The following is a 144,179-nucleotide window of genomic DNA, read 5'->3' as shown; positions in this document are numbered from 1 at the left end:
TTTGGCAGATTGCTGAGAAATCCAGGACTGTCCTGCTTTGTAGCAACACAGCATTACAGCAAAATCTTTTCCTCATCTCTGCTGAAACACAAACCATCACTGTCAGTTAATTAGTCTTTGTGCTGGGCTGTGACTTCTAGTTAATAAGAGACTAACTAGTTTTATTTTACTTGAAAGCATTTCCCTTACTTTTATAATGGAGTTAAAATTACCATTCAACAATACCCAATGCTTTACATATATGTTCAGTCATGTCAAATTCTGAAGACTCCTGTAACTAGTCCACATCTAGGTAAATAACACATTGGCAAAGACTTTTCATAGAAAACATGGAAGAAGGATGAGAAATAAAAAGGAGGCTGCTCTTGAAGCCAGAGGTAGAGTCCACACAGAGGATATGATAAATGAGAAAGGGCACAGTATGTAATTTAAGAGACCTGGAAAGTAGGCCCTGCTCTGAGATTGACTAATTTTGTGTGACTCTGCATAAATCACCTCATATTCCTAGATTTGCTTTTCCTCATCTGTAAGAAGATTTTACCGGCTAGACTCAAGAATAATTATTAAGCTTTTCCCCATTCCCTCAGCTGCCAGTGCCTTCTCATTCCAATTATCTTCCACATATTCTATATATATCTCATGTGTGCCTAGTTGTTTTCATTCTCTCTTTCATTAGAAAGTAAACTCCTTGAAGGGAGAAACTCTTGGTTTTTTTTTTTCTTTTCTGCGTCTCTCCAACCCTTGGCATATTGCCTTGAATGTTTAATTCACTTTAAAAATGCTTGTTGATTTAAGGAATGACCAAGTATGAGGAACAAACATTAGACAAGTAAAAATGAAGCAGACAATATATGGAGGGGAGAAATATAAAATCAACCTGGAGATGTAGTAGGAGACATACTATGAAAGGCTTTTTTAAGCTTTCTTTGATTTTATGATTCTAGGCATCTTCACCAGGATTTTACATCATATACCTGTCATGTAGAAATTGGCTAATTTCCATGAGACTGCCACCATTTGTTAGGGGCTCAGTGACTCTGTGACAGCCACTCAGAAAAAGGTAAATATACTTAATAATTTCCATCAGTATTCTCCACTACAACTGTCAATGGCACTATAGCACCCCTATCTTATTTTGGTCTAGGGGTCTCAACTTTTTTTGCCAATGGACAGCATACTATTTCACAGGCAAAACCTCACTAAACAAATAGACGATTTTATGTAAGTTAGGCTAAAACAAAAGAGATTTAATAGAAAATGACATGCACATTGATTGGAGCAAGGGGCGGGGGAAGATTGAGAGATTCTAAATTCACTGCCAAGGTACAAATCCATCAATGTTACTTCTATAGATAGATGACATTCTCTGTAAAGCATAAAATTAATCTTAAAAGAGGCACAAGCTTTCTTGAAAAGAAGATGGTAATGGATTATGAAGAAATGCCAGATCTAGAATCATATATTTCCTCTGTAGCCATGTAAAGTAATGAATGGCTAGAGAAGAAAATCCCTTCTCACAGAATCATTAACAATAAGGCACCACAAATTTGAAATTCTAAACTTCTTTCATTTTTCTCAAATTTGAGATTTTGAGCAATCTAATCATCACCTGCCTTTCTCGATGAATTTTTCTCCAGCTGTTGAAAATCTGTCTGAACCCATCTTCAATGGTTAGCATATTCCCATCCAGCCATACTTTTCTAATGCTAGTGATTCTGTACACTTGGCTGTCATTGTACAAACTCTATTCCTTATGCTTCACTGTCACTCTCATTCCCTCCAACCTTAACATAATTAATACAATTACCCTATTAAACTGCAAGATAAGAGAGTAGGGATTGTCTTTTCCTTTCTTTGCATTACTAGCATTTAGTATAATACCTGACATATAGCAGGTGTTCAGTAAACATTTATTGACTGACCTTGGTGAACTAGTTCAACTCTTCACTATTGTCTGCGATATTCTAGTCCCTTGTTCCTACAATCAGCGCCTCTGCTCTCACCATAATGAGCCCGGATAAGGTCAAAGAAAAATATTATGAAGGCCTGGAGACCCTTGTTAATGATGTGCCAAAAGAGAACAAGCTTCTAATTCGAGGTAACTTTAATGCTAGAGTATGCTCCGACTACCAGTCATGAAGGGGAGTCCTTGAGAGGAATAGAGTTGGAAACAACAACCATAGCAGTGATCACTTCTACTGATGACTTGTGCATTTGATGACCTCATTACCGATACTGTCTTCCTTTTACCTAAAGGCAATAAATTCATAGATGCATCCTTGCAGCAAACATTGACATTCAATAAACTGTTATTGTAAGGAGCAGAAACAGACAGAATGGGAGAGTATTCTCTATTGCAGAGTGCAACTCCAATGGGCTGGAATGTTTGAATAGCAAACGTGCTTGCCAAAAAGATTGTTTTATAGGGAATTCACACAGGGCAAGTACTCATATGGTGGTCAGAAAAAAGCAACATAAGAACACTGTTGATGAGTGTGTGTCAAGAAAGACACTTGCCCAGGACTTCCTAGAGTTCTGTGCCCTCATTAGAGTAAATACTGTGCTCTATCAGGAAAGCAATATTGAAGCTCAAAAGAAACATAAAATATGCATATTTAGAGGATCCACCCCATATGTTTCCATAGACTACCTGTGCCTGAGCTGTAACAGAGCATTCCAAGTTCGTATTGGTCTGATCAGCCACAGCTGACTCTAATATAGTGAGGTCATTTTGATTTTCCTTCAGAATAAAGTACAGCAACACTTACTCATGTATGTAAATATGTTTTGTAATGTAGCTTTGCTTAGACTTAGAGAGCTGTGAACAGTTTGTACATGGATACATGACTTCGGATTGATGGGAGACTTCTGAGAGAGGGAAGAGATGGGTATCTCTTGTACTGGAAGTCCTGGGATCCTAGGCATGTGGGGAAATCAGTAACCCCAACATGAACCTTGACTTCCAGTCTTTGAACTCCCAGAGAGTGTTAGGAATGAATTGCTTGGACTTGAACTTGTCAAGGATCAAAATATCAAATCTCTCTTTTCTATCTTTCCAGTCTTCTTACATTACCTTTCACATTCTCTGCTATTCAGTAACACTATCCTTCTTATCATTTCTCCTATAAGAGACTCCATCTCCAGACTCTGCACCTTTCATTGGCTGTTTCTTGTGCCAAGAATTCTTTTCCTCCTCAGTTCTGCCACCTGGTTTCCCAGCTTCTATTAAGACTCAGCTCAAATGCCACCTTCTTCAAGAAGTCTTTACCAATTCTTGTTAATACTTTTATCTTCCCTCTGAAATTATCTCCAATTTATCCTGTATTTATCTTGTTTACACAGTTATCTAAATATTAAGCAGAATTGTAAAGGAAGTCTATTGAGGGGAAAAACATGTAAGTATTTAATAAATGCAAAAGACGTACAAAATAATTTCCAGGTAAAAGATAATGGATAAAGTATAAAAAAAATTATTTTCCAATTAGTCAACAAGCATTTCAACACTGATGACACTATGTTAAATGTCGAGTATGCCCAAAAAGAGAAAACAATCCCTGTTCTAAGAAACTCACACAATAATGAGGAAAACTTTGTACCTCCCTTGCAATTATTAAATAGGACTCCCCTTAATAGAATGTAATCTCCCTGTGGAAAGGAGCTATTTCATTTTGCGTTCGTATCCTTAGCATCCACTACAGGTCCTGACAAAGTAGGAGTTTAATAAATCTTTCTTTACTTATTTTGATTTGACTTGAATTTCTAAAATAGTCTGGACCCCTTTTTTTCCCTAAGGGACTTTTGTTATTGTTATTGTTGGAAGTACTGCTAGAGTTCAAAATTTTAAGGCCAGGATTGCATCTTTTTGTACCCAAATGAAAAGACATCAGTGGCCAGGCCATGTAATCCACCCTGTACTAGATTGAAAAAGCTCCTTAGACATGATAAAAAATTCTAATTCTTCCTCTGCTTGAAGATCTCTAAGGAGAGGGAACCTATAATTGATTTTTGGATAGCTTCAGTTGTTAAGAAATGTTCCTTATGTCTAACCTAAATCTTTCTTCCTTTGCAACATCCAACCATAAAGCTGAATCCTGTTTCTAGATGACAGCCATTCAAAACTTGAAGAAAACCATAATTTTATACTTATCATTTCTTTTCCAGGCTAACTATCTTCTATTTCCTCAAACAATCCTGATAAGGCATCTACTTCTCTCTCCACCCTTCCCATTGTCATTAGGATGCACTTGGACTATCAATGTTCTCTAAATGTGCCATCCTGAACTGAGATAGTATTTGAGATGTGGTCTGATCAAGTTAAAGTAATACATGGAATCACTCTCATTATCAGTGCTATGCTTTTCTAAATCCAGCCTGGAATAGCATTAGCTTTGTTGATATTGATGCCCTACTCTTAATTCATATCAAGCTTGCATTCTATAACACCCCCCAGATCTTTTTCACTGGCATTGGTGTCTGAATTTGTAAATGTGATTTTTAAACACAAGTAAGATATACTCCAAAATAAATGCAAATATTTGTTCCTGCTAAATTTTATCTTATCAGAAATGCTCAAAAGGCTATTTTATCCCTTTGGCATCCTAACTCTACTCTTTAGTTTGTTAGTTATCCCTCTTTTGTCATGTGCAAATTTTACAAACTTCTATTTCTACAATCAAGTATTTGATTTGGAACAATACAGAAACAAAGATAGTGTGCTGAAGTATTTCACTGGAGAATTTCCTCAAAGTTGACCAATCTATCAATGAGTATTTTGGATGAGCATTCATTCAACTAATTTAGATTCACCTAAATATGCTATGATCTAGTATACATCTCTATATCTTATTCACAAAAATAAAGAGAAGTAGTTTATCAAATGTTTTCCTGAAATTTATATTTGTAAAATGAATTGATTTCCTTTTATATATCAATCTCATTATCTTATTGAAAAAGAAAATTGAATTAGTGTGGCATGACCCTTTCATGATGAAATCATATTAACTTTTGATGATTATTCCTTCTTTTTCTAAATGTTCATAAAACCATCACCTTAGCAATTAATTTTATTGCCAGGAATAGAAGTCAAGTTTATTGATCCATATTGCTCAGAATCTATTCTTTCCTCTTTATGAAAAACAAGATATTTTTCTTTCTCAAGTCTCCTGCAACTTCTTCATTCTCCATGATTAAAGATCTTATTTTTTTTAATTAAGGTTATTTGTTTATCTATTTATAAGATAGCTCCTATCTATTTTTTTCTTTCAATAGTATTTTTCCCAAGTACATGTAAAAATCGATTTCAACATTCATTTTTATAAGGCTCTGTGTTGCAATTGTTTTCTTCCTTCCTCCCTTATCTCCCCCCTTCCCAAGAGAGCAAACAATCTGATATAGATTAAATGTGTGCAATAAATGTCATTATTCTTAGCAATCCCATCTTCCAGTTGATGGTTTGTGTGTTTGTTCATTTTCATCACTGTTTTATGATAAAATTCAACTTTATTTTAATTTTAATTTTTAAGCACCTATTATATGCCAGAAACTATGCCACCCTAAGTGACAGGTGTTAGCCTTATCCCTATTTTACACTTTAATAAAAAAAAATGAGACAGTCAAATTATTTTTCAAGGCCACAGAGCTAGTGTCTGAAGTCACATTTAAACTCAGTCTTTCTGACTCCAGGCCCAATATTCTATTCACTCTCCCATGAAACTAAAAAGCTTTCCTAAAGGAATGAGATTTGATTGCTTGGCTTCAGAGGGCTAAGCTAGGAGCAATGAATAGGAAATTCAAAACAATAGAAAACAAAAACATTTAAAAAGGTAAGTGTAGAAGTTGGTCATATTATTTTAAGCTTCAAGGGGTACCAGAAAAGGAGGGGTAAGATACTTTTTCTGTTGTGCCATTTCCTTTAGTCATCTTTCTAGTATGTTCTCCTCATTAGTAATGATAGTTATTAACATTCAAGAGCATTCAATAGGGCTATTTCTAAAGCATTAATTTAATTAGCACCAATCCACTTTTACAAAGGGCTATTTATTGCAAAAATATAACAAAAATAATTCCAATTATTTTTTAAATTAATTTTTTAAAATACACATTGTTTTATGAATCATGTTGGGAGAAAACCTCAGAAGAAATGGGATAAACCATAGGAGAGAAAAAAACACAGAAAAAAGAAGTGACTATAGCAGGTATTGATTTACATTCAATATCCATAGTTCTTTTTCTGAATGCAGATAGCATTTTTCTCTCCAAAGTTTATTGCAATTGCCTTGGACCACTAAACCACTGAGAAGAACCAAGTTTTTCATAGTTAATCATTGTACATTCTTACTGTTACTGTGTACAATGTATTCTTGGTTCTGCTTGTTTCACTTAGTATCAGTTCATGTAAATATTTCCTGGTCTTTCTAAAATTAGTCTGTTAATCATTTTTATAGAACAAGAATATTTCATTACCTTCACGTACCACAACTTATTCAACCATTCCACAATTGATGGACATCTAGTCATTTTACAATTCTTTGTTACCAGGGAAAAAAAGAGCTGTTTCTGACTTTCTTGACTGTGTGAGCTCCATGCCCTAGAGATGGCTAACACTACACACAAATATGTTTGTGTGTTTATATGTGTGTATATATATATATGTAAAAATCATTCTATACATACTCCTACTAACCAGTTCTTTTCCTGGATACACATTAAGTACACACAGGAGGCACACACTCTGCCCTTATACCACCTCAGTCCCTGAGAAAAGTGAACTCAGATTTAAAGTGTTTTCTATGTAGCCTTGGTCTTCCTAATTTCATTCCCTATCTTGACTTCTGTTAGACTGGGTAGGTCCCTCAGGTGATTCATCAAAACCTTGATGTTGATCTAGCCAGATACAAAAATCAGCTTTATCTCCCAAACCTCTTGTAATTCAATATTCTAACCTTTCGAAGGTCACAGAATTGTAGATGTCTCCAATATTACTTCTGTAGGGACATGAACTCATGGGTCACATTTACGAAAGCAAGGCTTATGTAAGAATTTTCTCTCCATGTAGAGTTTTCAGTGGTTTTTGCCTTTTAACTGGAATAAACTTGGGAAGGAATGAAGATGAGGTCTCACTCTGACTGGTTAGTGAATTTTGAATGCACTCCAGTTCTAGCTACAGAGCCAGAAAAACAGTCTATCTCTTTACCACCTGGCTAGAAAACTAGAACCAGAATGTCTGCACATACTCCAAATCAAGAAGCAGCGACCTTCTATTATGTCACATTGCATTTCCAGACACAGATTCTCTTTGTAAAGATTGTATCACTCAAATATACTTTAGATATAAAGGATAAATATGGACCAAATTCTAAAGAGAAGCACAGCCTTTAAATAAGCAGATATTTAACACATACATATAAACAGTGTAAATGGGAAGTAATCTCAGAACAGGAAAGGCCTCTTGCAAAAAGTGGAATTTAATATGAATCTTAAATGAAGTCAAGGAAACTAAAAGGTGGAGGAGAGGAGAGAGAAAACATTCCAGAAATGGAGCATGGGAATTAACCAATGCAAAGGCATAAGGAATAATAAATAAGCCAATGATACAGTATTACAGGAAGCCCAGAGGGGAATAAAATATAAGATTAGGAAGGTAGAAAGGTGTGGGATTATGAAAATTTATAAAGGTAAGAGGCCCTTATGTTTGATTACATAGTTACATATTGTAATAGGGAGCTATTGGTATTTATTGAGTAAAAACAATGAAATAATCAGATTTGTGCTTTATGTAAATTACTTTATTAAGTAAATGGAAGATGTAAATAGCAGAAGGCTAACCAATGGCCTACATCAGCAATGTTCCAGGAGAAATCTTCATGCAGCAAGCAGCTATAGAGAATGTTGTCTGGGGATTTTTGTGTGTGTGTATGTGTGCAAGCCATTCACGTGCATGCAGGCAACCATACATGCCACTGTGACATCTTGGGATTTCACAGCTAGGTAAAGTTCCCAGATTCTACTGGATGGTACAGTATGTGAGCACAGATGCTAACTACAGAAGGAGTTCTATGCATACACTCAGAGACTTGCCACTTATAAAAAAATGTACTGTCAGATGTGAATAAAGATCTTAGTACTGTTTTTCTTCCAAATAAGTTTCAAGAGTTGAGAAAATAATCTGTCATTTTCTTTTTGCTTTGATGCTGAAATCTGCAGATTGCACAAGTTGATGGCAATGACCTTTCTTCTATTCCTTCTTTCTGTTCTTATGTAACAGTACTAGAGTTGCCAGAAATAGAAGGTGAAAATTCTCATCTAAAATACAATGCAAATTTATCGCAGACTTGAATGGATGACATTCTCTGAGAAGGAACCAGATTGTTGCTTTCCTATTGTTCAATATGGAATCTTCTCCCCTAGGGTCTTTACTAAGACAAAGGAGTGTGGTGGATAAAAAGTGTGGTGGATAAAATGGAATGTTAGATTAAACTGAGAAGAGGTATGTTAAGTGAAAATTAAGAACTTAAAGAAAAAAGTCATAAGAAAATGCATAGTTGATTTTTTTTTCTTTGAGCTAATTAAATTGACTTGCAGCTAATTTTAAGTTTCCATGCCAATCACAAGCTAGTTTTGTGTGGTATTAGACAACTTGTCATATTTAAAGTATTTGCCTCTACATTATAATTTCATCAGAAGGGAGTATGAGATAGGATTTTCTCTAAGTGAGATTAAGAGCAATGTTTACAAAGGGATAACATAAAATTATAAAGCAGTTTCTATATGTCATCAAAACCAGACACAATTGTTGGTTGAAAGATGAATATATTCAGTCAAATGTATTTGGTCTACACAAGATTAAATGATAATTCTAATTCATTTGTTTCATGGAACCATTAGGTCAATCTTTATATGTAGTTGACACTATATGTAGTAATTCAATGACTCCCTTGATTCTGAGTTATGGGATGTAAACTCAAATTCCAGCTCTACTGCTCATAATCTACATGACAGTGGCAAGCCAGGTACAGTTTCTGGCACATAAGTAGGTACTTAAGAAATGTCTGTTGACCTGATTCAACTTTTTCCTCATTTGTAAAATGATGACATTTTACTATGAGCTCTTATTATTATTCAGCCATTTCAGTCAACTTTCTTGGCATATTGGTATATTTTACAGATAAGGAAATTGAGCCAAGCAAGGTTAAATGACTTGCTCAGGATCACAGAGCTAGTAAGTGTCTGAGACTGGATTTGAACTCAGGAAGATGAGTCTTCATATTTTGGGGCCCAGCACTTTAATTGCTGTATCATCTAGCTTCCTATATAGTTTTAAATCTATTATCTATATCTATGGGTCAACATCTGAATAAATCTATAATTTATAAAACTCAGGGATCTTTTTATTTTGTGCCATTAGCATCTTGAGTGATCTGGAGAAGTCTATGGCCTGATCAGAATCATATTTTTAAATAATAACCAATCAACGTATATTAAGGCAGTTAGAAAGCTCATATAGTTTTACAAACACACACACATATGTATGTGTGTGTGTGTGTTTTAAATCAAGTGCACAGACTCTAGGATATGATCCACAGTTCTAGCAGGAGCTTATTGTTGTCTATAAACTCAGAAGTAATGAAAGTTCCTTATTCTTCTCTGTATTTATTTGGGCCTTGCTATAAATCATCTTTCCTTTTCACATTTTCTAACACAAAAGGGCCTATATTACTGTGCTCTGGTAGAGATCAGTAACTACAGAATATTTTATTTTTCAATAATCATCTTGTTTTTCCTAGAGGCATCTGGGAAAGGAATTTTAAAATACAAACAAATCAGAAACCTCTAATGTCAATCAATGAGCCTTGATGTTTTTAGGGAAAGAAAATGGTGCTGTCTCCATGAAGCTATTCTTGAAAAGAAAGGAGTTAAGTGTCCTCCTAAACTATATAAACATATATGTAGTATATGGGAAACCTTTGGTGAGGGATGACTAGGAGTCTAACTAGGTAAAGCAAGGGCAGTTTTAGCAGCTGAATAAAAGCATGAAGGCATCAAATAGCTTAGTTTTGTGTAGATCAATTATTTGAATTGTGGCACAATAGTGGATTGTTCATCCAAATTTTCACTCAGGTGTAACTTTCTACAAGAGGTCTTTTCCTTTGCTGATGGTTTCAATTACTTTTCTCCCTCAAATTACTTTGCATTATTTCCTGTTTGTATATAAATTATCCACTCTCACCTCAAATAGAATATAAACTCCTTGAAGGCAAGGTCAGTTCTGGTTTTGCTTTTGTATCTCCAATTCATTCCAGTCACACGATGGGCCTTTAATAAATTCTTATTGAATTGAATCAAATTAATCTCTATGTTAGGTGCAACAGATAGTAGCCAAAGTATCCAGATGATCGGGTTGTTCTATGAAGTGCAAGAATGGAATTTAAGACATTCTTCATAAAATGGCATCCATCTGGTCTTAAGAAAAAATACCATGTGCTCAGGGCAGTCAGACTGTCCTTAAAAGGAGAAAGCAATGTACTATCCCTTCTATTCACAAAACATTGGAAGAAAAAGCCTACCCCAGTCAGGCCACTAAGGACACCTGAGAGGCCAAACTCATCTCACTAACCACTGATAATTGAATTGTTTTCCTGTGTTCATTGGTAGAATTACTAGAAACTCACATATACCTGCAATTATTTTATCGTGTAATTTGTTTAGGGAAAGGATAGCTTGTGGTTTATGGAAAAATGATTCTAATAATAGAAAATGGGGTGGAATATTCTAAGTCAATACTCCTAAGCCCTTTGAATTTTTCCATTGTGGCAGAGGAGTTAATGTGCTTTGTGGCATTTGACTGAAAAAGTCAAGGCAGACAAGAGTGAGTGAGAGTTTGAAGGGAGAAGGCAAAATATTTCTATTTTAAATCCAGGTATATTATTTACATAAAAAATACAAAAACAACCTCAAAAGAAAGTATTGAATTCATATTACCTCATTAAGGCATTGTTGTCTGTGATATACTTAAAAATAAATTCAAAATTTCAAAACTTTTTGTAGGATACCAGTAGAACTTATAAAAGGGGAAGCTAGGTGTTACAGTGGATAGATTACCTGTCATGGAATCAGAAAAGCATAAGTTTAAATCCTGCCTCAAACACTTTCTAGTTGTGTGATCCTGGACAAGTCATTGTGCCTTATCTGTAAAACTTAGCTGGTGAAAAAAAAGGCAAACCACTCCAATATTTTGGCCCAAAAAAAAACATCAAAATGGGGTGATGAAGAGTTAGATATAGACAGAAACAATATTACAGTTGGGATTTTCTTGGCAAAGATGCTATAATAGATTGCTGTTTCCTTCTTCAATTCATTTTACAGATGAGGAAACTGAAGCAAACAAGATTAAGTGACTTGCCCAGGGTCATAAAGCTAATATCTGAGGCTGTCAACTTAGCTCTTCCTAACTTCAGACTTAGTGTTCTATGCATTGTATCACTCCTTTATCCTCAAATACAGAGTTGAAATTCAAAGTAAGCTGCCTTAATTATAAATCTAGCATTCCAATTTCTACTCGATCAAGTTTCTTGTCTATTCCATTAGCCCAACCTCCTTAAAGATTGAGGCTTGGCCAGTTTTTCTATCTCTGTGAGTGCTAAAATCAGTACTTTGCACAGGCTGTTGTTATTTAGAAGCTACACTGAACAGTAGCTACCTGTGTGGCCTCTTGAAGTTCATTATGCTTCTCTGAGACTCAATTATCTAATCTGTAAAAAAAAAAAAAAAAAAAAAAAGGGGGGGGGGAATAAACTGAATGGTTTCTTTTTAAGTCTGTGTCTTTGATCTTGTAATGCCATGAGCCCATGAATATTGATCATGGTCTTGAATACAAATAACTTTTTTTTTTTTTTCAAACAGACTGGATTTGAACTAATTGCTGTTTTGCTGAAACTATGATTTAGAAAAAAAAAATTGAGGGGAGTTGGATCCTGGGGGAGCTAATATCTGGAATTATTATTTGAATTTCTTTCTATGCTTGATCACATTGCCAGTGCAAGTTGTAGCTGCTTCTCAGTCTCTTTCAATTTACAAGATCTTTTGAAGTTATAACAAAGTCAGCAGTAGGTAGTTTTGCATAATTAGCAGTGCAAGAACATGCATAACTTGGTATTACAAGATAGTGTTTATGCTTTGTTTTTTGGTTCTTTTTCCTTCTCTGTCATCATATCCAAAAACATTTTCATTTTAACTTTACTATTTAACTTCAATGTTATTCTTTTAACTTTTATCCTATCCACATATCATGAATATAGAATGAATAAAAATTGTCATTTTTCTGTTTTGAGAAATATTCTAAAACTTTTAAAAATTCACATTAAGACCTCAATTAATACTCAAGATACTCAAAATACTTGAGAATGGGAAGTCTTTGTTAAGTAAATTCCTAGTAATAAGGACTAACTAGAAAATACTTTTTAATTTAGAGACTGGACTTTGAGTCAGGTGCAACTTAAATTATGCTTTCTCTAATTATGTCCCCTATACTTATTAGCCATGTAATCCCAAGCAAATCACTTCATCATTGTAAACCTCAGTTTTCTCATCTATAAAATACTGCTTATAGCATATGCCTCACATGGTTGTTGTAAAAATAAAGTAAGGTACCAGGGAGCCAACATGGCATAGAATAGACAAGTCTTTGTCTGTATTCTTCCTGGTTTCTTTCAGATCAACATCAGATTTTAGACAACTTTCCAGCAGAAGATATTTTGGAAGAACTTCAAAAAAGGTTTGTCTCAATTGGTCAGGTAAGGTGCAGCCCAGTGAAGGCCCAGTGTAGTGTAGTGCAGGGAGACCCAGGATGGAGAGGCTTCCCTGCTGGGGGAAATCTCCTGGGAGGATCCTAGACAAAACATAGCAGCAATACTTTATCCTGATTCAGAAGTGAGTGGATCAGCAGACTAGCTGTGAGACCTCCAACACAACTCAGAAGGCAAATAGTGAGCTCCTGAATCCAAGCTTAACAATTGAAACTTGGTCACATCTGCCCAGCATGAAGGGGAAGCTGGTAGCACTGGCCCCGGGGCAGTATGAAGCTGCAATTACCAGTAAATGAATCTTGGGACAATCTCTCCTTTGCCCTAATAGCAGACCTCAACCTTTAAAAATGAGCAAAAAAAATAAAAAGAACTCTGACCATAAATAGGTTTTATGGAGACAGGGAAGAATAGATCTCAAAACCTGAGGACACTAAAGGCAAAAAAATCTACAGATGAAGCCTCAAAGGGTTATATAAATTGCTCTCTATATGACAAGACTCTCTTGGAAGATTTCAAAAGGATTTTAAAAGAAAGTTAGAAGAAAAATGGGGAAAGGAAATGAGAGCTATGGAAAAGGAAATATAGAAATTGTCTGCAGAAAATCACTCCTTAAAAATTAGTTTTAGTGAAATAGAAAAAGAAAATAATTATTTGAAAAATAGAATTTGTGAAATGGAAAATAAATCCAATGAACCAAACAACTCATTTAAAAGGTCAATTGGCCAATTGCAAAAGATATTTTAAAAGCTACCTGAAGAAAATAATTCACTAAAAATTAAAATTAAAAAAAAATGGAAATGAATGACTTAATGAGACATCAAGAATCAATCAAACAAAACTAAAAAAAAAAAGAAAAGAAAAGAAAAGAAAAGAAAAGAAAAAAGAAAAAAATAGAAAAAAAGTAAAATACCTCATTGAAAAAACAACTGACTGAAAAACATATTTAGGAGAGAGACAACCTAAAAATTACTGGACTACCTGAAAATCATGATGAAAAAAAAAAAAAGAGCCTTGACAAAATCTTTCAAGAAATCCTCAAGGGAAACTGCCCCAATGTCTTAGAATCAGGGGATGAAATAACCATTGAAAGAATCTACTGATCATCTCCTAAAAGAGACCCCCAAATGAAAACTCCAAGGAATATTGTAGCTAAATTCCAGAATTATCAGGGAGAAAGGTATCAGAGAGAAGGAGAAAATACTGCAAACAGCCAGAGAGAAACAATTCAAATATCAAGGAGCCACAATCAGGATTTCTCAGGACCTATCAGCCTCCACTTTGAAGGATCACAGGCCCTGGAATATGAAATTCCAAAGGGCAAAAGAATTTGGATTGCAGACAAAAATCAACTATCTAGCAAAATTAAGCATTATCTTTCAGGGGAAAAGATGGACTTTCAATGAAATAGGGGATTTTCATTCATTTTTGATGAAAAGATTAGAGCTGGACAGAAATTTTGATTTTCAAGAGAAGCATAAAAAGGTAAAAAATGTAAGAAAAAATGCATTTTAAAATTTTAAATGTTTATGTTATTACATAGGAAGATGATATGCTCAATTCTTGAGAAATGTATCTTTGTCAGAAGTATACTTAGAAGTTATAGATATAATTTGACTTTACTGTGATGATATAAAAAAGAAACTAAGGGTAGAAAAGTGATTATACTGGAGGAAAAAGGAAGAAGAGGTAAAAATAGGGTAAACTATCACTTGAAAAGGAAAATAAAACCTATTACAGTTGAGGGAAAGAAGGGAGGGGGATGAGCATTGTGTGAACCTTAATCTCCTCAGATTTGGCTTAAAGAGAGAGTATCAGATATATTTAGTTTAATAGAGAAATTTGTCTAATCCTATAGGGAAATAAGAGGAGAGAGGGAAAAGGAAAGGGGGAGGCGATAGAAGGAAAAAAAGTAGAAGGAGAAAGGGATAAAAAAGGGAAAAGGACTTTAAGAGAAAGGCAGATTGAGGGAGGTGATGGTCAGAAGTAAAACCCTGGTGAGGAGAGAAAGGTGGAAAGGACAGAGAAAAGTATAGCATGGAAAATAAGATGGCAGGAAATACAGAGTTAGTAATTTTAACTGTGAATGTGAATGGGATGAACTCTCCCATAAAACAGAAATGGATAGCAGACTGGATTAAAAGCCAGAATCCTACAATATGTTGTTTACAAGAAAGACATTTAAAGCAAAGTGACACATATAGAGTAAATGTAAAAGCTGAAGCAGACTCTATTATGCTTCAATGAAGTTTAAAAAAAAAAAGGCATGGGTAGCAATCATGAATTCAGATAAAGCAAAAGCAAAAATACATCTAATATGAGAACTGAGGTAGAAACCTACATCTTCCTAATGGGTGCCATAGATAATGAAGTAAAATAAATACTAAACACATATGCACTAAGTGGCATAATATTGAAGTCCTAGAGGAGAAGTTAAGAGAAAAAGAGAGTTAAAAGAAATAGACAGCAAAATTATACTGGTGGAGGATCTCAATCTTGTTGTATCATAACCAGATACATTAAACCACAAAATAAACAAGAAACAAGAAGATAAATAGAATTTTAGAAAAAGTTAGGTATAATAGGTAGTTGGAGAAAACTGAATGAGGACAGAAAAGAATATACTATTTTCTCTGCAGTACATGGAACCTATACAAAAACTGACCATGTACTATAGCATAAAAAAAAACTCAAAATCAAATGCAGAAAGACAGAAACAGTAAATGCATTTTTTCAGATTATGATGCAAAAAGATTACATTTAATAAAGGGGTAGGGAAAATAGACCAAAAATAATTAGGAACTAAATCATCTAATCCTAAAGAACTGTTAGAGAGTGAAACAACAAATCATAGACACAATAGATAATTTTATCCAAGAGAATGACAATAATGAGACAACATACCAAAATTTATAGGATGCAACCAAAGCAGTTCTTAATGGAAATTTTATGTCGCTGAATGTTTACTTGAATAAATTAGATAAAGGCAAGATAACAAAATTGGGAAAACAACTAAAAAAGCGAAAGAAAAAAAAAAGAACAAATTAAAACCTCCCAATTAAATACAAAATCTGAAATTCTGGAAATAAAAAGGGAAATTAATAAAATTGAAAGTAAGAAAATTATTGAACCAATAAACAAAACTAAGGGTTGGTTTTATGAAAAAAAAACAACAACTAATTAAATCTTTAGTTAATTTGATTTTTAAAAGGAAAGAAGAAATTAAATCACTAGTATCAAAAATGAGAATGATGAACTTTTCACCAATGAAGAGGAAGTTAGTGCAATAATTAGGAACTATTTTGTTCAACTGTATGCCTATAAATCTGATAATTTAAATAAAATGCATGAATAAGCATAAAAATAAAGACTGCCCAGATTAACAGAAGAATAAATTAATCATTTAAATAAGAAAGAAACTGAGCAAGCTACTAATCAACTCTTTAAGAAAATAATCTCCAGGATCAGATGGATTCACAAGGGAATTCTACCAAACATTCAAAGAACTATTCATTCTAATACTGTGCAAATATTCAAAAAAATAGGGAAAGAAGGAATCCTACCAAATTCTTTTTATGATACAAATATGATGTTGATATCTAACCAGGTACAGTCAAAACCAAGAAAGAAAATTATAGAGCAATTTCCCTAATGAATATTGATGCATAAATCTTAAATAAAATATTGGCAAAGAGATTACAGAAACTTACCATCAGTATAATAAACCCACCAAATTATACTTATGTTATATACATATTATATTACCACAGCAAGGCTAGTTCAATATTAGGAAAACTATTAGCATAATTGACTATATCAATAATCAAAGTAAAAAAAAAAAACCCATAAGATCACCTAAATAGATACAAAAAAAGACTTTACAAAATGCAACATTCATTCCTATTAAAAACAGTAGAGAGCATAGGAATAAATGGAGATTTTCTTAAAATGATCAGTAGCATCTATTTAAAACTATTAGTAAGCATTACATATAATGGGAATAAACTAAAAGCATTTCCAGTAAGATCAGGGGTGAAACAAGGTTGCCTACTATCACCATTACTATTCAATATTGTATTAGAAAAGTTATCTTTAGCAATATGAGAAGAAAAAGAAATTAAAGGAATTAGAGTAAGTAATGAGGAAACAAAATTATCACTCTTTGCAGATGATGTAATGGCATACCTAGAGAATTCAGAAAATCAACTAAAAAACTACGAGAAACAATAATTTTAGCGAAGTTGAAGAATAAAAAATAAATTCACACAAATCATCAACATTTCTATATGTTACCAACAAAGCCCAGCAGCAAGAGCTATAAAGAGAAATTCCATTTAAAATAACTGTCGATAATATAGAATATTTGGAAATTTACCTGCCAAGGCAAAGTCAGGAACTATATGAACCACAATTGCAAATCACTTTCTACACAAAATCATATCTAAACAATTAGAAGAATATCATGCTCATGATTGAGCAAACTAATATAATAAAAATGATAATTCTACTTAAATTAATCTATTTATTTAATGCCATACCAATCAAACTGCCAAGACTTCTTTACAAAGTTAGAAAAAAATAATAACAAAGTTCATCTGGAAAAACAAAAGGTCAAGAATTTTAATGGAATTAATGAAAAAAATGCAAATGAAAACAACCTAGCAATACCAGATCTAAAACTGTATTATAAAGCAGTGATCATCAAAACCTTTTGGAACTGGCTAAGAAATAGAACAGCTGATCTAGTGGAATAATTTAAATTCACAAGACATAATAGTCAATGACTATAGTAATCTAGTGTTTGATAAACCTAAAGCTCTCAGCTTCTGGGATATGAACTCAGTATTTGACAAAAAATGCTGGGAAAACTGGAAAATAGTATGGTAGAAACTAGGCACTGACCAACACTTACTTCCTACACAAAGGTAAGGTTGAATGTATTCATGATTTAAACATAAAGAGTGATATTATAGGCAAATTAGGAGAACATAGGATAGTTACCTCTCAGATTTGTGGAGAAGAAAGGAATTTGTAACCAAAGAACTGGAGCTCATTATTGAACACAAAATAGATAATTTTAATTATGTTAAATTAAAAGGCTTTTGAAAAACAAAACCAATGCAGGGAAGTAGAAAACTAGGGGAAATTCTTTACATCCAAGGATTCTGACAAAGGCTTCATTTCTAAAATATATAGAAAATTGACTCAAATTTGTAAGAATACAAGCTGTTCTCCAATTGTTAAGTGGTCAAATGATATGAGCAAATAATTTTCAGGTGAAGAAATTAAAAACATTTCTAGTCATGTGAAAAAATGCTCTAAATCATTATTAATCAGAGAAATGCAAATTTAGACAATTCTTAGATTGGCTAAGATGACAGAAAAAGATAATGATAAATGTTGGGGTAGTGGATATATGTAAACTGGGACACTAATACATTGTTGGTGGAGTTGTGAACTTATCCAAACATTCTACAGAGCAATTTGGAACTATGTTCATATCCTCTGATCCAACAGTGTCTCTACTAGGCCTGTATCCCAAAGAGATCATAAAAAAGGAAACGACCCACATATACAAAAATGTTTGTAGCAGCCCTTTTTATATTGGTAAAGAACTGGAAATTGAGTGGATGCCCATCAGTTGGGGAATGGCTGACTAAGATGGTATGTGAATTTATGGAATATTATTATTCTATAAGAAATGATCAGCAGGATGATTTCATAGAGGCCTAAAGAGATTTATATGAACTGATGCTAAGTGAAATGAGTAGAATCAAGTGAACATTGAAACATCAACAACAAGATTATGAAATGATAAATTCTGACAGAAAAGGCTCTTTTCCAACAATGAGGTGATTTATGCCAGTTCTAATGATCTTGTCATGAAGAGAGCCATCTGTACCCAAAGAGAGGACTTTGAGGGCTGAATGTGGATCATAGCATAGTTTTTTTTTAACCTGTTTTGTTATTCTTTACTTGCTTTTTGTTTTTTCTCATTTTTGATCTGATTTTTCTTGTACATCATGATAAATGTGGAAATATGTATAGAAGAATTGTACATGTTTAACCTATATTGAATCACTTGTTGTGTAGGGGAGGGGAGAGGGGGGAAAGGAGGAAGAAACATTTAGAACACAAGGTTTTGCAAGGGTGAATTTTGAAAACTATTTTTGTATATATTTTGAAAATAAAAAGCTATTATTTTAAAAAATAAAATATGATAAAATGCAAAGTATTATACAAATATTTATGCAGTATATGTATATCAGCAATTATAATTATTTTTTAGAAAAAAAATTTAGCAATTAGAGTTCCTGAAGGGATTTGCTATTTTACCAAGTAGAATATTAAGCCAGGGAACACAATGTTTCTATTTGTTGATCACTGAAAATCATATAACCCCAGGAGAATCATTGTAAGGTTCTGTATTTATTGTACTGTCAATGTAGGTAAAGGGGAATAAAAAGATTTACATGTATGTGTCTTTTAATAAATGCTTAGAATTACATATTTTAAAACTAATGCCTATAGTAATAGTAGCTTGCCATTAATTTCCGTTTTGAGCTTGTTAAGATTTTCAGTGTCTTAGATTTATGGAAACAGATGAAGTTGCTTTATCTCTTATATATAACTTCTATTTTGGAGAAGTTTAAGAAGTTGTAAGGATTGAGGGGATAATTTATCTTGTCATGTACATGACTCATTAACTGATTTCTAATAAAATTTTATTTTTCCAGAATATTTGTAGATAGATGTTAAGAAAAAAATCTATGAATTCCAATTAAAAGGAAAATATGATCTTTGCCAAAAGTGAGAAGACCTGGGTTTCAATCATAGCTCTGATATTTTGACAACCTCTGGGACTGTAAGAAGTTTGCTTTATTTCTTAATTCCATAATCTCCAAAATGAAACAAATGGACCAGGTCATAGTTGAGATTGGGAAAGTGTCTTTGCAAGCACTTATTTCATATCTCTTCACTTTAAAGATAAGAATATTAAGGCCCAGATGGATGAAGTTATTTACTCAGTACCATATAGAAAGCAAAAATCAGATCCAGGATTCAGTTTCAGATTCCTTGTCTTATTGTTTTTTTCTACTACTTTTGATCTTTTCTATATAATGTTTATCTTTAATGTTCCCTCTAGAGCTAAAGCCTATGAATACTTTGAAAATATATTGTTTTATAATGACATATTCAACCAGGCAATGAAGTATCATAGAAAGAACAATGGATTTGGACAAAGAAAACTTGATTACAAATCTTATTTTTCTAATTTGTATGATCTTGAGCAAGACAACCTCTTTAGGTAGCATAATATTTTCTGATGTTAGACTAGATAAAACTAGATAATAGGATTTATTAATGATGATTATTTCAATATGACTGGTTTCTTTTATAATTCTATATAGTTTAATTATTTTTATATAGTTCTTAGCTTTTTCTTGGCAGATAGACTCCTAAATATTTTATATTATTTACAGTTATTTTAAAATGGAATTTCTCTTTCTATCTTTTTTTTGGACTTTGTTGGTAACATAAAAATGTTGATGACTTATGTGGATTTATTTTGTATCCTGCAACTTTGCTAAAGTTATTCATTGTTTTTCAGCAGTTTTTTAGTTGATTTCCTAGGATTCTCTAAGTGTACCATCATATCATATGCAAAGAGTGATAATTTTGTTTCTTTATTACCTACATTAATTCCTTCCATTTCTTTTTCTTCTCTTAAGCTGCATATAACAACATTTCTAATAAATATTGAATAGTAATCCTTTATATTTTAACTTGGAAATTTCAAAATTATTTGAAGAAGGGGTTCATTCATTTCACCAGTGTAAAAAAAAAAGTTATTAGTTGTGATTATTTGTGTCCAACTCTTTGCGACCCCATGTTGAGTTTTCTTTTCAAGGACATGATAGTAGTTTGCTATTTGCTTCTCTAGCTCACACAGGATCACACAGTTAGAAAGTATCTGAAGTGCAGAAAAAGCATTTGATAAAATCCAAAATCCATTCCTACTAAAAACACTTAAGAGTATAGGAATAAATGGGCTATTCCTTAAAATAATAAGGAGCATATATTTAAAACCATCAGTAAACATCATATGTAATGGCGATAAACTGGAACCTTTCCCAGTAAGATCAGGGGTGAAACAAGGTTGCCCACTATCAACATTACTATTTAATATTGTACTAGAAATGCTAGCCTCAGCAATAAGAGCTGAGAAAGAGATTCAAGAAATTAGAGTAGGTAATGAGGAAAACAAACTATCACTCTTTGCAGATGACATGATGGTATACTTAGAGAACCCCAAAGACTCTGCTAAAAAGCTATTGGAAATAATTCAGAACTTTAGCAAATTTGAAGGAAACAAAATAAATCCACATAAATCCTCAGCATTTTTATATATTACCAACACAATTCAACAGCAAGAGATACAAAGAGAAATTCCATTTAAAATAACTGTCGATAGTATAAAATATTTGGGAAAGGAAAGTCAGGAATTATATGAGCAAAATTACAAAACACTTGCCACAAAAATAAAGTCAGATTTAAATAATTGGAAAGACATTGAGTGCTCTTGGATAGGCCGAGCAAATATAATGAAGATGACAATACTTCCTAAACTAATCTATTTATTTAGTGCTATATCAATCAGACTCCCAAGAAACTATTTTAATGGCCTAGAAAAAATAACAACAGAATTCATATGGAACAACAAAAGGTCAAGAATTTCAAGGGAAGTAATGGGAAAAAAATCAAATGAAGGTGGTCTAGATGTACCTGATCTAGAACTATATTATAAAGCAGCAGTCACCAAAACCATTTGGTACTGGCTAAGAAATAGATAAGTTGATCAGTGGAATAGGTTAGGTTCACAGGACAAAATAGTGAATAACTATAGCTATCTAGTGTTTGACAAACCCAAAGATCCCAACTTTTGGGATAAGAATTCATTATTTGACAAAAACTGCTAGGAAAACTGGAAATTAGTATGGCAGAAACTAGGCATGGACCCACACTTAACACCACATACTAAGATAAGATCAAAATGGGTCTATGATTTAGGCATAAAGAACGAGATCATAAATAAATAAGAGGAACATAGGATAGTTTACCTCTCAGACTTGTGGAGGAGGAAGGAATTTGTGACCAAAGGAGAACTAGAGATCATTATTGATCACAAAATAGAAAATTTTGATTACATCAAATTAAGAAGCTTTTGTACAAACAAAACTAATGCAAACAAGATTAGAAGGGAAGTAACAAATTGGGAAAACATTTTTACAGTTAAAGGTTCTGATAAAGGTCTCATCTTGAAAATATACAGAGAATTGACTCTAATTTATAAGAAATCAAGCTATTCTCCAATTGATAAATGGTCAAAGGATATGAACAGACAATTTTCAGATGATGAAATTAAAACTATTTCCACTCATATGAAAGAGTGTTCCAAAACACTATTGATCAGAGAAATGCAAATTAAGACAACTCTGAGATATCACTACACACCTGTCAGATTGGCTAAGATGACAGGAACAAATAATAATAAATGTTGGAGGGCCTGTGGGAAAACTGGGACACTGATACATTGTTGGTGGAGTTGTGAAAGAATCCAGCCATTCTGGAGAGCAATTTGGAACTATGCCCCAAAAGTTATCAAACTGTACATACCCTTTGATCCAGCAGTGCTACTTCTGGGCTTATATCCCAAAGAAATACTAAAGAAGGGAAAGAGATCTGTATGTGCCAAAATGTTTGTGGCAGCCCTTTTTGTAGTGCCTAGAAACTGGAAAATGAATGGATGCCTGTAATGTTCTGATCGTCTGTCAGTTTTAATCCTTCTCTGGGAGGAGGTTTCTTTTCTGTATAATCTTTTCCTCTATGTGCAGGTTTCTTGGGAGGCTTCTGGAGCCTCCAGCCAGCCTCTTCTTCTTCCTGAACCCTGGTTCTGAATCTCCTCCAGCTCTTGTCTTCCCCAGTCCAGAATGCTTGTCCAGGCCCAATGTTGCCTCTTTTATCCTCCCACAGAATGGGTGTGGAATAATGCAAGGGCTTCTGGGAAGAAGTACTCCAACCAATGAGCTTGCTCCTCTTAGAGGTGTAAACTCCCAAAGGTCTGAGCCAGAGAACTGTCAAGTCAACCTGAGTTCTCACCTTGTCATTGTCCAGACAACCTGAGTTCTCACCTAGTAATCCTAACAGATGCCCATCAATTGGAGAATGGTTGGATAAATTATAGTATATGAATGTTATGGAATATTATTGTTCTGTAAGAAATGACCAGCAGGATGAATACAGAGAGGCTTGAAGAGACTTACATCAACTGATGCTGAGTGAAATAAGCAGAACTAGGAGATCAATATACACTTCAACAACAATATTATACGAGGATGTATTCTGATGGAAGTGGATATCTTCAACATAGAGAAGAGCTAATCCAATTCTAATTGATCAATGATGGACAGAATCATCTACATCCAGAGAAGGAACACTGGGAAATGAGTGTAAACTCTTAGCATTTTTTTTTTTGTTTTTCTCCCCAGGTTATTTATACCTTCCGAATCCAATTTTTCCTTTGCAACAACAACATCAACAACAACAAAATACAGTTCTGCACATATATATTGTACCTAGGATATGATATACTATAACATATTTAATATGTATGGGAATGCCTTCCACCTAGAGGAGGGGGTGGAGGCAAGGAAGGGAAAAGTTTTGGAACAGAAAGGAGTACAGGGATAATGTTGTAAATAATTACCTATGCATATGTACTGTCAAAAAATGTTATAATTATAAAATTAATAAAAAAAGAAAAGTATCTGAGGCTAAATTTGAACTCAGATACATGGATCTTCCGAACTCCATGCTTTATATCTATTTGATGTGCTAGCTAGTTGCTCATAAAAGTGGGGTCCATAACATAAAAAAGAAAAAAAAGTTTTTGACAACATGGTTTCTGCAATGGTCCCGGCTAGCTCCTCTGAAGGGCTCAGAATAAGTCCTTGTCAGGATAAGCAAAAGTCTTTGCCCCACGTTGGGTGCCAAAATGTAAAGTTCTTGAATTGTGAGGGTCTGGTCATCTGCTTAATTATAATCCTTCTCTGGGAGGAGATCTATAAAATCTTTTCCTCTGTGTACAGGTTTCTTAGGAGCTCTGAATCTCCTAACTCTATTTCAGAGTAGATTCTCTCAGACCCAATGCTGCCCTTCTTTTATCCTCCCAGAGAATAGGCAGGTGAGAACTCAATGGGCATGGGGAAATACTTCCACCAATTTACTTGCTCCTCTTAGAATTCCTAAGGTGTAACCTTCCTTTAAAGGCCCGAACCAAAGGTCTGAGCCAGAGAACTGTCAAGTTAACCTGAGTTCTCACCTTGTCACTGTCCAGACAACCTGAGTTCTCACCTTGTCACTGTCCAGACAACCTGAGTTCTCACCTTGTCACTGTCCAGACAACCTGAGTTCTCACCTTGTAATCCTAACAGGTTTCTAAAGTTCTTTCCTATTTTAATCTATGAACCTCCAAGGATCTTTCCAGCACTAAATCCTCTGATCCGCCCCAACCAGGGAACATTTTCAAAAATGCTTTCTGTCGTTTCAGATATTGTAACCAGAGGCCAGGTAATACAGGGAGTCTAGCAGACATATTTTCCATCTTGATGACCTTTCTTAAATACTCACAGCTTCATCTCTTTTAGGTTAAGTAAAACAGACCCTTTAAAAAGCTTTTAAAAGTTAAAAAAAAAAAAAACCTCAATCTATGGATCTCATTGTAGCACAGAATAAGCACAAAAAGGCTTTAGAAAGACTTGCCCAAAATGATGTTTAGTTCATAATGACTCCCTAGGCTTAGCATTTCATTTTCAAAGGATCCCATAAAAAGGGGGAAGGGTGGGGGTCTTGTGCCACTACTGTTTAGGAGAGATAAAAAAAAAAACGCAGGTGTTGAGTTTATTAAAAGAACAGACGTGTTAGTGACTCTGGCAAAATGCCAACAGGTTGATTAGATCTCAGCCTTTTACAATATAATTGCCATTTCAATTAGGGCACTTGTCATTATTCTTTGGGCCGTTGCAGTGCTCTGCATTCAGGTACTGAGGAATAACCCTGTCTGGGTTCCAGCCACAAACAGCTGACTTGTAATGATACTGCCACAGAAACACTAATTAAGAAAGTGTTGATGAAAGAGATGAAAAAGCCCATTCTTGATGATCGTAAAATGAAGTCTCTTGACAAAAGCTTCCATGGGTAGAAGTCATAATGATGCAACTGTCCCCATCAAGGGAGCTTTCCTTCTATTGTGAGTTTGGGATTTTGCTTTTAAAGGAGAATGTCACTTCAAAGTTGGTCCTCTCTTTATAAGCAAAGGAAAAAGAGTGTGGTATGAAGAACTGAATTTGAAGTTACCAGAAATATATTCAAATCCTGGTTCTGCTGTGGGATTTTAGACAAGTGCTAATTTCTGGACTTGAACTACATTTCTTAATTTCCAACTCTTAGAAATATACTTAATCTTGTGAGGGAATCACATTCTTCCTCAACTTAGGTATAGGCAATTCATATAGAGTAGAGATAAGCATTTCTCTGTAACTTTAGCATCTTCCTTATGACTTTCATCTGCAACAGTGTTTTCACTTGTTCAATGAGGATGTTGGTCTTTCAATGTTTGAAATCTTTGAGCCAGGTTACATGTTTCAGCTTTCCTGAGCATCTAGAAAATTAGCTGAGGATAGTGCTGGCAGAAGCCATCTGGCATAACTGAAAGAATAAATTTCCACACTTCATTGGCCAGAAATCCAGCCCTTCAAAAAGTGATGCTTCTAAGGTTCCACTCAACCATGGTGCATCTTCTTATGAGTAGCACCACATCCCAGGAGAGAAAATAACTTCATCATATAAGCTACAAAAGGAAACCTATAGTGATTTAACTTAGGGCATATTTAAGGCAAAAATGAGCAGAATAAGTTTTATCTAGATTTCAGATTGAAAATTAAGGGAACTATTTCATGCAACATTTTCCACATGGAGGCCAAAATAATCATTCTAAACCATACATTTGTACCTCTTCTCTGCCAGTGTAGGATTTCCTTAATTTTTTATAGGATTAAATAGGTATCTAGGTGGTACAGTGGATGGAGAACCAGGCTTGAGTCAATGAGATCTCAGTTCAAATTGTACCTCAGAGCACTACTAGTTTTGTGACTCTGGGTTTAACTTAATCTTGTCTACCAATTTCCTCAACTATAAAATGGAGATTAATAATTGCCCTTATCTCATAGAGTTGTTGTAAGGACTGAGATAGATTGTATTTGTAAAATGTTTAACATAGTGCCTAATAAATGCTTCTTCCCTTCTTTTTGACCCTCATTTCCTGAACTGGAAAATGAAAGCACTTGCTTCTCAGGGTATTTTGAGCTTTGAATAAGGCAAAATATATAAATATTTTGCAAACCTTGAAGAGATTATATAAATATGAGTTAATTATTATATTTTCATCTCTGTATAGTATTTCAAATTGCAAATCAGATTCTTGTATTGTCTAATTTCAAGTCATTGAGTTACCATTTATATTGCAAGCCCAGTAATGTGTAAGTTCTCTAAAGAAAAGGCATTCTTTCAATTTTTTTTATATTTAAATGAACAGTACTTTGCCCATGGTAGACACTTTCATGTATCCTATCTAATTGAAGTTGAATACAAATGAAATATTTAGGAGATTATTGAAAAAATGAAATGCCAACATTTATTACAAAATTCACATTTCTATCGTGCTTTAAAATTTATAAAATATTTTGTTCTCAACAAATTTATAAGACAAATGGCCTATTATTATATATTAGCTGGAGATATACTGAATGAGTGTTAGAAAACAAGTTTTAAGGTCTGAGTCCAAATCCAGCCCTCAGATACTTACTACTTGTGTGATCCTGGACAAATCTCAACTATAAAATCAGAATAATAATACCAGCTTCCTCCAAGGATATTGTGAGAATCAAATGAGATAATATCTGTTAAAAGCACTTAACATTTTGCCTGATACATAGTAGGCACTATGTAAATACTTATTCCTTTCTTCCCATTTTACAGATGAAGAAACAGAAGTTCAGAAAGGTTAATCAATTTTCTTAGCATCACACAACTATTAAGCCTCAGAGACAGAATTTTAATTTGATTTTCTTTGATTTACTCAAATAGTGCTCTTCCCAACTGTGGCACAATGTTTCTGTCTCCCATGTTTCTATACCTGCTTATTCTGTCCATGAACAAGCCATTTGTATTTCCCTGTCTATAATTAGGAAAACAAATAAAAATGACAATTTATATCTTTCTCTGTGACAAGAGAAAGTTTGGGGGTAAAGAATGAGCTATTGAGATCAAGAAAGGTCTACTCAATAATGTAAAAAAGCAAAAGACATAAGTACTTTGTTTTAAATAGATTTTTGTTAATATAATTTATTCTTACATCACTTAGACTTCCTTTTTCTATCTATCCTTTTTCTCCTTCTAGGAGTTATCATGTAAATGTGAAAAAATAAAAACCAAGTCAAGGTTCATGGGTGAAACATTTTATGCAGCAGCAAACTTTTAAAATGTTTATTACTTTTACTGATTTTTTTTCTTAAAGAGAAAGTAATACCCTAAAATAAGAGGAAATGGAGCTAAATGAAACTTTAACTGTAAACCATTTTTATGAACTTCTGAAGATTAGGAATGAAAAGGAAAACTATTAATAAAAATACTTTTGCTTTTCAAAAATAATAGAGCTTGATATGTGATCTTTACTTTGAATGTTTTCCTTACTCATGCATGTCTTGGCACGAATTGTCAACACGTGTTATTCTTTGGAATTATGGGTCAAAAGAGCACAACTGGCTCTTGAGCAACAGCGGTCTTTATTCCTGCAAAGAGATTAGTAGTCACAAACTTTTTCAAGCAGAAGACAAGTGACTTACACTTGAATTACAAATGAATTTCTTCATCCATTTATCATTGGATTCTATAGATGAATCACTATATATATAAGAATATTATATTGAATTTAATTAAATGACTGATTTATCAGAATTTCAGAACATGACTATTTTGATGATTTCACTGTTGAGTAGTCTAGTCACTTATATGTTTAATTTTCTGGGAAAAAGAAGGAAGAATGACAGTAGTTATTGGGGAAGAGAACAAAGAAGGCAACAAACAGCCGATTTCTTCACCAAGGAGCTCCTTCAAAGCCAAGATTCTCAAGAAGGGAATTCCCTTTGTGATGGTGCTCTCCCCATATTTTAGGAAAGCTATTGCAAAGTAGAAAAGCAGCCAAGAGAGGAATGTAGTGAAGGACCTCAAGATTATGTCAGGGTTTTTTTGTTTGTTTGGATGTTTTTTGTTTTTAAATTAAAGTAAGTGGTTATATCTGGCTTGGAGTAGAGAAGACTTTAAAAAGATATAACTCCAAATGGCATCACATAGGGAAGAAATTATATGTTTTACTTTGTATCAGTGGGTAGAAATGGTTGAAATGGATGTCATAAGGAGGAAGATTGTACCTGAGATTTCATTGCTTTGGGAATTACTTGTAATGAGGAAATTCCTTCTATCAATGTAGGGTAATCCTTCTCTGCAGAATTTCCTGGAATGAAAAGTTAAGGAACTGGACATAATAATGTATCAGAAGCTTAAGTCAGCTGCTTCTCACCTCTAGGATGAAATATGCAATCCTGCGTTTGGCACTTAGAGGTCCTTCATAATCTGGTGCCCTCTTAGCTTCCAGTAATTTTATATCTTCCCTCTACTCTCTGGATGATCAGTTATATTGTTCCCCTTACTATTCTCAGCACAAGATACTCCATCTCTCAGTTCTGGGCATTTATTTTCACTGGCATTTTCCCATTCTTTCTTTTCTGATGTCCACTTCTCTGGTTTCTCTAGATTCCTTTAAGTTTTAGTTTAAAATCTCATCTTTTACAGGAAACTTTTTCCAACCCCATTCATTGCTAATGACTTCCCTTTGTTCATTATTTCTATTTTATCCTATATATCCTGCTCTCCTGATTTCATGATTGGAAGTTCCTTATTCCTCATGATAAAATCAACTCTGAAACTCATACCTCCTCAGTTCCTCTTACCTTTGGAAGCCTGACTTTCTTCTCATTGGAATGGACAGTGGGTGTTGGCAAGTTCAACCTAGATCTTCCACCATTTGAGAAGGGCACACAGGGAACTTGCTTCATCATTTCTGATCCAGTTGCTCTCTTTCACAATCTCTGGAGACATGTAATTTTGCAAGATCATACCAACTCTAACACTTAAATCTCCTCAGATTATTTCCCATCTCTGTGCAAAAGGATAGCTCCCTCAACCCTTCTTTTTAAGCATCTATTTTTTTCATTTTTATTTGCTGAACTTAAATAAAACAAGCTTCTCCAAAAGATAGCATCTACATATATATGTATATGTTTTTTCTGTAATTTCAGTCATGTCCATGTCTTTGTGACTTCATTTAGGGTTTTCTTGGCAAAGTTATTGGAGTGGTTTGCTATTTCCTTCTCCATTTCATTTTACAGATGAGGAAACACAGTTAAATGATTTGCCCCAGTATCTCACAGCTAGAAAGTTTTCTGAGGTTAGATTTGAACTCAGGAAGTTCCTGTTTCCAAATCTAGTGCTCTATCCACTGTACCACCACCTGCTTCTACAAGTCTGTTCTATTGCTCCTACTCTATCTCTAACCCACTTACTGCTTAATGTTATAAACTCTAGCTATCTATGGTGCTGCTGTTCTTCAGTTGTTTCAGTCATGTCCATCTTTTTGTGACCTCATTTTGAATTTTCTTGGCAAAGACACTAGAGTGGTTTGCCCCTTCCTTCTACAGCTCATTTTATAAGTGAGGAAACTGAGGCAAAAAGGCTCTCTAGGGTCACATAGCTAGTAAGGGTTGGAGGAGAGATGAGTCTTTCTGATTGGACCTTGTTCAGCATTCTATCTGTTGAACCACATAACTGTCCCCTTGGCACATAAACAGTTCTTTGCATGTTTTCTCCTTCATTGGAACATGAGTTCCTTAAAGGCAGAAAATGTCTTTTATCTTTCTTTATATTTCTAGTGATTAGTACAGTGACTGGCACATAGTAGGAACTTAATAGATTCTTATTGACTACTTGATCATGGATTTAAGGTCAGCTCTCTTTTCACTCTACCATGTTGCCTCCTAAACAATTAGGACTATCTCAAAACAGAATAAAATTCATCAAGGCATAATGAGTTCTATCCCACTATAGAGAATGGATACCCATTTGTCAAGTGTGGTACAGAAGAAATTATTGTTTAGGCCCAGGTTAGAACAGCAGATTTCTGAGAGCTTCCATTCTGTGACTCTGTCTCTAGAAATATTCAAGAAAGAAAAATATAATATTCTATCCTAAAATGGTTTAAACCTACTTCCTAAAAGTACAGGCTAGGCCAGCGGATCTCTCAATGTCCATATTTTCAGGATTCTGAGTTTTGAGGGCAATGAATTAATAGTATCATAGATTTATAGCAAAGAGAGACCGTGGAAATAATCCAATCCAACCCCTTCATTTTTACAGAGAGTATAATAGAGGCATTTGACTTCCTCATGGTCCCATAGCTAATATACATCTGTCCATTCTGTCACCATCCCCAGCAGAGTCCCAGGGAATATTGATTCTTCCTGGATACTATGGGTAAAGTCTGTCCACATTTAATTATATTCTTCAAGGATAGGAAAACTCCATAGGCTCCTCCTACTGATACAAGAATAGGATCTTTCTATGCTGGTCAGGGAAGCTCAGAATTCCTATTGTCTCTGAGAATAAGAGAATAGTCTGAAACATGGATCTTTGTAAAGTCTCACTTTAACCTTCAACTTTGCAATGGAGACAGCTTTCTTTCCTTTCCCCCCTCCTCCAAACCTAAAAGAGTTATGAAGTTCCTTTCTAAACCACTAGAAGGCACCATTGATGATTGGTAATATGCTGCCCTCAATTTTTCAAAACTTCAAGGTTAAACTTTGAGTTTCTCTGTAATTGAAAATCAAGGAAAGTGTGGCAAAACATAGTTGTAGTTTTAATTCACTTTTGCAAACAAAAAAAAAATTCCTAAATATGTGTTCCACATAAATGGGAGCCAAGTATATTTATCCTTGCTGAAATAAACAGTCTTATTAATTGTAATCCAAGCAAAAGGTGGGAACTTCTTAAATAACCTCTCTTAAAAAAAATTACCTTGACCAAGAGAGAAAAAAGGAACTAATAATAATGAGAATTTCAACTAGTAGCTTGTTAGAGAAAAAAAGGTGATGCTTGGGAAGAATAGCAGATTTGTAATCAGAAGAATTCAATATGGTTTAAATAGTAGACCCTACATTTAATAACCCTGGGACCATCATCAAATTAGCTTGTTTCCACATTTTTAATGGATTCTGGTCCTGAATTTACTACTAATTGATTGTGTAGCCTTGGATAAATCATTTTAACTCTCTCCTCTTAAGTCTTTTCATCCACAAAATGAACATCTAAAACAATATCTTCAACTTTTCTAAGTTAATAGTTCCTTTAATTAAATTATAATTAATTTTGTTTTGAGATGGAAACTGTAGTGACAATCCTTTGAAATCACAGCTGATAATCTAGGACGCCTAACACGTTTGGAAATCGTGAATCTGACTGAAAATAAAGAGGAAAATCTGCTAACCTCACAAAATTGAAAGCAGATTGGTGTCTTTCCAAGTGATTTCTGCTATTACTCACTTGGTGTTAGTCACTCTGAGGTGAGCATGGATCATGATTGTGTGATAACTAGCTTGCCAGTAGATGCCGCTGTCTCTGCTAAAGAACTTTGCTAACAGAAACCTGACCAGCCAGTACAGAACCCATCAGCATTATCTTTGCTCTTGACTTAACCAAGATCTAAACAGTTCCTATCAAGTCTCTCAATGAGAGGCACAGAGACTGATCAGCAGAGCTAAGCACTTTTAAAATAATCCTTCCTGATATATCAGTCAATGATATAGACTTAAAGTGACTAATCGTTATTTCAGATCCATGTGAATGACAACTAGCTCTTGCTTCCACCATTGCCACATGTTAAGTGAATATTCTCTCTGGATTAAGTCTTTTCCCATTGACTTCAAAATAATCTCTTCATTCTAATATGTTTTTCATTCATAAGATGGTGAAGAACATAGCATCCAAAAGGATAACATGCTGTTCAATTGCAAGCTTGAGAAATATTTGTTTTTTTCTGAGGACTTGAAATAAGATTATATCTGATAAGTGATATTTTTGGTACTTTCCATTGACATGAGAAATAAATTTTGGCTTCTGTGTATAAGTCTTATTCCTATCCCTATCTAAGTAGAAGTAAGTAAGATTCCCTCCAAAGATATACAAATTATTAAGGCTAAAGCAAAGATATGTATGTATGAATGTATGTATGTATGCATATTCTGACACTCAATCTTTCTTAAAACAATACTTCTTCAATTGTCAGCCATCTTTTTTAGTCTTCTAAATTCCTAAATATTACGGCAAAGTCATTTGGAAATATTTTTTTTTTCCTAGCTATAGGTTCTTGTCAATTTGAAGGTAGAGATTTTAATCTCAATTAAAAGGTCTTTAAAAGGCTAAGGTCTCCTATTGCAGCCCAGGCCATTGCCAATTGTCCTGACAATCTTAGTCTCTAGATACTGGAGAATAGAGTGAGATTGATGACTTTGCACAATTCTACCTTACTTAAATCTAATTTACTGGCAAGTCATGACATCATGCTTTGAGAATGAAGGATAAAAATCATCAAAGATTATCTTTATCCTCACCACCCCCTCTTCTCTTTCTTAACAAAGAACATTTTAAAATTATAGAATGTCAAATTTGGAAAGCATCTAAGCGATTTTTAAATTCAATTGTCTCATTTTAAAGATGAGAAAACTGAGACCGAGAGATCTGAATGACTTGTGGAAAGTTGCCTGCTTTTAAACTGCAAATGGTATTCAGTTCTTTAGGCATACCTGCTTAATATTATATTAATATATCTCTTTATTGTAGTGGAGAATTGAAAGGGGTTTAGGTGGGTAGTGAGAGGTAAGAAGAAGGAAGGCTAAAGATAAAATTTTGTAGATGGGGACACTATCCAGTGACAAAATTTCCTCTACCAATTCAGGTCAATACATTCTTTATAATTTGTCACCTAAAAAAATTGCCTACATCCAAATAATTTGCACAGGGTCACATGGACAGAGACAGGTTTAGAACTAGGTCTCCCTGACTTACAAGATATTCCTTCTAAGGTTAAACTTTTGACTAGTTCCGTTCAAATTCCCTCTTTTCCTGTAAAGCATTGTTTTTGATATATTTTCTTCTCATCCAGCATTTTTTAAAAAATCAGATTAGCATTTTCACTAAGCTTCCCCCTCCAAGGGCCTTCTCATCTCCAAGAAGGGGTTGTTCACAGAAATGAATCTCTAACTAATAGAATATGTGGAGAAACTATTCTTTAATGTGGATTCTGGTTCTCTTGGCCTACCCCAGGCAGTGGCCAAGAGTCTTTTAAGAAGCAAAACCCATAGAGTCATAATATTTCAAGATCCTTTTCCCTCCCATCTCCTCTTCTTTATAAGTGGTTTCACACCCTTTTGGGTCTCAGTAAAACAGAGAAATGGGTTGGCATATTGCAGGGCAAATATTCAAAACTACAAATGAGGTTGCCAGGGTTTCCTGTACTTTAATAGAGCAAAAAATGAAGAATGTGGTAAATGTTCCTTTCTACTCCTACTGCATATAATTACCACCATAAGGAAAGTAATTTTAAATCGTTATTATTCAGTTCTTTTTTGCATGGCAATTATGGTGAAATTACTCTTTCCAAGCATGAAAGAGAAGAGGGAAGGAATATTGTTGCATTTGCAAGCAGCTTTCATTATTTTCTGGAAATTGTGTCAAAGTATGAACTAGGAGGGACCTAAACATAGAAGCATTGATTTATACTAGGGAGGAACCTCCTCCTCATTTGATGGGAGAGGAAATGGAGGTTTGTACCTAAATGGATACACTGGATACAGTGGATAGAATTTGGGACTTAGAGTAAGAAAGACTAGCTTAAATAATAACCTCAGACACTTACCAGCTATGTGATCCTGAGTGAGGAAAGTAAGAAAAAAGGCTTTACTAAGTACCTATTATGTGCTAGTATTTGCCCTAATACTTTACAAATATTATCTCATTTGATCTTTTCAACAAGCTTGGAGATAGTTGCTATTATTGTCCTTATTTTATATGAGAAAAATAAGGCAAATGGAGGTTAGGATGACTTGTGGGTAGCACAATGGATAGAGTACTGAGCTCTTTGTTGTCAAGAGGACCTGAGTTCAGATTTGCCCTCGGACAAGTTATTAGCTATGAGTCCCTGGGCCAAGTTATTTAACATTAACTTTAATTTTCTTAATTGTAAAATTAAGATGATAATAATAGGATTATCATGAAGATGAAATAAGAACATTACAAACTTTAAAATGTGATATAAATACTAGCTATCATTGTTATGCCCCACAAGAGGTACCAAAGTTTTGGCAACCCAAGAAAATAAAGGAAAATGCTGATAGTAAAAATCTAATAGATGCTTCCAGTGAACTAGGGCCCAGCTTGCCTGGTGCAAAAAAAAGAAAAGAAGGAAGGAAGGAAGGAAGGAAGGGAAGGAGGGAGGGAGGGAGGGAGGGAGGGAGGGAGGGAGGAAGGGAGGAAGGAAGGAAGGAAGGAAGGAAGGAAGGAAGGAAGGAAGGAAGGAAGGAAGGAAGGAAGGAAGGAAGGAAGGAAGGAAGGAGGGAAATAAGCATTTTATAAGAACCTATTATGTGATAAATACTTTACAAATATTAAATCATGTGGTCTTTACAATAACTCTGGGAAATAGGTATTGTTACTATTCCCAATTTACAGATGAGGAAACTGAAGCAGGCAGAGGTTAACTTAGGTTAACTTCCTTAGAGTCACATAGTTATTCCTGTCTCCAGGCCTAGAGTTTTATCCACTGTCCCACCTAAGCTAACACTAGCAAAATAAAAAATAAAATAATAGCAGTACCAAAAAATAAAATAAAAAGCAGTGCCATAAGTCACTGGGAAAGTGAATAGGGTTATGATATTTCCTTCAGGTAGCTACAGAAACAAAATATTTTAATATTTTTCTATTTTAATGTAAATTTGTATTCATCTTACCTTCTGTCATTAACCACAGAATGGAAATTCTTGGAGTACAGGAATTGGGTTTATCTCAATTTAATATTTATATCCTTAATGTCTGACATTTGTTGTTGTTGAGTAGTGTCCAACTCCATGTGGAGTTTTCTTGATAGAGATTTCAAAGTGGTTTGCCATTTCCTTCTCCAGGTCATTTTACAGATGAGGAAACTAAGGCAAAAGGGATTAAGTGACTAGCCCAGGGTCATACAGTTAGTAAGTATGTGAGGTCACATTGAACTCTGGCTCAATTCCACTTAGAACCTAACTGGCTGGCATAGTCTGTGACAAATAATAAGCACTTAGTAAATGCGTTTTTTAAAAATTTATTCACTATATGACTAATGCTAGAACAGATTTCAATTTTATTTTTTCAGTCTTTGAATCTTTGATTGTATACTAGTTCATATGCATACAATATTTATTACCATAGGTTCCAATATGTGTTTTTCAATCAAAAAGTATTAAGAATTTACCATGGGCCAGATACTATGATAAATGCTGAGGATTCAATGAACAGGAAAAACATGATCTGTGGCTTCAAAGATCCCATATTTCTTGTGGAAGAGACAACATCTAAATAACTAGAGACATGCAAGATATATATGTATATACAGTTGATGATTGGGAATTTCAATGAAGTTGGTACTTGTAGGGGATTGGGAGAGATTTTCTGAACACAAATTGAGATTTAAGAATAGTTTTGAAAGAAGCCAGTGAAAAATCAGGAGGCCCACGTTGACGAGGAAGAAGCTTGAGTGATGATTAGATAAAGTATATTTTGCTTCAAATGAGATATCTCTAAGACCCAAATGTAACTATGTAGTAATAGTCTATCACTGGGAACTTAAACCTATTAATACAAGGACAAGTTAGAGTGAACAAAACAAATTTTTAAAAAACGAGATGCCTAGAATTTACCTGTAAAAAGAGTGATGCAGAAATATATTCTGTAACGTTGTGGAAGGATTTCTAATCCTTCTTCCTCTGTAGATGAATTTTAATGTGACTTTTGCCATTTTACATGTGTACACTTGCTTATTAATAAATCAAGTGCAAGTATTATTACTTATGTTCCACATGTTATCAAAATATTTTAAAAATAATTTGCATATAATTGTATTTTTAGTGGTTTGAAAAATCTCTTTTTGCTCTTGCTAAACTTTTTTTTACTACTAAAAAGAAAAATATAATTGGGTATACTAATAAGAAAAATATAATTGGGTATATTTTTATCTTATTTCATTATGTTATTTTTTAAATCTTGGTTTAACATTTTGAGATAGAATCATAGAATCATCTACTTTCAATTTTAACTTTTATTTTGTCTTTTTTTATTTTGGTTCTAATATTTTCACCATAGCTATGTCTCACAAAAACACATAGATATAAATGAAAGAAAAATCCATCTTTATAATAATTTTTAATCTCACTCATAAATTATGCAGAGATTTTTGATGAAATTCAGTTAGCAAATTGCCAACTTTTCCCAATATTAATCAGTTATTCTTGTGAACTAATGGAGAAGTATTGCATTTATATATATATATATATATATATATAAAACAAATGAGGTCAACCACCATTGAAACTACTCATCTGAAAGATTTTAAAATGAGCTTGAAATTGTATTTCCAAGTTTTCTAAGTATTCAGATGAAGTTTTAATAGAGAACATGCAAAATTTTCAGTAACAAAAGTTTGGTTTTTACATTCTCAATAACCATGATGAATTCATACTTTCGTTAACCAATATTTAAAGGGAAAATATACACTTAGGGTGAGACGTAACATTAAGAATAATAACACAAGTAAATATGTATTTCAAAAACTTTTCTTGTTAATTTGCATTTTGGGAGACTGATTTCTTATCAGATCTAATTAGGTCATTCTCACTCTTACCTGGTAATGTGACTGATGAAAAGCTTGTACTCTCATTATTTTATTATATTTAATACACAATTTTTTTGCAGAATTCTTTTTAAGTGAACCCCCATCCTTTGAAGGTTTGTTCATTTAAAACTAAATAATATAATTTGGAAATACATTTAGACAGGTGTAAATTGCACCATGATGGTGAACAAAAGAGGGTATCTTTGTTGCTTTTTTCACATTGTTCCAGTTTCATTCTTTCATCTCTTTTCATTCAAGACTGATTCTTTGTGACCCCATTTGGGGTTTCCTGACAAAAACACCAGAGTGAATTGTCATTTCATTCTATAGCTTATTTTACAGATGAAGAAACTGAGACAAATAGAGTTGAGTGACCTGCTTGGGGTCACACAACTGTAAGTGTCTGAGGCTAGATTTGATATCTTCCTGTCTTCAGACTATCCCTCTATCTACTGAGCTGCCCCTTATATTGGATGTATGTATGTATGGTATGTAACACACAAAATATATGTGGGTACCGGTGTTCACCTATGTATTAAATGTTATTACAGCTGATATCTTTTATATTTTTAGGTTAAAAAAATGAGCAGAGGCTCTATTATTTTCTTTCTATGTACTAAAGGATCATCTCAGGTCACACTACTTTGCAAACCTTGATCTACTTCTATCCACATGTAAACAGAGTCCCTGCTATACCATACCCCACAAAAGACCATACAACCTTTGCTTAAAGATCTCCAATTAGAGGAATTCACTGCTTCTCAGGCAGCTGTTCCACTTTTGGACAGCTATAATTATTAGTCTGTTTTCCTTACATTAAGTTGAAATCCACCACTGTGCCTTCTACCCATTGCTCCTAACTCTGCCCCAGGGAGCCAAAAATAAATAAAATTTATCCCTGACTGCCTTTGAAATATTAGATGACAAGTCTCATAAGCCCCCTAAATCTTCTCTTCCCTATGTACTTTAACTAATCTTCATGTCCCATCCCGGTAATCTGCCCTCTGAATGTTTCCAGCTTTTTAATGTGCTTCCTTGAAATGAAGAGAGAAACATCTTTCCAGAGACTAAACACTTTCTCTTTCCTCTGAACTAGAGTCGTTATTCTTTATATTACCCATTTGGCACTTATTGTCTGTTATTATTAATTATCTTTCCATGTGTATTTATTTCATCTCTCCAACTGAATTACAGGTCCCTTAAGGAAATGAAATGTGTCTCACATCTTTGTATTGTAATAAACACTTTGCACATAGTAAGTTCTTAATTAGCATTTGTTAATAGGTCAGGTAGGTCACAAGTCCCCATGGATTGTTCTATTTAACTTATATTGGTTGAATAGATATGCGTCCTTGAAGATGTGATTCATCTAACTATCTTCCCTAGCCAAAAATAATAGTGTCTTCCTATTACCTTTGGCTAATGAGAGATTTTTCCAATATAGGACTAGTGTATTGTTTGAGAATAATGAAGACTTCCATTGCCAATTAAGCACACCTGACATTGAATGGAATTATTTTTGCTAATTTTTATCTCAGATGAGTACTTCATTGCTGCTTAACATATGGACATAGATGAGTATGATGAAGCTCAGTTATAAAGCTGACCCTAAAAGAAGAACACTTCCTACATACATGAAAGAAAGAAAAATAATTCTGTATCCTTATGCTTTTCACATCTTGGGGAATGGGGTAAGGACAAAGTTATGGTAAAAATGCTTTGCGAGAAATTTAATCAGAATATATGAGTGAATAAATAGTCAGTTGCAATGGTAAAAACAGACAATTCAGCCATCTCCAAAAAGAAAGCAGACACAGATATTTCACAGATCATAATAATTCACATTTCTATAATTCTTTAACGTTTATAAATCACTTTTCTCATGAATTCACTATCCATTAAGTACTGCAAGTCTTATTAATCTCATTTTAGAAGTAGACTAGATGCCTCTGATTATTTTCTTCTTTAATGATGGACTTTTGGGAATGATAATGAGGTTACAATGGAAGATTCTATGGTACTGTGAAAGGAGGATCTAGGTTCAAGTACTGTGCTGATACCTACCAATTCTGTGACCTACTAATCACTTTGTCTTCTGGGCCTTCATTTCTTTCCTATAGGTTGAGAAATTTAAATAAGATGTCCCCTAAAATCTCTTCCGCTCTAATTCTATAGTTCTATGATATCCATATCCGAATTTTTCTAAGATGAGGGGGTATAGGAGGGAATTCAATGGTGTTCAAAATTACACTTGAAACCCATGATTCCTGTAAGTTAGATATTTATGCCCTGTTTCAGTGGTCTGGTATCAATAAACTTAGGTACTCCTTGGATCATTTTTATAGCATGATGTCCTTGATCATTCAATGAAGGGATTCAGAGATATATAGATCAAAGAGAGAGTGAATGGGAATTAGTAGTGAAGAAGTTCAAATAAAATAAAGGATTAGATCAATGAAAAACCAAACAAGCTCCAGATAGATTCAAAACCCAGCACCAGCCACTAAGGGATAGAGAAAAAGGATAATTGGCAACTAATTGCCATACTGACATACTAATAGAGAATAAGTAAAGAGTGATATTCATAGTGACCTCAAAAAATAATAGATAGATAGATATAGTTTTACATATAGTTAGATTACATACATACATAGTTATAGATTGATAGATAACTAAAGTTATACATAGATAAATAGTGAGAGATAATAATGTACATAGTGATATATATTAATAGTGATATATGAATAATTGATCATAACATACATATATAGGTGAAGAAAGCTAATAATATAGAGAGACAGAGATATATACAGACAGTAATATAGAGATAGTGGTATGCAGAGATTGTAGTGTAGATAGAGATGATAAATAATGATAGAAGTAGATAGATGATAGTGATATACATATATAATTATATATACAAAAATATTTGCATATAAAGGATAGAATGATAATGATACATATACATATAATGATAGATAACTAGTGATAAATAGTGAAAGGTAGTGATAGATGATAGATTCTGGTATAAAGATAAATGATTAGTAACATATATATAGTGATTGATCACAGATTGTGCCATACATAGTGATATAAGGAGATAGATAAATAGATGATAGTTATATACATAGTATCTATATGTATATATATATATACATATAGTGATATACATAGTAATAGATGGTAGATTGATATAGTGATATACATAGAGTGGATCTACATGCAGATAAATGTAATGGTGATATACATAGTAATGTATATAGATGGTGATATCCATAGATAGATGGATGGATGGAAAGATGAATGGATAGATTGATTAGGACAGTGAGGCCCCAAGAGTTAGATCAGCTTCCTGTGCTCAGTTAGTTAGTGGATTTCAGAGGTAGGACTTGCAAACATAGTTCTGGGCTTCAGTGCTAAGAATCTTTCCACTATACTATATTCCTCAGCATTAGGACGATGAAGAATCAAGAGAGGCTCAAAATGATCATGTGACACGAGCAACATCACATGTATAATCATGAGTAGGGTTGGGACCAGAAAAGGGAAAGGGTGGTCTTCTTTTCACTATAGCAACCTAATTCACTATGTCCAAGCCAAGGCTTCTTAAACTTTTTCCACTCTTGATCCCTTTTTGCTAGAGAAATTTTTATTCAACCCTATCTTAAATCTGAGCCAAAGTATTTCTGGCAACGTTCATGTATTCACAGTGCAAAGTGCACATGTTGTGTGTTCAGGACCAGGGCTGAGTTATGTGATGCTGGGCAAGTGTTGCCAGAAATGCTTCAGATTCATTATGTATTTGATTTTGAATTAATTTTTGTTTTTTGCATTCAGAAACCTTTTGATGTTGCTAAATGTTTTGCAATCCCCACTTTCAGTTTCATGATCCTATATGGAGTTGTGACCTGCAGTTTAAGAAGCTTTGATCTCAGCTTTTATCTGTGGCTCCAGAGGCCAGGAATTCTTTCGCTCTGAGAGTGTCGTGATTCTCTTTGACAATCCAGTGAAGCTCCTAAGCTTCTTCTCATAATTGTGCTTTTAACTGCAGAAAATAAAAGACATGGGATTACAAAGAAAATAAATTATATTGAAATAAAAATGTATTTCTTCCAGTTCACAGAGTACCTTAAAATCCATCCATGAACACTTCAAAGATCCATGAACCCCAAGTTGAGTGCTCCTTCTTCTAAACCAAGGCTTGGCAATTTATACTTTGGACAAATTGGCCAGTCATCTTTTTTTTTAATATAGCTAGCAAGCTATGAATATTGACATTTAAAAAAACTTAATAAAACTTAATTTTAAGATTTCCAAAAGATCACCAGTCTTAGCTAAAGGACCCCCACAAAAATATAATCCATAGGCCAAATTTGATTCTCTGGCAGCAATTTACCCACCCCTAATCAAAACAAATGCAAGTTTCCAGTGGGAGGGAGAGTTGATGATTTAGTTATCAGAAGGCAAGATGGAATAGAGAGTCAGATATTAAGTTCTTTCTCTGCATGGTTTGCATGCAAACCGACTTCAGGTATAAGGACAAAACTATCCCCCTTGGAAATCCATCACTGAGCGTTTCTCCTTCTAGAAAAGGTCCATGCCTGCTGGAAGAGCTCTCTATGAAGCTCTGCAGCTGTGTGTCTGGGGAAGTGGGTGTGCCTCAAGTTCAAGGCCAAGTGCAAACAGGAAGAGATGCAATTTGTTTGGATTCCGAAGTGCCTATTCATGAAGCCTCTGGATGTCAAAATGTGCCCACTTGGCTGGGTTACCTGGATCTTTACCTGGAGGCCTGTGCTGGAATATTGAATTTAAAGTACACAGACATCTATCCTCTGCTTTCATTGGGCAAACACGAAAATCGCAGCCCAGGCCAAGGTACAGGATATGACTAGGAGAGCTCCCAGGCAAACTTACTGTAGATGAAGTAAGAGGCAGTGATTAAGTTCATGACGCGGTGTCCTCTGAGTCACGGGCTTCATGAATGCCTTCTGCTCAAAGGAAGGGGGAAGAGCAGACAGCAAGAGTGGAAAGGATGCAGAGAGCTTGAGGATGTGGGTCACCTTCCAGAGCTGCTAATTGCTGCCTCTGTAACCTCCATCAAATTCTTCGTGCCTTATTTTCCCCAAATATAAAATGGGACTTCGGGAGCTGCATAAGTGATCTCTAAGTCTCTTACTGCTGGAAATTTATGCTATATTATAAAAGATACTCTGACTCTGAAGGAGATAGCACTTGAGTTATTACAAGATTGCTGGGTAGCACGGTGGATAGAGTACCAGGCCTTAGTCAGGAAGGTCCAAGTTCAAATCCAACCACAGACACTCACCGGGTAACTCTGGAAAATAGTTTAAACTGTGTATTCCTTAATTTCCTCAAGGAAATGAGGCAAACAAGACTAAAGTCACATAGCTAGCAAGTACTTAAGGCTGGATTTGAACTCAAAGCCTTCCTGATTCCAAGTCTCGCACTATCTCCACTGTGCTACCTAGATGTTGGCATTAAATGTTCATGAAATGTTTAGCCATTGAGTGATGAATATTTTGTCTACAGAAATTCACCAAGAAAAATGTATTAGGGAATGGAAGAATTCCCCCCTGCTTTGGTGAAGAAAGTCCTACAGTATTAAAATCATGAGTCGTTTAAAGTGTTGAAATAAATTAGGAAGCCTTGGTCTGAGATTCAAGTGGTCTGGGAATTAACTAAAATTAAGTTATTGACTATTACTTTGTTCAGAGCTACTTACCTTCTCTGTGCCCCAATTTATCTATTTTAATAGGGGTCAGTAATATTTAAAGTACACATTGAAAACTGGCCTTGCAGTAGACTTGGATTTCTCCAGAAAATTTACTTCCTGAGAATATGCCAGGCATTTTTGAAAATTATATAAATCTTTCTTTGAAAATAGAGTCCTGGCTAAGAAATAGACCGGTAGATCAGTGGAACAGATTAGATACAAAGGACAAAAAAGGGTACATCTATAGCAATCTAATCTTTGACAAACCCAAAGATTCCAACATTAGGGATAAAAATTCATTATTCGGAAAAAACTGTTGGGAAAACTGGAAATTAGTATGGCAGAAATTAGATATGGATCCACACTTAACACCATATACCAGGATAAGATCAAAATGGGTCCATGATTTAGGCATAAAGAGGGAGATAATAAATAGATTAGAGGAACAGAGGATAATCTACCTCTCAGACTTGTGGAGGAGGAAGGAATTTATGACCAGAGGAGAACTAGAGATCATTATTGATCACAAAATAGAAGATTTTGATTACATCAAACTAAAAAGTTTCTGTACAAATAATACTAATGCAAACAAGATTAGAAGGGAAGTAACAAATTGGGAAAATATTTTTAAAAACAAAGGTTCTGACAAAGGTCTCATTTCCAAAATATATAGAGAACTGACCATAATTTATAAGAAACCGAACCATTCTCCAATTGATAAATGGTCAAAGGATATGAACAGACAATTCTCAGAGGAAGAAATTGAAACTATATCCACTCACATGAAAGAGCGTTCCAAATCACTACTGATCAGAGAAATGCAAATTAAGACCACTCTGAGATACCACTACACACCTGTCAGATTGGCTAAGATGACAGGAACAAATAATGACAAATGTTGGAGGGGATGTGGGGAAATTGGGACACTAATACATTGCTGGTGGAGTTGTGAAAGAATCCAGCCATTCTGGAGAGCAATCTGGAATTATGCCCAAAAAGTTATCAAACTGTGCATACCCTTTGACCCAGCAGCGCTACTACTGGGATTATATCCCAAAGAAATACTAAAGAGCGGAAAGAGACATATATGTGCCAAAATGTTTGTGGCAGCTCTTTTTGTTGTAGCTAGAAACTGGAGGATGAATGGATGTCCATCAGTTGGAGAATGGTTGGGTAAATTGTGGTATATGAAAGTTATGGAATATTATTGCTCAGTAAGAAATGACCAGCAGGAGGAATACAGAGAGGGTTGGAGAGACTTAAATCAACTGATGCTGAGTGAAATGAGCAGAACCAGAAGATCACTGTTCACTTCAACAACGATACTGTATGAGGATGTATTCTGATGGAAGTGGAAATCTTCAACATAAAGAAGATCCAACTCACTTCCAGTTGATCAATGATGGACAGAGGTAGATACACCCAGAGAAGAAACACTGGGAGGGGAATGAAAATTGTTAGCACTAATATCTGTCTGCCCAGGTTGCATGTACCTTCGGATTCTAATGTTTATTGTGCAACAAGAAAATGATATTCACACACATGTATTGTACTTAGACTATATTGTAACACATGTAAAATGTATGGTATTGCCTGTCGTCGGGGGGAGGGAATAAGGGAGGGGGGGTAATTTGGAAAAATGAATACAAGGGATAATATTATAAAATATATATATATATAATAAAAAAAAAAGCTAATAGACACAATTATCTCAAAGCAAAGACATGAACCATTCTTAAATCTTTTCTCTACTGCCAGAGGTCTCATAACTTAAAGCCTCTTTTTGCCTAGAATACTGTTTTTCTCTGTCTGGGTCACTATCAAATCTATGTTTTTTATCCTTCCTAGATGACTCTCAACCATGCCTTGAATGTTCCTCAATTCTCCAATTTAATTAGCAAACTCCTTCACACTTTACAATGGGAAGAGAAGGCATAGACCCAATCTTTGTACTTTAATATAGTGCATTAATACCTTTGTTGTCTGCATCTTTTTTTGTATTATATTAACTTCTTGAGGAATGAGGGGATCAACCCCTTTACATTAGTAAGCTACAAGCTACTTCATTAAAATGGTTTTCTTTTATGGCACAAATTAGGTCTCCCTCTACTTCAAACCACTTCACCAAGCCATCTTACACTGCAATTAGAATTTGTTTTTGTTAAAGATACGCCCGTTGAAACAGTTGTTCATCTTTCTCTCTCAAAGAGAGCCAGTGATAACAGGAATGTAAAGTCTTAACACCAGTGTGTGAATTGGATTTGATTGAGGCAAAGCTATTCCTTTCTCTGTCCTTTAGTCATCAAAGTCCAGTGGCAAGACAAACCTCTTAAAGTGATGAGAGAAACAAAATGCCCATAAATTGAATTCCCACTTATATAAATTATAATCTTAGAAATTCAGATAATTATTTACCCTGACACATTAACTAAGCTTGATAACATAGTAAACATTTAACATTTCATATTTAAATGGGGAAATAAAACTTTTGTTAAAATGCTACTTAGAGATCTCTAATTGCTTATTAAAATGAGAGGATTGATTAAGATGATCTCTAAAGTTCCATTCAGCACTAGCACTCCGTAAATCTGGGGTCATATAAATCTAAAATACATCTCTGCCCAATTAAAACAGGAATAAACAAACTAGAAAAGCTTAATAACTCACACCAGGGAAAGGTTGAGGCTCTGACTATTGTCAAATATGGCTCACTTTTTCTGGGTAAAAAGGTATTTCCCCAAGAATGGTAACAAAACAATGCCAGTTAATCCAATGAGCATTTATTAAGCTCCCACTGTGTGAAAGTTAATGTGTTTGTTGTGATAGGCATTGGGGATAAAAAGGCAAAAGCAGTGTCTATCTTCAAGGAGTCTATTTGAATGATACAACATAGGAATACATAGATAGATGCATCATAGTTAGGGAAAGATGACCATTAAGCATTATGGAGATCCATAAAGGTCTTCTCTAAGAAGTGGTCCATGCACTTGAAGGAGAACTTGACATAAAATAGGTCTATTTAGATAGAATATAGAACTCATAAAGAAAAGAAATATGGGGAAAAATTTAGAAAGATAAATTGTAATGACTTTAACAATCAGGAAATAGGGAAAATAGGGAACCATTAAGATCCTTAGGCAAAAGAGTGACATCTTAAGACCTATTCATAGAAGTATCAATTTGGTAGCAGTGTGGAGAGTGAATGGTGAGAAAAGATACTGAAAGCACAAAAACAATTAGGAGACACTGGTAAAAAGTGATGAGGATTTGAATTGGATAATAACCATATGAGCAGAGACTGTATAGGATGTGAATGATGATCCAGCAAATGAATCTCAGAAACAATTGTTAAACAGTTAGGAAAAAAATCAAATTTTAGGAAAGCTCTGGAGAATGATATTGTCAGTGGTGTAAAATGCTCAAGAAAAATGAGGAAAGGCTGCTAAAATTTAACACATAAGAAGTCAGCAGTGTCCTTGGAGAGGACAGTTTCCCCAGAGCTGTGAGTTCAGAAGCCAGATAGCAAAGAATTGAGACTTAACTAAGATTCAGGAAAGGAGGCAATAAGTATAATTAGCTCTTTCTAGGAATTTGACTATGAAAAGGAAGAGAGAGTATAATAGCTTACAGCATTGTAAGGTCAAGTGAAGGTTTTTAAGAACAGGGAAGAGGTATATGTGTTTTAGGTCGTGAAGAAGCCAATAAATGGATCAAAAATAATCTTGGATTTAAACCTCAAAGAGACCTTAGAGGGCATTGAGTTTGATGCTTCCCTTTTTACAGATTTGGAAACTGCAGTATATAGAAATTAAATGATATTTCTAGGATCATCCAACTAATTTCAAAGTCAGATGTTCCTTGTTCCAAATCATATCTATATCCACCATACTACCTAGCTACACAAAGAAAGAGATAATAGAAAGGAAATGATGGGGAATGGGCACTTGGGGACTGCCAGTTTAAGGAAGAGATGGCATGATGGACACAAGTATCATCTTATATTAGTTTACCATTTATCATGAGTTATTTAGATTCATTACAGTATAAGTTATTTGAAGGCAGAGACCATTATTTTATATTTGTGCCTCCAGAGTCTAGCAAATGTTTTCAATACTGTTGTTCATTCTTTTTTTTTCGGTCATGTCCATATTTAGTTTTTTCTTGGCAAATATACTGGAGTGATTAACCCTTTCTTTCTCCAGCTTATTTTACAGATGAAACGAACAGTTTTAGGTGACTTGCTCAGGATCACGCAGATAGATGTATCTGAATATAGATTTTAACTCAGGAAGGTGAGTTTTCCTGACTCCAGGCCTGGTGTTCTTTCCATACAGTAGTCACTTAATAGTTGTTGAATTGTATTGGACTAAATTAAACTTAGTTAAGCAGAATTAGTTAGGTAGCTAAATTGTTGTCATCAGTTTAGAACAATGATATAAAAATTACTTCTGCTTATCCTAATTACTTTCAGGAAAAGTCTCTTATCTTGGACAGAAATAAGAGAGGCATGTTTTGTCATTTTTCCCCTTACAATTCAAACCCTTGAATCCGTAATACATTGAATGAAAGTTTGAGGCTATAGCTAGGAGCCTCTTACAAAAACAAAATTAATTTACCTCTGGACTCTCATGAGTCGCCATTTTCCAAAAAGTTATCCTAGAGATTTTCTTGACTTGCTTAACTTAATTTCAGAAGGCTTACCACCAAGCAGTGAATTCCCCAAACTCAGAGAAAATGCAAGTCTCTTCATCAAGGCAATAGAGCATCGTGGGCTGGAGTGTAAAATACATTGAGGCTTTTAAGAACAAAGCTGGGAGTAGAGATTGAAGTTCTTGGGGTTTAGTAGGCTTCCAACCAGATTTGAACCTTTGGAAATCTAAGTTGCTTTTCATCTTGGCAAAGCTTCCCAATCCTGTTTAAAGAGAAAGGCTTTAATATAACCCATCACAAAGTGCCTTGAATATATAATAGTTCGCATTAAGCAGCCCAGCAAATGAAGTGTAAATGAATCAGAAACAGATGGATTTATATCACCCTTGAAATATTTGTGGATTCTGAAATTAAAGAAATTGGGAGACCGAGAGTAGAAAATAAATTGTATTGACTGTATTTATGTTCCATTTTACTAAAATCAAAATTCGTTTCTCCATCTTAACATGTAACATCTATTTTTAATGTTCACTGAGCTCTGGGTTTGCTCAAGGGCTCTTGTAATAATGTTAATTTATTTATGCAGTACTGGACCTTTTAAAAATATTCTCCAAGGAACTGTGTATACTGGAAACAGGGATTTTCAGAAAGTGTGATGCCACAAAAAGAGTTGTAAATTTGGAAGACAATCAAAAGACCTGCATTCAAAGCCTGAAGGACCAAAGAGCAAATCACTTTAGCCTCTCTCTAACTCAGTTTCCAGCTTTGTAAAATGAAGACAATGATACTGATGATGTTTCACAGAGGTGTTGTGAAAAGTAAATATAATAGTCACCTTTTGGGAACTGGTCCAACCTGATTTTACTTCATTCTCCTCCTGGCTGGGGTTCTTATTCTCTGGACTTTGTCAGCAGATATCTATGAGATACAGTATATATGAAGGTAATCTAAAAGGGAAATTTTCTATTTTTTAGAATCTTTTTGGGGGAGTCCCAGGAAGGGATTGAGTTTCAAGGTGGAGGGGAAAGAGCTTCCAAAGTGAAAAATTGCCTTCACCCAAGCAGATCTGAAGTGCTCTATGACTTACAGTCTTCCAAATTGTCTGGGTGCATTACAGGGTTAAATGACTTGTCTAGGGTCACATAGCCAGTGTATATAGGTAAACTTGAACTTGAACTTGAATTTCTATCTTTTTGACAACGATCAGCCTCCCAGCTACTACACTCAAGGATGTCTCCTACAAAGATAGCCTCCAAGGGAGGTACCACTTAATTCCTTCCTTATAAGGTGGACAATTCCAGATTATAAAGGCAGCATCTCCCCTTTGGTCCTCCTTCCGTCTCACCCATGATGTAATGGGGCAGACCTGATGCAGAAATGGAATCTCCACCTACTGTCCCAGAAGATGTAACTCAAGATACACTTATATGTGAGGAATTTGTTATTTTATTAGACTTCCTGAATTGCTAAATCACGTGGGAAAAAGAGTGGGCCTTAAGCAAAGAGCTTTCCCCCATTTTTTTTTTTTAATAACAGGATGTTATCTATGCATTCAATTACATCATTGCACTATCACAATGCAGCCCATTGTCATCAAACTGCTTTTAGTCTCACTTTTAAAACATGCCTTCCTTTATCCAAGTCTTGTTAGCCTGGCCTTGGTCTTGGTCTCTACCTCCTGCAAAATAATACTATAAGTCTTGCAGGATAATGGGATAAAAGATTTAGATACAGAAAGAAAAAGGACTGCATCATCTAGTTTAATGTCCCCATTTTGCAGTTGAAGAAACTGATACCTAGAGAAATGAAATAAATTTTTCAAGATCCCACAGGTGTTTAAGAGCATTTCAATCATAGCACTCTTTCTATGTATTTCTGAAGTATTACATGTGTAGGCACAGCCATAAGAACATGGATTTGAATGAATTGGGTATGATAATAATTAGCAAAGTAATAAATTAAAAAAGATGAAGAGCAGATCAATGAATTGGGTATAATTACACACATACATACATACATACATACATATATGTATATACATATATATATAGGCTTGTAAATGAATTGGACATGATAATAATTGGGCAAATAATAAATAAATCAATAAAAGATGAAGAGCAGATCAAGGAATTGGGCAGGACTATATTCATATGTATTTATTTGAATTTGTATATTCCAATATTCTCCTTATAGATGAGGAAAGGAAGTCTGGAATTGTGAAGTAATTAATCTAGGTTTATGCAGGAAGTTAATGGAGGATACAGAATTTGAATCTATATTCTCTCTCCAAATCCAGCATTCTTTTTTCCACGCCACATATATATACTTCACAAAGATCCCAGGAGCAAATCTGTCTGTCACCCATCTCCTTTCTGATAAAATTACACGGGTGAAATTCACTTCTGCCACGTGTTTCAGAAAAGCTAGCTTCTCTTTCTTTCTCTGGAAGCAACTGGTGTTAAATGATTTGCCCAGGATCACACAGCTAGTGTCAAGTATCTGAAGTCAAATTTGAATTCAGATCCTCCTGACTCCAGAGCTGGTGCTCTAATCACCATACCATCTAACTGCCCTTAGACTCTCTTAATCAAAGGACTGTCTGTTAATATTTGAAATTAAAGGCGTGTGTAGAGCCAGTACAGTGGAATCTCAGTGTTTTTCTCCCCTTTCATCCTGGAGATATTATGTGAGTTATATTCCTGTGAGTTTTCTTCCTTCTATAACCCTTTGCCTTGTTTTTAGTATTGAATATAAGAAGTGGAATCCCCATGACTTCATTCCAGTGGAATTTGCATTTCTCTTTTCCCATCCCTAAAACAAAATAAAAAAATAAATCCCATTAACTGATGGTGTGGAAAAGGTGAGTAAATCGCTCTGAGACAGACCATCAGTCTTAGGCCATTGGGGCTGGCAGGGATTTTAGCTATCTCTTAATACGGTGTGTTTACAGATGCAGGGGCAGAGGCCAAGCCAAGTGCTTTGATTTTGTTACACAGTTCCTGGCAGGATTGAGGAACTAAAAGCTGACTCCTAGACTAAAGCTTTTCCCCCTATTTCCTCCTGACCTGAATTCTGCTTGTGCCTTCTCCATTGTAGGTTATTAAGTCTATTCTGGGTCGTTAGAAAGAAGCTTCACATTAGGTCAAACAGCTTTGCATAGTGGGTCAGAAGGGCTAGATTTCCTGTCCCTTCGCCAGACAGGCAGCTGGTCCCTGTACTGTCTCCTCAGCCATTTCCATTCTGCCAAAGTTCTTAGGCCCTGACATGTCCCATCCCCCAAATACACATCCTGCAAAATTTGCACAATCCTCACTCAGATGTGCAAGTGTTACAACCCCTCCAAATATTCCAAATGCATATTCCCCTTCCCCAGAGGGGCTAAATAAAGATTACAGAGTATTTCCTCCTCACTGCAAACCCAAGGTAAACCAAACAGAATGGAAAGGGGATTCATTCTTTCATTTGTTTACCTATATTCATTTTTTCATTTATTTAGGCAAGTATTCTCATTGTCCGGCCTATTTTAAAATATATTTATATGTATATATTTCTATTATATTATTATTTTAGGATCTTATTTTCTTATTTTCACAGCTGAAGTTGTCAATGACATTCAGATTTCTGGTAAAATTATAAGAGTGAAATTCACTTCTGCAAAGTGTGAACTGCATGCCAATCTCAGCTTGTCATCTCAAGAACTATTTATGATGAAATGTGAGAGCATTTCTGTAGTAGGTGCAGCTGAGGCAGTAGCATGAGTCTTGCACTAATAATGTAGGAGGTCTTTCTGAAGATGAAAAAGTCCTGAGTTAAGGAAGAATGTAGCTTCTTAACTGACCACTCAAGAAAGTGAGAAGTAACAGGGGTAAGAACACCATTTCTAAAGGGGGAAGATCTATCTGATTAATGTTAGGTAAGTCTTGAAAAACTTTACTTAGCCTCAGTTTCCTCCACTGTAAAATGAGGGCTCTGTGGTTTCTCCCTAGACTTATGGTCTATATTGGATATTTCATTAAAACAATTCATGGCACAGATATTTATTCAGAATATAATATGCCCATGATAGTGTGTGCCAGAAACTCTGCATTAAAAAAATGAAAACTGCTTAGTCCCCTAGGAAGTACTTACAATTTATCAGGCGTGGATGCATCAAGCACTAGAACATAATATAAGACAGAATGTTAAAGAAGAAAAGCTAGAAATTCAAGACAAAAGTACTCTAGAAAAATGTGAGCGGAAAAGTATTCCTTCAATTTAAACTACCAGAGAAGGCTTAAGAGGAGATCCCATGATTGACCCTTGAAGAAAGATTTCAATAGCAAAGATGGAAATAGAATACATTTCCAGAAATTCTGGCTAACCTGAACAAAAATCACAGGTCAAGGAAAAGAGTTCATCAGCATAGACTCAGGGATATTTAGAAATCTTTTGTTCTTCAGTAATTTTAGATGTGTTAACTTTATGACCCCATTTTTGGGTTTTCTTAGCAAAGATTTTGGAGTAGTTTGGTTATTTCATTCTTCTCATTTTATGGATGAGGAAATTGAGGTAGACAGGTTAAGTGAATTGCTCAAGATGACACAGCTAGTAAGTATCTAAGGCCATATTTGAATCAAAAAAGATGTTTTTTTCTGATGCCAGACATTCTATCCACTGTACCTGTTTTGGTTAGTGTTGAATATGGAGCCACTGAGAGTTTTTGACCACAAATTAGTTTTGCACATTAGGAAGATTATTTTTATAGATATGTGATTAATGAATGAATTGAAGATAGAAAGAGACTAGGGTCAAGAAAACTACTTAAAAGGCTATTAAGTAATCTAGGTCTCAAATGTGACCAATTACCTTCTAGGGCATTATAGTTTACTTTGGTCACTGGTCTGGGACTGAGGGAGGGCTGAGACATCTATTGGCAATTTTCCTGACTTGTTCTAGTCTTCAAGGGATAATTATGGGAATAGGAATGTTTTTCTCCTTAGATTGTAAATTCCTGGAGGGCTAGGACTGTCTTACTGTTTCTTATTTGTATTCCCAGCACTTAGAAAAGTGACTGACAAATAAGGTTCTTAATAAATGTTTATTGACTATACAAAGAATCTGTAATCCTATAGCTTCCCTCCAACCCAGCTTTCTCTTGTCCTCTCAGCATTATTAGCCACTAATTGCTATGTATTAACCATTAGCCAGGCACAATATTAGGCCTTTTGTAGATAGAAAATGTAGAAAAGACATGCTTTTGCCCAGTAGTTTTAAAGGAGGCTGCCAATTTAATCAATGCAGAGCCAGTAGAATATCTGAGATTTTCCTGTGGTCTCCTTTACAATCAAGGGACTCCATAACGAATGGTGACAGAATATGTTTAGTCACTTGAAATTGGTGTCCATAGATTGTTTTCCAGAGGTTGGCTGACCCTTTTTGCCATCAGAATATAGCAAGGCAACCAGATCTCTCACAGCAGATAACTGACCTTTTAACAGGACTATTCCTGTTATATGGGGCAGATGACAAAGGAAAATGAGTATGGGTCAAATAACCTGGTGATGTCAAAATTGTCCAGGTATACATCATATCAAAATCATAAAAAGTAGGAATATTAATTAAAAAAACTATTTTCATAATTATCCCTTGAAGACTAGAACAAGTCAGGAAAATTGCCAATAGTTGTCCCAGCCCTCAGTCCCAGACCAGTGACCAAAGTAAACTATGATGTCCTAGAAGGTAATTGGTCACACTTGGGACCTAGATTATTTAATAGCCTCCTAATTGGTTTTCTTGACTCTAGCCTCTTCCTATCTTCAATAGTAAATGCAATACTATGCATTGTATTGTACCTCACGTTTCAGAATAAACATGCCATAACAGTGATAATTGTGTGGAAAGCCTCTGCTAGAGCAGATCATAAGCAGATTTAAGGATAGAATCAGTGATTTCCTTAATTAAGTTTACATTAGAAAACTTATATCTTTGGAAAAGGCTCAAAACTGTAAAAAGCATTTGCCCAAAGCTGTGCAGAGAAGTCAGGATGTGAATGCATATCCTATAACTTCAAATCAAGTGTATCTTCTACTACTACACCAAAATTTCAGTGCCTAATTAGCATTCTCGACTTCTATGATTGCTTTTGATCTTGACCTTTGGAACAAAGTGAAGTAGAAGAATGAGTGAATGAATAATTGAGTAAGTGAATAAATAAGTGACTGAATGAATGATTGAGTTAGTGCTTGAAAAAGTGAGTGAATGAATAAATGAATGAATGAGTGTGTAAATGACTGAATGAAGAAATGAATGTGTATAATTGACTGAATGACTGAATGAGTGAGAAAGTGATTGTATGCGTAAATGAATGAGAGACAGATGACATGCCCTGACCTCACTGGGTTAAGGGATTTATAGACCTCTTCATCAAAATGGTTATTGGGGTTCCTCTAGCTCAATAGGAGTATAATCCAGGTAACTAGATGCCCATAGAGGCTTATCTCCCACTGCCTCCAGCTTCAGAGACCCTGCCCTCTCCCTCTCTTTCTTCTCCCATAAGAGGGGAAATACCTGGACCCTAATAGGAGGGGTGACCATGCACATTCGCTTTTGACTAAAGGACACAAACACTTTTCTTCCATCAGATTGCTCCTCTCCCTGCTTCCCTTACCACCTTATCTAAATCTAAAAGCAGAGATTTCTTATCTTAGGGACTGACCAAGCATTTGGCAAACACTTAATAATGTTGATTGATTTGTTGAGGAAGACATGATTTCTCTTAACGAAAATGATTAGATTACATGACAAGTTCTTTCCAGCTCAGAGATTCTGTGATTCTATAAAAGCCCTAAATGTTGAAACAAAATTTAAGAAGCAAAAAGAAGCACTAATCTCAACTTTTATGTTCCTTGAGAGTGCACAGAATTTCTTTAAGGATCACCAGCAAAACTTCCATTTCTCTCCCATTCCCTTCTAAGTATACCAACCTTTCCTTTCATGGCTACATGCAAGTGAAACAGAACCCATTCTGATCCAACTTTATCACTTCTATTTTGTCTAATTATGTTTTTGAGTGGCTGTTTTTTAGGATAGCTTGGATTTATTTGCTTTCTCTATGTTTTGATTCTTAAAAACAAAAGATGACTTCAGAGCATATTTTTCTTCTCATTCCTTGTATTATAATGTGTATTATGCTTTATTGTTTTATATATATATATATATATAATATTATCATTATATATTCATAATACAATTATATATTATATTATAATAATATTTTTCTCTTTGTGTTACAATTTCAACAGGAAACTCCCTCTACCAGTACAAGTGAAGACTTTCTCTCCAAAATGGTTCTGAGATACTGTGAGGTTAAAGATCAAACAGCTAGCCTGGGTCGGAGGTGGAATAGGCATGGTTCAATGTATAGATGATTGGACTTGGAATGAAAAAGTTGGGTTTAAATCCTATCCCTAACATCTCCCAGTTGCAAAGATGTAGGAAATTCTCTTGACTTTTGTCTTTGTTGCAATCTTATTAATAGATTGAGTTCTCCCACTTTTACTAGCTGGCTTAAAAATCAAACCATCCTTTATATAATTTCCCTGCCATGGGGAAAAGGTATTCTAAACACAATGGAATCATAGAGCATCAGGTCTTTAGTTGGACCTTCGACCAGTTCTCATATTTGACAGATAGGGAAGTGAGGCCAGAGGGAATACTGTCACAAACCTAGTTAAAGGCAGGGGTTAAGAAATGAACTTGGTTTTCCTGACTTACAGTTTAGTATTCTTTATCCTGCATTGATTGAGCTGCAGTTAGAGATTGCTTCCATTTGTGCTTTTGATGCTATTGTTCCATTCAAGGATTGGAGACAGTTTACACACAGTTAAAATTATAAATCCTTGTGACCTCTCAAGATGACAGAAAAAGATAATGATGAATGTTGGAGGGGTTGTGGGAAAACTGGGACACTGATGCATTGTTGGTGGAGTTGTGAATGAATCCAACCATTCTGGAGAGCAATCTGGAATTATGCCCAAAGGGCTATCAAAATGTGCATAGCCTTTGATCCAGCAGTGCTACTACTGAGTTTGTATCCCAAAGAGATCTTAAAGAAGGGAAAGGGACCCGTATGTGCAAAAGTGTTTGTGGCAGCCCTCTTTGTAGTGGCCAGAAACTGGAAACTAAGTGGATGTCCATCAATTGGAGAATGGCTGAATAAATTGTGGTATATGAATATTATGGAATATTATTGTTCTATAAGAAATGATCAGGAGGATAATTTTAGAGAAGCTTGGAGGGACCTGCATGAACTGATGCTGAGTGAAATGAACAGAACCAGGAGATCACTGTATACAGCAACAGGAAGATTATAAGATGATCAATTGTGATGGACATGATTCTCATCAACAATGGGGTAATTCAGGTCAGTTCCAATAGACTTGTGATGGAGAGAGCCATCTATACCTAGAGAGAGGATTGTGGGAACTGAATATAAATCATAATAGAGTATTTTCACCTTTTTTTTTCTTGTTTGCTTGCTTTTTGTTATTTTTCTCATTTTTCCCCTTTTCCATTTGATTTTTCTTGTGTGGCTTGATGAATGTGGAAATAAGTATAGAAGAATTTCACATTTTTAACATATCTTGGATTACTTGCCAAACTAGGGGAGGGTTGGGAGGAAGGAAGAGAGGAAAAAATTTGGAACACAAGATTTTGCAAGGATGAATGTGGAATTCAATATATTTTGAAAATAAAAAGCTTTAATAATAAAAAATAATAATAATAATAAAAAGAATTCTTAGTGTAGTTTTTAACCATTTAGTAATAGCAAACTGCAGGAAGAGCTAAGTGGTACAGTGGTACCGAGTCTGGCTTTTCCTGAATTCAAATCTGGCCCCAGACACTATTGTGTGATTCTGGGCAAGTCACTTAGCTCCATTTGACTCAGTTTCCTAATCTGTAAAATGATCTAGATAAGTAAATGGCTAACCACTCCAATTTCTTCAGCAAGAAAATCCCAGATAGGGTCATCAAAAGTTGGACATGACTGAAACAAATTTAACAACAAAACAAAAAAATCACACTCAGACTTTGGGGATATACTGAAATTCATAAAAAGGAATGTTTATGTGTGTGTGTAAAGTTGGCCACATGGTATGCAGGAGAAAGACCTGGTCTCAGAAAGAGGATGATGTGGGCTCCCCTGACACCTGTGGCTGAGCAACCTGTGTTTCCAGCACCTCAGAAAACTAACTCCTTTGTAGAAAAGGTGCTGATCCACATTGGCAGAAAGTTTCTTCCCCCAGAAGCTTCTTACCCTAATGAAATCACAGGGCTAATGCAAAAAGAAAAATTAAAACTGCATTTCTTCTACTTGTCCTTCTTTGCTTCCATTTCCTTTGATTTATTGGATTGGCCACCTCCTCCTGAACTGTTTTGGCCACCTCCCACAGGGAAATGAAAAGCAGAAATATGATGGATACAGCCCAAATAGTGAATGAAGCGCTCAGACGCTTCCCTTCTGGGACATAAATTCTACTTGGGTTTCAGGAGGAGGAGGTTCCAGCAGCTCTGAACAGTTCGTCTGTCTCTGTGACACCTATTTGAGGAAATTTCTGGATTAATTTATAGGAAGTAATTCACATTTGGGAGTGATTCACCAGTCAATGATTAATCAGCAACCAGGTTTGCTGAGTTTGCATTAGAATGCACATTTCCCCCTATCCTGGAGTCCGTCACTCACATGATGACAGATATCAGATGTCTCCTGCACATCAAATGTTCTGAAGAACACTGACAAAAACAAAAAACAAAAACAAAAACACCTATTTTCCCCAAAGTAAAAAATATAATTTTGCCTCAGGGCAAAATATTTCAGGCCTAAATTTTCATCATAGGATCCAAGATTTTGAACTGGATTGGAGTCACCCAATTGAATTTCTTCATTTTATAGACTGCATTAACTCCTCTATTGATATGAATGCTGAAGTGGTCCAAGTTCACTCACATTTCTTTCCATTGACTAATGGCAAGATTCTTCCCAGAGCTTAAAACATGGCTCAGCCAACATGTATGAGGTAACTGAAGTAGAAAAATAAAAGGAAACCAAGAAAATCATTACATTTAGTATCATAGATCATGATCCTAGAGCTGGGAGGGATCTCACTTTATAGAAAAGGGAAACTGAGGCCCAAGGTGGTTAAATGGCTTACCCATGTTCACATAGGCTAAATGACAGAAGTCAGACTTGACTAGGAAGGAAAGGAATTTATACTTGTAAATTTTAAAAGACAAAAAAAGGGGAAATTTTGCAGGCCAAAATGAAATTTTATGGCTTAATTTTTTTTTGCATGTGAAAATGAATGTTTACAGTTTATTAAATATTATGATTTTTTTTTCATGGACTAAACCTGGCTGATTATCCTAATGTCTTGTACTCAGCTTCTACTAATTTTAAAATTCAAACTTATTTAATGTTTGTTTTGTTTACCTCAGAGTAATGAGTCTCTGAATAATCAAGTCACACTAACCATACTCCCCAAAGACTGATGTGTAACCAGAATGTCATTCTTCTCATTTATATTGAGAGAAAGGTATAAGTACTGCCAAAAAGTACTAATATAAAGCATAGGGTACTTCTGGAAATTTGAGGGATGGAATGGGACTAGAAGAGAACCAAAATAAAACCCATTCCCAATCCAGAATGTCTTCCATGAATAGATTCCTGTTGGTGTTTGGGGAAGTCACTGTTTTTTAAATCCTGATGTGGCAATGGCTTTGTGTTGGTCCTCATCCACTATCCCAAACTTCCAACTTCACCCTAGTGAAGATCTGAGGGTAAGTAAGGTTTGAAAGCTTCCTTCTCTTTTTTGTCCTCCTCCCCTCCTAATGTTCATGGAGTACCACATCATATACTTATATCATCATAGATAATGAATTAAAAGACACCTAAGAGGCCAGTAAGCCAAAAGCTTATTTAATGCAAGGACCTAATTTTATAGTTGAGAAAACTGAGGCAAAAAGGAATTAGATGATGGCCCAAGATTATATTGTGAACAGCAGAACTGGAGTTCAAACTAGATCATGTGAATCCAAATCCAGCTCTCTTTTAATAGTGTACTTTTTACCTCATGCTAAAAATGTGTTAATCTGACTGACCAATCATGTCTTCTCTTTGGTCTCAAGTCAGTGCTTACATCTGCCATGCTGGAATGCACTGCCAGAATTTCCAGTGTGCACATGCATACATAAACATGTGTATTCCTATTTATTTACTTATAGAAAACAAGGGAGCTAGATTTAGAGCTAGAACAAAGCTGCGGTATCATAAAGTTCTTCCATTTGCATTCTACAAATTACTCAGGCACAATTGTTCACATGTTGTTTCCCCCATTAGAATATAAGCTCCTTGAGGGGAAGGACTATGTTTTTTTATTTCATAATATTGCCCAGTATTTAGCAAAGTTTTGATATAGTGAGCACCTAATGCTTTTTGACTAATTCAAAGCTTCTTATGGTGTCCATGTGGGAGGTTCACGAAATATCAAAATATTGATCAAATCTAAAAAAAAAATTGAAGATGCTCTCCATCCTGCAGCTATGAAACAATTTGCTAAGATTTAATTCTCTATATTAAAAAATAAGTCCATCTCATTAGTATGCAAATTTTTTCATCTTTAATAAATGGTAAAATTTTATATATACCAAAAATTGTTTTAAAATGAATTTCTTTGGCTGAGTAAGTTATGGTATATGAATGTTATAGAATATTATTGTTCTATAAGAAACGACCAGCAGGATGATTTCAGAGAGGCCTGGAGAGACTTACATGAACTGATGCTGAGTGAAATGAGCAGAACCAGGAGATCATTGTACATGGCAACAAGATTATATAATGATCAATTCTGATGGATGTAACTCTTTTCAACAATGAGATGATTCAGCTCATTTTCCATGGTCTTGTGATAAAGAAAACCATCTGCACCCAAAGAGAGGATTGTGGGAACTGAGTGTGGAGCACAACATAGTATTTTCACTATTTTTGTTGTTGTTTGCATTTTGTTTTCTTTCTCATTTTTCCTTTATGATCTGATTGTTCTTGTGCAGTATGATATTTGTGGAAATATGTATAGAAGAATTGCACATGTTTAAAATATATTGAATTATTTGCTCTGTAGGGGAGGGAGAATGAAGGAGGAAAATATTTAGAACACAAGGTTCTGTAAGGCTAAATATTGAAGATTATCCATGTATATATTTTGAAAATAAAAAAGTTTTAATTTAAAACATAAAATTAGTTTCTTTATGATTTATTATCAGTAAATTCCTAATTTGTATGTCTAATTAATAAACCTCTATGCCTGAGGTCATGTAAAATTTTCTCAGGCTAAAAGGGGTTACAAGTAAAGAAGTTTAGGAAGCCTTGAACTAATTTATCTAGATCTTCATTTTTTTTAAGGAAGAGCAAACTGAGGCCCATAGAGTTTAAATGACCCATCCAAGTGTCACAAGTAATAAGTAGCAGAGAAGAGATTTGAACCCAGACCTTGTTCCCTGGTGCTATCTCGAAAATCCATATGAATAAAGCTGGGCCATAATTTCAGTTTGGCAAGTTATATTCTTATTCTGGCTGCATGTTTTCTTCAAATAAGCAAATTACAAAGAACAAATGCAAAAAAAAAAAATCACCATTTTGATGGGTGCATGAGCATTCATTTAAGCACAAAGTGTTCATTTTAAATAGGAAATAGGGAAAAAAGATTCTGAATGAAATAATGAAGATTTGGGAAAAAATTAAAGTTATAGATGGAAAAGAAAAAACCTATCTTTAAGAATCTGACATTTGGGGTTCATTTTATTCAGAATCAAGTGGCTATAGACTTCAGTGTTGGCAGGAAGGCAGCATCACTTCCCTCCTTAGGAAATGGAAATTAAGTATGCTTGAATTCAAGTCAAGACACTTAAAAAGATCCATTCAGTCATTTTGAAGTGATTAGAGATTTTTAAAATGATGTATAACCATTTGTTGCAAACACTTTTCATTTGAAATGTTAACAAAATTAGGCATCTTTCCTTTTCATTTCAAAACTGTAAATTTATTTGGAGGACAACATTAAAGTTAGAACTCTTTTAAGTTAACGTAATTTAAAGGAAGAACCTGAAGCTACATTATTAAATTTTTTTGCCATGAAGTTCAAGAAAAGTACATCTAAACTATGGGAAATGAGTGTGGACCACAACATAGCATTCCCACTCCTGTTTTTGTCCGCTTGCATTTTTGCTTTCCTTCCCAGATTATTTTTACATTACTTATAAATCTGATTTTCTTGTGCAGCAAGATAACTGTATAAATATGTATAAATATATTGCATTTAACATATACTTTAATATATTTAAACATGTATTGGTCTACCTGCCTTCTAGGGGAGGGGATTGGGAGAAGGAGGGGAAAAGTTGGAACAGAAGATATTGCAAGGGTCAATACTGAAAAATTACCCAAGCATATGTCTTGTAAATAAAAAGCTATAATAATAATAAAAAAAAGTACACCTAAGCTGGATATACTTCTTACAAGAACTGTCACCCTACAGGACTCTGTGTGTGAGAAATCTTTCTATTAATGCAGATTACAATATATCCATGATTTATATAAGTCTCAGAGAGTTTCTAGAAGCACATAAATATTAAATGACTTGCTCAAGTTTTTACTAAAGCTTTATGGTGTAACTTTAATTCAGATCTTCCTGACTACAAGACAACATTCTATTCATTATATCACAATATCTCTGACCTGTACATTAGATCTGGATCTCTACCATCTAAAATATCTATAAAAAAAAAAAGTAAAAAATAAATCTGGTACCTTTGCCAATCTCAGCAGTTTGTTTACATCATTACATCCATCAATCTAATAATCTTTAATAATTAAATAACTTAGAAAATAATAAGGAAAACAAAAAATCAAATTTATGGCCTCACCTAGACAGGAACAGATGCCATACTTAAAGCAGATGCTTTAAGGAGAGACAGCTGATGAAATGAACAGTCTACTTTATAGGTACAGAGGCAGCCCAAGACATGACTGCTATTGAAATGGGAGAAATGATACCATTTCTGAATCTGAAATTCAAAATGAGACTAGTGTAAACACCATTAAAAAAGATATTAAGTGGCTTACTACATGCTACTACTTGTGAGAAGATAGTCAATGTTTTTGTGAAAACAACAGATAAGGAATTGTCCTTTTCCTGTAAAAAGGAAGATTGACAGGTGAATTAATGGTAGTCCAAATAACTGAAAGGATAAAAAAAGTGTGATAGACACTGATTAGATTTTCCCTGAAAACAGAGAAAGGAAAGGGCTTTTAGCAACCTAATTAAAAGAAAAGAAAAAATAACTTGACACCAAAGAGAAATTATTATAAGAATCACTTCATTCTTTCTTCATCTCATTCTAGCTTTATTTCTCTCTCTCCTTGTGATTTTTCTATTTTGGTCCCTATCTCTCTGCCTCACTGTTTCTCTCAGCCTCTGTCTGTCTATCAGAGTCTATCTCTCTATAACTGTCTTTCTGTTTCTGTCTCTCTGCCTTTCTGTTTTTTTTTCTGCTTTTCTGTCTATTTGACTCTGTCTCTGGTTGATTCTCTATCTCTATGTATCCCTCTCTGTCTCTTTGTCCATCTCTCTCTCTGACTGTCTTTTTGTCCATCTGTCTCTCACTCTCACTCTGGCTCTCCCATATGTACACACACATATATTCACACCAAAGCAGATACCTCTAATAAAGTTTGAGTTACTGGATCATACTCCCCAGCGCCATAGTAGTAACATGGTATAGTATGCCAAATGACCAACTTGTTATCTCTCTGCCCCATCTACCTCCTTGCTGAGGGACCCAGGGTTGTTGGTTAAGTTCCTTTGTAAAAGTGGATCAGTAGTATCTATTGTGAAGGTGTCTAGGTAAGAGAGAGTACAGTAAAAAGAGGGAAACTTTAAAGCCAGTGGCACTCTCTGAAGCATTTTAGGTTGCTGCATAATGATTTTTATCTCATTTTCTTGTGTGGGAAAAGTATCTTGGTGAGAAATATGTCTGTGTAGAGATCTAGCTAACCTGAAGCTGACAGCTCTGTATGTGTGTGGACATTTTAAAAGGTTTGTCCAGAGGTGAGGAGCTCTCTTTGTTGGCTCTTGACTATCATTCTGCATGAGCATTCCAGGTCATTATTCTCCTGAGTTTGTAACTTGTCATTACAGATCCTTTTGGCTTATAGATCTGTTCTCAATAATATTTTTAACTCATAAGATAAAAAAAGCATTATAAAGAAAAACTAATTATATTGAAAAAATTCATAGATGTGTGTTAAGATATGCAGAATAATAAACTTAAAACTGATAGGGATCAGAGAGATAATTGTCTCATCAGCCTTTTTTTATAGATAAGGAAACTAAAAAAACAGAGAGGTTAAGTATTTGCCCAGCTTTTCACTGTATTTGAAACCAGACCTTTCTGACTCCAAGTCTAATATTATGGTTACTAAACCCAAATTGATATTTTTGTATTATGATCATCACTTTCATGGAAGAATGTTACTTTTAAACATAGGTGCTATAATTTTGAATTATGCCCTCAAAATTATTAAATTGTAGATGCCTTCAACCCAGCAATACCAGTCCTAAGCCTCTCAAAGAAATCAAACAAGAGGGAAAGGATTTATGTATGCAAAAATATTTATAGCAGCTCTGGTCAGTGGACCTGGAAACCAAGGGAATATCCATCAATAGAGAAGTAATTAAACAAATATGATATATGAATATAACAAAATATTGGTGTGCCATAAGAAATAATGACAGTTTCAAAGGAAACCAGAAAGATTTCTATGATCTGACATAGAATAAAGTGAACAGAGTTAGAAGAAAAAATTATAAAACATTTAAAAGAAAAACTGTGTAGAACTAGAATTAGAACTCCAATCAATGCAATGATTAACCATGAATCAAAAAAAAAAAAAAAGAAAAGAAAAGAAAAGAAAAGAAAAGCATTAATAAAGACTCTACCCACCTCCTGAAAGAAAGACAATGGATTTAAAATGCAGAATGAGACATGCAATGTGGGAATAAGTTGTATTTTTTTTTAATTCTCAAAAGTATTTTTATTTTTCTAATTACATGTAAAGACAGTTTTCAACATTCATTTCTGTAAGATTTTGAGTTCCAAATTTTTTCCTTCCTTCACCTATCTCCCCTCTAAGACAGTAAATAATCAGACATAGATTATACATGTACAATCATTTAAACATATTTCAACATTTGTCATGTTGTGAAAGAAAAATCAGAATAAAAAGGGGAAAAATGTGGGAATAAATTTTGCTGGACTATTTGTATGATGGTTTTCTTTTTCTCTTTTTATATAATTCATTTGGGAAAGGAGGAAAGGGAGGAAATGTGAGAGAAATTCTACAAATAGATAAGCAAATAAATAGATTAATATGTAAATATATAAAGAAATAAGTAAATAAACAAGAAAGCAAATAGATAAGCAGGCAAATAGATGAATGAATGTATAAGTGAATGAATTTTTTAAAAAATATGTATTTTTTTTTCAACCACACTTTTAATCATTGCCTCATCATTTCAGCAGATGCCCTTGGAATCTTAAAAGGTCACAGACTTTGGCAGCTCCTACAAAGCTGGAAGACTTTTGTGTGCTAGCTGCAGACTAAGCCTTTTGTCTGAGGTGAGGTGGAGCCAGTCTACGCAAAAAGATAGCCACAGATGAGTAAGATTTTCTACCACAGCAACTCAAAAATACAGAGAATGTACACTGGAGGATTTCATGCCCCTTCAGATGAAATAACAGATTCTTAAAGTATTAAATTATGACATATTTTACTTCTTTTTTTAAGCTTTTGACATAATCATATGAGTATCCAATAAAAGTCCCAGAAAGGAACATTTAGGGGCACTGATAATAGACTTTTGAAATTGTTACTTGTATAGTAATATATATATTTTTAAAATGTGTACTTATGCATTTTGCTTTGATAACTCCTTAATTTCCAAATATGATTGCCCTTCCTGTAGGTATTTAGATGGTACTGTGAACTGACTACTGGGCCTAGAGTCAAACAGACTTCAAATCCTACCTCCACTGTGCCTTACTGACTATGCAACTCTAGATAAATGACAACCCCTCTCAGACTCAATTTCCTCATTTTTAAAATAAGAATAATAATAACATTCACCTCCCAAATTTGTTATGAGGATCAAATGAGATATTTGTAGAACACTTTGCAAACCTTAATATTCTTTCTAAATGTTGCTATTAAATATTATAGGGACTAGACTTGTAATAATTCCAGATGAAGAAACTCCATCTACCAATGTTGCTTAGCACCTCTGCTGCAATTTATAATCTCAGAGTTGCCTACAGCACTGATTAGTTAAAGAAATAATTGGCTTCAGGATTTATATTAGTAAGTGTCACAGGTGGGCCTTGATCTAAAATCCATACTGATTCCAAAACAAGTTCTTTATCCATTATGATACAGTCTCCTAGCAATGAATCATTTGTAACAAAAGACTTTTTTAAAAAAGATACATAAAAAAGATGTGTAGATCAAAAAAATCTAACCATTATATAACCCAAATGTATCAATTTCCATACTCACAGAACCCTATTCTGCGAAAGATAGGAGATGGTAAATTTTCATATTTCATCCTGACGGATAAATTTGGTCATCATTTTTATTGTGGTTGAGTCATTTCAGTCATGTCTGACTTTGTCTGATCCCATTTGTGGTTTTCTTGGCAAAGGTACTGCAATGGTTTGCCATTTCCTTGGATGAGACAACTGAAGCAGTCAAGTGACTTGACCAGGATCACACAGCTAGTAAGTATCTGAGACTGAATTTGAATTCAGGAGGACTTAGATTTGCTCTGAGTCTTGTTCCTTCTATTTACAATGTTTTGTATCATTTAGAATTCTACTTACTTCACTTTGCATCCCTTTCTATAAATCTTCCAGTGCTTCTCTGTGTTCTTTATATTTCTAATTTCTTATAATACATAAGGGCAGTTCAGGGCTCAGTGGATAAATTGCCATTTTATCTTGTTCCAGATGGTTCCAGAGGAGAAAGTGAGACAGGTGACCTTGCTCAGCCCTCCCTCACCTCCCTGATGTCATGGCTCTCTTTGAGAACACAGGACAAATGACAACACCAACAATGATGTTCAAACAAGACAGTTCCTTCAGGGGAAAAAAAAACTCATTAAAGAATAAATCCAAGTTGTATAACTAATGTTTTTGTTTTGTTTTGATTTTGAGAGTTCGTTTTCTTTTAATAGGAGAAAGGCTTTCACTTAAATAATAGCACTGATTCTTTAATTTATCCTAATATTCATAAAGATATTTTATGTGGCAATAAACTGACAGTAAATCTCATAATTTAATCAAAGTTCCACAAACCTCTGCTACTAAGGAAACAAAAGCCTAAATACAATATTTGACTAAAAATATGTGAAAGGATCTGCTTCTACTTGACTTTGAATAAAGAGTCAATAAAATTATAGTTTGGATTTCATCCTGGTAGGGTACAATGGTGCCTCTTATCAAATTATTTTCCAGTAAATTAAATCAATCTATGGAACACTGAAAGAGTTAAGACTATCCTTCAAAGTAAGTAGTTTGTTTATTCCTTCCACACACATAGGAGCAGGTCAAGAATGTGCATCCTGATAAGGACTAAACTGAAAATGTTTTAGCCACTTTAAACAAGAATAATTACAGAGACATGAAAGAACCATGGGGTCGGATGTTATAGAAGTCAGAATGTTATAGCAAGAAGGGCCCCAAATTTGGAGAAAGAACATGAAGAGTCAAATCATTCTTGATCCAAAGCTAGAATGAACCTCAGGAGACATCTAGATTAATGTCCTCATTTTACAGATGAAGAAAGTGAGTCACAGAAAAGCTCAATGTCTTGGTGAGGGTCACATATGGCCATCATCAGAGGCTGGACTTAAAAATTGGGTTCACTGATTTCAAAGTCAGTGCTCTTATTATTATATTCTGCTGCCTGATTTTGTCAATTAACCTACTTAGTAAATGACTGTAGGCAATATTCTGTGTTTCTTCAAGTCTTATTGGTAAAATGAAGAAAATAATAGTTGTATGATTTACCTCAAAAGGTTCTTAGAATAAAGTGAGAAGATGTATGACAATCAGTCTTCGAAGTACACTATTTTCACTTTGGTTTTTTTTCATGGCTTTTCCTTTTTGATTTTGTTTATTTTTTCACAACATGACCAATATGGAAATACGTTTTATAAGATTGTGTAATATATATATATATAAAATCTATATCAAATTGCTTACTGTTTGAGGGAAGTGCGAGGGAGAAAGAGGAAAAAAATCTGAGACTCAAAATTTTGTAAAAATGAATGTTACAATTGTCTTTGTATATAATTGGAAAAAATTAAATACTATTTTACAAAAGAACAAAAAAATGGAATTTCACTTGGCATTATACTATGATATATATATATATATGTATGTATACATATATCTATCTTTATTATTCTTTTAAGTATATAATAAACTCAACACACAGCTTTAAAAAGAATTAATCTGTAAACAATTATTCACACTCATGTCAGATACTGCCCTAGGTACTAGAGATTAAAATGAAACAATTCTTGCTCTCAACAATCTTATAAAACACTATGGAAACAGTGTTCTCTGCTTTTTCCAACTTTCATAAAAAGAAATGAAAATATCAATCAAATTATTTCTGAGGAGTTCTGTGGATATTATATCTCTATCCTCTCTTATAGGAAATTTCATAGGTCATTTGGAATAATAGAAAACTTAATTAGATTTGTATTGACAGTGAAAGCTAGATTATCATAAATGTTGCTGTATGATCTTATTCTATTAAATAGCACAAATGTCTAAGAGGAAACAAAAAAGTGATTTGCTATTGTCAACTAATTACCAAATCTTGAGTGGTGGTCTTTGTTCTCAGGCCATTGTCTTGTTGGTATTCCATTAAAATATATAAACTTTTTGTCCTTTTCTTTTTGTTTAGTCATTTTTCAGTCATGTTTAATTCTTTGTTACCCATTTGGTGTTTTTTCTTGGCAAAAACAGTGGAGTGATTTGCCATGTCCTTCTCTAGTTCATTTTATAGGTGATGAAAGGGAGGCAAACAGAAAAAAAGTGACTTGCCTAGGGTCAAATAGCTAGTAAATATCTGAGGCTTGCTTTGAACTTGAAGAAGAATCTTCCCAACTCCAACACTTTATCTACTGTACCACATAGTAAACTGATTTTTCTTGCATAACATCAAAACACATTACTATAAAAGGGTACTAGTAATCAAGTATTTAAAAGGTTCTAATATTACTGGTAATCTTACCATTTCATTCTTACAAGGAAATCATGGGAATTAGTGTAGGAGAATGTTTGCATGAGGAGCATTTTAGAGATCATTTAAGTAGCAGGTAATTAGCCCTAGTCATAAAGGATATCTTGCTAATATCTGAGGAAGGCAGAGAATGGCTCACATTTGCATCATGTTTTCAAAATTACAGAATGCTTTCACTTAGTCAATTCATAAAGCATTTATGAAGCACCTCTATAGCCAAAAATGAGACCATTCAGTTCCTTCCTTCACAGGATTTAAAAATCTATGGAAGGAGACAGTATGTATGTATATATGAGGATACACAGAAGATATGTCTGTGTATATGAATCTGTATTGTCAGAATGGGGTTGAACATAAAAGGAAATTGTTGAGATATTTATAACATTTGGCAAATAATTAGATATGGGGAAGGTTAATGAGAATGAGTTCTGGACTATAATGCTAAGGTTGCAAATTTGGAAGATTGGAAGGATAGTGGTACAATAAAAATGAGGAATTTCCAAAGATGGATACATTTTTCTTTTGGGGGGATAAGGGGAAGATAATGAGTTTTATTTTGGACATGTTAAATCTGAGTTGTCTATGGAACAATCAACTTCAAATGTAAAGTTTATAATATGGGACTGGAGCTGAAGAGAGAATCTAGGGCTAGATATATAGATCTGAGAATCAGCTGATATAGAGATGATTATTAAGCCTTGGAAAACGAGATTACTTTCCTCCCAAAATGCTATAGAATTGATAGTACAAGTGTTATTACTTTAACTTTATATATGGGAAAACTAAAGATCAGAGACACTAGGTGATTAGCAGCAGCCACATAATTAATAGGTATCAAAAGTCTAGATTTAAACCTTGGACACTCTGGCTCTAGATCTGGTGGGCTTTATAAAATTAATTCTGGAGTGATGATAGAATGATGATAGATGATAATCTAGGCACCAGCTTTTATAATACTGTAGTTGAATATCACCAGGAGTATGACCAAGTTCAAATTCAGCCTGAGACAACTGAGGGTGCTGCATTATCCTGCTTCCTTTGATCCATTGGAGAAGGAAATGATAAATCACTTCAGTATCTTTGCCAAAAAAAAAAAAAAAAAAAAGAGCACTGGCATAATATAGTATATGGGGTCGTGAAGAGTCAGACCAACTGAGCAATAATGACCAGGAGCAGGAGAATGGGAAGGGAAGCCACATCATATTTTGTATGCCCTCTTAACAGGGGGTAATTTTCTCAGTATTGTCAATTCAAACCAATTCACAGACATTTGTTAAGCTGAGACCCTCTTTGTAAGAAATGGAACTATTCCTAACACTGATATCAGGTTTATTTATGGAGGTTTCCTGAGAACAAGATAATATTACTTCAGAAGACATTTCTCCTATTCTGGGGAGGAGGGAGACCCTCCACTGCTGAAACCATGGGCTGGAAGAACAATTACCAAGGTCAGCTTGGGGAGCCTCCCAGACTGTATTGCTTTTGTCTCGGAGACGAGATAGCCTTTGAATGCTGAGAAACCCAGCTCTCAGGAACTCCAAGACACAACCCATCTACTCTGCTTCACGTAGTAGCAGAGAGAACAATAATGTGAAGCCTGGTGACCTCAGATGCTCAAAAGCTCATTGGCTATTTATGAATAGAGCTGGTGTTCAGAAAGTCTGGCAGGATGAGGAAATAAATCCCTATCTATAGGCAAAAGCTCGATTTAGCTCCAGTGGAGGTTGGGGAAATGGGGTTGTGCCCAAAGCTCTCCTAAGAGAAAACAAATGCTTATACAGCAGTAAGCAATTCCAAGGTAAGAGAAAGCTTACATTGTTGTGGCTCAGAGAGGCAGCTGAAAGATCCTCAGGGATTCTCTGCCACTGGAATAAAATTTAGAGGCACATCTGTTTTTAAGCTCCTTTTCCAATGGACTCCTTTTATGGGTCTCTTTTTCCTGGAAGGTGAGAATCTCTCCAATTAATTTTAATTGCAATAAAAAAGATCCTCTGGTGGAAACTATGAGTCAATAATGTTGTTTATATGGAAAAACATAATAACTTTATTATTATTTTATTTTTCTGGGCAATGTGTCAAGGTCCAACAGGCCTCTCTGCAGCAGCTTGACTTCAGCCATTTCACCCAACTGATTTCTTTATGTTTTATCTTTGTAGCTGGGTAATCCATGGTAAGTAACTTAACCTTTTTCTGACTCAGGCTCCTTAGCTTTAAAATTGAGGCAGTCCAAACCTCCCAGAGTTGTTGTGAAGGTCAAATAAAATTAAAGTCTCTAGTTCATAGTAGGCATTTAATAAATGCTCATTTCCTTTCTTCTCAAAGATGTTTAATATAGTCAAGTCAGAGAGCATAGCTATTTTCTACTAAGATTTTCATAGAAATGTGATCGAAAAAAGTATACAGTTGGATCTCCATTAGAAGAGAATCTCAGATTCAGTCTCCCAAGAGCTGCCCCAGCAGGCAGGGTGCTGACAGAGGTGTGTCAGGTACCTATTTGTGCTTCTCATTTAAATGTCATCTCCATAGACAACACTTCCAGTAAAGGGTGATTCACCCCTACATACTAGAAGAGATAAAGGGTGTCTCATCAATTAAAATACTCTGAGTCTGACTGAGCTCAGCAACCAGGATTTAGCTTCTGAAAAAGTCCTACCTTTGAGGAAAAAAATGGAAATTTTCACTTTGTCTTTGGGGTAATGCACTGCTCTTGTATTATAGAGGCTCCACACATGTTGTATGGGAACTCTCAGAACAAGATCGAGTGCATCATATGCTATATATCCATGCTATATATGGATAGTATTTGGCAGTTTTCAGAGTATTTTCATGTACATTATTTCATCTGATTGCCAGTAAAGGAAAATAACTTACACATATTAAGCAAGGAGGTTGGCAAGAAATATTATAATTCCCATTTTGCACATGATATTAAAGTTTACTAATTAATGTTAAGTGAGTTGTATTAAGTCACACACCAATAAATGACAAAGTGAATACTAGAATCTAGGTCTTCAGACTCCTAATCCAGAATACTTTTCAAATTGGCAGCTTCTGGTGCAAGAAATCACAGTTGGCCATCTTAGTAAAAATCTTTCTTTGTTTCAGAGTGGTGATGCTGGGCCTTTGAGAGTTCTAAAGTTTATGTGTGCATAGGGATATTAGTTATTAGATAAATCTGCTGTAATATATATGCTCTATACATTCAAGTTTGAGAACTTCATTAGAGACTACCTTGGAGGGCTGCCTCAGTGTTTTAAGGGAACTAGCTCCCTACTCCAAATCTTTAGGCATATTATATTATGAAGGAACTTTCAGCTCAACACTTAAGTTTAGCAGGTTCAAACAAAAAGAATATCTTTACTAAATACATGTTTATTTATATATTTTGTTTTGTCCAGGTGTGTGATTTCTTCAAAATGGGAAACTCCTGGTATTGTATCTACTTTTGTGGATACAGAACTGTACACATGGATACGATCTGTGGCTATTGATCTGTAATTATGGTCAAAATATGCTGCCTATGTTACTGAGAGGCTAAGTGACCTGTCCAAGGGGTACATGTAAAAGTCAAGAATTGAATCTAAGACTTTCCAACTCTGCAACTGGTTTTCTACCCATCATGTCACGGTGCCTTTCATATGTATATGCATTTATAAAGTATGTATATATGTGTGTATTCATATATAACATTTATACATGTACAGTATATGAATAACACAGGTGTGCACACTTGTGTGATGTGTGTGCATATACAAAGTTATCAGTGTCTAAGATAAATATCCAAATTGCACAAAGATTTTCTAGATACCAAACAAGATAGGAGTTTTTATTCTATTGAGAAATGTATAAGAACCGGCCCTTGAGATTGTGTAAACTGAGCTCAAATGGATATCTTTCATCCCTAGCAGCCACCTCAATTTTACAAGAGAATCAGCTTCACCCCACCTTTCCCCTTTTCCCCCTTTCCTCTTTCCCCTTTCCTAATAGAGATACATTCCATGCCCAGCAAGTGGAACAATTCTGTGAAACAATCTAATTCATAATAGCACAATGACTCCTTAAAAATAGAGCTTTCCAAATAGTGAAGGAGGAAATGATATCACTTTCAGTTTGGTCAAAGACTTGCTGTTTCATAGGCCCATATAGATAAAACTGTGTAAATAGAGAGAACTGCATTCCAGAACAAAGCAAACTCCAAAGCCACAGTAGGATGTGGTTTAAACCTGAGGGAGTGGTTTAAAAAAAAAGTCTTCCCTTATTCTTCCACTTAGTCAGTATGCTCAGAATATTTATTCTGATGGTTTCTAAGGAGATGAATGTCAACAGCTTTAGAAACTTGACCCACCTCTGATTATTGAGGTATTTATGAGGCAAGGATTTTTCAAGAGGAAAAGATAAGAACTAACAGCTGTCTTATTCAAATTAGTAAAAAATAATAATGATAGCTTCAACATGCACTGCAGAGCTGGGATGCAACACTCCTTTTGGTTTAATCATTTTTCAGTTGTGTCTGGCTTTTCATAACTCCATTCTGTGGTTTTATTGGCAAAAATATTTCCCAATTCCTTTTCCAGTTCATTTTGCAGATGAGAAAACTGAGGCATATAGGGTTAAGTAATTTACCCAGAGTGTCACACAGTTATTAAGTGTCTGAGGCTGGATTTGAATTCATGAAGATGAATGTTCCTAATTCTAAGCCCAGTGCTTCATCTACTATACTACCTAGCTGCCCATGTAATTTGCCTCTTAATAATTCTTTATTTTTTGGTCCTCTCCCCATTCTGAAATTGCGTTCTATTACTTATGGTATTCCATGTCTATATTGAATCCTCTACTAGTAGAATAGGGGTAAGGATCATCCTTTTTTTTTTTTTTTTGCTCTTATATCCACAGCATTTTTCACCATAAAACACACACACACACACACACACACACACACACACACACACAACACACACACACACACACAAACACACACACAAACACACACACTCACATACATAAAGAGACAGAGAAAGAGAAAGACACAGACAGGAGAGAGACAGAGACAGAGACACAGAGAGAAAGACAGAGACAGAGACAGACAGACAGAGACAGAGACACAGAGAGAAAGAGAATTAAATTGAATTAAATCAAATTAATGCAAATCACTATGGCAAACGGGAATTAGTTGTTTTTTTCCTAAGTCACTACAAGTTGGAATTCCAATTCCCCTTGTAATTAGGAACACTTAAAGTGATGTAATTTTCAAAAAGGAAAGGATAGAAATAAGGGAGGGTAAAAGTGATTGTTATACACATTTATTTAGAGACAACTATGAGCCAAGTACTGTGTGTGTATGAGAGAGAGAGTAAATATTGTCTCATTTGATTCTCACAACAACATTGCAAGATAGATACTATTATTATCCACATTTTTCAATTAAAAAATGAGGCAAGATAGAAATTTTTAAACTTTATCCAAGATTCATAAATACCTCCTGAGGAAATATTTTGGGATACCTCGTCAAATTAAATGAATGAATTTTTTTATAAAAATGATTGGTACCCATTAAATAAAATAGATTTAAGTGAATCAATTTTCTTTCATAAAAGGAAATACTTTAAAAATCAAAGCGAAATTAAGGCACGTCTGAATGATGTGCCTATAATAACTTGGGAAATAGGAACAGACACAGTATCCTAATATATGCCAAGCATAAATGCATTCTGAGAAGGGATAGGTCTATTCAGCTGTTGTAGCCATAAATTGAAATTCAATTTCAATATGCAGACAGTATGGAGGGGGGAAAGGCCATTTACTAGTCTTTTCCTACAAATTTACATGTTGGGTAACAGTTTCATCCAAGAACCAATAAATCTGGACCCATAGAGTGAAATTTTGTCTCTGATAAAGACTGGCTAAAAAATCAAATGTGCAACAAACATTTGTTACATGTTTATAAAGTGCCAGTCATTGCTAAGCACTGGGATTACAATTGTAAGCAAAAACAAATAGAGCCCCTGTCCTCAATGAGCTTAATTCTTAATGGGGGAAGACACAAGGGATACTGAAAAGGGTGAAAGGAATGAGAATAATGTAGGGGATGTTATAAACATCTAAAATGTCAGAAGAGGGACAGCTTGATGGCACAGTGGATAGAGCACCGGCCCTGGAATCAGGAGGACCTCAGTTCAAATCTTGTCTTGGACACTTAACACTAACTCTATGACCCTATCTAACTCACTTAACCCTAGTTGCCTCACCAAAAAGAAAAAGTCAGAAGGATACTATCCATATCAGAGAGAAAACTAACTGACTCTGAATGCAGATTAAAGCACTCTTTTTTTAGCTTTAATTTTCTTAATTTTTTTTTTTTGTTGGGGGAAAGGAGTGCTTGGTTTCTTTCCCAACATGACCTTCATGGAAGCATAATTTCACATGTGCCTTCTCAATGTGGGGGGAGGGAAAAAGAGAGACTCTGAAACTCAAAGTTGTATAAACAAATGTAAAAAGTATTTTGCATGTAATTGGAGAAAATAAAAATATTAAATAAAGCACATACAAAATAAATAAATAGATAGATAGATAAATGAATGAATGAATAGATAGATAGATGAATAAATAAATAGATAGATAGATAGATAAATAGATAGATAGATAAATAAATAAATAACTCAGAAGAAGAGGTAGCTGGAGAATGAAGATTGATAGGCCTGGGTCCTTACTCAAAACAAAGGTCCAAGGAGGAACTCACCAAAAGTGGAAGAAGGGGTCAACATGGAAGAGAGATGTTTCAGAGTAAGGAGACCACAAATGCTGAGGGAAGTGCCAAATGAAGACCTTAGGAGGAATTCATCAGTAAATGAGGGGGACCAGTATGACAGATATTCCCCATCACAAAACCTCAGGGTGAGGAAACCCCCAAATACTAATGGAAATTTGGGGAGTGAGATAATTGAGGCATGATGGCAAAGTCCAAAAAATCAGTAGCAGAAGCAGAAGGGATATCACCAAAAACTATTCAAAATGGGAAGGAACAATTCTAAACACACTAATTTTGAGTTCTATTTATAATTATCCATATGTGAAAATAAGGGAGTTGAGTCTGTATCCCACCTATAAAATGCAAGGAAGGCAAAATGTAAGCATCATCATGGAAATTCTAGCATATCATCTTTATTTTTAGTGATAACTTTTTAATTTCAAAATACATGCAAAGATAGCTTTCTTAACATTCACCTTTGCAAAAACCTTGTGTTCTAAATTTTTCTCTCTCCCTTCCCGCAATTAATCCAATATAGATTAAACATGGAATTTTTCTAAACATATTTCCACATTTATCATTGCATATTATCTTTAAATGGCAGGTTCTAAGATCTCTTAAAAATAAAGGAGTAGTTGCAGAAAATCGGTATGTAAACAGGGCCATGTTGATAAGTGTTCTATTTCAGAGTGCTTAATTGTCTTTAAGAGTCACAGGCATCAAATCAAAAGAATTAAGCTGTATACATACATATGTAGGAACACAAATTTGGCAAAGATCCATTTAGGGAGTGCCCTCTAACAGCTTGTTGAGAAAATCATCCATGACTAAATAGGGAAATCCTAGGGAATTGCATGAAGTTCATGAGAATTTTAAGTGACTTGTCCAAGTACAGACATATAATTAATAAATCTCAGAAGTGGGATCTAAAACCAAATCCTGAATCTCACTTTAGTCCCTCCTACCTCTATTCACACATAGAAAGGTATAAACATATTTGTCTTTGTAATTATTTTTTCCTTGCCTCATGCCCAGGAAGAAATTAGGAGCAAATCCATGTTAAGATGAACAAGTTTGGTTTTGTTTTATTTCTCCCTGTTCCAATTTTCACTTTTCATACACCTTTGCTGATCTGAACTGGTAGAGAAAGTTTACTCATTTCTAAATTCCATAGACTAGTGAAATAAAAGGTCAAGTCCTAATCTGCTACTGATATACATCTAGGAATCATGTCACTTTTTTTCTGTCTCCTCTACAATGGATTTAACATATTTTTTTTTCTCATCTTTTACTTATTTATTTTTTTGTCACTTCCCACCCATCTCCATATAAACTGTTATCAGAAAGATGCAAAATGTTACATAGGAAGTGGAATTTAGGTAGATTTCACTGGATTCAGAATAGGAATTCAAGAAATTTAGATATGGGAACTAGTATGAACAAAAGGGGAAGGGAATACACATTTATTACGCATTCCAAACATACCAGACTCTACAGTATTTATATCTTTTTATCCCTTTCGAAAAACCTAGGAAGTATGTCATTATTATTCTTTCTTTTTTTTCAGATGAAGAGACTGAGGCAAGTAGAAATAAGAAAGTTAGTTGCCCTGTGCTTCACATTTATTAAGCATCTGGGATCTAATTTGAATTCAAGTCTTGACTTCAGGTCCAAAGTGTCATTTATTGACTTTTCCACCCAGCTGCCTCTAAGACACTGAGGCAGAAAAAAGGGCTCAGGGCACACTTGGAGGACAAATAGTATTCTAACTCAGTTGGTACTTTGAACCTGTGGAAGAACATAGTATGAAATATGGCTGAAAAAATATGGAGGTATCAGATTTCAGAGAGTTTTGAATGCTGGATAAATGAGTTTAAAATTCACTTTCAGAAACCACTAAATTATTTTTGAGCAGAGGAGCAAAATGGCCCTAGGCATAAAGAACATGAATTTAAAGAGAAAGGGGGAATAGGAAGATCAAATGAGTTGATAATGAGAATATGGACTTGAATAGTAACCAGAACTATTACAAGGATAAGGCAAATGAAGGTATACAAAACTTTGAAGAACAGAGGAAAATGTATAAAACATACATATGCTAATTCACACATATAATTAATGCCTTTAGGGAAAAAAGAGGTCCAATGTCTTTATTCTTATCCTAGGGACAAAATTTCATACTGATGGTGACAATGCAAATAAAAAAGAAAGGATAAATGCAAGCATTAGTACAAAGGTGGTTTGTGGCAGGACTTGAGATCTGATTAAATCTAAGAGGAAAAAGAACATATTTTACTTCTAGAAAGCAACTTTTTTTCAAATTTGAAACTTTAATTTTTTTTTTTTTATTTTTAAATTTATTTTAACATCCATTTTAAAAAAAATTTCAGTTCTAAACTCGGTCTCACTCCAGCCGCTCCCCCTCTCATTAAGAAGTCAAGACATATGATATCAATTATACATGTGAAACTGTGCAAAAAGAATTTCCATATTAGCTATGTTGTTAAAAAAAAAAAGCAAGAAATAAAGAAACAGAAAAAAAAATATATATATATATATATTTATTTCAATCTTCACTTAAAGTTCATTAATTCTCTTTCTTAAGGTAAATAGTAGTTTTCATCATGATTCTCCTGGAATTATCATGTATCATTGTATCATTTGGAGTATGAAGCTTTAATTTTCAAGATAAATCTGGCCAAATGATAAAGACTTGTTTTTTCTTTGTTTTCTCACTCCTTCTAGGATTGCCAGGAGAACAGAATTACTAAAATGAAATACGTGCTGGGGCTCAGAATTCGTGCTTTACCTTAGACCACCCAAGGAGAAGCTCAAAAGTTTGCAATTGGGTTCTAAATTTAGAGCATGCAGTTTTCCAAGAGGTTCTAATTTTGGTGGAAGGAGTTTTTTTTTCATTTTCCCTCGTCTGGAAATACACCCTTTCCGTTACACGTTGCAGAAAAATAGATCAGAGGGATCAAGCCGCATCAACAATCACAGTACTTTGTTTTCATTTAAAGTTGGATTAAAAAAAAAAAACTGTTTTATAACTTAAGATGAATTCTAAGCCCCTCCAGTGATTTGCAGATTAGAATGTGGGGGTAACTTGAAAAATTGATTTTAGCCTCTGGGAAACCTGTAACTTTTCACTTTTAGGCTGTATCTTTTTTCCATAACCATTTGATTCAATCTTCTCAAAGTCAGGTTTTCCTTTCCGACAGTCCTGTTTTCCCTAATGGGTGAATTACCTTTTTGTACATTATGGAATAAAGAGGGGTAGCTAAGCTGATAGCTACAAATCACTCTTAACTTCCTTTGGAAATTACTTCATTGATCTCTAAGATGACAAATTACCCGTAATGTATCTATAAATATACTCATTAGGCCATAAATTGTGCATGACAGCATCTGAAATCTGAATGTACTGTCCAGACTTCTTCCACTCCAAAATTCCTCTTGGTCCCTGGGGAAGGCAACTCGGATCCATTATCATAAGTGCAAAGGCACACGCTGGAGTCATGAATCAAACAGTACCTTTTCCAGTTCCTCTTCCTTTCAGTGTTTACTAGAATGGACATATTTTAAGCTGATGAGATAGCTATGATCCAAGAGCCAGAGTACTCATTGTATAAAATGAGAATCTTACATCATTGAATTTAGCCCCTTCTAGAAAACAGTAAAAAGACTGGACTCAGAGAGAAGTATCTTTTTGAATAAAGAAGGAATCTATCTAGCAAGAATGTAAAAACCCCAGAGTCAGGAAGTTCAGGGAGAGGTCCATTCCCAAGTCCAAAGAGTGAAGATGTCCAAGACTGTTTAGCTCACGGCCTAGTCCTCATGATGTCAATCTCAGGGCTTCTGTTCTCCACAGTAGGTCTGCCACAGGCTGCACCTTTAACTACTACTAAATTGGGGTTAAATCTAAGAGAATAGGAGTAGGTCAATGCAGTTCAAGAGAGCAGGGATGGAGGAAGGCACATAGGCTCCTGATGGTGCTGGATATGACAACTTACAACAGTACATACATTGGGCAACAAACAGCAGCAGATCCTTCTCTTCATGATTAAAGAACATCTTTATCAAACCATGGGTTGAAAAACAAAGGAGCCATTAATACTCATCCAATCCAATCATTTTACATAGGAGGGAACTGAGAGGCAAGGAAATCAAGTGACTTGCACAATGTTGAGGGTTGTACCTGGTTTTCAACTGTGTCCATTTCTTCATGACCCCAATTGGGGTTTGCTTGGCAAAGATACTGGAACGGTTTGCCATTTCCTTCTCCATGTCATTTTACAGATGGGGAAACTGAGGAAAGCAAGGTTAAGTAATGTGCCCAGGGTTGCACAGCTACAAGGTGTCAGATGAGCCTTCCTGATTTCAAGCCCAGCACTGTGACTTTGCTGTGACAAAATACCATATTCATCTCAAAATATCCTCAGCTCTTGTTAAGTTAATGATCAGAGCAGGGCCAGCACATATTGGCAATCTCCATCGCCTCATAATTGCTTGACACATACTTTGTGGAATCATTCTGGGATAGGAATGGTTAAACCAAATTTTAGTTTGAATTCATTGGTTTTTTAGAAATCTTTAACCTAATCATTTTCCTTTTTTTTTTCTTTTTGGTCCTTTTTCTTTTCTTTTTTTTAAATTTTTTTATTTTGATTTGTTTACTTTGGCTAATCCCAGTCTCCCCATAGTCACTGTAAGAGAAACATTTGTTTAGAAAAGGAACTGATTTGGAACCAGAGGACCTGGGTTCAGATCTGAACACTTTATATGGTTATAGTACGGCTTAATCTCAGTTTTCATCTCATCATCTATAAAATGAAGGGTTCAATTAAATGAGTTTGGAAGTCATTTAGGGCTCTGATCCCATTAACTTCAAAAGCCCCAGTTCCAAATTCCTATGAATAAACATATTCCTTCCTGTGAGCAACCTCTGTAATATCTAATTGTGAGGTATCATCCTTATTCTGTCTGTGTTCAAAGAAATATTTTGTGTCAATTGAGAGAATAAAACCAGGACCAACCTGTAAAATGTAGGAAGAGATAGATTTTTGCTTTAATATAAGGAAGACATTCCTAAAATCAAGAATTTTTGAGGTGAAATGGTTTGTCTCAGGACGCACTGAATTGGGTAGAGAGTGGAGAGGCCCGATTCTATTTAGAGATGATGTTGAGAATATTCATGATTTAGGTTTAGGCAAGTCTTGTTATTTAATCTCAGAAGTTCCTTCCAACTTTTAATCCTATGAGAAAGAGGCCACGGGCCAGTAGGTTATTGCTTTAGTCATAATGTATTTCTCATTGAAATACAAGGAGGTTACCAAAGGAATGTAACTTGATCTGGCCAGAGGATTTCTCTCTGATACCTTATATTTATTTTCTTCATGTGCACTATTTGAACTTTTAATCACCTAAAAGGAACAGGGATAAGGATAACCACTCTTCAGATTGCTTTTAGAACAGCCTGCTTACTTACTCTGGGATTAAAGGGGTGCATATTGAATTCCAGCTTTCACTGTCATAATGAGTGCCATTATCTCTCCATTGTCTCTGCTTCTTATGAGGAAGGAAAAGAAGCAGACTGAGTTGAATCCTGTTTAAAACTAATAGTGGGTATCAAGAGAGAACAAAGTCTCCTGTGTGTGGCCTGTTGAAATCTATAATAGGGAGGAAGACTCAATATATATGATCCTGACGGCCACACTGGTGGAGGTATCTATTTTCTTCTGAAAGCTTTATCAAGTGTTTTTGCTTACGGTTTCCCCCTTTTTCCTTTGTAAAGAACACACGAGAAACCTAAACCTGTTCTTCATGTCACTTGGAACCTGCCCTCAGCATTTCTAGGGAATCACTTATTAGCTTTACCAAGTGACTCATCAATAAAGATTGATCTGAATGCCAAGCCAAGAAGAAGCTTTATTATTTTTTTTTGTTCCGTTTCCCCACCTACGTGTATCTTGGAATAACCTCCTCTCACTAGAACTGTGACTCAGGCCTGTCACCACCTGCTCAAAAAATTCCCAGATGAGATGCTAGGTAAATATGCAAAGAATTCTATAACTGAGTCTAGAGGTGGCCCTTTACTTTGCCTCATTATTCTGATCACTAGTTTCTGTCAATAAATCAGAAAAGACCACTGTAAATAACAAGAAACATTTTAATATAGAATTATGAGATCTAATAAAGGACCTTGAGAAATCAACTAATTCATAATTAGTATATTATAATCTACCAGTGGATCTGAAAATCTTATTTAGAAGATATTTAAGATAATTGTGGTTTTTTTTTTCACTCATCCTTTTGTGGGAATTCTCAAGATGGAAGCAAACTTCCTTGATAGCAGCATACTCTCCTCTTGTTATCCTTCCACCACCACCTCCCACTCTCCCCCCACCAGTAATTTTAAAATTCATGCTGTCTCCCTACCCTCCAAATGGTGAGCCAAAGATTTTCATATATTTTTCATATGCCTAGAAAAATATAGCTTGTCAATTCTCTTAGACTGGAACACTCCTAAATAATTCCAGAACATCCATATTTTTCCAGAAATCATCTACCTCCCTTGAATCTATTTCAACAATCCCCTTGGTAAGAAGAAAATCTTCCCATTTGCATAACTTAAATCCTTCATTCTGTAGATCATCTACTTGGATCTGTTAGGAATAGACCAGGGAGGCTTGATTTCTTTTGGAATCCTGGATTCCTTTGGCAGAATATGAACCCCCTCCCATGTTCATGAAATGAAATACATACAATTCCAAAGAAAACCAGTTTTATTGAAATACAGCAATCATAAAAATTTATGGGTCTCAAGTGAAGATTCCCTGATCTACATAATCACCAAGGTTCCTTTTAGCTTTCAGTTTTATGGTCTAGCCCTGTTTTGCATGGAAATCTTTCTTAAATTTATTCTGCATATTCCTGTCTTCTTAAACAGAATTTCCTGAATATGAATTAATGTTTTCTTGATGACTCAAGGTCATCATTTGGAACATAAATTAATATACAGTAACACCCTCAAGCCCCTCAAAAGCATGTAGGATTACCTGTTTTATTTTTATGTTTATTTTTTTTTCTAAATTTTCTCTTGCTTTCAAACTTTTTCTTCTTTCTTTTTGATAACATTATGGCTGCAATTAGTAGCTTCTGAATGCCTCTCATAGAAGTAAGGTGCCTAAAAGGGGTACATAGACATTGGGACACTTGCTTTGTCTACTCAGGAGCCTTTGTAGCTTCCTTCACACTTGAAGGTTATATTTTAAATAAGTTATCTGGTAGAATTCATTCATTTTTTAAATATGGAAACTAAGGCCCAGAGAAAGAATTAAAGAGTAGAATACATGTGGTGTAACAGTAGTAGGACATTGGACTGAATTCAGGAAGACCTAAATTCAAATGTGACCATAAACACTGTCTAGCTACCTGGCAGGTCATTTAACATCTATCTGTCTCAGTTTTTTTCCAACTGTAAAATTTGGATAATCATAGTACGTACCTCCCATAGTTGTATTGACCACTTGAATTCACTAGCCGTTCTCTAAACTGCATGTCAGTGCAAGAAAGGGAAAAGTCATTCCCTCTTGCATCGTTACTGTTATATGTAAAATAAAATATTCAGCAAAGAGCACATATTGCATATTAAACATTTTAAATGAGATAATTATATGTAAACTCTATACTGACAAGGTTATCTCCTGATTATCTTTCCTAGGGAAGAACATATGTCCTTGATAAGGACCAAAGACTATTATTCTATTTGGTTCCCCTACCAATCGTTTTATTTTTACACAGGTGAAATCTGGTTAACTGAATGTCAAGCTAACTTCCAAGAAAAAGGGGATATCACAAATTACAATTGATGTATATGCAGAGAAAAAAGAGCAAGGGAACCAAGTTGATGTAATATATATGCATGCACATATACATATGCACATACATCTTGCACTCCTTGAATACATCTTTTTTAAGTAATACAATTAAATTCAATTGAATTCCACAAGTATTTGTTATATTAGGCGTTAATGACATAAAGTCAAAAAACATATGTTTGCCTTCATTTTATTTTCTACTGAAAAATATACATAATTAAGTAAATATAAAATACAGCTGGCACAAATTAACTAGGACAAAATAAAATAAATGTATTAACATGCAATAAACTTTACATATATTTATCTCACTTTAAAAATTTAATAGCAATATGTGCTCTTTGCTGAGTAATTTATTTTACACAAAGCATTTAGTTCACAAGATTCTAAGGGAAAGAGGAAAGGAATAAGCATTTATTAAGGGTCTATTCTGTGCTAGGCACTGTGCTAAATGCTTTGCAAGTACCATTTCATTTTATTCTCATAAAAGAGAATGGAAGAAAGATGCTATTATTTCCTCCATTTTATATTGGAGGAAACTGAAGCAAAATAAAAGTTAACTGACTTGTCCAGAGTTATTCAGCTAATATTTGAAGCTGGATATAAATTCATATTTCCTGACTCCCAGCCCAGTAACATATGCACTAATTTACTACACATATTATTTAATTCTTCCTTGTGAAATCATATCTGTCACCTTATATATTAAGTATACTTTTGACAAATAGTCTATTTGTCTGAGTTTCATCTTGAATGTAGTCCATAGATTTTCCATGGGATATTAATTATGTGAATTCTGAGGCCTTGTCTCCATCTCTCTGAAAAATGGTGCAAGGTCATGCTACATTATTTTAGCTCTTTTTTGGAAGTATCTCTAACTCTAGAACTATTCTACTTCTTAGTATGTCAATATATATCAAGAAAAACAAACTTGCAGCACTTCTGAAACAAACAAAAAATACCAAAATATATTTGAGTGAGTCTTTTAGATGAAGATAACTAGATCTTAAAGGTTTAGCTAGATTTCATTTGACAATGTTTTGGATATAGTCTTCAGTGAAAAAGTGAGTTGCACCAGTTAAAAATATATTTTCCCCCAATCTTTATTACTCCAATTATTATAATGACTTATCCAAGAGAAGTTTTTTTTTTTTCTTCATTGAGATGGCTTAAACTTTTCTTTCTGTTCTTCTTCCAAATTCAATCAGTCTAGACTACAATGCAGAAGAATCATTAACAATTCTTCCAAATTACAGGTCTCTCTGAAAGGTCTGCCCTGTTTCCTGAGGATTAATTAGACTATATCATGTGAATAGACTGCCAACTCTTGTGTTTTTTCTTTTGTTTTCCTTTGGTGCTTTAGCTTGAGAGTTCCTTTTTTTTTTTTCATCATAAATCTGAATGATCCTTGAAATGCTTTATTTCTCCATGCCAACAGTCATTGCGATATCTTTAACAGTCATTGGAGTGTGTTCTTTTGCGGGCTACCTCTTTTGCATATTTCCTTAGAGTAATATATGTTCTTAAAAATGCGGAATTTAAAGCATGATGAAAAAAAGCAATGAAAAACTTTTTTTTTGTAACTCAAATAACTGAAAATGAATTAAAAATAAGGAGACTATTTTATTTGGATTTCATGTAGTCAAGGTCAGACTACTGAGTCAATATTCTGCCAATAGAAGCACAGACATATGCTTCATTGCTATCATAAGATGAATTAATATCTAAATTAATTCTTGTCCTAATTTCCATGTCACTATATACATAAAATAAATTAAAAGTAATCGGGGGTGTTAATAATTAGAGGTACCACCATCAAAGGCCAGATTTCAACTTTTTCTATGATACCAGTTGCCTCCTTTGGCTCTCATATATACCATTTTTCAAACAACTCTATTAAAATGAAATGCTCATATTAATAGGCATTTAATACAATATATATTTGTATATAAATATGTAATATATTACTGTATGTTATGTACAGCTGTATATGAGTATTTACTTAACATATAAAGCAAATGCCAGGTAACTCTTGAGAGAAAAACACAGCGACACGAACTAGGAAAAGGCCTGGGCATGTTCAACTTATTGGTAAGGCTAGCGATTACTAATCTGGTTCTTCAGACAGCTAAGAGACCACAAGGTAGGGTTTACTAGCTTTTATATAGTTTTGGGAAGTACCAGAGAACAAAGAAGTAGAAGCATAAAACAATGTGACTCGTTACAAAGTCTGAAGAATCATAGATAATGGGGAAAAAAAAAAGATTGCATAAAGTCTGAAATGCAAGGCTAGCAAAAATCCTTCCTTCCATCTTGATACTATGAAAACTTATTGGCAGTATCCACCTACATGACTAGTAAGTGTCATAACTATGAGATTTAAAAAGAAGTCATAGGTTCTAAGAGACAGAAGTAAACATTTTTAGCTGACTAATGTGGCAAAATGTTATGAAATACAATTCATTTGAGGCTCTTGTTTAAAACACATATCCCTGAGAGTAGCTTCTTAAACTGGGTCATGGTCAAGAGTTTTGTACAGGTATTATATATTCTGATTACAAAAACTGATTCCATTCTCTATTTGGATATTAGAAGAGCCTGACTAATATGCAGATAAAAGCAGCTAGAAGTGAAGCATACATCTTTATTCAGTATCCTGGAGTGGGTGGAGGGTTGCAATTCAAAGCAACAGCAAGTAGAGGAGACTGGAAGCTGGTACTGAACAGAATGTACTCTTTGATGATTCAGAAGTCAGGGCCATTGTTAATACCATTGACTATCATTGTGTTGATAGCATAGAGATGTTCATTCATTCTTGGAGCTTTGCCCATATGTTGGAAGCCTGCAGTAGAGGGGAAAAATATATAGATAGATATAGATATATATTTAAAATAGAGAAAATGAATCCCAGACAATTCTCTCCTCTCTCCTCTCTCCTCTCTCCTCTCTCTCTCTCTCTCTCTCTCTCTCTCTCTCTCTCTCTCTCTCTCTCTCTCTCTCTCTCTTTTCTCTTATAGTTATGTTAGTTAATTTATTTCCACTTACCCCTCTATATGGGAAATGTTTAGCTTAGTTTTTTTGTTTGAGCCATTGAAACCATGGGGAAAAAGTAACACCTAAAAACTTTGCTGAATATATTTATGTCAGAATGTGGATCAAAATATATGCAATAAAAACCATAGTTCTGTTGGGAAGTGGGATAGTGTATAACTTCCAGTAAAAAAAAAAAGTCAATAGGTAAATTTAATATTTTATTTTTAAAATTCTAAAAGTTTTGCACCTATGTTTATTATTTGACTGCCCTTTCCCTCTCACCAATTTTGAAGGACTTGGCCTATCTACCACCTCCATCTAGTCTTCCCTGTCTTAATAGCATAATCACAAGCTAATAATAAATGCAGTCATTCTTGTTCCCATGACTCTCACTCATGCTTAAAAGATCACTGCGTGGATGTTCAGAGCAAACTTCATTTTCTAAGTATGTCTTGATATCCTGAAAGGAACCTGGAGCCAACATGTTTAACAGGTGCAGGGCAATGAAACATATGGTTATCCCTTGGGTCATTTGGAACTTAGCCTGTTGCAAGCATTTGCAAATTGGGGAAAGTTCAACTTTCAATGAGTGAGAGCTGTCCTTTCTGCCTTGTCACAGGAATGAGAAGTTCTTGCCAACTGTGATGTTTATTCATCAAACCCAGTCATATACTCATTTAAGAGACAAACCTTTCCTCTTGTTGAGTCACTATTATTTCTGGATAATTGCTTCTCTTTTATGATTTCTTTAAGATATGATCTCTTTATGTAGTGGATTTTGGGGGGATATTGAAATACCTTTCTCACCACCTATAAAAAGGGAAAAGGTTTTATATTATACCTACCATGTACCAGGCTCTGGGCTAAGTGCTTTTTACAAATATTCTCTCATCTGATTCTCACAATAACACTTTGAGGTAGCTGTTTTTATTATTCCTGTTTTACAGATAAGGAAACTCAAGCAAACAGAGGTCTCACAACCAATAAGAATCTGAGGCTGAATTTGAACTCAACTTCCTGACTTTAGCCCAGGTGCTTTATCTACTGCACTAATAGCTGTTTCAAAGAAAACTCAGAGATGTGAGGAGATCAGAAGTCATGAAGTAGGCCTTAGGAACTCAAATGGACAAGTGGGGACAGGGTGAACCTGCAGAGAAAGAAAAAAAAGGACTAATTCTTCTTTGCTGTCATCCCTGTAGTCTATTGCTTATAGTACTGTAAACAGTTGTTACGTCACATGTTTATTGTGGATGAAGAAATTAAAAGTATAAGAGGATCATAGGATAATAAGTAAGCAATTGATCTGGGTTGGGGAGGAGGTAGGAATCACTATGGCTTTTTTTCCTCACTGCACAGTAGCATAACTGCATAAGGACTTATTCCAGGAAAAGAGATGGGACATGATAGACACATTTGGAGAGTCACATTTCTAAATGAAATAAGAGACTGCAGCTATTACTCTATGTCTAAGCAGGATGGATATTTCCATCTATACAGTGGAATCTATTATAGACATGTTAGACAAATTTGAAGAAATAGGAATATCCCACAGTGGTACATGGTTTCCTTGGGGTATAAAGAAGAAATCAGTAAGGAAAATTTCTATAAATAGCATAGCCAAATGAGTACCTTCCAGTTTGATCTATAGTAGCATCTTTTCTGTCTCTGCCTTTGCCTCTGTCTCTCTCTCTCTGTATGTGTGTGTGTGTGTGTGTGTGTGTGTGTGTGTGTGTGTGTGTGTGTGTCTCAAATTAGGGAGGTAGGGAGAAAGTGAAGATAGCAGTTGAGGAAACCTTAATACCTGACAGTACTAAAAGGCACAGAATTCAGAATTCAAGGGTGAATCTATAAAAATGAGAGAAACAGGAATGTGAGCTTTATTTAAAAATGGACCATTCTAGATTTTCATAATAAACTTTCCTTTCTTACTTTGAAAGATTCTGAATTAGATCCATTGGGGAAAAAATTATATCTATTTGGCTGATTTTGTGGTGATGAACATTTTTGCACTTAGACTGGTTCTTTGGAGATAGGCATATAGGCTTGAAGAGCCTAAGATCATCTCCATAATTAGGCAAAGGATTAGGAATTTAGTGTTAAAAAATAATAACTGTGATTAATTTAACTTCTCGCTTTCCTACACTGTTAATGCTTCTTTCTAAAGTTTTCTTTCTATGCAAATAGTCATTTTGAACTCATCTAGTTTTATATTCTGAGGAAGACAGATAATGCTGTAAAAAACATGGCTGTAATGTATAACATACATTCCTAAGTGATTCAAATAAACAATAATTAGACAGCCATGTAAGGCATTGAACTTTTGTACTTCTGTGGAGAATACCCTCATCCTTACAGTCTCAGGTTCACAGTCTCACTCTCCCATATTGCACTTGGTCTGAACAATGGCAAAGTCTTGTTATTTTTGCCTCCACAATATCTCTCTCATCCATCTTCTTCCACCCCCGTAAGGGCCCTTTAAATGGGAGGCGCCACAGTGCAACAGGGAGATGGAGTACCCCAGGAAGTATTCTCTGTGGATATTAGGACTTCCCTGTGGGTGGGATCTTGGCCACATTGAGATATCTTTGTAATGGGTGACTCTCTTGCTGATTGGCTGTGTATGTGACCTCACAGGCCTTTTATAAGCCCACTGCAGACAGCAGTCCCTCTCTTTAACCTGGCTCCCTAACCTGGGTGGCCAAGCCGCGATGGATAGCCGAAAGAGATAAGGATTTTGGTAGTGAACATGTGGGTCTTCAGACCAGGTGTTCACTAGGGAACCAACAAGTCAGGGCATCAGCCAGGGCATTATGTGAGTAGGTATAATAAAGGCTTTTAAGATTACACGTGGCTGTTCTTGAGAGTGCTACCAGTTATTAAGCTATAGATTCAAGAGATCGTGGCCAGAGACCTTTGAAGGCCTCAGAGGAAGTGAGCCAGGTAGAGTTGACACTGCAAAGGTCAGTGGTCAAAGCTACTCTGTTGGGCCTAGGACAGACTAATAATTGTAACTGCCAGGAGGGCATGTTACACACCCCACCTATATAATTCAGACCCTCATCACCTCTCACCTGGATTATTGTAGTGGCCTCTTAATTGCTCTTTCTCCTTCCAATCATTCTTTTTTCTGATATGTCCTTCATTCAAATGCCAAATTGATACTCCTGAAGCCTAAACCTGCTCTTATTACCCCTCTGCCTAACTATCTCTAGTGGCTCTCTGATCAAATATAAAATCCTCTTTGGGATATGTAAAGCCCTTCACAACCTGACTATAATGTACTTCTTCAGAGTTATTATACATTACTTCCTTTCTGTGACCAAACAAACTGATCTTCTTGCTGCTATTCATATATTACATCTCCCATCTTAATGACTTTGCACAGGTACTACACCAAGAATGTATTTCCTCCTTGCTTTCAATTCTTAGAATTCTCAGCCTTTTTCAAAGCTAACTCAGAAGTTACCTCTGACATGAATCTTCTCTTGATTTCCTAGCTGTTAGAGTCTTCCACTTCCAAAATTATCTTTTTGTGCATGTGTTTTACATGCATGTGTGTATGCACATATATACTCAAATTATTCAGTATGAGTAGATAAGAGAGTCATTGCTTCTGAACCAGGAAAGTGTAGGTCATGTCTCACTTTGGACACATATTAGTTACGTGACAATCAAACAAGTCATTTTTAAGTTTTCAGGGCTTTAGGCAACTCTCTTAAGATTCACACTGGCAGAGGGAATTTCCTCATTGGAGAATTTCCTAAACAAACAAAATCACAGGTCCTGTCCCTCTCCTTATATTTTATGTACTTTTCTGGATACACATTGTGTCCTCGGATCCTGGAGGGCAATGACAACATTATTTATGTTTTTGTAACATCGGAATAGTGCCTGACACATACTATGTGTTTTAAAAATGCTTATTGATTGACTCTGCTTTTATTATCCATATGTAAAATTAAGTAACGAGCTATACAATGTGGAAAAAAGCTAAACTATTTTGAAACACCTTTTTTACTGCATCTACTGCACAGGAAAGAAAAGTATCTTTTTTTCCTTGCAAGAGAGTCACCAAGCATTTATTAAGCATTCAAATCCAATCCATTTGCATGTCATAGCATTACCTCCCCACTGTCATGGTCCTTTTTGAAAACAAAAAACAAATACCACATATAACATATGGTACTAATCCCTAGGGATACAAAGTATTCTGAAGAACATGAAGTTGTTCAACTCTTTCCACTTAACACAAGAGATTGTAATATAATTGAATCCTAAAATGCCACATATTACTATCTATTTTTAGAACTTTAAAAAATTTTTTAAAAGTCAAAAAGAGAAAAGTTTTGATGACTTTCATTTTTTTTTAAAAAGACCATTATCAATATTATTGTTCTATAAGAAATGATCAGCAGAATGATTTCAGAAAAGTCTGGAGAGACTTACATGAACTCATGCTAAATGAAATAAGTAGAACCTAGAAAGCATTGTATATAGCAACAAGATTATGTGATGATCAACTGTGATGGACTTGGCTCTTTTCAATACTGAGATGATTCAGGCCCTTTCCAATAAACTTGTGAAGCAGGGAGCCATTAGCATCCAGAGAGAGGACTATGGGGACTGGATGTGGATTACAAGATAGTTTTACCTTTGTTATTGTTGTTGGATTTTTTTTCTCATTTTTCCCCTTTTCATCTAATTTGTCTTATGCAGCATGATAAATGTGGAAATATGTTAGAAGAATTGCACATGTTTAATCTAGTATTATTGCTGTCCAGGAGAATAGGGGGAAGAAAATATAGAATACAAGGTTTTGAAATGGTAAATATTAAAAATTATTTTTGCATATATTTTGAAAAAATAAAAAAGAAATTATAAAAATAAATATGATTATAAAATTGTAAGAAATTGTAAAAAATAAAAATCTAGCAATTCAAAAGTAAGTTTTAGAGATATCCAATTTATTATCAAAGACTCAACTTGGAGGCCCAGACAGGTATGAATCAAAGAAATAATTCACTAGAGGACTGGCCTAGAATTGGGAATATCCATCATTTCCCTTAGACAAAACTAAAAAATGGTACTTATCCTCATCAAAATTCATTAAGAAATATTAATTGTTGTGCAACTCCCAAAGACATGAATTTTCTTTGAAATTTTGAAAGTCATTTGGATAGAAACCAAGAGTAAAAACAAAACCTCTACAGGTTTATTCTTTTGCACAAGAATGAAATGTTAATCTCTATTTCCTTGGACACTCATTGCCCCCCACACAGGCATTATGTGTTTGTGTATGTACACATATATGTAGAGTTGGGAGAGTTCGGAGATCTACATGGACCTTTGTTAGTCATAGAACTATGAAGAAATCAAGGAATCACTTTGAACCTCTACTTCCTAATCTGTAAAACCAAGCCTAACAATATTTGTGCTCTCTGCCATGTAGTCCTAAATCCAAGTCCCATTTGTTCATACTTGCTTCTCAAATAACATTTTTGTTCTTCATTTTTATTTTGATTCCTTCTGGTTTCTTTTATTATTTTTATTGTTTTTTTATTTGTTTGTTTGTTTGTTTTTTAGTAAAGCTGTTCCAAAACTCCTCCCTACCTTCCCAATTCATAAACTATGATTTTCCTCAGTTTGACTACAGAACACTTTCCTGAAGTTCCCCAAAGTCCAAAGCTGTAATTTAAAAAAAAAAATAATTAATGACTTAGGAGAGATATTCTATGCTGAACATAACCATGTTGCTCCAAAAGACCCATCCAATAATCTCTGTGATATGTGTATAAGTAAACATGACTATGGGTCAAGTCCAGCCAGAGTCATCTAGAATGGTGTTTTCACTTCCCCATTTTATTTGCCACATGAGCTCTTACCTGAGGATATTGAAAATGTGATCCATTTTGCCCCATTATGAAAGCCAGGATACATTATTTCCTCTGCATCTATTTTCATCTGTTCTGGCTAATTTCTTCTAATCCCTTGGGGGTGGCTGGTATTTAATTTGTAGTTTAAACATGGTGATATAATACAGAAGGAGAAACAAGAGGAATTTCTCTTATCTCTCCAGTCTCACCATTTCTCTCCATGTTACTATAAATTCCAGATCTCTGCCAGAGCAAACTTTCTTCATGGAAAACCCTTAACTTGGGCAGCCCTACGGGGCCCCACAGTAAAGTAAATAGTCAAATTCAAAGCCTATTAAATTATAGCATGCCTTCATCATTAAAGCGACAAAATAGAAAGGCTCCACTAATGTTGTTGAACTGGCTTCAGGTTACACTGTGCACTCTGGAAACAAGTTGGCTGAGATCCTGCTATTCTACCTGGAAGCTTAGATATGTATTTGATAAGTAATAGACATGGAAGGGGGTGTGGAAAGGGCTTCATTTTATGAATGTAATATATAAATAGTCCCACACAAATTCAAATTAGTGTTCTAAAAAGAACCAAATCTTGGCATATTGTTTTTTTAGGGAGAACTCTTGACTGGCTCAGACAATCCCAAAGAACATCCAGAAGTAAAAGGAGAAGGAAAATTTCTGAATCATTTTCCCACTGATCCAAAACCCTTGATCTAAGGAAGTTTAATGAAAGGAACTAGGTTATAAGTAGAACCTAGGAATTTTACAATCACAAGCCATATCTTTATTTTCACATTTCTCCCTGTGTCTGTCCTCTTCTTTGTTGTGTGGAGCAAACCTGAGCTCTTACCTGTTCATGGTAGATAGAACACAACTACGTTGTGTTGCAGTAAGTTGCTCTCATTCCTACTATATCCAAAGAAGAATTACTCTAAAAAAAACAAAACAAACAACAACAACAACAACAAAAAAAAAAACTAGAAGCCTTGATCCCTTCAATATGTTGGAATTTCCAGTAAAAAGAGAGATTGAAAACAAACTAGAAGTTTATTTTTTCATCATGTTGGAATCATAGGATCCTGGGTAGCAAACACATAGAAGCAAACCACCTCCACAAGAGTTTCATCACATCTTTACTCAAAAAATATAAGGCTTGAGGTTCAGACAATATCTACATATTTTTAAAAGCTAGTAACTATAACCTATGTTAACCTATAATCAAGTTGACTATAGTGATTTTCCATGTGCTCTTTAATGTCGGAGTGTAATATTTAATTGCACTAATACCATCACTTTCAGAAGTTCATAGAGAACTTTCTATTATATATACTCTTCTATATAATATCCAAGGGGAAAGTTCTTTAGCCATGGGGGTTGCTAAGGAGGTATACAATTAAGTGTTTTCTAGATTTTGGGGGAGTAAAGGAAAACCCATATCATATCCTATTTGATCATTTGACTGTAAACAGCTTTGGGATATTTCAGGATGAAAGACCCATTGTAAGTTAAATCTAATTAAATGTAAATATGACTTTTCATAGATCCTGATTACATTTCACAGCATAAGCAAATGGTTGTAAGTCTCCATTTTGAAAGTCATTTTCAATAATTATATAATCCATCTATTCAGTCATTCAATAAATATTTATCAAGCATCTATTATATATGAAGCATTGAGTGAGGTACAAATAAATCAGAATTGGTTCCTGCTCTTAAGGGGCTTATTATCCCAAAGGGAACATAAGGCTTCTGAATAGAAATAAGAATTTGATAAACTCACAACAGAGATATGAGCAAAGTGAGAGGAGGGTACACAAAAAGGAGAGATCATTTCCTGCTGGAGGGACATGGGAAGGTTTAGATAGAACTGACAAGGTAAAACTATAGGAGTGGATGAGATCAGCAGAAGAAAGTTTATAGAGGGGAAAGAGGAATGTTAAAGAAAGAATCTTGGGGCCCACCTACATTAAGAGTGCAAGAAGAGGAGACATTCATAGCTAACTCTAAATCAGGAGGTAATAGGTAGCATGTTTGCTTCATGCAGTAGACCCCAATCTTAACAATCTGCCATTATCTGATTAGGCTCCTCATTATTAGTCCCAGGCTACCCAGGATCCTATGATTCCAAGATGATGAAGAAATAAACTTCTAGTTTGTCCTCAACCTCTCTTTTTTACTAGCAATTCCAACATATTGAAGGGATCAAGGCTTCTAGTTTTTTTTGTTTGTTTGGGTTTTGTTTTTTTTTAGAGTAATTCTTCTTTGGATATAGTAGAAATGAGAGCAACTTATCTACTACGTGGTTGTGTCTATCTCCTCCTGGATATATCTGCTTTAATGTTAGGAACAGAAAGAATATCAAGAAAATTGGCTTCTTCTGCTCATAAAAGGAATGAGAAAGGTTCTCAGAAAAGGAATATTATGTTGTACATGCTGGTGCCTAGAAGTTTCCTCTACTTTTATTCAGAACTTGAAACATCTGTGAGTGAAAGGGATATCCAAATATGTTTTTCCTAAATGTAATGGAAACAAAGTTTGGGGTGAGATCACCATTAGCACTGTACCACCTAGCTGCCCCATCTTCAAATTTCTTGAAAGCTCCACAATATTAAATCCTGGAGGCTTAGTGAGGTTTTTACCAGCATCCTTGCTGAGAAAATTAGTTCATACAAGAAAGATATAATCTGAATGGTTTTCAACTGATTCCTGCCTAAGCCTAAAACCAGAAAGGAGGTACAGATGTTTTCTACTTGCCAACCTGTTGTTAAATCGTCCATGACTGTCAAAAGCCTTTGTACTGCTCATCTTAGTTGAGAACGGCAATACCCTTGTTAATCACTGGATCTGTAGGACAGGTATGGAATATGTATAGTCCTTCCGGCTATTAGTGGAAAAGTCTTTATTAAGGACCTACTATATGCCAGATGGTGTAATAGGTTTGGAGGATATCCCCAAGCTCCATGCCATGCTGTGGGAGGTATACAATTAAGCATTTTCTAGATTTCTTTTTGAGGGAGTAAAGGAAAACCCACAATCTCATATCCTATTTGATCATTTGCCTGTAAACAGCTTTGGGATGAAAGACTCATTGGAAGGTAAGATATTATTATAAATATGGTTGGTAATAATAGTAATTAGCATTCTAATAAAACATAAACAAAGGAAATGTGAGAATGCATCTTAATTATCTTGATTTTTAAGCTTAATGCCAAACAAAATAAACAAGTGAAAATGGCCCTGTTTGTTTTTGTCCTTTTTAAAATTACCAACAAGTTGCTCACTGAATAGGTTTCTGACCTCCCAAGGTCAAAGCTATCAGAAGCCAACCAGAAAGGAAACCAGAAAGAAATGAGATGAGAGAAGGGAAATACGATTATGTCATATAGTTATAGTTAGAGAAGAGAAAGAGAGAGCAAGGAAGGGAAGAAGGAAGGGAGGAAGGGAGGGAGGGAGGAAGGAAGGAAGGAAGGAAGGAAGGAAGGAAGGAAGGAAGGAAGGAAGGAAGGAAGGAAGGAAGGAAGGAAGGAAGGAAGGAAGGAAGGGAAGAAGGGAGGGAGGGAGGGAGGGAGGGAGGAAGGGAGGAAGGGAGGAAGGGAGGAAGGAAAATGTTGTCACAAATTTCAACTTGTTCTTCCTTCTTCCCACCAGCAAAAACATGCTTCCCTGTCATTTTTCCCACTTCCATTTGAGAAGAGTAAGAATGAGAGGCAAAAATCAATGCACCAACTAGGTCTGAGACTCCATAATCTCCTATCTGACTCTGCACTGGTTGGAAGTTCAAAGAGAAAACTCAGGTTTTCCTTCAAAATTTCCACAAACTCTTCTTCAGTGAAATTCCATGAAATGACTACTGCCAAGCAGTGCTCAATGTCCTCTATCTAATTGATGTCCCTAAGGAAACATAAAGACTTCAGTATTGTCTGTTTAGAAGGCAGAAAGAAGTTGTATTACTGGAAAATTCTCTGGTCATTATGAAAATGCTTAAGAACAACACCCTGTGTTTGACATAAATTAAGGGCCCGGTCTAGCTTCACATTACACAGGAAGGAGAAGGTACTCCCAGTTTCCTTCCTCTGGCACATGTGTGTATGGTGGGTGGGTGTGTGGGGGGTGGGTTGTATCCCTCTCTCATGTGACCAGATACAAGGACATCCCCAACAGGAAACACAGGGCCTTTATGTCCAGAAGAGAAGGCTGAGTGGGAACTCCACAGAGCCAAACTGTGAGAAGCAGGAACCTTTTTCAGGAAGATCCTGGGGGGAAATGCCCTGACCTCTTTATTATTCTGTTTGTAAACTGCTATCTTGGAACATCCCTCTTTACAGATTTTGTCCTGGGGGAGGAAAGAGGTAGCTCTCTGTTTAGAAAAAGGCTTATTCCATTACTTTGTTCCAAGGGAGCAAGAGGAAAGTCTTTATTTTCAGAGATGAAGGGCCTGGCTCACATCTTATTAGTTTCTATAAGTGAAGGTTTTTTTTTTTCTTTTTTCTTCTTGGAATTAGGATATTTCCATCTCCAAAAAGCCGATAGAATTTACAATGAAAAAGAACCTTAGAAATTACCTAGTCAACCCCCCTCAAATTTACAAATAAAGAAGCCGAGGTATAGAGGGTCAAGTGACCATATCACAGTCACAAAGTTAGTACCTGATAATAGATACAGTGCTTTCCTGTTTTGTAGAAAAGGATAGGAATAAAGAAGTTATGTTGCTTCATATATCTGTCTTGCTCAGTTATTTTCACTTGTGTCTGACTCTTTATATCCCTATTTGGGGTTTTCTTGACTTTGCAAGGGTGACACAGCTCAGGAAAATTAACCTTCTTGGCTTCTGGGGCAGCACTCTATCTGCTGTGCTCCCTAGATACTCATATGCTAGACTCAAATAAAAATTTAAAAAAGATACTTTCTCTGAAGCATTTCCTGTATCTTGTTAAATTAATTGGTGCCAAATTGATGATTACTTTTAACCAATAAACATTTATTAAATACCTACTGTGTACCAGGAATTATATTAGGTTATAAAGACATAGGGAATACAAAGGCAAAAAAAAAAAAAAAAAAAAAAACATTCTTGGGGCAGCTAGGTGGTGCAGTGGATAGAGCACCAGCCCTGAATTCAGGAGGACCCGAGTTCAAATTTGGTTTCAGACACTTAACACTTCCTAGCTGTGTGACCCTGGGCAAGTCACTTAACCCCAGCCTCCCCCCCCAAAAAAACAAAACAAAACAAAACAAAAAAAAACATTCTTGTCCTCATTGTCTCTTTTCAGAAGAGACAACTCAAACACATACAACTATATACCAACTATTTAAAAATAAACACAAATGATGATGATGATCTTAGAAATACAAAATATAGCATCTCATTGTTCTAAAGATCCTTGGCATTTATTTAAATAAAATCAACTTAAAGAAATATTAGAATCCTCCTTAACATTCTGGCAAGTAATCATCTAGGTTCTTCTCACTGCTACTCAATGTAGCCCATTTTAATGCTTTTGTGATAATTACACTTCTTTTAAATAAATCCCCAAACTGAAAGTATTACTCAAATCTTGAGTCCATAACTAGGTCAGGTGCACTGTACTGATATGGTATTATGCTTTGAAGAAAGGGATAGAGAGACCACTTTCACCATAGGGAGCAAGACATAGGATCATAGTATCCTAAATGCAGATCAGGAAGAGGCCTCAGAGACCTTCAAGCAATAGGGTAATGAACTTGTCAGGATGGTTACCTTGGCATTGAGAGTACCTGAGAAAATTGAACTGGGATTTAGGATATAGGTGGATCTAATATTGACTCTGCCTCTGACGAGTTGAATGTTTTTAGTTAGATGAATTATGACAGAATGGATAGAGCACTAAGCCTAAAGTCAGGAAGACTCCTCTTCCCGAGTTCAAATTTGGCTTCAGCTACTTTCTAGCTGTGTGACTCTGGGCAAGTCACTTAATCCTATTTGCCTCAGTTTCCTCGTTTGTAAAAATTATCTGGAGAAGGAAATGGCAAACTATTCCGGTATCTTTGGCAAGAATACCCCAAATCAGTTCACAAAGAGTAAATAATAACAATAAGCCTTTTTCTTCTTTCATGCATAGTGAAAAAGATGTTAACTAAAATTCCCTTCAACTTTAAAATTCTATAATTTGTAACAAAACTATTTTAAAAATTAAATTGATGTAAAGTGTTTGAGAGTTTTCTGAAGCTACTAAAACTTGAAGAAGTTTAAAAGTGGGGCTAGAAGAGGAAAATGATATAAGCAATTCTTTAGGCTATGTATAATGTAGATAATCCTAAAGCAATAATTCCTGGTCCATTGGATGCCATGGAATGGCTTCCTTTCTTCATGTTTCCCACATTATTGTTATTTCCAGTACAACTTTAGCATTCTTTTTTTCTTAGTTGTCGCTTATCAAGTGCTCTTGAGTGCAGAACTTATTGACTCAAAGTTAGTATTTAATAGAGAAGATTCAGTTCCTGTTTATCATCTTTCATTTAACAACCATTTATAGATATTTCTTATGTGTGGGTCAAAATGTAGATGGTATAGAAAGTAAAGGACTGGAGTGAGGAAAACCTGAATTCAAATATCATTTCTGATATATATATGTTTCTAAAGTATTTTCTTATATTGTAAACTTTGGAAAACTAATGTATCAGTTGTTAGAAATGTTGTTAGAAAAGCAATGTCTTTTAATCTGGATTCTATTAGACTATAAATTGGCTATTAAAAGATCATGGTTAAATATTTCAAAATTATTATTTAATGTGGCATATTTTGTTGTAAAATGGAGAAAATATTTAGTTATTACTTATGAAAATTGTGAAATGGTATCATACTAAAACATCTAAGTTACTATCTATTAGGATACAAGTTTAAAAGATCCTAGTACTCTTGATTTGTATTTGTGGCTAAGTCCATATCTGCATAAGCAGCTAGGTAAATGAATTCTCAGGCTGGCCATCCTCTTGCTAATAGTAATATTTATGTATAAGATTAGACCCTTAAAATATCTCATTATTTCATGATGATATGAAGAATAGGCATATTCAAGAATGGAAAATAAGACAAAGATATGAAAGATTTTTAATTTTTTTTAATTTAGTAGTAAACTTTAGAAAAGTAACAAGATTAGATTATTAGAAATTTAAGAATGAGAATATATATTGTATATGTGTGTATGTAAAATTGGCTTCCAAATGTATATAATGGAAAATGCAGACTTGTGAAAGTTTTAGTAATGTTTTCAAAACTAGATTAGTAAAGTATTTTAAATCATGTTCTCTAACCCCCCCCTCAAATTTGGGTTATCTGTGTGATAATATTAAGGGACAAGAAAACTCATTTTTCAAATCAGGACCTCTTCCTCCAGTTTGTGGATGACATAATCTATATCTGGTACAGAATTTAAGTAAAGATAGAACAAGATGCAAATAAGAAAAAAATTTCTGAAGTTTCAAGATGAATTATGGGTTTGTAATTTGTTGTTCTTATAACTTTACTGTTAATAGGGTCCGTAAGGTTTGAGTTAGTTTTCACTATATGAACTACTTAGAGGAAAAGCAAATTTAGAAGGTTGAACATTGAGAGTAGGTTATTAAGTTGCAAGATTTGATAATAATTATTTTATTTAAAAAATGAAACATAGTATCTCCAGGGACACCACTTAAGATCCTTGTAATTCTAACTGGTCACAAATCCATTATCTTTTCTCCTAAATAGTAGTGAGTTTGTCTTCCAGGTTAAAGGGGAAGCAGTTTCCAAACCTCGTATTAATCAGTCACTTAAGGTTCAAGTATGACAATTTATATGACTTCACTAAAAAACAAAACAAAAACAAAAAGAAAAAACCCTATTAACCATCCATTCCATGGAATCCTTCTCCATGTTTCTTCCAATGTTATCAAAATTATATTTGAACTATAAAACTCCTTGAAATCAGAGGTCAAATTGAAGTAACAGACAAAGGCAAAAGAAACAAATAGTTTGGTTTTGTCCAAGCCAGACAAGGAGAAAGATTTTTTTTTTTTTTACAAAATCAAATCTCAGTGAAATCTGAAATCAAAGTTCAATGGTTGTCATGTTTTTTAAAGCAATTATAGTGGCTCTTTCGATCTGACATCTGTGCAGGTAATTCTGAAACTGCCTTTCCTCAATGTCTCTAGTTTATCCTTGGTGGGTTTGCTTTCAGTCACTGCTATTCTAGGAACATCATTGCACTGATGAGAATTCCAGTTGAAGTTTACAAAATTATCACTTGGTTGAGAGACACAGAGACAGAGACAGAGAGACAGAGACAGACAAAAAAACAAAGACAGAAGCAGACAGAGAAACAGAGAGAGGAGAGGGAGGGAGAGTGAGAAATCATTTTCACTTTTCGTTCTTTGCCCAAGGAAAATTTCTCTCAGGAATCCTTTGCCGCTGAATTTGAACAACATTGGACTAATTACTGTTACAGTACATGATTCCAGACTAGCTTTCTTTACTATTACACATAAGACCAAAAGTATGTCTGATTCTTTCAGCCAATCACAATTTCTTGCTTGATGCTATCTATTTTTATACAATTACCCAAAGCCCCTATACTTCTTTCAAATTGATTAAGAACTTATTCTCAAGTAGTCTATGTTTCATTTATTGGTTGAATTGATTTGTCTGGGCCTTCATTAGTTATATATAATTCTTTTTGTCCTCTTAATATTAGCCTTAAAATAGCTTTTGGAATTGTAAAATTAACTATAATAGATTATAAATGTGTTATCATGAAGGCATCAGGACTTGATCAATGGCAATTATGCCATGAAAGATAGAAATAGTACACCATATCACTGTAGGCTGATAGTAAAAATTCAGCACCTGCCTAATATCTGGTGAGATAGTAATTGCCAGCTAAGATGATACATCAGAAACTTTCTTTCAGCCACTAAATAATAGATGATAAATCCCCATACTACATAGCACTACATATATTCAGTCCTCATAATCTCCTTGACATTTCAACTAATAAACTATATTGGAACTAGACCATTGTCAGAACTATCACACACAATCTCCTAAACATAAAACTGATTTGTAAAAACAATTAAGAACAACATTTTAAATAGTTGCCACCATGACAATTACTTTTAATTTTTAAGCTATGCACAGTAAATGAGTTTTCTAAATATATAGAAGTCTAGCAAAAGAAATCAAAATCATATGAAAGAAAAATAAGGGATATGACATCCCCATCATCTTTTCTACTATTGGAATTGTCTCAGAGGTGCTTACATTGAGCCAACAGAAGGTAAACTTAAAGCTCAATACAATTATTCAATCATAAAAGGAATCATTTTGTCTGCCTGAGAAATAGTCCAAAAAAAAAAAAAAAAAAAAAAAAAAACATTAAACATACAAGAATAATAGCAGAATATTGACCTATCCTAAGACCATCTCAATCTGAATCACATGGATCCAAGATAAGCAGAACAATAAACAAAAATTTTTATTTATAGAAAACTTAAGTTTTGTAAGGTATTTTCTGCACAATTTAGGCCATACAGGAACTGTTATCCTTATTATATAGGTAAAGAAACTGACATTATATAGATAAAGAAACTGACATGAGCAAAACCAAGAGACAAAGTACAAAGTAACAGCAATGTTTTTATGATGAACAAGTATGAATGACTTAGCTCTTCTCAGCAATATAATGATCCAAGAGAATTCCAAAGACTATTTTCTAACTTAAGAGAAAAAAATGGTGAAGTTTGGATGTAAATCAAAGCATATTATTTTTTACATATGTGCGTGCATGTGCACATGCAGTTGTTTCCCTCTCCATTGGATGTGTGGCTTCTTTTACAAAATGACTAATTTGGAAATATATTTGGTATGGTTAAACATGTATAACTAATATAAAATTCTTTACTATTTCAGGGAGGAGGGAGGTGAGGGAGGAAACCAATATTTTTAAATTGAATTTTAAAAAATTATCTTTGTATGTCATGGGAAAAATAAAATATTAAAAAAGAAAAAAAAGAAACTGAAGTTCAAGGACTTATTGACGATCATAATGTCTTTTCAGGGGAGAGTAGTGGGATTTCAGAGAATGAACAGATTTAGATCTGGAAAGATGTTCAAGATCTAGTATAAGTGCCCCAGGGTTCTCCTCCTAAAAATGAGTAAATAGACCCAAGTAGGTTAAGTAATTACATGATAATGAACACACAGTTTTTCTCTCAGTCAGGATTTGCATCTAGTTCTCCAGATTCCAGATCTCAAGCGGGATCTATGTGACTCTGAAATTCTAACATTCTGTGAATATCCCTAAATAGCCCTCTTTCAATTCAAGTTTTACTTTGATTCCAAACCAGACAATGAACTTCTGCTAGGAGAGTAGCTGTACTTTCTAGATCAAAGCTACCCATTATAATGGGGAATAGAGAAATCCCTCCTTCTACTGTCTTTTTCTTCTAATTGGTAAAAGGGAAAGTTGCCCAAGGGGAAGTACCAGGTGGCACTTAAATAGTAATCTCTAAAGACTTATTCAGGAAGCTAAATAGGTCTACAAACAAGTTCACAAAAGGAATGTCAAACCTTTCACCTTAAAAGAGCTTAAGCTTGAAAGGACTTCCCCAAAGGATCAACCCAAGTTAAATTCTCTCCCTTTCCATTCCCAAAAAAGACTTCACTCATTTCCCTAAAATTTAAACTGGAGAATATTTTAGATTATTACTACATTTCCTAAAAAAGAAATTTAGTTTTTGGTAATGGTGTTATTTTTGAGTTTTCCCAGTAGAACTGAAGATTTTTATATCAATAAGAAATATTTTGTGAATTGTTATGAGAATGTGATTCCCAGCAGCCATCATTAAATCAGGTAGTTAAAAAAAGGAAAGAGGTTAGAAAACAGCAAGGTGATTATTTTGAGGGCCCACAATGCCCACTTGGGGCAAAAGGAATAAAGGCCAAATTCCTCTCAATTAAAACCCAAGATTATTTCTTCCAAGAGATTATTAATATATTAAAATGTTTTTACTTATTAATAGGCATGAAAATTAAATGTATTAAAAAAGTATTTTATTTCATTTTTTTAAAAAGCATTAACCACAGGCTATAGAAAGTTAGCTGAAATAGAATGCATAGAGTGCTCAATTTTTTCCTCATATCTAGTCTACATAGTTAAAAGATGAATGACAAAGATGTCATGATTACCTCTTTCCACAGTGATTGGAGTAGGAAAGTATCTTAGAATTCATCAGTCCAACCAAGGGTATCAGTAAAATTTTCACATCCAGCATTAGATGAGAAGAAAAGAGGCATCTGCCAGCCTGCTCTTTCAGACTCTTGCAAAGTATAGAATAAATATTAAATTGTATATTTTTGGAGTTGAGTTCTTTCATACATTCTGGCCTTTTGACCTTAATGGAATAACATATTCTTACAATTGATATAACTCATTTTCTCAAAACTGAGCTATTTTATAAGGATAGTGTGGAAATTAGTGAGATCTAATTTAGGTTTTTGGGTTTGTTCTTTTTTTGTTCCTCAGAATAAAGTTACATTATAATTAATATCCATTCTATGGGAATTGAGCTTAAGGTAACTGCACTTATCTCTTGAGACAGAAGTTTAGAATCCAGCTCCTTAAGGCAGTAGTTATACAGTAACATTTTCCATCTTTATCATTGTCATCTTTGAGTAAAAGAGAGATGAGGAATCATTATATATCTTCTGCTGGTTTATGCACTTGTATTAAGGATGTGTACAGAATGTGTGCAGGTGTTCTTAATTCTGTGTATTGTTTGTTGAGTGATGAAAGGTCATCATTTCCCCAAGTTTATTACCCTCCCCTTTCTCAAACTCTAAATCTTGAATGTCTCAATGGCCTTCCAAGAAATCCAAGTGCTCAAACAGCAGACAAAATGCCAGGAGCATCTTTTCTTGGGTTCTTCACACCCCTCCCCAACACTCCTTAAGGGAAAATAAATAAATAAATCCAGGAGCCCGTTAAGATGGCAAACACTGCACATACAGATAGCCCTATCAAAGCTGAGCACACACTGGAAAAATTATGTATTTGACTCCTATTCATTTCTTTCTTTGTGTTTGGTTTTCCACTCTGTCCACAGAGTTCTCTGAGCCCACAAATTTACTAAGTTCACACTTGAAAGACCTGATCTATTGCTTTCTAAAGAATCCTGAATAATGTGTTAACTAGACAGCCTCTTTTACAAAATAATGTGGTGCCTGTTCTAAGGCACTATATCCACTATGCTACATCACTGCCGCAGAACGGGATTTATTATTATTTTAATTTATTAATGAATATCAATTTTCTTACCCTTCTAACTCTCCTCCACTCCCTCTCACTCCTTTCTCTAATTCCTCCCTCACCCTTCTCCAGACAAAAATGAAATGTATGTAACAGATACGCATAGCAAAACTAATCTGTAATTCAGATTCTTATCACTTCTTGACTAGACTATAGTAGGAACAGTCCCCTGATTCAAGTGGTCTTACCTGATCCCCTCAGTTGCTAGTATACCTTCAATGAAATGACATTGTATTTCTTTTCTTTATATATACATATATATATATATATATATATATATATATATATATATATATTTGTCCAAAAGGAATGCAAATTCCTTAAGAATAGAGACTGGTTTGTTTTTGTCTTTTAATCCTTATCATTTAGCCCATAGTTAATATATAGTAGTGTTATGCCACAGTTCTCTTTTATTGTCCTGACTCAGTTTCCCTAATTATCCTGACTCAGTCCTGCCTCAGTTTCCCTGTTTCTCAGTTCTGCAAAACTTCCCCTCCCTCATTAGCAGAATACTTGATAAGGATAAAAGATCTTATGTTTTAGAATATCAGAATGCCTCTCCTCATCCCAAGCTATGGGAATGTCAGATACTGTCTTATCAAGAGGCCTCCCCCCATGTCCAGGGTGCCTTCCCCTGATTATGTCATCTCTCTCCTGAAGCTCACCCCCACCCTGTCAGAACCCTATTCCCACTCTCAGTACCCTGACTCCGCCCCTGCCTCAGTCTACTCTCTGCTTCTGAGCCCTGGGTATATCTGTCATTGAGAACTCTGATTGTTTGCTGGATTCTTGGAGACCATAGTGTCTTTCAGCCCTGGACCAAACATGGATCCATTGGTCCCAATACATCTCTCCATTTAATAAATTATTAAATATTCTCTAATCTCTATCTTGCTCAGTTTCTCTGGCATTACAATAGGTGCTTAATAAATGCATATTTATTTTTTCATTGGTTTCCCTCTCTAATATCACTTTTATCCATTCCCTTCTGGAGCTTTAATCTAAGCTTGTCTACACAGCTAACAAATTAATATTCTTAAAGCACAGATTTGATTGTAGCACCGCCCTATTCAGAAAATGATCAGTAGTTTTCTATTGCTTTAGAATAAAACATAACATCTTCAGCTTGGTCTCAAAAATCCTCCACAATTCTCCCACCTATCTTGCTAATCTAATGTTTTATTACTGCCATTAAACTCTCCAGTACAATTGAATTAGCCTCTAAGCTATTTCCTACTCACAATAGTCCACACCCTCAGTGCCTTTATGGTTTGTCCCCAGATCTAGAAATGCTCACCTTTGATTCTAAGAAAGCTGACCTTTCTTATATCAAGTACAGCCCAGGTACTGCCTCTGATGTAAGTCTTTTTCTGATCTCCCATATTGTCCCCACCCTAATCCTTATTGTTCCATCAATCATGAAATTGCTTTGTATTGCTTTCTCTATATTTTGTTTTTACTCAGTGAAGACAGAAATCTCTCTGGTAGAATAAGGGCTCCTTTTAATAAGTACCTGTTAGTTAAAAATAAGGATAAATTTTAAAATATATTTTCCTTGAAAGTAAAAGATTTCTTTATTTGGCTTTATCTTCCTAATACCTATCACCCTTATGATTAGTAGAGCTTTGATAAATTCTTAATAAATTTAATAACCTTTTGATAAATGAATAAATCTTTTGGGTTCTAACTTTTATAATCTCTCTCTTGCCCCATGATAGAACAGGTTAAGGCTAAAGTATACTGAATAATATCAGACATATCAGGCTATACTTCTTAGCCTCATTGATTTTTATTCAAACATTACAACTGTCATTTTGCTTCATGTTTCTCTTATACAAGACTTCCTACACTATTATAATTAAATTTCTTGCTTCCTCCATGCTCTATTTCTCCCATAGTCTTCTAATATTCAAACTAATATGATTCAGATCCAAGAACAGATACTCTGGGAGCTTACTTCTGACTTTCATGTATTTTCCTTTTAAGTAATGTATTTTTTATCACAGACCCCTTATTTAACCTCTGATGAAATCAATATACTTTTTTTTAAGAACAGTGCACGGAGTAAAATAAGAGGGATCCCCCCAAAAAATTGAAATTACTATCAAAATATTTTTAAAAACAAATTTATAAGTCTTATATTTAAACACCCACGAAGTGATTTCTTTCCTGGTACTATCATTATACTCAGATTTCACTTTAATATAATTTTTAAACATAATAGCAGATTTTATTATAGAATGAGAAATATTTTGAGAATTTTATAATATATAAGTATATATATATATATATATATATATATATATATATATATATATATATATATATATATATATATATATATATATATATATATACACACACATCCGCATACATGCACATGTATATATAGTATGTTTGCCAGGTTTTTATAAAGTACTTTGAGTTTCTTTAGGAAGAAAAGTTTTCCTATGAACATAAATGGTACTATTACTGTTCATAAAATGAAAGATAGCTTTCACAGTATTATCTTCTTGAGCCAGTCCAAGCAGTTATTTTTTAGTTGGAGGACTACTGTTTACTCTTCATGATTCTAGAAACCCATCTTGATAAGTTATCAAATCCTGAGATTCTCAAAACTACCAGTCATTGGAGGGAGGTTGATTCAGGGTCAACAGAATCCATATGTCTCCTAAAAAGGTTCTTCAATCTTTTTCATAGTTTTCTGAGTTCTCTCTTGTTCCCTCTCAGGACACTTTTTTCTTTCTTTCTTTCTTCCCATATGGTCCCCATCTGTTCTCTGCCAATTTAGCATTTTTTTAAAACAAAACTATGAATTGGCAGTTTAAGATGCTACCCCTGATAGAAAGGTATAATGTAATCATAGATTTGGAACTAGAAGTTATAAGAAAACTGAGGAATACAGTAGCTAACTAATCAATCAACAAATATTTATCAAGTGTCTACTTTTTTCCAGGTACTGTACTAGAACCCAGAAGTGCAGGTACAAAGAATAAAGCAATTCTTACTCATAAGGAACTCACATTCTTTTTTAAAAATTATTTTATTTTATTTTATTTTATTTATCATAGCTTTTTATTTACAAGATATATGCATGGGTAATTTTTCAGCAGTTGCAGTTGCAAAACCTTTTGTTCCAATTTTTCCCCTCCTTCCCTCCACCCCTTCCCCCAGATGGCAGGTAGACCAACATGCGTTAAATATCTTAAATTATATGTTAAATACAATATATGTATACATGTCCATAGTTATTTTGCTACACAAGAAGAATCAGACTTTGAAATAGTGTACCATTACCCTGTGAAGGAAATAAAAAATGCAGGCGGACAAAAACAAAGGGATTGGGAATTCTATGTAGTGGTTCATAGTCATCTCCCAGAGTTCTTTTGCTGGGTGTAGCTGGTTCAGTTCAGTACTGCTCTCTTGGAAATGATTTGGTTCATCTCATTATTGAAAATGGCCTCCTCCATCAGAACTGATCATCATATAGTACTGTTGTTGAAGTATACAACGATCTCCTGGTCCTGCTCATTTCACTCAGCATTAGATCATGTAAGTCTCTCCAGGCCTTTCTGAAATCATCCTGTTAGAACAATAATATTCCATAGCATTCATATACCACAATTTATTCAGTCATTCTCCAATTGATGGGCATCCACTCAGTTTCCAGTTTCTGGCCTCTACACAAAGGGCTGCCACAAATATTTTTGCACGTGTGGGTTCCCTTTCCCTCCTTTATGATCTCTTTGGGATATAAGCCCAGTAGTAATATTGCTGGATCAAAGAATATGAACAGTTTGATTACTTTTTGAGCATAGAGGAACTCACATTCCAATGAGGAAGACAACAGCATATATAAATCGATGCATTATAAATATAAAGTGAATAAATCCAAAGTAGTTAAGTTATGAAGTAATTTGAGAATGAATGTATTAGTATTTTGGAGGGGCAAAGGGATGGGAGGAGAACTTAGGAAAACTTTTGAAGAATGGTATCTTAAAGGGAGAGGGATTTTTTTGAGGAAGAATTAAGGAGATGATATAGGATGAAGTGCACAGATAGAAGAATTAGCCTTGGCAAGAAAGAAAGTTATTTCTATGCAAGATACTGGAGGGAAAGATGGAGAATAGAAGGTGATATCAAGTGATTTTGAAATAAAAAGAACAGGAGAAGAGGAAACTTGCATTTTAGATAGCCCTAATAAATTAAGAACAGGTTTCTTAGCTGAGGCAGAATTAAAACCCAGCAGTCAGTCAGTCAACTAGCACTTATTTAAACATCTCCAAGGGTCAGTCTTTGTTCTACTATTCCAAATTCAATGGAGGAATAAATGACAAGGCTGACATTTGATTCCTTGAAGGATATTTACCACAATGCCCACCATACATTAGCCATCCATATCTGTCCTGAAAGGTCCTGATATCTCTCATGGACAAAGTCTCCAGGGAAGTGAGCTCAAAATCTGAGGCATGCAGAAAAGCTACTTTCTTCACTATGTAATCAGTTTACAGTTTTTCTTCCCCACCCCCTTCCTCACCTCTCTGTCTCTCTGTGTCTATGTGTCCATCTGTTTGTCTCTGTCTGTCTCTATTTCCATCTCTATCGGTTTCTGTTTCCATCTACTTCTGTATCTACCTATTTGTCTCTGTATCTCTCCTAAGCAACTTTAGCTCCAACTATCACTTATACAGGTAATCACCATAAAATCATAGTTAATAACTTATGCAACAATTAGGAATCTCTGCATATAAAGCAGCATGTAAGATGCCCCAAGCCCAACTCCATATTAGAAGCCAAGATGAATTTAGAACCTTATATCAAGATGATATAGAGAAAGCCTCAGGAATGACAAATTCTTTGTTGAAGATTGTCTTTCCTAATACACATATTGGTCATGCAATCCTTAGTCTGTTACTCAACCTCATTATTCTAGGTAGCTTTCAGAGACTAGATGTTGTAGAGAAACCCCAAGAGGTGCCTGGGTAGAAGGAGTTTCTTCCTCCAGGAGTTCTCTATATCCATGAAATACCAGGTGTAGTTCTTTTCCCTCTTTCTCTTTTAGGATATAGACAATTCTTTCCCACTATGAAAGTTGTCCTACTAAACTCACTCATGTCCTACTAAACTCCTAACTTGGATAGGTGAAGCAATCTTATAACTTATAACTTATAGCAGTGCTGCCAACTCAAATAGAAATGGAGATTTATAACCTCACTGTGGGTTATCTATTGACTGAAAAAAACACATATTAATTTGTCTATACTTTGTTTTTTATTTGGTTTTTTAAATATTTCCCAATTATATTTTATTCTAATTCTGGAGTCACCTAAGAGTATTACACCTTGCAGTGTTTGAATACCTCTGATTTAGAGGACTGTAGAAATGCTTCTTCAATACTTCATACAAACTTTGATTTTATTGGGGGTGAGTGTTCTTCACAGAGATAGACTATATAGTGTCTGTGTCATAGAGTACATATTCCCTCTATACTGTCGTCACCAGAGCCTAGCCACTGATATCTAGTCTTCTGCTAACATGACTCTCCCAAATGAGTCATCCTTACCATAAAAGGTACCTATATTGATTACTATACCTATGATGTCATAGGTATAGAGTATTCCAGTGAGGGACTCTCCCTCAGTTTAGGAGTTGCCTGGGACAACAGAGGTAAACAATTTGCCAAAGATTTTACAGCTGCATGTGTCAGAGCTAAGTGTTGCTCTTCCTAATATATTGTGATGCAGCTAGATACCAAGTATAGAGCATTGGCCCTGGAGTCAGGAGGACCTGAGTTCAAATATGGCCTCAGATACTTAATACTTCCTAGCTGTGTGATCACTTATCCCCAATTGCCTTGCCAAAAGAGAGAAAGAGACAGAAACAGAGACAGAGAAAGAGAGAGACAGACAGACAGAGAGAGAGACAGACAGACAGACAGAGAGACAGAGAGAAAGAAAGAGACAGAGAGACAGAGAGAGAGAGAGAGAGAGAGAGAGAGAGAGAGAGAGAGAGAGAGAGAGAGAGAGAGAGAGAGAGGAGAGAGGAGAGAGGAGAGAGAGAAGGGGGAAAAAGAAACAGAAAAAGGAAAAAAGAAGAAACAATATTACCTAATATGCTGTGATATTTCTTGGCAACCTGGTAAATTTGTAAAATACTTAGATTTAACTGCTATTGTTGTCTGTGAGAAACAAGAATAATTTACATATGACTGAAGTATTAAAATAAGATCTTAGCTGAGAACTGTACTAGCACGTAGCTGACAAACATAACTTGCCCTCTTGCTGGATTAGTAGCAACTATTATTGTGCTACAGCATTTTAGCCTCTACTAAACTATAAGCTATTTGAGGGTACACATTATCATGTAGAAGGCAGCTAGGTGGTATAATGGATGGAAGCCTAGGCTTAGAATCAGGAAAACTCAGATACTAGCTACATGATCCCAGGCAAGCCATTTAATCTTATTTGCCTCAGTTTCCTCCAGTATAAAATGAGTTGGAGAAAGAAATGGAAAAGCATGACAGTATCACTGCCAAATAAAAACTCCAAATGAGATGACAAGGAGTCAGAACCAAACAGCAGTAACAATTCCTTTAAAGGGCAAGAATTATATGACTCCACAGCTCCTTTCTTCCCCAATATCTAACACAGAATTCTTCACACAATAGTTAACTTTAAAAGGTTTGTTATTATTTCTCCATTTTATTGAGGGGAAATGAAAAACAATAATGAATTTAATCATTCAACTTTCAGAAGGTGGAAAAGTCAATTTGTAAGGAAGCCAAGAAAAGAAGCTCAATTTTTCTGCTCTTCCATCCATAGCTTGCTAGGCTAGCATTCCCAGAATAGAATGTCAGGGGTACTTCTTAATGAGGATCTCCAAATGACTTGCCTTGACAAAGAAATTAAATACAACAAAGAAATAATCTTCCTTTTCCCCTAGGTTCAAGGAATTATGTTAGAACTGAAGATACAAAAATGGAAAAAAAAAAAAAAAAAAAAGTCACTCCCGCCTTCAAATGGGACAGGGAACTGAATACAACTGCAAATAACACATTCCAAATAATCCTCCTCATCTTCTTCAAAATGTCCAGGGGCATGCCATTTCTTAATGCAAAAAAATCACCCATATTCTTTAATATAGTAAGATCAGTGAATTATGGTAGACAAAACAAAGATTGAAATTGTATTTTTTTTCTATGTACAATAAAGCTTCTCAAAATATTGCTGTTCCAAGAAGGATTTAAAATTAAATAATCAATGTCAAAATTCTAACCCTAGACTAGGCTTGTGGGGGCAGGGTCATATGAATAACTTGGCCTAGGTGGAGAATTGACAATAGCCCAAGTAACCTGATTTCTGGATAGTACCTTGAAATGGGATTAGAAGGATTTGTTCAAGCCAGTGAATTTTTCTTATTTTCTAACATGTAGAGGAGATTCAGTCAATCCCTCCTTCAAGGCAACACAGTGCTGTTGAGATCTTACTTATCTTCCTGAGAAGTGAACAGGAAGTCAACAATATTATCTCTCAAGGTTTCTTCATTGTTTGCATAACACAAGCTTCTATTTTACTAGTCTTTAAATGGAATTTCCTTTTAAATCCACATTAGATAATTTAAAACACTTCTTTGAAGGATCTTAAGAAATACTTTTTTCCCCCTATCATTGCAGATGTTTTCCCTTTAATATAGCAACAAGAGCTATAGATTCTTATCCAATCATCACTGTTGCAAAAAGCTCAGGATCATTCTTTCCCACATTGACACTGAAATGTGTTGACACATAGTCTTAATTTGCTGCTGTGTTTGCTAATCAGAAAGGGAAGAGGAAGGGGAAAGAGGAAGAAGAAGGAGGAAGAGGGAAAGGAAAGGAAAACGAAGCAGCTATGATAGAGAAGGGAAAAGGGAAGGGGTGTGCCTCATTCTCTGTCCCTCTCTGTTTGTCTATGGGGAAGAGAAGAAAGGAAAAAGAAAAGAGAGGGGGATGTTGATAGAGCAGGGAAAAGAGAAGGGGTACCTCTTTCTCTGTCTTTTGCTACTGGACCCAGATAACTGTGGAGGGAAAATGAAGCAGATGAAGTTGCACAGCTCTTTCTCACTTTAATCCAATTCATTTGCATGTCACGGTATCACCTCCCTGATATCATGTTCCTCAAGCCTCTCTACCTGTCCTTCTTTGCCTCCCTCTCAGACTGTTTCTCTGTATGGGTCTCTCTGTGTATCTCTCTGTCTTTGCCTCTGTCTCTTACTTTTTTGTTTCTCTTGTTCTGTGTGTCTATGATTTTGTCTCCTTTTCTTTCTGTCTTTGTGTCCCAGTCTCTGTCTCTTTCTCCCTCTCCTCCTTTTCCATTGCTCAAATATCTGGTCTCATCTATTCCCTCCATTAGTCCTGCCTTTTCTTCAAGTTAGAATTACTTCATTTCTCTTTGCAATCACACTTTTTAAGAAGAATAATTTGTATAAAATGTCTCAATTACCTTAGCACATAATCTCCCTTTCATCAATCACTAGGAAAGCACTCTTATTTCACTTCTAACTCTATTTTAAAATCATCTATCCTTCAAAACTTGGTCCTATTATTCCTCCTTATACCTTTATGCACTTAAGAAAGTTTATTCACTTTACATCTCATCTTAAGACTTTGTCTCCCACACTGAATTTCAGACATTCATTTCCAATTCACTAATAAATCCCACCACTTGGAAGTTATATATTATCACCTGTCACCTTAAAGTCAACATATTCAAAACTGAGTATACTGTCTTTTCTTTTCTAAACTTTCCCATATTATTTGTTGTTGCTATTCAGTCATTTCAGTCATGTTCTAACATGTAGAGGAGATTCATTATTCCATTTGGGGATTTCTTTGGCAATTCTAGTAGAGAGCTTTGCCATTTCTTTCTCCAGATCATTTTACAAACACGGTTAAGTGACTTGTCCAGGGTCATATAGTTAATAAGCTAATAAGCCAAATTTGAACTCTTCTTGAGTTCAAATCTGGCTTCAGATACAAACTATGTGTCCCTGGGCAAGTCAATTAATCTTGCTTACCTCTGTTTCCTTATCTGTAAAATGGAGAAGAAAATGACATACTCCAAGTAGCTTTGCTAAAAGCCTCAAAATAGGATCACAAAATCAGACATCACTAAAAAAAAAAAAAAAAGAGAAAAAAAAAGACTAAATAAACATTTTTAAATGGATGAAGAAAACTAGTTCCCTTAAAGCAGGAAAATACTGAGCCAACCCAATGTACACAAGGAATTAGAAAGTCAAAATAGTACTTCCTTTCATGTTTCTAAAATTTATGACTAATTTGGCCACTTTTAATCCAGTCTGATCCAATGAGCATTTATTTATTGTGTACCAATTATGATCAAGGGATTGTACTAGGTACTAAGGACATAAAGAGGAGGGGGAAGAAAAGCATGTACGATATTAAGTGTCTACAGAATTGTTTGTGGAATGAGAGAACATTAATAATGAAGGGGATTGGGAGAGATTTCCTGTAGGAGGAAGAACAGAGGCTGAGTCTTGTAGAAAATGAGGGATTCTAACATGCATTAGGAAGGCATGTGGGAGAGCCTATGCAAAGGTAAGGAAGGTGGGAGATGGAACACTGAGTGCAAAGAACAGCAGGTGGGCCAGTTTCATAGATATGGCACTCTATAAATTAATGTTTCTTTGGGCCTCTAGAAAATATGTACATTCATTAGTATGGACACTCCTTGCTCTTACCCAGTCTCTAAGCCTTTTAATAAACAGTTTGAGCAGTTTTGGCCAAAGGCATACTCATCTTGGTGGCCAGGTTTTTGCATCCAGCTTCTCTGAATTTAGCTAAAGTGGTCCTTAACCAAAAGACCCATATGCTAGAGTTTACACACTGCTAGAATAGCTTTTAAGAGCCCAGAGTTCAGGAGCAGCAAGATAGAATGGACAGAGAGATGGCCTCAGAATTCAAAAGGTCTGTTTTTAAGTCCCCTTAAATAAACTGACTGTATCAGCCTGGGCAGATCACCAAATTTCTCAGAACCTCAAACAAACTTTAAATACAAAGTAATTGCCAGTCCACTCTGGCAAAAGCTTAATTTTCTCATCAGAGTTCTCTCCCTGCCAAACAAACAAACAAACAAACAAACAACCCTACCAAAAAAAAAAAAAAAGAACTCAGTCATCTCTATCCTACAATGATGTGGTATCAGAGTTGGAATTTAGTAGAAAAGATACCTTTAATAAATTTCAGTAATTACTGTGATAAAGGAGAGAAGAAGGGCTTGATTAAAAACATAATTTGTTATTCTAAATTATTTCATCTAGTGATTTTAATAGATTAAAATAACCTCTTCACAAAATGTGCTATAGTAACAGAAGAGTTCATCTCTTTTTCCCTTTAATGTTTTGATAATTTGGCATATTCCGAACCTTCTTTCCTCCTTGAGTGTAATGAATTTTGAAAATATATTCACATTTAGTCATGTTAATGATATTTTTCTGTGTGTTTCCTTGGAAATATCACTATTCTGGTACCATGCTAGAAATTGACCAGGCAGGTGGGCTGTCAAGATACCCTCAAGCTTGGGAACTGATATTAAGGTATTATGTAAATAATGACTTTTAAAAATCTTTATGTTTGGGTGAAATAAGGCTGTTATAAAAGTCTCCCTAGAATACTCACATACATGCTGTGAAACAATGGACTTAAAAATCTAGAATCTTTAACCAGAATTGGCTCCAGGTTTGTTGTCATACATCCTGCCTCATATAGGAGTAACTTCCTAAAACATCCATAAAAAATGTTCATAAAGCCTCTGCTCAAACACCAAACATGGGGAATTCTCCATTTCATAATTTAATCCAACCCCACAAGCATTTATTTTGTACAAAACCTTTGATACAAAGACAAAATAAAAGTATGCCCTATGCATTGTGATCTCATTTGGGGTTTTCTTGTCAAAGATCCTGTTTTACCATTTCTTTCTCCAGCTCATTTTATGATGAAGAATTTTATTATTATTGATGATTATGATCATCACTTTATGATGAGATGTGGAAATTGAGGAAAATAGGATTAAAGTGACTTGCCAAGGGTCATAAAGCTAGTAAATATCTTAAGTGTCTTAGGCTAGATTTGAATTCAGGAAGAAAAATCTTCCTGATTCCAGAACCATTTCTCTATGCACTGTACCACCTATCTAGCCACTATTATTCTTGCCCTTTTACTGACCTTCATTCCTTTTTTTTTGCCATAAGTCTTTGTCAACTCTCTTCTGATCATATTTGTCTTTGAATCTCTTATTGTTGAGATTAGCAGATAAACTGCAATTATTTTTGTGATTATATTTTTACACATTCTACTCTTGTGCACAAAATGATACAAATAATACAAAATGATTAAATGTTCCGAGAATGAATATATCTTGTTATTTGGAGATATTAATAAAAATAGCTAACATTAAATGGAACTTTAAGGCTTACAAAGCACTTGGCAAGCATTATTTTACTTTATTATAATAATCCTGAGAAATAAGTGCTATTATTATCTCCATTTTTTTCTGTTGAGAGAAATGAAGCATACAGAAAGTTAAATGATATCTAGAAAATGTTTTAGTCTGAATTTGAACTCAAATCTTCTTGAACAAACACTCTCTCCACTACATCCATAATACAAATTTCTTTATTTATCTCTTCAAGGGGAAACAGTCATCCTTCTCTTTGTACATAATTTCCTTTTATCTTCCAGTTTCATATTTTCAAGAACCATTTCTTCACTTATCAGACTACTTCATGACAAGCTGATTCTTCTGGGATCATCACATCTATCTCCTCCTTCTCCTCTGTGATAACCTGGACTCTACTTGCTGGTTCCCTCAGTTCCAATAGATTTAACTTTTGCCTTGTCTTACAGAATCTAAAAAGATTGCTCCATTTCCCCCAATTGCTTTATATCATGCTCCCTCCTCCCCTCTCCTACCTTTCAATGTCTCTTTATGTGTTGTCTTTCCCCATTAGAATATAATCACCTTTACATTAAGAAACATCTTTTTTAATTTTTATCTTTTGTACTTAGCACAGTGCTTGGCACATAAAAATGCTCTATTCATCTGTCTTTCTTTTATTTTTCTCTATATCTCTGTCTCTTTCTCTGCCCTGTCTTTCTCTGTGTAATATACATATATATATATATATATACATATACATATATATATACATATACATATACATATATATATGTATATATAAAGTATATATGTGTGTTTATATATATATATAAACACACACATATATAGATGGAAGCATCTATCTATATATCATGTTTATTTATTATGAGACTGTCAAGACTAATATCATTCAGTTTCTCTAGTAATATGTCAATTGATGAATCACTGAACAGGAAATACCTGTCACATGTGAAATACCAATAATTAAGGTAGAAAGAAGAGTAAAAACTAAGGCCATCAAGAATCTTCCTATGTGAATATTGATTACAATGCACTTGAAGTGGAACATATAAGAAGATGTTGTCTTTTGAGAAATATGTATCATATTCTTCATGCTTCACCACCCCAAATAATGGGTCTCTATGTGAGCAAATTTTTTGCTTCTAGGAATTGGACACAAGCTAATTAACCTCAGATGCTTTTAGGAATCCAATCAAGTGAGCCTTCAGGTTAAATATAAGCACATTTTCCTACTGACTTCTCAATATGCAGCTGACCAAGCAACTCATTAACAGAAACTTTTTCCAAACATGTCTACGCATCCTAGCAACAACCTGACAGTGATAAGCAGTTGAGAGTTAAGAAACAAGTATCCAAAAATTGGTATAAGTAAAATTGCCCTTCTTGATAGTCTTGGAGTAGCCTTAGTAGGGAAGCCAAGGAAGGTATTTTTTTTTAGCTTCCCACACTCTTATACTCCAGAATCTCATTTTCCCCTAATATACTAAACTAGTTTTGGAGATTCAGATTACATTTCCAAATAACACAAACTAGGCATATTTATTTTTCTGATTAAAAAAAAGGGTGTCAGTGGTACACCCCCAAATCCTTATTAAGTATCCATGTGCTCATTAAAGACATTAATTATCAAAATAGGTTCAAAATCATTAATAGAAAAATGTTAATTGACTCTAAGATTTCACCTCACGCCATATAAATGGACAAAAATAACTCCTTGGAGAGAGAGTCAACACAGGAGGAATTATGGAAAGACAATTGCATTTAATTAATTAACATAGTATTGTTGGAGCTGTGAATTCAACAGGGATCATAAATTTAGAGCTAGATAGGTTCTTAGAAATCATCAAGTACATTTGTTTTACAGAGAAAAGAACTGAGAGTGGTTAAGAGATTTGCCCAGGGTAAAAGTGAAGATTTGAAATCAAGTCTTTCTCAGCCAACTATTCAGAGTTGTCAAACATAAGATCTGCCAGGTGCATGCTGAAACAGCACTCCCTACTATGCAGAATCAAATTAAAATGAAATTGGGAAACATTTAACGAAATAAAAATACAATAGAAGCTGGATAATGTTAATATGTATAACATGCAGTTCCAAATCAATATATGACTGTTTAGTAACCTATTTTTATTTGAATTTGAAACCACTGTCCTGCACCAGCTACTTCAAAACCATTCCAGATGGCCATTTGAAATTACTCCAGAAAAGCAACGAATCTATTCACATTCTTTGACCAAGCAAATTCATTAATAATCCATTATGATCAAATCTTTATTTCCAAGGAACTCAAAGACATAAATTCAGAATTAAAATGTTCAGAGCAGTTCTTTTCATGGTGAAATAAAAATAGTATCTAATTAATGAAAAAAATTGGGATATGTGCATTTAGTGGAGCATGACTGTACATTAAGATATGATCACTTTGAGGAATCCAGGCAAATCTGGGGAAATTTTCATAAACTGATACAGAAAGAAATAAGCAGAAACAAAAGAATGACTACATAATGATCACAATAATATGAATTAAAAGATCATTAAATGAAAGCCAAATTTTGAGCAATTAAAAGCAAGAGTAGATTATGAAACCCAAACTCTCTTCTCAGCAAGAGGGTGGTCACTACTAAGACTGAATGTCACATAAATTGCCAGATCTGGTCACTATTTTGTGGGTTTCATTGAATTGTACCTCCTTTGTTGCATTTGAGGGTTCAAAAGTAAAAAGAAGGATGAAGAGTTTAAATTCCCCAAAAGTGTTGTAAAAGGAAAAATAAAGATTACAATTCAAAGCCCAGTAAGCAATATTGTTTATCATTAGATTATACCCATCCTTGTGTAACTTTCTTTAGCCTCATGGAAAGCATTGATATATTTACGATGAAAATGAAGATAAAATATGAACAATCCACTTACCACCTAGGACTGGGAAATCTGAATTTCAGGGAATGGGAAGAAAGAACATTGACAAGACAGAAACAGCATGAGGAGCTAAAGTTGAAATCTGTATGGGCATAGGGTAAAGGAAGAGAAAAGTACTATATGGAGAACATCAAACAGACAATTGTTGGAAAGAAGCTGTGTTGGGTACATTAGGTAAGAGTTTAAAATGTATTATTCACAAGAAAATGTGAGAGCATTTACTGAGGACTTGGCTGTAATTTTTCTCATTCCAGTATTTTTCTACACTTAATGTTCATCTTTCACCTCTGAGCAAGATCCTTCAAGCATTATTACTTATCCACATAAAATGATTTCTTACTTGGAATATTTGAAACATTGCTATGCCATAGAAAAATTAGGATAGAATTCTCAGTGTAAAGTGTTAGGAGACGTGAAGATGAAATTTAAGCTTGCAACCTAAGGCAAGCATAAGACTACATGGGAATTGATTTTTTTTTAGTAACCTCTCTTTAATGTGACTATAGTTTAAATGGCACTTTCTCCACAAATATCAAAACTAAACACTGTGCTATAGAGGATGGAACAACAGTGTAAAATATATGTGTGTTTATAGTTACAGAGATAAAGGATACACATATACATTTATATGTATGTTTATTTAAATACTTACTTTAGAAAACCAAGGTTATGTAAAGCTAATTATGTTTACTTCTACACAGAAAAGACACATGTATATGTGTATCTCTCTAATGTGTCACCATCCTATCTATGAAAAGTGACAGGCTAGGTAACCATGGAGACAAAAGGAAAGACACTAGCTACTACTTCTGAATGTCAATTAACAAATAGCCCTTTTTTCTGGGACTTTTAAATTGGTTACCACAGTAACTCACAGGATTGACTCAAGTTATCAAAATTATTTACAAATAGAATTTTTAAAAAGTCAGAATTCATTAGATTTTTAGCTATCTTGTCCTATTCGTAGAAAACAATTTGAACAGATTGGATGATGATGCTCCTTCACTCAGCAACATGGTAAACACCCAGTTCTCAGCCATGTCAGTGTCTGACATTTATTTGCCCCCTTTCCTCACATTGCAATTTTTTCTGTGATTTCTTTGAAAAACACCAGAAGCTTTAGTAGGTAGATACCTCCTAATGTTCCAATTTGCATTTCTGATTAGCCTGAACTGAACGATGCAAAATGGCTTTCTAACAAGTTCTTTTGATTCCAAGAAACATGGGCTGTGTCTACACTCTAAGACTGGCCCAACAGCTTTCACTGAACTCATCAGTTTAGACAAACAACCAGTTAGTTGTCCTGTTATTGACCCTTTAATTTAGTCAAAACACTGAACTTATTTATGGATCACCTTATTTATAACATTCCCACAATGAATGATTTCCTGCTTGGGATGTTTTTCTTTCAGCTAAAATAACAATGTGATGGTATTTGGAAAATGTTTGCCCACAGAACAGTTTAATGTATCTTGGTAGAGATAAAAAAGAAAAAAAAAACTCTGCTAACATGGCCGGGGAGGACTTTCTAAATCTCAAATGCCAAAGAGCTCAAAACAATTGAGAAGCAGCAGAACTTGGCACTAGAGGCAAAATCATATATGTATGCATGTGTGTGTGTGAGCACATCAAACTCCAACTCCATATGCCTCCAAAGACAAGTCTGTCTCTTTAATAAAATATGGAACATTTGTGTCATTTTGCTCCTGGTGACCAGTTTCATCATTTAAATACTCACAGACACTCCTACTCCTTTACACGTCCTGCCTCTCTCCCAGATCCTTTACAGGACCTTGTTTCTCTTTCTGTAAATGAAATAAACCAAAAAGGAATATGTCAAGTGTGAAATGAAAACTTCCAGAGGCTTGAGCTGACTACAAAGAGCTGCTGCTTTTTATCCTAAGAATCTCAGACGTTCAGGGTACAGCTTCTAGAAACTGACCTCCCTGCTGGGCACTTTCCATGTGAAAGCATTAACATCAACAAACACTAGGTAATCACCTTCTGTGACCAAGTCACTGTTTGAGGCACTGAGAGGGATGAAGGTAGGGAGGGAAATGCAAAATAAAACAGTCCCTGCTCAGGAAGAATTTACATGCTATTACAGGATGCAGCATGAACCAAATAGATAAATATAATTATACAGAGAGCAACATAAAGTCAGTTTAAGAGTGAGAGAGGTCATCTTAAGACATGATATTTTGCTGGTAACATAGGCTTGCCAAATTGGGTGGAAAAAATGTGAGAGTATAATATAGAACACTAGATACCAGAGTTCTTTAACAATTCTCTGGGTTGGTTTTAGTTGACTTAAGTGGCTACACATTTATGTACACTTTAGCTCAAAGTATTATCTTTGGTAAACTCACTTTTTTGAAAAGCAAATCTAATCTATATCACAATCATCAAAGATGCCTGGGTTTCCTTTTTTCTGATGAGACATGTAGGAAATGATGTCATTTTGATAACTATTTATCTTTGTTCTTAGTGATTTAAGATCAGGTTAATTCCAGCAATTAAGGTGATTGTTAAATTCAACTCATGTCCATATATGTGTGTGTTTTTATGCCCAGATATGAAAGGTTTTCTCACCTAATGCTGACTCTGAAGTATGAAAGATCTGGATTCAAGCTGGCCTGTGCATACAAGCTCTGGAAAAGCTGTGGCTTCTCAGTGGACACAGTCAATTATTTAAACCTCTAAAGTGAAGATGAGATGTTCTGTACAGGTAGAGATTCCTACATCGATGACTCATAGTTCCACATGTTCTTTGTCTCTCTGTCTCTTTGATTCTGTCTTCCTTTCCCTCCTTTTCCCTTCCTCAATCTCTCTCCCTCCTTCCCGTCTTTCTTCCTCTCTCCCTCCCTCCTTTTCTCCCTCTCTTTCCCTTCCTCTCTCCCTCCCTTAATCTCTTTCCCTCCTTCTCCCTCTCTCTCTCCTTCCTTCTCTCTTCTTCTCCCCTCTACCTCTCCCTCCCTGTCTTCCTGCCTCCTTCTCTCCCTCTTCCTCTTCCTCTCCTTCCCCTTCCCCCTTCCTTCCCTTCTTTTCCTCTCCCTTCCTCTCCTTCTCCCTGTCCATCTCCCTCCCTCCCTCTCTGTCTCTTTCCATGCATACACACATATATTATATATAATCTAATGCATATTATGGAGATGCTAGGTGATGCAGTAAATCAAAAACTGGATCTGAAGTCAGGAAAGGTCTTAAAATATTAATTCAGACACTAGTTGTGTTACTAGGAAAATCACTTAACCCTGTTTGCCTCAGTTTCCTCATCTGCAAAATGAATTGAAGGAAGAAATGGTCTATCATTCCAATATTTTGGCCAAGAAAACCCCAAATTGAAGAGTTGTTCAGGATTGAAACAACTAAATAATTATACATGTGTATATAATACACATATATAATGTGTGTCTGTATTGTGTGTGCAATATACATATACACACACACACCCTATATATATTTTTTTTTCTTACTAATGAATTCTAGTCTTGGAGTGCTTTGTAAAGTATGGAATCATAAAATATTAGATCAAAAAGGAGGAGAAATCTTCCAGCAACCCCAGCATTTTACAGATGAGGAATAAATTGATTGTGTGTGGAAGCTGTTATCTTTGTTGTTACACAGTAATCTGAGGATTCTAAATAAAACCTGCTGGCTGAGCACTGTTCTCAGGGTTACATGTCCCGCTCTGAAGTTGGCCAAGAAGAAAATAAAAAGCAGATTTAGGATACCCAGACCTCTCTGGAATTTATTACTATTTGGTCATCTTAGCCATTCAGATTACTAGTACAACCCTCAACTGTAAACTGACCAATCTTCTGAACAATCTGTGAATAGGAAACACACATTACAGAAAGATTACAGAAGTATGGTAATAATTACATAAAGTAAATGATTTCTGAGACAAATAAGTAAGTTAATGGAAGTTAAGGATACTCAAATCAAATATAATTTTTAAAAGATGAAAGGTAGGGGTTTTTTGGTATGATTTTCCTTTTTTCCAGAAACAGTTTACCTCTCCCATCAAGCATATATAGGGAAATTGGAAATTCAAATTAACAAAATTCTCTTAACACTTATAATAGATATTAGCCCTTAGACAGGGAGACTGGGGATCAAGTTTGACCTCTCACACATATTGGTATGAAACCGGGCACAATTTATTTTCCCAATGTCTCTCTGAGACTAAAAGCTACAAATGTACTGCTTATTTGCATAGATAGATGAAGTTTCTATGAAATTACAACTCTAGACCACATACATACAAACTTACATTCTTACGCATACACATGTATATGTATATATTTATACATACATATTCAGATTTGACTATTGTATATATAAGCAGCACATATGAATCTTTTCCAATGATTTATTACTTATCTAAATGTACTATATTAAATAAAATTTAATATTAATTAATAACATGAAACTCAGCATAGTATCCTAAAAAGAGATAGGAATCTGAATTATATCTGAAGTACCCTTTACTTACTTAAGACCACACTTTTTCTAAGTTTGCTAAAACTCTTAACTACTACATATACTGCCCTTTTCTTAGATTTCATTCTACTTTATCTCACTGCAGCTTTTCACAGTTTACTGCTCCATCTCTTCCTGAGTACTCTCTGTGATTCTACTATATTCTCTTCCTTTCCAAGTGATTGTCCTTTTTTAGTTTCTCTGCTTGATCATTATCAACATTTTATACACTAATCAAGAATGTGTTCCACAAGGCTTTGTGCTAAACTCTCTTCTCTTCTCTCTTGAACACATAATAAACACTTAATAAATATTTTCAATCATTTATTGATTGATTTATTTGTTGGTAATTTTATCAGTTGCCATGGATTCAATTCTCATCCATTCTTTAATGGATGTTCCATTAACCTATTAAAACAACAGAACTAAAACAGAATTCTTCTTTCCTCTCCCCACCAAAATTTTTTTTCCTCCAAAAATTCTACAGAATTTGAAATAGAAGAGGTGCCCATCAATTGAATAAGACCTGAATAATTATGACAAGTGAATGAAATACATAAAAATAAAATAAATATAATAAAATAAAAATAAAATAATGAAATATTATTTTACCACAGGAAAAGATGAAGGGAAGAATACTAGAGAAACCTTGGAAGACTTATATGAATTTTTAGAGCAAAGTCAAAAAAAGAAGATACTTTGTACAAAAACATCATTGTGAATACAATCAATTTCGAAAGATTTTAGAATTCTGATCAATGATTCCAGGGCACCCATAAAGATACATGCTACATATCTACAGGCAAAAAAGTGACTGATTTAAGATGGAGAATGAGACATAGAAATTTTGGACATGATCAATGTGAGGATTTTTTTATGTCATTATTCATATTTGTTATTAGCTTTTTATATTTCATTTTTCACTGGGATGAGAGAAGTGGAGATGGGGGAAGAGAGGATATAAGTCTTTATCACAGCTAGGTGGCACAGTGGATGGAGAACCAAGCCTGGAGTCCAGAAGATCTAAGTTAAAATCTGGTCTCAGACACTTACTATGTGACCCTGAGAAAATCACTGAACCCTGCTTGCTTCAGTTTCCTCATTTGTAAATTGAGCTAGAGAAGGAAATGGCGAACCACTCCAGTATCATTGCCAAGAAAACCCCAAATGGGGTCATAAAGAGTTACACCCAACAACAACAAAGTCCTATATATAGTTTGCTTTGTACATTTTTGCTTGGCATGTTTTCTCCCCATTGGTTTGTAATCTCTTTGAGAGAGGGGAATGCATTTTGTCTCTTTTTATATTTCTAGAGCTGAGCACAGTGCCTGGTACATAGTAGGCAATTAATACATGCTCGATAAGTGAGAATAAAAGTGATTTTCCTAGTTACACTAAGTGTTGTTTGATCTTTACAACTTTATAAAGTAGGTCTATAGGACTATCTCCATTTTAGAGTGAAAGAAGCTAAAACCTAGAATTAGCTTCTTAGTTTCTATGTGTGACTTACTCAAGGACACATCAAATGAGGTCAATAAGACTTAGAACAACTAATAACAAATACATTAGAACAACTAATAACAAATACATTTGTTCAGGTTATTCTAAAATCTTCTTGCTCATCATTTCTGATGGGTTCTGATGGGTTTACTTTATGTCCTGCAACTTTGTTGAAGTTGTCCATTGTTTCCATTAGTTTTTTTAGTTAATTCTCTAAATATATCATTGTATCATCTACAGAGAGTGATAGTTTTGTTCCCTTGTTAATTGCCTATATTTTATTTTTTAAATTTTGTTTTCTTTTATTTTATTGCTATAGCTAGGGTTTCTAGTACAATATTACATATTAGTGGTGATAATAGGCATATTTACTTCACTCTTGATTTTATCATGAAGCTTTCTAATTTATTGGTTACAGACAATACTTAGTCTTAAGTTTTAGATAGATACTATTATTGTTTTTAGGAAAGATTCCTTTTCTATGACTCCTTTGCTTCCTAAGGTTATTGTGAAGGTGACATGAGAAAAATATTTGTAAAGTGGTTTTCAAACTTTGAAGCAGTACATAAAAGATAGATATTAATATTAACTGATTTGTCCTTTTTGTCCTTCTTTGGTTCATTATTCATATAATATATCTCTTCTCATCTCTGGGCATTTTTCAAAGCTCTATTCTACTCTGTCTCTGTATTTTTCTTCCTCTTTCTCTCATGCTTTCTCTTCCTTCCTCATGCCCCTCCCCATCTCTGTCTTTCTGTCTGTCTTTCTCTGTTTCTGTTTCTGACTCTCTCTATACCTGTCTGTGTGGTTTTCTCTCTGTCTCTCTGTTTCCTCTGTGGGTGTCTCTGTCTCTTTGTCTCTCTTCCTCTCTCTTTTTTCTCTCCCTCTTCTTCCTTTCTTCCCTTCCTCCCCCTCTTTCTTCCTCTCCCCCTTTCCATTTTCCCCTCCTCTGTTCATCCTCCCCTCTTATCCTTCTCCTCCTTTTCCTCCTCCTCCTCCTTCTCTGTCTCCTTCTTCTCTGTCTTCTCCTTCTTTTCCTTCTTCCCTTCTTCCTTTAATTTATCTGGATTCATATGCAAATGACCCCCAGATTTCCAGCCTAAATCTCTTCTCTGAGATTTAGTTTCACATCTTCAGTTGACTATTTCACATTTCAAACCGGATTTCCAGAGCCTTCTCAAACTTAACATGTTCAAAACATAATTTTAGAGTATCTCCCCTCCAACCCCACCCCTCTCCCAAATGTTTCCTTTTTTAGTCAAAACATAAAAATTTAACCAGTCTCCTAGGTTCATAAGCTTGGTACTACCATCAGTTCTTATTTCTCCCTCACCCCACATATCTAATCGGTTGCCAGAAATTGCCATTTTTTCATAATTTCTCTTCCGTCTGACCCTTTCTTTCTGTTCACACAGCAGCCATCTTGGTTCAGATCCTCATTCCCTGTTACTTGGATTATTGATTTGTCCTATTTTGTCTCTCTCTATTCCAGCCCATCAGCTTCACTACTACTGAAGTGATTTTAAGTATAGATCTGACTGTGTAGCTCCTTGACAATTCAAGTTGCTTCTCATTGTCCTAGCATGAAATGTAAACTCTTTTGTTTAGTTTTTAAAGTCCTTCATAAACTTCCTCAGACATGGCATTATTTCTTCTTTTACATGAAGTCAAAACAGACTTCTCTCTGTTTCTCACAATACTTCATCTCTAATTTCTGGGTTTTGTACTGGCTGTCCCACATGCCTGAAATGCACCTGTTCTTCACCCTTGCCTCAGAGTCTCTCCCTTCAACTTACAGTTTAAATATCACCTTTTATACAAGGGCTTCTTTTCTGTGTCAGGGACCCCTTAGTGAAGCCTATGGACCTCTTCTCAGAATCATGTCTTTAAATTCATAAAATAAAAAAGTACAAATTATGAGATCAATTATATTAAAGATATATAAAGGAGAACTACAAAGAAAACCAATTAGAATTAAATAGTTTTCAAAATTTTTTTCAAAAAGAAATTCTTTGGTCCCAGATTTGTAATCCTTGATTTATATGAAGCCTTTTCCTGATTCTAATACTTGCTTTCCCAAATAACTTTAAGTACAACACATTTGTTTTATTTCCATTAATTACCTTACATTTATTTTATATGTACATATATATGTATCTATACATACTGTTTATGTGTATATACATAGTTATGTATACATATATTTCTCACTTTACATAAGTAGACCATTCCAGAGAACTTTACATAAAAGGATTTTTAATAATTGAAAATTTACTTGGAAGTGTGGAAGGGAAGGAAGCAAAAAAGAGAGCAGTATCCTTGTGGAAGAAGGGAGCCAATAAATAGTTTAAGTATGTTTGCGGCTTGGGAGAAAAGAACTGAGAGTAGGAGAAAGAATAAACAGGGATGGGACCAGTCACTTGAAGGTCTGGCCAGAACAGAGAAGTACATTGGGGCTTAAGAAGAAGACATATTAGTAGACAGACAGAGTAGAACAACATCTATTCTCTCAGTGCTGGGAGTATGGAGCCATGCTCCCAATCTGGCAATGGCAGCATATTAATAATTCTGCTTTCACGTAGAGGTTTTGTTTTGTTTTGTTTTGTTTTGTTTTTTTACAAGTTTTGTTATTTGGGGTTGTTGGAGTTTGGAAAGGGGGGAGATGCTATAGAGGGCTAAGTGGAAGGGCAGAAGAGAAAGGAGTACAGTACTCTACAGTAAAATTGACAGAGGGATTTTTTTTATTTTAATAGTTTTTATTTGCCAGATATATGCATGGGTAATTTTACAACATTGACAATTGCCAAACCTTGTGTTCTAATTTTTCCCCCCAGATGGCAGGTTGACCATTACATGTTAAATATGTTAAAGTATAAATTTAATACAATATATGTATATATGCCCAAACAGTTGTTTTGCTGTACAAAAAGAATTGGACTTTGAAATAGTGTACAATTAGCCTGTGAAGGAAATCAAAAATGTAGGCAGATAAAAATAGAGGGATTGGGAATTTTAGGGAGTCATAATCATTTCCCAGAGTTCTTTCGCTGAATGTAGCTGGTTCACTTCATTATTGCTCTATTGGAACTGATTTGGTTCATCTCATTGTTGAAAATGGCCACGTCCATCAGAATTGATCATCATATAGTATGGTTGATGAAGTATATAATGATCTCCTGGTCCTGCTCATTTCACTCAGCATCAGTTCATGTAAGTCTCTCCAGGCCTTTCTGAAATCATCCTGTTGGTCATTTCTTACAGAACAATAATATTCCATAATATTCATATACCACAATTTATTCAGCCATTCTCCAATTGATGGGCAGCCACTCAGTTTCCAGTTTCTGGCCACCACAAAGAGGGCTGCCACAAACATTCTTGTACATACAGGTCCCTTTCCCTTCTTTAAGATCTCTTTGGGATATAAGTCCAGTAGTAACACTGCTGGATCAAAGGGTATGCAGTTTGATAACTTTTTGAGCTTAGTTCCAAATCATTCTCCAGAATGGCTGGATGTATTCACAATTCCACTAACAATGTATCAGTGTCCCATGTCTCCTACATCCCCTCCAACATTCTGCATTATCATTCCCTGTCATTCTAGCCAATCTGACAGGTGTGTAGTGGTATCTCAGAGTTGTCTTAATTTGCATTTCTCTGATCAATAATGACTTGGAGCATCTTTTCGTATGACTAGAAATAGTTTCAATTTCTTCATCTGAGAACTGTCTGTTGATATCCTTTGCCCATTTATCAATTGGAGAATGGCTTGATTTCTTATAAATTAGAATCAATTCTCTATATATTTTGGAAATGAGGCCTTTATCAGAACCTTTAACTGTAAAAATGTTTTCCCAGTTTAAAAATATTTTTTTAAAGAGCAAACTAAAAAGTGCACAGTAGAGAACAAAAGAATAACCTACAAGGAAGAAAAGATGGCTAGTCATGAATATAATGTCTTCTATTATTATAATACTTTCTTGAAATGTAAATTTATAAACCTTTTTTAAGAATGTGGATTTCTTTCAGAATTCTTTATTGAAGTTAAATTTGTGTAATGTGAATTTACGTAATGCAAAATCTACCAACCTATTTGTATATGTACATACATATATGCATATACACACATGCATACCCATGCACACATATACTCAAGAAGGTCTCTGTTCTCTATTAGAACTCCATCTCCTGAAAAAGGACTGTTTCATTCTTTGTACCTGTGTTCCTTGGATCTAGCACAGTACAGTACAGTATAGCAGGTCCTTCTGGATTATTCATCTGTGTATTCTATGTGGAGCAAAATTGTCCTAATAAGTGTTCCTGAATTCAACAGACCATTTCCATTTCTGTGCCTTTACACAGTTTGCTTTCAATCTCCTCTTTTCTGAATTTTGCAATTCTTCCCTTCATTCATGATTTAGTTCAAATGCCACCTACCTTATAGAAGCCTGTTCTACAAACCAGTGAAGATGTCAATGAACTTCTGGTCTCTCCTAATCCTAGATTTATTTTTAAAAGTATTGCCACAATAGAAAAGGGCACTGGGCCCAGACTTGGGAAGGTTTGAGTTAAAATACTTGCCTCCTCAAACATTTTTACCTAGGTTACACTACTTGCGTAATCCTACATTTCTACCTGCTTTAGTATTCTCAGCTATAAAATAGGTGTAATACAAACATCTGTTCCTCAAGGTTGCTATGGGACTCAAATGAGATATTTGTAAGAAGCATTTCACACTGTGAAGTTTCTGTTGCTTCCCTTCCTAAAATCTGTTCTTGTCTCAGCCTAAGCAGGCATTTATTGTCATCCTCCCCTTGGGAGAACTCAAAATTACAGTTAAAGAAATTCTGCTCAGGTATGATTTGTATGGGACAGCTTCCCAAGGTCTCCAATTTCTGAGTTTCTGCTACTCTTCAGAAATAGAAGAGTATTTGTATAATGGCTAAATCACAGGTGTTTCTAAAAAGGGCAAAATGGGGTGGACTCAAAACTTTGTGGAGTAAATATTGGCAAATGCTAACCCTTTTGGAAGCTTTGCATACAGATCTTTTGTGTAAATATAGTTCACATTGTCAATACAAAGCTTGGGGAAATGAGTTTATGAGAAGAAAACAGAACTGTTTGCTTGTTCCCAGAGATCCGGGAATTCTCTGCCCTCTACCTCAGTTGACAGTCACAACTGCCTGCAGAGCTGGGCACAAACTTTCCCCCTTTCTTTGCCTTCTACAGATCAGTCTCTTTTTTGCTCTTTTCTCTGACATTAACAGAAGCTAAGTTCAGGTAGAACTAATTTCAAGGAGAGACTCAAGGGCCCTCACCCAGCTCTGACAAAGTTAGCTTTGCTAAAGGGGATGGATCAGGAGACAAATGTTGGCTTATTCAGTTATTTAAACCTATGAGCTCTCCCCAACCCGTGCAATCCCTCTTAATTAAAGCACACACACTTGCCATACTGAAACCTTTAACAAAATAGCCTGAAAACAATGTACACTTTTACCATTTCCCTCAGGATAAACTTCCTGTGAGTACTCTCAGGTTTCTTGATAGCAGAAGGAGGTTAAGTAAATGCTGAAAACAGCCCATTAGCCCTGCAAAGCTAGATTTTTGAATGGCCTCCAAATTCCAAGGCTGCCACTTCATTCTAATATTCCCTTTCTAATCCAAGTAGATTAGAAAGCTATTTGTAAACATTAACTCACAGATCTTTTTTATTTTTTAAAGCCCTTTTTCTCCACTTGGTAGATGACTGGAAGTGGAGAACAGCCTTTCAAGTACTTTCATCTGAAGATCAGAAATAGGGAGCTTTAAAATATCAATTTGGGAGAATTTCCTACTATTATCTGATTTTGTTATGAGCCACCCCAGCTCACAGGCAACTAGATGGTACAGTAGATAGAGTGCTGGGCCAAGAGTCAGGAAAATTCAACTTCCCAAATTCAAATCTGGTTTCAGATACAGTAACCATGTGATCCTGGGCAAAGTAAATTAATCCAGCTTGCCTCAGTTTCTTCAACTGTAAAATGAGCTGGAGAAGGAAATAGAAAGCCACTGCAGTGTTTAACAACAAAATTCCAAAAGAGATCACAAAGAATCAGACACGACTCAACAATTACAACCAACCATGACATGTTTATATTTTGCTTTAAGCTTTTGCAAAGCACTTTCTACTCAAACCCTCAATGAAATAGTAAATTTGAGAAAATGGAGACATCTAAAAATCAGCTGGCTTACTGATGTTCATCCTAATAAGCAGCTTTTTAATTCAAGTCTCCTTACTAGAAGTAAAGAGTTCGTATTCTGAGATCATGATCTTGGATTTTTTGGTTTTGTTTTCTTTTTCTTTGCTTGTTTGTTGATCTTGTTGTTTTGGGAGGTACATATCATATATTTGATAACTTCAATTTGATAATTTCAATATAGTTAGTATTTTAAAATATTATTCTGAAGAGAGGGCCATAATCTTCAAAAAAATGCCAAAGGTGTGCTGGCAAATGTTTAACAACATGGTTGGGGGAGGTTGGGGAGTTCTCCCCAAAACTTAATGTGCATTATTAACACTTTCTCCATTATTTCCTTTTGTTAAGACACTCAACAAAACAATGAATCAAGCAATGATTTTAAAAGTGTAGATGTGCTAAAGTGTAGAAGCTCCCACTGAAAATTTAACAAGAGCAGTTTCACCCTGCAATCATGACACCAAAAACATAAAGAATCACGGCTCAGTCCTCAGCCTCTGCCCTCATCATTAAGACAGATAGCTTCTGCTTTCAAGTTTCTAAACAAACTCTAGCCAGAGAAAGCCTGGCATTGTGTCCATAAGATTGACTTACCAGTCTAAAAGCTCTGTATTCTTAGTTTGTCTTTAGCACATATTGTTGTTTGACCACCAGCAAATCCTTGAACTTTAGTGCCCCTACACAATTCAAGAATATAAATTATAAGTGTAAGGGGAGACCTTGTCCCCCAATCAATCTGATAAGATTGCAGAGGGTATAAATTTGTTGGAAGGAAACCTCCCATACCCTGCCCCCTTGCTGAGAGGACACAGGGTACTCTGTGGATTGCAAAAGACCTACCTTGGGAAGTAGACCTTTCCCAAATCCCCCAGCTGTTTATACTTTCCCCTCTCACATTACCTGCCATCAGCTCTGTATTTATCTTGTACATATGGAGCTTTTTGTATGTTATCTCCCCTCACTGAAAATTAAACTCCTCTAGAATAATAACAATTAGCATTTATATAGCATTTCACATCTGTGGCTTTACTTGATCCTCTCAACAATCCTGTGAGCCAGGTGTTAATATGATCTCCATTTTACAGTTTAGGAAAATGAGACAGTTAAGTGCGAGGTCACATGGCTAGTTAGTAGTAGTTGGCACCTGGCATCAGACTCTAAGTATATTTTATCACTGAATCAACTAGCTAGCCTGTGGAAATATTTCTTCCTGAAGTAGTAAGTGTCCCTTCACTGGAGTTCTTCAAGCAGAGTCTGGATGACCACCTGTCAGAGAAATTACAGAGTGTGACTACAGAGTGGCTTTGAAACCCTAAAATTCTGAAATTCTGATTTCATATACTTTCACTTTTATAATAGCTCAGGGTTTCAAAAACATCTAAATTTGGTTATGTTATAAAAAAAAAAAGAGGAGAGGGAAAAACCTACATATCACAGGTAGTTCTTGCTGGAGTAATATGTTATAGTGGAAAGAAGAAAACTGGGGAATATAAACTATGTAGAGTTAGAAAAAAAGACTGGATTTGGAGAGAGAAGGCCTGAGTTCCAATCTGGAAATCAATAGCTTTGGGGTCTTGATTTCACTGATAGTCCTAAACTGCAGTATGTATGTGTGTATATATGTATGCACAGATACACACAAATATGTGCACATATATGTATTCCCTCTCCTCCTTTAGGGTGGGGATTGATTCTTTTTTGTCTCCTTCCTTCCCTCTGGAAATTCTTAGTTCCATTCAAGGATAAATTCAAAAGCCCCTCAATCAACAGCCTAGATTTTAATGGAGTCAAAAGATTTTTCCCAATTTTCACAGCTCTTAGTGTTCTCCTGACTTCCAAATTACTTTATATCTATTTCTATTATGTGTTTACATAAATATCTACTTGTGGCTTCTTCTCAGTATCATGCAAGCTCCTTCAAGGTAGGGACTTTCTTTTTTTCTTTTTTTTTTCTATTCCTGACACCTGACAAATGATAGGAATTTAATAAATGTTTTTTGAATTGAATCTCCTCTGCCTCATATTAAAGATCATGGAATGTTAGAATGTAGGGATGGAAGGGACTCTGGACTTCATGTAGTTCCATTTTTTCATTTCACAAATAAAAAAAAAATTAATCCAGAAAAGCAGAGTTTCTTATGTGAGGACACTCAGCTCAGTAGGGGCAGAAATAGGATTGCTGATAGTAGCCAGACCTGATTTGTGCAGCAATTGCAGTAAGCTACTTGCTCTCAGTTCATTTTTCTGGTGTGAAAGCTAGATTTGGAAGATAAAGGTCAGGGGCTCAAATCCCTACTATTGGATTTATAGCAATTCCTTCCACATCCCAGGAGTTATGGGTGTGGTTCCCTAGAAATCTAGAAAATTTGCATAAAATCTTTTGGACATCCCTTTATGCCAGAGAAGAAATCTGATTTTTTTTTGTTTTCTTTTCTTTTATGGGGTGTTTACAGCATTAAAAAATAAAATATGCTGATATATATATATATATATATTATGCACCTCTTAAGTTTGTAAACCTTTTCTCTATTGTTTGTATCTTCTGCAAAACTCCCTGAAAATTCACATTTAATTTATTATACTGACTTTTTTTTTTACTGACTTGTTTATCAAAAGCATGATAGGAAAACTTGCAATATCTCAGGGATAACTGTATTACCTGATGTAACCTCAGGCATATCATCTACTATCTCTGTGCCTGTTTGAAAGTGAGAGTTTTTGAACTTGGTGATCTGTAATGTAGTAAGCAACCCTAAATCTGCATTTATGTAAACTGGAATTGGGAATCAGAACTGGAGAAATGCATCACAAAAACAGCATAAAAGAAAAAAAAAATGATATGATTAAGACAATTTACTTCCAAAGAATAAGGATGAAAGGGAATGATTATTAGTCTGATTTTGAATTTCACTTTAACCATTATGAGCTGCATTCTTTTGAACAAGCCACACAGAGAAATTAAGAAGCTAATTTCTCTAGGTTTCTCCTTCCTTCACTCTAAAATGGAGTTATTAAGATATATATTCCTACTTCACAGAGCTATTGTGAAGATCAAATAAGATCCTGAGGAACTCTAGGAAAATCATTTCACCTTTCAATCAATCAACCAATAAGCATTTATTAAGTGCCTAATGTGTTCCAGGAACTGTGATCTGTTCTTGGAATTAAATTGTATTAAAAAATACAATTCAAGAAGTTTATAATCTAAAAGGGAGACAATAAAAATGTACATAGCAAGCTATATGCAAGACTTGTTAAGTTGTATCTGATTCTTCTTCAGACCCTATTCAGGATTTTCTTGGCAAAGGTACTGGAATGGCTTGGCATTTTCTTTTTTAGGTCATTTTACAGATGAGGAAACTGAGGCAAATGGATTAAGCAATTTCCCCAGGGTCAAACAGCTAGTGAGACCATATTTGAATTCAGGAAGATGAGTCCTTCTGGCTCCAGGCTTGGTGCTCTATCCACTGTGCCACCCGATTGCCCTTATATATAGGACACATAGCAAGTAGATAGTACAAAGGTTCACTTTAATTCACTCTTCAGAAAGTCAGGTGAGAATTTATAGGTTTGTACAGAATATAGAAGAAGCTATGATAAGTCTAGAAAGATAATTTATTTGGATTTTGATCCCTGAAGCCATTCCCGATGTGATATAAACATGCATCCCCTAAACTTTTAATTTAAAATCTATAGCAAAAAAGTATATTTATAACAAAAAGTTTCTTAGTGAAGATAAACAATCAATCAGGATTTTTTTTGATAATATAAAAATAAATAGGTAAAGTGGTAATGAGCAATCAGTTACAGTACATTAAACCAGCTTTCCTATTGTTCCAAAGAAAGTAACAAGATTTCCCATGGGAAAGTATTGTCTTGTAGTACTTCTGATAGCAATATCTATTCAACACTGGCCTTTGGCAGAAATGTCAAGCCCTCTAGAAGCAAAACAAAATGGGAAGGCCTAGGATCCTGACACTACATTATGTTCATGTCATGAGAAAATTGGAAAAGAAGGACTTCTTTTTGCAAGTCTACCTCAGAGTGTTTTTCTAGAAGTGAAGTTTTCTATTGTAAGAAAAGTTTAATGATGTTATATTTTCCTATTTTTTCTTCTTTCCCTGTCCTTGAAAAGTTAATTAGCCTTAATTTTAATATTACATGGATTTGTGATCTCCCCAATGTGGAGATTCCCTTCAGTGATTCATACTGCAACACATCCATAACCACACATTCAAAATATTTTTGTTCATGTTTATGTATAAATCTTCCACCCACTTTGTGGGAATCAACAAGGGAGGACTTCCTTTAATTCTCTAGATCTCACCTGAAAGTAGCCAGAGTCCATACCTGTTCACTACTCCACATCAAGTCCTTGAATTTGCTCTCTACATTTATGGGAGAAGCCAGCCATTTTTTTGAAAAGGGAGTTAATCATAGAGAAAAAAAAAAAAAAAAAACTAGAATTTTCACTGTGTGTTTGTGGGTATTGTTTTTTTCTTCCTATTCCAATATAATCTTATGGGAAATAGGTGACTGGTTGTAGAAGCGAGTATAAGAAGCTTCATCCTAGATCTATATGAATGTGTGTGTGTGTGTATTTGATGTTTTTTCATGGTCCGAAATAGTCCTTCTAACAGTAATAATGATTCATATGTGATTGAAAAGATAAATTGCAATCCTTCAAATCTTTGAGGGACCCAGTTGGAGGAAGAAGATAATTTTTCAGTGAGAAACAAAAGAGACTTCGAAAAGCAATTTCAGTAAGATTTTGAGACATAAGTTGAAACCATTGATCATTATTATGCTTCTTCTTGTTCAATCATTTCAGTGGTATCCAACTCTTTAAAATCTCATTTGGGGTTTTCTTGGCAAAGATACTAGAGTGGTTTGCCATTTTCTTTTAAGGCTGTTTTTACAGATGACGAAACTGAGGCAAACAAGGTTAAGTGACTTTCTCAAGAGCACACCACTTATAACCATCTGAGACCATATTTGAACTTAGGCTTCCTGCTTCAGACTTGTACTGTATCCACCATGCCACATAGCTGCCCCTTGACCAGGATTAACTGGCATATAAACAAGAAGTCAATACCTTGCATCCAAAATAATCGTGAATTAATATCTGAAAGTAGATTCCACAAGTGCCAAGAGTATATCATGTTTTAGATTATACTTCCTCTCACTACCTACATTTTCTTTTTTTAAAAGTAATGATAACTGTTTACTTTGTAACATGTTTGCAAAGATAGTTTTCAACATTCATCTTTGCAAAATCTTGTGTTCCAAATTTTCCACAAGCATTTTCTTAAATTAACATTTTCCAAATGGTCATTTTTCTTAACATTTTCACATAGCCTGATATTTCACTATCCTTTTAACTATATATTTTAAAATTTTGAATCTTAAAAAAGTTTTTTTTTAATTCCCAAACTGCTGCCTACAAAGGGACTCATTAAGCAGTTCTGGGGAATTACTGACTTATTCATCAATAAATATCCAAATGTGACAATTACTATTAAGAAAAGACAAAGAGATACCTATGATGCTTTAGTAATAAATGACTTTTGAGAAGGCACCATAGAGAAACATATTGTAAATATTGTTATGAGACATTAGGGCTCAAATCTATTCAACAAAGATCTGTCTTTGAAATGTCAAAGGAAGGTAGTTACAATTTGAGATTTGAAGTTGATTTGGTAAATTTTGTTCTAGTTTGCAGCCACAGATGTTCAATAGAATTTGAGAAAGGAAAGTCCAAATCCAAGGATAAAGATCTGCCCCTCTTTGTAATGCTGACATTTAAACTATTATTGAGAAGAATCTTTTTTCTTTTGAAAAAAGAATTTCCAAGCTATTTTCAAGCACTGGAGGGTGTGTTTGTGTATGTGTGTGTGTGTTTATCTGTAGGGTATGGTGGCTATTTTAAAAGAGTCTTTAGTATTTATAGCACAGATGCATATTGTTTAAAATTTCTGCAAATATTCCACTAAAAGGAGAAATCTTCTATAAGGGCAAAATGTTATGTTCTTTGGTGAATTCTAGGGGGTGGAATTTGTTTAGACAGAACTATTCAGAATCTTAGATGTTAGATACAGTTTTTTTTGTTTCATTCCAAAGATAATAAGCTAGCCTAGAGCCCAACAATTATAAATATGGGAACAGTAATGTATCAAGCATTCTTAGTACCCAGGATAGCTTGGGAGAAAAGTGAGTGTTTAGAATACCTTCTAATAGGAGTTGTAATGCCCTGTATAGGAGCCACAAAATGTATCTAGGGAATGAGGCACAAGTACTATCCATTCAGTGGAAGATAGAGGTTGAAGAATCAATAGAAACTACTGGGGAAGCAAACTGGCATAGTGAACCATTGGCATCCTGGATTGAGAGAGAGTAAGTAGTCTAGGATGACTCCGATGTTACAAATCTGAGGATCTGGAAGAACAGAGATGTTCTCAACAGAAAAAGGCAAGTTAGAGGAAAGGACGAGGTTAAGAGAAAAGATGAAGAATTCAGTTTTGATCACTCTAAGTTTGAGATCTCTTTGGGACAGCCTGCTTGGAATGCACAATAGACAGTTGATGATGTGAGGGTGGAACTCTGAGAGATGTGGTAGATAGATAGATAGATAGATAGATAGATAGATAGATAGATAGATAGATAGATGACAGAGAGAGAGCTAGGCCGGGGACAGGGAGGAATCTGGGAATCTTTTATGTAGAGGTTATAATAATACCCATTGGAGCTTATGAGATCACCAGTGAGACAGTAGATAAAAGAAAGTAGAACAGACTCTTCAAAGAAACCCCCACTTAGATGATGGGATATAGATAATAATCCACAGAACAGACAGAGTAAGGCAAGATAGGTAGGAGGAAAATTAAAAAATAAAAATGTTAAAGAGGAAAGAGTAGTCCACATGTTACAATTAAGCAATTTACTCTTTTCCTCTCTTGCCCTCCCTTTCATCTCCTTCTTTATCTCCCACTACCATGCCCCATAAAGCACACAGAAAAGAAAAATATGATTTATGTATGATTTATATGAGCTGGGAGTCACCAAATCTAATCTTTCCTCCATCTTTGAGATAGAGACCAGTAATCCTTATTATTTTCCCTGCACTGTATTTTAAGTCATCTGGGGGGGGCAGCTAGGTGGCAGCTAGGTGGCGCAGTGGATAGAGCACCAGCCTTGAATTCAGGAGGACCTGAGTTCAAATCCGGTCTCAGACACTTAACACTTCCTAGCTGTGTGATCCTGGGCAAGTCACTTAACCCCAGCCTCAGGGAAAAAAAATAATAATAATAAAATAAAAATAAAGTCATCTGGGGCTTTCCATTTGCCCTGCTTCTATGTCTTTCAGACCATGACTTGCTGATGTACCCAAAGGACCTTTACAACTACAAAATCAAATTATATTCAAAATGGCATCATTGAGGTGACTGTTTAGAACTGAATAGCATGAAATAGCACTGAATAGCAGGAAACAAGAAATTTGCCTCACTAATTGACAAGAGAAGCTTAGCTACATGTATTGAGCAAAACAGACAAACAAACAAAAACCATCTAAGTGTGTCATAGTAGACTATACACTGAAGATGAGCCACTAATGTATATTTACTGCTGTGATTAAAGAGTGACTACATGCATTCCAAGAACTATTAGCTCATTCTTACACTATACTCAAGACTTAATAGAGTACTGTGCTCAAGCTCAGATCTCAGACAATTGAACAATTTAGTACTTGAGGAAGACCAAAAAAAAGCAGACAAATTGATGATAGTACAGTAATGACTTATGATAGAAAACTCACTACTCCCTATCAACTGCAATCACTCCTTGCTCATGCTGGAGGCAAAAGAAATACCTTGGAAGTAGGTCCTTATCACTAGTGGAGCTTTTTGTATTCAGTAGAGACCATGTAAGCTGCGGAGACCTTGAAGTAAAGGTGATAGCCTGACCTTAGTCTCTGTAGGCAAAGCCCAGATATGAGAAAGAGTTGAACTTTTCTCGCTTAAAGAGTGAACAAGGAAGCATCCACTAGGGCTAAGAATATGTCAAGTGAATAACTACAAAAACCCTTATTTCGAAGATACCACTGGAATAGAGAAGATTGAATTAAACTTCAGTTATATTTTCTGTCTTCAGATCTTCAGATCAGTGAAGTTGATCTAACATTGTTTTACAACAGTTTCTATCACTCAGATCTAAGTCTCCAGGCCCTAATGTATTCCCCAAGCTTTAGTATAAAGCCACATTTATAAACAGATGCTTCAACAACCACTCCTAAATGTCCCACCTTAACTCACCATGTCTGAAACGGAACTTAATTATCTTTCCCAAAAACCTACTTCTTTTAATTTCTTCACTTTTACCAGTGGCACCATACAGTCATACCAGATCACAGGATTAAGATAGAAAAGATGAATTGATGTTGAGTGAAGTGAGCAGAACCAAGAGAACATTGTATACGGGAACAAGATTATGTGATGATCAACTGTGATGGATTTGGCTCTTCTCAACAACTTGATGATTCAAGGCAATTTCAATAGACTTAGGATGGAAAATGACAATCACATTTAGAGAGAGAATTATGAAGACTAAATGTGGATCAAAGAAGAGTATTTTCACCTTTTTGTTTGTTTTTTTCCTTTTGGTCTAATTTTTCTCTTACAATATGAAAAATATATAAAAATATGTTTAAAAGGATTGCACTTATTTAATCTATATTGGATTGCTTACTGTTTTGGGGAGAGGAAAAGCACAGGAGGGAGGAGAACAATTTGGAATATGAAATTTTACAAAAATTACAAATTACAAAAATTTACAAAAATGAATGTCAAAAATTATCTTTATATGTATTTGGAAAAATAAAATACTACTAAAAAGGAAAAGATTCTTTAGAGATCATTTAATCAGGTTACAGATGAGAAAATTAAGGACAAAAGAAGTCAAGTCAAGTCAAGTAGGGCCAGGATCTAAATCCAAAGCACTTTTAATTCTACTATCCTCTTTCATTCATATTCACCCTATTCACATACTTTGACTTTTCTTTCTCCTTTTCCTCTCTTTTAGATCTACCTTGATCAGAGACATAAAATTATAAAGGATTTCACATCATCACCAGCAGTAGCAGCAGCATTACTAGCATTACCAGCATTATTATATCTGGTCCAATCTCTTCATCTTACAGATGAGGAAACGAAGGCCCAGGAAAGTTGTAACTTGCCTAATGTCACACAAGTACTAATTTCTGGAGTCAGAATTTGAACCTAGGACTTCTGACTCTAGTTGGTATTCCTTCCATTATACCACTTTGTGTTTCATTTATATACAATACATTTGTATGACCTTTAACTTCTCCTTCTCCTTTGTCTCCCTCATCCTCATCATTCAGTAAGACTTTGTGATTCTACCCCTGCCATATTTCTCACATTCATCATCTCCTCTCCATTTTCATCACCATCCTCCTGGAACAGCATAGAGGCCTCCTAACTGGTCCTCTTGGTCCTAGGCTTTCCCTCCTCCTATTCACGCTTCCATCACAATGCTGTCAGATTAATCTTTCCAGTGTAGTTTACTAATCAAAATGCCATCAATAATCCACATTTCTCCTCAAATTAAATTCACACTCTTTAACCTACCACTGAAGGCCCTCCCCAGTCTCATACTATTTTTCCTTTTAATCTTATCCTGCAGTAGTTTCCAACACAGAGCTCACTCTAGCCATAATACACTACCTGTCATCCTTTGTATGGATCTTATACTTTCCTACCTCTGATATTCCTTTCATCTAAAATTCTCTTCCATTCATTTTTACCTCTTGAAATGAGTAATTAGGTGATTTAGTGGAGAGAACATTAGGCCCAGAGTCAGGAAAAGCAGAGTTCAAATCCAGATACTTACTAGGTATGTGAGCCTAAGCAAGTTGCTTAACTATTTGCCTCAATTTCCCCAACTATTTAGTGGAGACAATAACAGCATGTCACAACCTCAAATTGCCTCAGTTTCCTCAACTGGTAAATGAAAATAGTTATAGCATTTACCTCACAGGATTGTTGTATGAAGTATGAAGATAATTATTATAAACTGCTTAACATGGTCTCTAGCACACAAAAAGTACTATATAAATGTTCATAATTATACTCTTTTCTTCTTTGCCCAGTCAAGGATACATCATCTCTGAAACCTTTCTGTGTTCTATCTAATCAGATTTTTCTTTTGGGGGGAATTTTCATAACATTATCAACCTCCTTTATATATTTATCATGTTCAATACAATACACCACTATGTTTCTATACTTAAAGGCTTAGAAATATTTTCATCTTTAATTCCATTCTTCTTAATTTAATTTAACCAATATTTAATAAAGTCCTCTTTTATTCCCCACATCTAATTGCTAAGATGTTGCAGAAAGTACACACTCTACCAATACATATCATTAAGTTCTTCATTTACAAGATTCTTAATACCTCACTGAGCCTCAATTTCCCTTTCTGAAAAATGAAAATAACAACAGGTGTACAAACATTTTTCATAATGTTACTGTGGGAAAGCTACTTTGCCAATCTTAAAATACCATATTGGTATTGTTTTTATAACTATTACTATTATTTTCTCAATACCTGTGATTTTATCAGTGTGAAAATGCCCTCCCTCAGTATAGATTAGCAATTTATCGTGTAGAATTAGAGAAATGCCTTCAGGAAATAAAAGGTTGGGTGGCTCTTTCATGGTTACATAGCAGCTACTACATGTCAGAAGCATATCTGGAATCCAGGTATTCTCGATTCAAAGGCTTGTCTTCTCTTTGTTAAGGCAAGTTACACTGCTTCTCCATCACGATAATAATAATGCTTTGGGGGGTTAAGTGACTTTCCCAGGGTCACACAGCTAGTGAGTTTTGAGATTAGATTTGAACTCAGGTTCTCTTAACTCCAAGATAGGTACTTTATCTAGTGCACTATCTAACTGACCCTGAAAGCAATACTTAATAGCAATCATCAGACATGGCTGCTACATTGAATTAAAGCTAAAAGGAGCTCAGATATCTTTCTACCCATTAACCACTTCCATCAAGATGTGACAGGAGAGTGACATTTTCTGATATTTTATTGGCATAGTTCATCCATTTCTTAAACACCAGAAATATCCATCCAAAATATCTCATTCTGATTCTCTGTCTCTGTCTCTCCGTCTCTCTGTCTCTCTGTCTCTGTCTGTCTGTCTGTCTGTCTGTCTGTCTCTGTCTCTGTCTCTGTCTCTGTCTCTGTCTCTCTCTCTCTCTTCTCTCTCTCTCTCTCTCTCTCTCTCTCTCTCTCTCTCTCTCTCTCTCTCTCTCTCTCTCGTTGGTCTTAAGCTGCAGATTTTGAGTTTCCATTTTCATCTTTCCTTTTTCCAGCTTCCAACTCTAACAAGATTCACGAAATCCTTCTAGGGTCCTAATAATAATTTGTTTTAAAGGAGGAGACTACTTCCCTTGTCTGTATCCCCCTTAGATAATTCAACCCTTTTGTTTCTATCAGATTGGGAAGTGAACCACCCACATTATCTGATTATTCTGTCCCTGGGGTTTCTCTTGTGCCATATCCTAAACCTAGGGCATCTGTCTCTTAATTTTAGACTCTTTACTTCATTCAAAATACTCCAGAAATCCCCTCCTTCCTTGAGACTTTTCCAACTAAGGACAAGTAAAATGATGATTTCCTCCAAGCTCCACCCTTTCTGAAAAGGCAAGATCCATGATTCACTTCATGCTCTACTCCAAAAATAGGGTGAGGAGTTCATAAGGTGAATTTTCCTAGGTATTATTTACCTTGAATGCACTCATTATTGAGCATTCTTATTACCATATCTAAGTAGGTTATAATCCCATTTCTTCAAAATTTTGGCAACATGTTTCTTCAGGAACTTAAAATAATATAATATTGAATAGAACTTATAAAGTCGTCTTAAAGTTTGCAAAGCACTCTACAGATATAACCTAATATGATCTTCACAAAAACCCTAGGAATTTGATATTAATACTCTCATTTTATAGGTGAGAAGATTAAAACAGAGGGAAGTTAAATGACTTGCTCCATGGTCATTCAGCTAGCTAATAAGAGTCTGAAGTGAGATTCAAACTTCTATCTTCCTAACTCCACTTTTTTTTTCCATTTTTAATTAATTTTATAATTATAACTTTTTTTGACAGTACATATGCATGGGTAATTTTTTTTTACAACATTATCCCTTGCACTCACTTCTATTCCGAATTTTCCCCTCCTTCCCTCCACTCCCTCCCCTAGATGGCAGGCAGTCCCATACATGTTAAATGCGCCTAACTCCACTTCTAATACTTCACCACCTAACAATCTTCCACTAAAGTTCTCTCTTGATGCTTTTTTTCCCCCATGATATAAAAGTAACATTAGATCCCACAAGACTACACTTTCTGTCAGGTTCTCTGTCAGCCTATTTGGCTATGGGAGATAAGGGAAGTTGGAGTAAGGAAGGTGAAGATGAGCTTGGTTTGGTCATAGTCCTTTTTAAGATTATCTTCAAAGTTGCAGAAAGGTAGCTATCAGCACTGTTCCAAGGAAGACTTGTACCAACAAAATTATAATAATATTGAAGCAATTGGTTATAAGCTTAAATTTACCTTACTTGTTACTTACCCTCATGTTATTAGCATTATTGTTTAAGCAGAAGATGAGTTACTTGTGCCAGATTTTTTTGCTGATCTGAAAACATACCCTAATATATATTTATCTGTTTTGTTGTCTGTCATAGTAATTTCAGACTAATAGTGCTTTGAATGATTTACAACCTCATTCATTGGTAAAAAATGTCTAGATCATACGATCCAGATATAGATTTGGAGCTAAAGATGACCTTGAGACATCATCTTGGTCCACACCTTTGCATTTGGGATATTATTTTTTCTATTCCACAAATAAAGCAACTGAGATGCAGAGAAGTTAAGGAGGTGGTCCAAAGTTAAGAAGGTCATACTGCTATTAAGACTCAGAGAACAGATGATGATAATGATGACAAAGACAATTTTACTATTACTATTGCTGCTGCTTCTACTGCTATTGCTGCCATTATACCCACTGTTGCTACTACTACCTACTGTCACTACTAGTGCTGCTGCTAATATTAAACCCACTGCAATTATGACTACTACTAATAAGAATAATTAGCATTTATATTATATTTCAAGGTTTGCAAAGTCATATGTATATTTCATAATTAACACCTCACTAAGCTTCAGTTTCCTTTTCTGAAAAATGAAAAAATATAAATGCAAGCTCGCTTCCCAAAATTGTGGTAAAGATACTGATGCTTGTGTTAATGTTGTTACTATTATTTTGTCTGCATCTATTATTTAACCAGAATGGAAATATATACATACATATAGATATGTATATAAATAATTTTATTTGTTTTTTATGATAACCCTGTGAAGTACTATTATTATCCCTATTTTACATCTCAGGAAGTAGTGAGAGAATTGTGACTTGTTCACATTCACACAGATAGACAGTATATGAGCAATATTTGAACTCCATTGTCAATGACTCCAAGTCTAATGGTATCCACATTATCTCTTGGGTGTTTCTAGACAATATCTAGCCTATAGTTTCCCAACAAAATGTTATCTCCTTATGAAACACAAAAATTAAAGTGAATTTCCCATGTAATTGATGGAATATACAAAGACTGAACACTAATTATGTGCAGGACATTGTATTGAATGGCCTAATTAAAATCTTCACTAAAACGTTGAATATTTTTTATTCTTGACATATAAAATCAATGATGGCAGGCTTATAAATTGTGTAGGTGACACAAAGGTGTCAGGACTATGTGAAACATAGATAAATAGAGACAGAATCCAAAAATATCTTCCAGATTAGAACCTTGGTCAATTTGAATAAGAGAGAAGATAATAAGAGTAAGAAAGTTGCATATTTGGATTCAAAAAATTGACTGTATCAGGACAAGATAGGGGAGGCATGTTGAAAT

The sequence above is a fragment of the Sminthopsis crassicaudata genome, chromosome 1, assembly GCF_048593235.1.
Source record: "Sminthopsis crassicaudata isolate SCR6 chromosome 1, ASM4859323v1, whole genome shotgun sequence".
Classification (NCBI taxonomy): Eukaryota; Metazoa; Chordata; class Mammalia; order Dasyuromorphia; family Dasyuridae; genus Sminthopsis; species Sminthopsis crassicaudata.
Note: the sequence above shows the minus strand (reverse complement) of the source record.